The sequence below is a fragment of the Ochotona curzoniae genome, unplaced genomic scaffold (assembly GCF_017591425.1).
Source record: "Ochotona curzoniae isolate NIBS_2020 unplaced genomic scaffold, NIBS_Ocur_1.0 contig_2210, whole genome shotgun sequence".
In the NCBI taxonomy this organism is placed as follows: Eukaryota; Metazoa; Chordata; class Mammalia; order Lagomorpha; family Ochotonidae; genus Ochotona; species Ochotona curzoniae.
The window spans coordinates 46,150,732-46,282,500 of record NW_024465369.1 but is presented as its reverse complement, the minus strand read 5'-3'; the positions used below and the strand labels follow the sequence as shown (position 1 = coordinate 46,282,500).

General features: G+C 35.6%; 1 protein-coding gene across 5 annotated transcripts; it reads right to left on the bottom strand.

Annotated features, from left to right (window-relative positions):
• Positions 1-14,906: 14,906 nt before the first annotated feature.
• GULP1 (GULP PTB domain containing engulfment adaptor 1) lies at positions 14,907-110,594 on the bottom strand. Of its 5 annotated transcripts, XM_040972148.1 has the most exons (11): positions 110,567-110,594; positions 102,918-102,979; positions 66,167-66,238; positions 58,471-58,569; positions 53,058-53,195; positions 42,791-42,907; positions 42,029-42,121; positions 27,557-27,695; positions 20,407-20,501; positions 18,337-18,347; positions 14,907-15,046 (listed from the first exon to the last, which is right to left on the bottom strand). In XM_040972148.1, exons 1-11 carry the CDS (start codon positions 110,592-110,594, stop codon positions 15,025-15,027), a joined length of 876 nt encoding a protein of 291 aa, XP_040828082.1. In that variant the 3' UTR covers positions 14,907-15,024. The 5 variants fall into 5 exon arrangements, with proteins under 5 accessions (XP_040828082.1, XP_040828081.1, XP_040828083.1 ...); XM_040972147.1 differs by lacking the exon at positions 18,337-18,347; XM_040972149.1 differs by lacking the exons at positions 18,337-18,347; positions 53,058-53,195.
• Positions 110,595-131,769: the final 21,175 nt, after the last annotated feature.

Here is a 131,769-nt window from a genome sequence, read left to right as displayed (position 1 = left end):
TCATCCTCCAGGATGCACTGCACACATTAAATCAATTATAATTATCAGTATGGAATTACTGAGAGGAAGAATAAATGCTATTAAAGCCAAATGATGAGGAAGAGGTATCCTAGCTCCCATTAATCCCAATGAACTTTTTAATAGATTGTGTAATTACAGTTCATGTCATTACTGGATTTCACAAACCTTGATTCCTCATGTTCCCACCAGTAAAAGAAAAGAAAAGACAACAAAACAAAACAACTATTAAATTTTTAACGATCAATGCTATGACTTACTTTAGGATCCAAGAGATTTCAGGCCAGAGGAGCATTGTTACGTTACAGGAATAATTGTCCCGGATTCTCAAGGGGAGGTGAGAGCACCGTTACCAATATGGACTGGAGACTTGCTGAGGCATTGCTTAGAAATTTCTTGCCACATTTTTGATGGTAAGTACCGAAACATTTCAACTGTACGCTAAAACATGTATGGGTCTAAAATCTCAGTCCTCTCAAAATAAAAATCTGGTGCACCCCACCAGCGTTACCATTTTGATAGGAGCTGATGCTGTATAAGACAGTTATCTAGAATGGGACTTAGTAAAAGATGATGAAAGACATTCTTTGCCAAGTATCAGCTGTACTGGTGAGAACTCCACATTATTCACTAATTTTTCTTCCGCACGTTTCTTAAGAGAAGACAAACAAGAACCATGGAATTTCTGCCAAATGGAATAAAGTTATCAGATCTCTCCTCCTGCGCCAGGGACATCCCCAAGGCACCGTTGTGATCCTTTTCACAATAGCTATTTTCTTTTGGCTGTTGGTAAGGTCCTTTCTTAGGAATTGCTTAAAACAGAAGAGAATTCCCTTCTCCAAAGGTAACTTTGATTCTGCAGAAGAAAATTGCAAATAACCAACCCAAGATATAGCACAGAAGTTTAAACTCCTTCACTGAGTTCAGAATTACTGCAGAAGCACAGTCTTAACTTTCAAAGCTACTGGTTGGAAGGGAGATTACGTTCTTTCACTACAGTACAACATGTTTCTCTGTGCAAGTTTCTCTCACTCCTGGATAAGTATCATGGCCATGAATAATCCATAGTAAGTCACCTGTATGTTAATTATCCATACCTGAGTGTTTCCTGGAAAACTTATCCGGACAACTATCCTGGCATATACTTAAAAGGCAAAGGATCATTTTCTTGATTCCATCCTACTGTCACCTCCAAACACTCCATTTTCTGAATCGCAGGCCTCCTTCCAGTTGCTGCTCCTCATAACTCAGCCCTTGCACTATACTTTGTCCTAGGATTCTGGCCCAAATGGGGTTGTTCCTTCTTAGATGTAGCCACATGTGAAAAATGGCTTCAATTCACTGCTTTCAATATTCTCTGGAAATCAATATTTATGAAACCTTATTAAAATTTGGCTCTAATGGCTGAAATTGAGCATCCTCTCCTCTATTCATCATTTATTTATCTGATCTGAAGCTCATATTTGATTTATTTACTCCAGACTGTGAAATCTAATCAATCCATTAATAATTTTCATTTTTCTTTTCTTTTCTACAGGCTTCTAGAAATATCTCTAATTTTGACTTTTGTAAGGTAAGCACCTTGTTCTTTTTACATCAAATACAAATTTAAGTTGCACCTTTAATGGCTAGATCTCACATCAATTGACATAATATTCTTAATTATTGCTGTTCCCTCTAATAAAATGAATCTAATTTCCAGTAGGTCAGATCTCAGACTGTAAGTAAGTTTGGGAAAATATGGAATTTTCAAATTGGATAGCGAGAAAGCAAAGAAGAAATGATGTGCAGGCAGGAGAAGGGTTTTTCTCAGGTGATAGAGTTCCTAAACAGTCCTGACGCTAATTAATAACCTTCTAGTTAAGGCAACAATTTGTTACACACTAAGAATGATGCAAAAATATATTTTGTCGATGCCAATAGTGAACAGCTAATATGTGTACAGTATCTTCTGTTTCTCCATAGAAAATAATAATACATTTAAAAATTCAATAGCATCTGCATAAAAAAGGCAAAAAAAAAGCATAAGAATGCAATTGATTTTTCAGTGAGAGGAAAACAATTGCATTTACAAAGAGAAGATTGCACCCTGAAAGAATTTAAGAGCAATGGAAATAAAGCACTCAGATTTTAAATAGAAAAAAATAGTTAAGGACAATAATTAAAATGAATACAATAGTTTTCTGCTGTGGGCCTACCATGCTTAAGGAAACAAAATCGAACAGACACTCTGTCAGCAGTCATTTTCAGGCCAGCATATCTGAGTTTCCCCAAAGTACTCATATTTTCTAAGAATTTCAGCCAAAGTTGGTTTGGGGCTGAATTCTTCTTTTAGATGCATTTCAAACCATAGAAAAATCACAGAATTTTTGGCTTACCAGTAAGGCAACCTGGATTATACTTTGTGGGACTTTTGGTGCTCTAACCACGCTCAGCACAAAGCCTTCTGGCAGCCACAGAGCCATTTCCAAAGTCATATGCTGATGGCCCTTGTGGCAGAGGTAAAACCTTCCAGAGACCAACATTCCTGTTTTCAATTATGTAGGTCGTGTTACAACTTGTTCAGTTCTGTGTATCTGGTTCTGGAAAGATTAAATCTTGCTTTCATTAGAGATATCATATGGAGAAATAAGGCAGCCAAAAACTGCATAATATTTTGAGAAATAAAATTAATCTGAAAAAAATACACCAAAACAACAATTAATTGTTATTAAGTTACTTGGTGATACACAAAAGAACTAGAGAAATACAAGGCTAAGTCCTTTTATATTAATTCCCTTGATACTTTATTTTTATTATTACTTAAATCTTAGATGAGTCATTTAGACTGCCATTGGTGTAACAGTATCTCTTTATTCATTTAGCCTTTAGAATAATAGCTGCCATTTATTAGTATCTTATTGCAGATGCTTCACATACTCATTTTCATGTTCTTCTTAATTGTGTAATTAAACACCACTCATATTTTACGGGTAAAGAGACTCAAGGTTACAAAGATTATATAACTTTTCCAAGGCTACAAATCCAATCGCTATTGAAAACAATTAATAAGTGTGATGGATTCTATTACTGTTTGCTAAAATTTTACTATCATCTGTGAAGTGTCTCACTTTGTGTCCTTCTCCGTTTGAACTCCAGAACACACACACAGTTAATGAAATAACATGCATGTCTTCAGTTAGAAGGAGTGAAGCACATCCCTTCAGAAAAGGATTGCTGAGTCAGCACCTGGTTTGCCATGATTGGAATCTTTGCCACAGTTCAGTAGTGTTCCAGGCAGAAAGGATTCCTATCGTTTGGGGCAGAACTTCCTTGGAGCAGAGGAACAGCATCTACAGTGGGAGGTGCAGTGAGCATGAGAAGGAAACTTTGATGTTTAGACTCTGGTTTATTACAATTTCTGACTCCATAGCTCTCTTGTGTTTCTTATATTCAACAGGTCTATCTTCTCGTGACGAGGCCTAGGAAATAAATGGGCATTTTCACAGTTGATTTTCTCATTCCTGTGTCTGTACTTTCATGCTTTAAATATTGTTGGTTATCATGTTAACAGAATCAGCAAATTGTTTATCCCAAATAGCAGGTAATAGTTTTAAAAGCAAATTTTTGCTTTAGACATACAGAAAACTCACAAAGCTAGCAGAGAGAATTCAAACATAATCCATTGATTCCCATTATTAATACTTTAGATTTTGATTGCATTTCTTTTTACAGTTAAAGCAGTATTATTGATGCAGTATTAGTAGAATTAGCCAGAGTTCATAAATTTCAAATCCCTGACTTTGAGTGGTCTAATTTCCTTTCTCTGTTCTTAGATGCATATGCAGCAGGCCACGTTATACGCTGTAGTAATGCCTCTTTTCACTTGTTTGCAGTGACACTTGTTCAGAATGTCCCAGCTCCTAGCTTCAGCATGGCTCAGACCTGGCTGCTGTGGCCTTTGGGGAATGAGACAGTAGATATCAGAGATGTCTGTGTCTCTCACTCCCTCTGTTACTCCGCTGTTCAAACATATAAAAGGAAATCGTTGAAAGAAGCATGTATTATCAATATGATTGATTGCGTTTATTGGATTTCCCCAATATAACAGTAGTCAAAATGCACTTTCTACTGGACTACATTTCTTCACATACATGCTTTGCCTTCTTATAACAAAATGTCTCTACAAATTATTTAGAAGTTTTCAGTGCGAGAAAAGTTTTTCTTCCTCATGATTGTATAAATCACAGCCCTATCTTTATACAAATTCATAAATATTTATTTTTAAGATTTATTTATGTTTGAGGTCCTCTTAGCTAAAAAGGAGATAATGCATGTGTAAACTATAAATAAACACATTAAATTAAATTTAGTTTCTACATATGCCCCAAAGCAAAAACCATTTCCATATAACTAATTTTAATGTTCTTTACCTGATCTGCAAAGTTATACTCCAATGATGAGAAATGTTGTTGAGTTCTTAAGTCTTCCATTCCACTTTACACTATGAAATGGTAGAATCATTAAACCATACAATGTGGGAACAACTTTATCACAGTACAAAGTTGATTATACACAGGTATTCTTGCCTTTAGTCTCACAAATTATGCATTTATTAAGCCAGCTTCTGTGTTTCCCCCACTTGCTGTGAGGTTGCTTCACACATTTGCAATACAGAGTGACATGTCGCAGACTACACTTTATCCTGAGATCACCCATACTCTAAATGATGCTTCGCAACATTTTCCTACATTAAGGTTCACTTTTGCACTGTATTTCTTCAGGTTGTAGCAAGTATAGTGTCGTGTATTAACTATTACCATGTACAGAACTTGAAATGTCATATCGATATTTTATATCTACTTCAGTTCCCCTAAATGCTTGCTAAGTACTGATATTTTTTTTTACTTTGTATGTAGCTTTACCTTATCCATACTGAAATGTTCTTGGAATCAGGCCACATGTAATGTTTTTCACAGTGGCTTATTTCAGATGCCAGCATTTATTAAATATTTTTATAGCTTGATAGATTTTTTTAAAATGATTTATTTTTTTTTAATTGTAAAAGCATATCCACAGAAAGAAAGAGATACAGAAAAAAAAAGATCTGTCTGCTGGCTCATTCCCCAAGTGGCTGTAATAGTTGGAGCTTAGTTGATCTGGAGCCAAGAACCAGGAGCTCCTTCTGGATCTCCCAAGTGGGTGCAGGATCCCAAGGCTCTGGGCTATCCTTTACTGCCTTCCCAGGCCGCAAGTAGGGAGCTGGATGGGAAGTGGAGCAGCTGGAACATGAATCAGCACCCTTATGGGATCCTGGTGGTTGTAAGGTGAGGATTTAGCCACTAGTCTATCACGCTGGGCCTTGTTTCTTTTGCTGTGAATAAAATTGTATCATTGTATGTTTAAGACCACACTAAATTGGTTTATATTCATAAATTTAAAGGTATTTTGATTGTCATCCACTTGGGATGAATAAAGTGATAATAGTCCACTGAATTGTGTAAGAAACTATCAAATTTGCTTCCAATGTTGCTATATTCTTTCACAGTTCCATCACAAGGACCCAGAGCTTTGGCAGCTTTATATCATTAGGAGCAATTATCAATATTTTAGATTTAATAAACATATAAATATGTAGCCTGGACAGTCTATTTAAGAATATACTGATATAATCAAGAATATCCCGTCCGACTCAGGCATAGACCTCACAGAAACAAATATTTATTAGAAACTCAGACCTCCCCCCCCCCCCCCCAACACACACACACACACACACACACACTTTGCAGTAGCCAGGTCTAGATTGATGCCTAAAAGGTTAAAATCCAACATGGGGCCCTTATGTGGGTTGGGGGAACATAATCACTGGAACTGTCACCACTGCTTCACTCAGTCGGCACTCAGCAGGAGGCTGCAGTCAGGAACTGGAGCTAGGCATACAGCCCAGAAACCAGGGCACAGTGCATGGGCATCTCAATTGCTTGGCTGAATGCCACCCCAACACATCATTTCTGTTGTTCAAAATCAACTCAGTGAGAATATATCTGGTAAGGATTTTACTACTAATAGAAGCATGTCTAAAGCTAAATTAGTAGGCAATCCAACATTGCATCATCTACGTGAGTAACATAAGCTGAAAAGTGTTGTATTGAGAAAATTAGAATTAGCACATTGGAGTACAAGGACAGACACTGTGATCTGCTTGGGACTCCTGCATGCTGTATTACTGCTTGGGGTTTAAGTCCTTGTTGTTACATTACACTTTTGGTGGAATGTCTTGATAAAGTGATTGGAAGGCAGTAGATATTTCATGAATAATATCCATTGAGGTAAAGGAGAGGACCAGTCCCCAGCCTGACTGAGCATATAACTAATGGTGCTCACAACTGTCTTTCATTCGAAACCTACATTCAAGGAAAATAAATATCATAAAATGTTCAAATTGTCTACTTCGAAACCATGTTTTTGAAGTTTAATAATAACCCTTGTAAATTATGCTGGTTTGCTACTTCTAAAACCAACCCAAGTAGTTGGCATACTTTTGACAGCAATGGCTTTATTCTGGGAAATCTGGCTGCCATGATTAGTGGTTTGACTACAGTATTTCCAACTTATTGCAGTAAGTTCCCAGTGATGTCTTTGTGGTTTCATATATATAAAGAAGTAGTCAGTGATGAGTTATGAGTGGAAAAGATTGTTCGTGTCACAAAAGTCTTTAGCCACAGTCATAATTCTGACAGTAGTCTTGAAAGTTTGACAGTCATAAATAAACATTATCCTTGCCAATATACATTCATTATTTATACCATTTTCCTTTGAAGTTTTTAATCTCTGGAAATTGAATTTTTAATGTGTGTCTAAGTATTTTCAACACGAATACCACAGCTATCTAATATTTACCTTAGACAAAACAGAATCATATTACCAGAAACTTCATTTCTGTACATATGCATCACATATCTATTAACCTCTTTCACTGAAAAAGGAGCACATCGAGAGTGGAGAAGCAGCCAGCAAAGAAAGGCAGAATCCTCATACCGCCCTCTTAGAATATTACAGTTAAAGCACATAAAAAGGCCAAGAAGGAAACACTTGGTTTTCATCCCCTCTCTACTCATTCTGAAGAACAGACTTTTGTCTGAACCAAAGGACCCCATCAGAGAAATCTTTTAACATAAAGCATCTGTCTTAAATCTTAAAATATGACTTCAGTTTTCCTTTCAAATACCAGCATAGCTGACCTTTTAAAACAGACTGACGTTTCTGTCTGCTTTAAATTGCTCATTCTCAAAAAGAACAATTATGAATTAACACATTTATTTTCAATTTCTTGGTCTTCTTGAGAAAAAAAAGAATCACATTGCAAAATGACTCTATTCCTTGAAACATCCAAAAACTGAACTCATAGTTGCAATTTTCTTGAAAATTGTTAAAGAAAAATACTGCTAGTGCTAGATACGGGCTTAAATGAAACATTATGAGTAATAAGCTATTAGACAGATTTTAATAAATAAATAAAATAAATGTTGTATAATACCATCCTCCCTTTATAAATTCATTTTTTGACAGTGTTCATACATAGCTTTAAAAGAAATGTGTACTCTGACCTTCTAGTTTCTACTTGGGAAAGAGTATGAGAAAAAAAATCTGGTTTTAATGGAATCCCAATTTTTTTTGAGTGTGTGTTTTCTAAATAAACTCAACTAGGTCAAATGACTCTACACTTTCCATGGGTTCATTGACTTAGGTTTTGTCTAGAAACTGTTTAATTAATCTCACTTGATCAAATGGACCTTTTCAGTTTTCTGTTTAAAACGTTGTTAAAAATGAAGTATATTGATTTAGGTTTTCATTGAAAAAAATTTTTTTTTCTAAAGATACCTGGAAATTTGGCCAATTGGTGTGGCAGAAATAAATCTTGAGCCCCAGTGGTTTTCAGGGCCAATTGTAGTCTCCAGCTTAGCGACTCCAACTTAAGAGGGATGCAAAGTGATGAGGAACATAAGTGCGATGGTGGCCTCTGTCATGGGTCAGGTGCATTTATTTTCTAAAATGTCTGTTCTTTTAGAATTAAAATGAACTCCAACTTTACTGAAAAGGTAACATTAAGAGGGGTTCCTTTAGATATGCAATAAAAGCAATTTTTTTTAATGTAATCCATTTTTAAAAACTATCCTAATATTCTCATTTACCCAAAACAAATGAAGTCTCAGTTAAGTTGATCACACACAAGCAGGTTCCTATAATATTCAGAAATACAGGACGTTTTTCATGAATCTTTTTAAATTTTCATCTGTCTGAGCACATGGCTAGAGGCTTGTTTTTGATATTCCAGTAGTATTTTGTTTCAAATGTTATGTGTACTTTGGGAGACAGGATCCGTTGCATTATTTTCCCCAAATCAAAAATCCGAATGTAGTTGCAAACAAGTATGTATTACCGTAGCACAGAGTTTAAATTTTATTTCAGTTGTTCCCTAAAAGTCCTACTAAATTGTTCTAAAATCTGTTTATTTCGGTATAATCGTTTTCAAATTACCCAAACATGCAAGTGCGTTCTGGTTAAGGACATTTTAAAACTTAAGTGATTCTAAGGATCTAATAATATGTGTTCTTTTATTCCCCACTGAGAGCAGGATGCCATGAAATGGTGATCATTAGAGTTTTGGGTACTTATCTATTTAATTCCTTGTCTGTAGTAAATAAGAAAATCACAGTAATAATTAGAGCTGGGAAAAATTAAAGAGTAGAAATAACTTTTTCACTATAGAAATAACTCTTTCGTTTTACAAAGATTTTTATCATGCAGTTCACAGAACAGTTCTAGGAAGATAACTGCAATTCTCTCCCTCTCTCTTTAAAACATAATTACATCACGCTTTTTCATTTTTGGCCCCGAAATGGTTCAATTTGCCTGAAAAATGAACAGGTCAAATACCCATTTTCAATGCTTTTCTCGGAATGGAAACTTGCTAGCACTGCAGATTTATGACTATTCCCTCCGGGTTGTTTCCTCCCATTCCCCTGCACTGTCTAGAACAACCCAAGCTTCTTTTTCTTTAATTAAAGCAGCTACTAAGAATAAAATAAATGAAGAACCAAATGGATAAATGAAAGAGAGAAAAAGAGAGAGAATATTGGTAATTGCTGAATATTCATCCAAATTTCTTTGATTATTTGACATACAACTATATACTCAGGTAATGATATAAATAATAAAAATGATTTTGAAAGGCATAGAAAGGCAAAGTAGACACAACATATTCAAAATAATAAGATTTTTAAAGAGTTTCAGCATTAGGTAATTTTCAAGTCTTAACAGAATCATGTATAAAGTTATTTCATTACTTTCCCTTCAAAACGTAGCAGGGAAAAATATCGGTATTAGCTCTTTACTTTCTGTGCAGGAAAGAACCAATGTTTGGATTTCTTCCAGGCCATCCAGACAGCTATTTCAACTGCTACAAGTGACCTTTGGAACAGACTAGAACATAGCAGCCTGGCCAGACAGAGGAGGGAGTAGTCAACTGGGAAGGACCCCAACAAACTCTTGTGAAACCTCAGTTAAGAAAGAGGCCAATATAAAGTTTGGAGCAGATAAACATACTTAAGCTATTTGAAACCAAGTGAAACTATGTTAACCATAATATAGGATAAAAAGAAAAGCAATTTTGAGTTTGAGCTGTCATTCCTTCACATGCTTGCTCACCAAATGCCTTTCTTTCCCTCCTTAAGTGCAGGCAATGCTTCTTACTTATATAATAGTCGTTATGAAATCGCCATTTCTTTAAATCTGCACATTCATTCTCGCATTTTCCGAGTGTAGGATTGCATTGTGGTGGTTAGCTGCTCAATTCTAAGAAGCTTTACTGAGAATGGCAATGCTGCTGTAAATGTTAAGAAAATGGTAAAAATTTCCCTGGAAAGAAGTCATTTTTCTCCTAACATGTATTTAGAGAACACGTGCTCTTCTTTTTAAGAACATGAGAAATTTTAGTTCAAATTGTTATCAGGAAGTATGATAAATAATTATCCAACCTTTTAATGAGTGCCTGTGGATGAAGTGCTGCGCTTGGCACCAAGAGAATACAAACATGTTATGGCAATCCTTTCATTTGGATGATTGAAAATTTTTTTAAAAATCATATTTTTATTTATGAAAATACCAAAAGGGATAGGTACAAGATACCATGGTGTTGATTTTTATAAATATAATATTAATGATGTTAAATGACATGTTACTAGATATGACAGTCTCCATTACACAGCTACTATACATCCCCTTAAATGAAGAGCCACAAAACAAAATCAACATCCGGGAAGAAAAAGAAATTAACAACACCAAGAAGTTAAACAACATGCTATTAAAAGACTAACGTGTAGCTGAAGAAATGAAATTCAAGAACTTTCTTGAAGAAAATGATGCCACTGCATGATCTACGAGTCATTGAATGATTTAATCAGAATGGAGACTGTCATATCTAGTAACATGTCATTTAACTTCATGGCATTGTAAAGTTCTATTTTTCTTTCTATTGTTGATTTTGTATCATGTCTTTTCACTTAAGGGGATGTATAGTAGCTGTAAAATGGAGACTAACATCCAGATGTGAGAATGCAGAGTAGTATGCATTTCTACTTCCAGACAAAGATGGACTTACGATGAAACCGTTTACTATATCTTGACAATAGGATTCTGGACTCTCTGCCATTGTCCATGCCCACAGTGATGGACATATGACTGTGTATGAAGAACTATATGTTAGTAATGATATAGAGGAACTAGGTGAGGGGGAGGGAACTGGGGAGGGGATAAGGGAATATGGAACTGTATCATAAAATGATAGCAATGATAATAAAATGTAAAAAAAAATCAATGTAATATTAACGATGTTAAGTTGATTATGTCCAAGATTCCAACATAACACTATGGGATTTCAGAATGTTCTCTCTTTTTAAATTAATTTATTTTTATTGAAGATGTACAGACAGGAAGAGAGACAGAGAAGATGTTCCATCTGCTGGTTCACTCTCCAAGTGGTTGAAACAGCCGGAGCTGTGCCGGTCCAAAGTCAGGAGCCAAGAGCTTTATGCAGGTCTCCCACATTGTTGCAGGATCCCAAGACTTTGGGTCCAAGACCTTGACTGCCTTCCCATGCCACAAGCAGGGTACTACATGGGAAACAGTACTGCCGGGATTAGAACCAGCACCCATATGGGATCCAGGGGGCATTCAAAACAAGGGCTTTAGCCACTAGGCTACCGCACCAGGCTCTCATAATGTATTTTAATAGAAAATTTAAATGCAATGTGTGCTAGAGAATTCTAGTAAGATGATAAGCTTCACAGCTTCTTGCCAGGTCATATTTAATGAAAATAGAAACATTTAAAAGTCCTTTAAAATATTCATTTACGGGGCTGGTGCTTGGTGGCATGGTGGGTAAAGACAATGCCTGCTACACCAGGATCACATTATGGGCTCCAGTTCAAGACTAAGATGTTCCAATTCAAGTCTCACTCCCTGCTAATGTGACTGAGAAAGCAATAGATGATGTCCCAAACGCTTCAGATCCTGCAGCCGAGGATGACCTGCAAGAAACTCCAGGCTCTTGGCTTCAGCTTGCTCTAGCCCTGATCTTTGTGGATTTTCAGAGCATTAACTAACAAATGGGAGCCCCCAGTTCTGTGTTTACTTTACCTTTCAAACAGAATAATTCTTTATAAAAACATATGTAGTCATATATTTGAGAAACAGAAACACTCTTACACAGAGACAGAGAGGGAGAGAGACAGACAGATAAAGAGAGAAAGAGAGAGAGAGAGAGAGATAAAGAGAGAAATATCCTGTCTACAGGTTCATTTTCCACATGCTCTCAATGTCCAGGGCTAAGCTGACATCAAAGTTGGGAGCTGGAAGTTGAATATAGATATTCAATGTGGGTGACAGAAACACATAGCTTCTTTACCTTAATTGCCTGAATCATTACTGGTGTCTCAGTAATTGCATTAGCACAGTTCCTGTGAATTTAAGGTTTAGTTGTTAAAACTGACAAGGTTTTCAGTAATAGGGACTGAAATCCATGAGTAAATATTGAATTTGGCGTTGTATGAGGAAATACTCAAATTGAAAAAATGTATTTTTGGATATATGAAGGGGCATCAAAAATAGTGCTTTTTTTTTGTTTCAAGGTGCTGTCTCAAAATGTCAAATTCCACCTGAAATTTAATTTTCATAATATGACAGATCTTGAAAAATTTTCAAATCTAAAATATAAGAAAGAATTACAAACAAAAAATCTTTGCCATTGGATAAGTGACATGACAGACACTACTGAGGAAGAAGTGTTCAAATAGTTAAATGTTAACGTTCCCAGAGAATTCTTTGTTCACATAATACTTGAATATTACTGGTTTTCAATAACACCCCACACATTTACCTTACTTTTCCTCTACCACAGTAAACTAAGTGAAGACAGAAACAGCAACAAATAATATTTGTTAACAATATTTTAAGTAAACATACTAGAAGTTTTCTCATCCAATATGTCATTCACAAAAGCAACCTATAAATTTAATTAAACAATCAATGGATTGTGCATTGTTGTGCAAAGGCTGTGCATGGAGGGCCCTGTGTTTCTACTATACTTCACATCCTTTTCTGAACAAGTTCAAACCTTTGACATGATGGCACAATGAGCCACAGCTCACATCCAAGTATCAAGTCCACCTTTTTAAGACTATCAAGCAAGACCTCTGTATTATTCCCAGGATAAAAATGTCACCCATTTTGAAAAATGGCATTCATCTCAGACAGCTGTTCAGTTCAACGCTCTGCAGAAAGGAACCAAATTCCGACCTCTTCAGTGGGCTCAAGTCCACAATTATCACCACTGAATTCTATCCATTCATCAAGTGGAAGTGTGAGGCTGTTAGAAATGAGGTGTAATGACCAGCTTTTCTCTCTCCTGCTTTGTCCCGCTCTTCATCCTGGTTTTTATTCCCCTCAGCTTCCCCCCACCACCATCTCTTTTCAATGCCGTTTTTAAAAAGAAAAATTTGCCACAAAATAAGCTTTAGAATGCACCTAAATCAGAGATTATTTAATGATTAGATTATACAATCTAGTTATTTAAAATCATTTATTCTCAGCAAAATCAAACATATCATTGAGTTTACAAAGAAATACAGTTTGTAAATCAGATCTTCATAAAAATCCACTGGTGGAATAAATGTTCATCATTAAGGATCAATTATGTACTATTGAATCATGCCAGTAGCATAACTGATTACCATTAAAAATTGGTAAAGTAGCATCCCTTAAATGTGCAAATATCATCTTAGTATTCTATTGTGTTACCATTGATAATAAATGAGTTCTACATTTATACCTATTACATAAAGCTTTTAAAGTACAATAAAAATACAAATTCTATCTGTTAAAAAAAAGCCATTCATATGGCTTCTAAACATCCTCATTATACAAATTCCAAAATACTATATGACAAACAAAACTATGCAGATTCTCCTTTATGAAACATACACTACCCTATAATAAGGTACAACATAACAGGTAACAGAAAATCAAAGGCTCCTTCATACCATAGGACATCATGAGCATACATACGAAAGTAATATTGCATAAGCATGTGTGGTTTCTGTTCCTACTAAAAATGTAATTTTACCACTTAAAGAAAATTCCCCATAAAGATACACTGATTTTTAGGATACTCCCTATGCAAACCCCACATTTTCATTTATTTACTTTTTCCTTACTTTATGGCTAATAAAATTAAACATTTCTCCCATAAAGTTTCTTGCAATGAGTAAAACTTTGTTACATAATGGGCAAATATTTAGAAGGTAGCATTCAACAGCACACCTAGAAGATGTTGTAGAATTATATTGCTCATATCCAAGGCTAAATTTTAAAACAACTAGATTTTTGTGAAAGACAAAATTCTGACTTCAGTAGAATAAAACAAATTAAAATTGCTAAATAACTCATAATTTATATAGAATAGTTGCCATGTAGAATTTTTAACATCAAAACCAACGGGCATCATAGAACAAACTTTGGTGAAAAATATCTTTACTGAAGCATAAAAATATAACGATAGGCTTTTTTAATGAGCTGAAACATATTTAGTTAAGTGAATATGGATACTATAGACTGCATGGAAAGGCAGCACATACTTCAAGTTCTTTTTGTTTTTTCTTTTAAGAAATATCAGCTCAGATGATGTTTCGGGTTATAGTAATGTTACCTTTCTCTATATATGTGAAACTAATACTTGTATAAATAGCAAATTTTCATTTTCCAGTTGTTACTCATGAAACAAATTCTTTAGACCATAATTGATAATAATTAGTATTATTACCATGTATTATTAATAAATAACCTAAATATATTTGGTTTAATTATTATGGGAATGTATAGTCTCGTTACTTTACTTGCTAAAGATGTGGTGGTATTATTTCAAAGTTTACATTTTTCAACATGTAAACAATATATTGTATATAAAATTATATGTCTGTGATGAATGGTCACATGCCTTGAAAATAGAATGTATTTATTTGGATATCATGACTCCTCTGAATTTTAAAAGCTATCATTAGTGTATGGCTTTTGGGAAATCAATACTAAGCTAGCAGGCTACAGAATCAACACACATTTCAAGGTGCTAATTGTTTAGAACTCGGATACAAAGTTGTATACTTGCATTCATCTTTCAATTGTAAATCCACCTACAATTGAAACAGATAGGAACGCAGAAGTATGATATACATTACAGAATCTTATTTTGAAAACAGAAATTACAGATCAACAATAAATGTGGCAAATTTTACTGAAATACTTGTCAAAATACTATGTAAAAATATATTGGCACATGTATAATACCTGTCTTAAGATAATAATGAATGATATATATGTGTATATAAACAAATTTAACACGAGTCAGGATCTTTTGTTCTTGACATCAGCACCTACTGTCTAATGGGTCCAGACAAAATACTGTTCCTTCAAGAGTTAGTCCCATTTTGAACCCCTCCTGTAAGACATAATAAAATAAAATAAGAAATACTATGCCAAAATAAAGTGAAATCAGTACATAAAATAGGTTATGAACAGAAGTTCAAAGTTTCTTATCCTGACCAACTACGAGACCATCATACATCAAATATTGGCTTATTAGATTTTACAGTTCTGGCATAGAGTTCTGGTAGGTTGTTTAAAACTTTTTAATGCTTTAAGTATATATATGAGGTTAGCACATGTGTGAGACAGAAGAAAAAGGCACTATGGGTTTGAAGATTTATGATTTAAACATTTGTATTTTGGGAAAGCTTATTTTATGACATTCCAGAGTAGAAAAATTATTGGCTTAAAATAATTATTGATTTAAATATTTAAGATAGCTAGACCTCAAATTAATGAGAAGTTCAAGATAACCTGATGTTTTTTTTTTTTTTTCCTTGCTTTCTGGCCACAAGTGTTCCAAACACTGAGTAAAGCACTTTTTATGCATCCATTGCCACCTTCCGCTAGACACAGCACTGTAGACTGTGTGGCCCTTACCTTTAGCCAACTATCTCTACTTCAACTCTGAGTGTAATGCATTTTAGAAGCTAAGCTATCTTTGACTTACTGAGACTAAGCATATACTCGTGAAAAGTTTGTGCTTTCCCCTAAGAAATTTAAGTTAAAAAAAAAAAGTTGTAACAAATTTCCACTTTATGCTCTTCTTTTATGTCTAGCTACCTCAGGTCTACCATTCCTCTTCCACAACAGACCCACCTTACCAGTAACCCAGTGCACACTGACCTACAAAGAGATGAAGATGAAGCATGAAGATGCTGGTCCTAAAGCAGGAGGTCCTATTTTAGGTTTCCTTGTAGGAGCCATGTGCATGTGCCAGCAGCCAAAATGGCTTTTACTAGATATGAATATCCCAAAGTATTTCTTTTCATACAGATGCAATGCAAGCATTATATTATGCTCACAGAAAAATGTGTAGTTATAAAACCTAAAGCACTTTGTTATTAATATTCACTGAGCAGTCTGTTTTATGTTGATAGGGAAGAAAGACTGCCTACCAATGTCATCACAGGAAATGATTTTTGAAACATTTTTCCAGTACGGAGAGTAAAAATTATCTTGTTTGTGAAGGTCAGAGTACTTGCCATTGTTTTTCAAACACCTATTCTGATCAAAAAAGAAATTTTTTCCATATCTATGCATTGCTTGCAAACAGCTACCAAACACTTAAGTAAAAGTAAATACTTTAAAATATTATTCAAAGACTCATCTTTTAAAATAGTTTACATGAAAAATTGAGAACTGTCATGTTATATTGTGAGGTGACATAAATGATGGGTGTAGTAATTTAGAGATAATTACATCTTGGAAGGTTTTATCAGTACCTTTTGAAATCAAACAAGTATCATTTCAATCACTCATAGAATTGTGTTCAATGTCAATCAAAGAGGGGTGAATCACTATTTTAATAAATTATTTTTACCACTTGCAACAAATTCTCTGTGATGATTTTTAAAGGATATTCTTAAGTGAACCAAATCATTTAGTATGCCATAAATATGATTACAAGGTTCAATGCTTTTCTTTGCACCTACAACAAATTTATAACAAACTTTGTGGCCTTTTCTCATCAGTGACAGTTGGGAAATCATGCCTAAATGAAGTTGAAATTCATTAAAGTGTCCACATGTTAGTATACAGTAATATCTAACAAAATGACTTTAAAGTTAATTAAAATATTAACTGCATGTTTTATATGAAATATTTTGCTCAGACATTCTAATTTTGTAATAGAAAATGTTATCAAAGAAGGAAAAACACTCATATGCAAAAACTGTTAGCATGTTGAGGTTTACCCTTTAAAATATTCCTTTTTCCAGGCTATAGATTTTTCAATTATTAGATGATAATATAAGTAACTATGTTTATTACATATCTAAGTTTCCATTTATTATATTGAATATGCTACATAGTATTTACTTTCTTGCTTTGAACACAATATTGTGGGTTTCCAAACAGCAATGCATCATGATCATATGTCATTAATTTTTGCAGTAATTTGCTTTCAGTCTTTTACACGAATTTTTGCAGAATTTTACTTGTCAAGGTTGATTAGATATCATTATTCAAAAATTTAACACAACCATATATAGTTCCTCCTCAGAAAAGATTGCTTTATATTTTTTGACATCAAATAGAAATGCAAGGATTCGAATAAAATTATTCTCCATTGTAACTTCATGAACTGACCTTGACCTAGCAAAGATTTCATCAGATTTTCCTTTGCACTTATGTTAGAAAGAAAACAAGCTACCTGTCCATATGAACATTGCATTTACAGTCCTGTATGTGATATTTCTGTCTACTTTGGTTGGTCAGAACAGGGCTACTTCTGTTATAGTCCTTTGTAAACTATGTTTTATGTCTGTTGATCATTTAGTTTTTACAATCTTTGTATACCTGTTTTCCCTTTATGTGATATGTTTACATTTTTAAGGAGAGAATTTCAAACAAAGTATGAAGAAAACATATCCATAATTTCTTTTTTTTAATAAAAATTTATCTCCAATTAAAAAAATCTCATGAATAAGTTTCAGGCATACTTTGAACTTATTCTAAATTATTAATAATGACAACACCATTTATTTTTTTACTTTTACTGGCTATCAATATTCTGGGATAGCAATATTATTCCATTGATCTGGCTGCTAGTGACATAGCTGGTAGTTTAAACAATGTCTAATCAAATAACTGCTTTATTGATTTCAAATAAATATCCAATTCTTATGCTTTAATAAATTGGCTTAATGTTTCATACATGCAAGAGCAATATAGCTGTAATTCAAATTTCATAATTACCTTAGGAGTTACTAGGTCATAATCCTCTGTGATCAAAAGAGGAAAACTGAAGATTCCACCAGGCTCAGTAACTCAATATGTTGTTCATACCCATTACACTATATTTAAGTTCTTATATAATATACAAATAAGAGTACTGGGTTAATTACACCAGGAAGATTAATACCAAAATTGTCACAGGCTTAGATAAACAAGCCACAGTTGCGTTGTATGTAAGTTAGATTAAAAGAAACAGACAGGCAATAAAGAAAACAATGCAACAGTGACTAAATCCCTGAGGAAAAACACTAAAAATATGAACTATGAAACCCCAAAACACAACTGGTAATCAGACCCATGCATTTGAAACTACATTTAAATATTTATCAAAGCATGCAAACGTTAAGATTTGTCCATTAGAAAGGTGTAAAGTCTCTAAAATTATTGTGAATATAGTATACCAACCATCTCTGGCGCTACCCACCATGAAAGCAGAAAAGAATAAAAAGAGACATTAAGAAAATATTAGAAATGGCAGAAAAAGCCCTGCAGTTTAGCATTTGATTACCACAACACTAACTCATTGCAATACAGCACTTTCCAAACCTTATTCTTGTATTGAACATGATTTTTAGTTTACAGAACATCTTTCAATTTTTTGATAACCTAAAAATTTCACATGACTTACAAAACAAGATCTATCACATCAGTACCCATTAGTCCCAAGCAGTAAAAACTTAATTAGCAATATCTATAAAAAATCAAATATAATATGAAATGTAACATTTTCCTAATCATGTATCACAGAAATGAACAGTCCATAGTATTTGAAACATAGGAAAGAGGTGGGGAGATTGTGCTATCTGATCCATAGGAATCTGATGTAGTTTCAACCAAGTGGCATCATCTATTCTGTTATGTGACACTTCTTAATTGGTAGTGCTTTTACTTAATTGATAAGTTTTGAATTAACAATTGTATAACAATATAAAGATACATTGATAGCATTTTAGTAAATATGTTATGGCAATTTAACAGTAAGCATATAAAATTACTAGAAGAGATTTTAGTGTGTGAGATGCAAAGCTTTCTGTCCATTCATTTTCCACTTCTCTGTATACTTATCTCTATGCCAGTTCTTAATGAAACTGAAAGTTGTAGTTTCAATTAGTTTTTGTGTTAATCTGCTTTTAAAATATGTAGTGTAGCACAGGGGAGCATTTAATTATGATCTTCTAGTCTCAGCTAATTAGCTCACATTGAATGAGTTGGGAACCTCTGACCATTCATGTAAGTCTTATCACTCTTGCTTTGTATACACTTCTGTAATATACGTGTACCTAGTTAGCATTTTGTTAATCAATCGACCTTTCATTTTAACTGTTAAGATTCAAAAATTATATCATACTTTAGGAAATTCAGAAAATTTTATAACAACATTTTTTCAAATAAAAGTCAATTATGAAACAGTCAACTTGAGAATTAGTGTCTTAATTTATTCTTCAAAAACGTCAGAGCCTATTCTAAACATCTCAGTTTTTGATTCAGAACTCATATCTAAAATAATGAACAAATTCACAAAAGAAATTTTAAAAAAGAAAAAGAAAAAAAGATGCCTCAATTGCTACAGTTCAAAAGAAGTGGAAGGGCATCAGACCATCTTTCCAGACAGGGAGTGTGTCTGCAAGTATTACATCACAGCTCATTCACTCATTGTTTTTCTAGAACTTAAGCACAGACAGTGAATGTATTAATCTACGGCTAACAATCAGAAAAATCTATTTTGCTTTAGTATCTTCACTGTCTCTTCACAGTTTTAAAGATTTGATATTTATCTGGATTCTGCCATATAGAAACCTTTTTCATGAGAAATATTATACAACAGGTTAATCAAAATGTACAGGGAACATATAGAAGTAAGTTATTATTGCACTGTTTATAAGACTATTTATTAACTAGAGTCCATTGCATAATTCCTTTAAACCTAATTTCTCCAAACTTCTGAAACAGTTCAGAATTCAAAAGCAAGAGGGAGAATGAAAAGGAGAACTCGACGACACTGCATTCCTAAAGAACATGTCACTGGGTGTCTGCTTTTTCAGGAACAGCCCACAAGTTATGAACTTTAGCGACAATGCTTCTTTTCAAAGAAAATAATTTTACTGTTATGAAGATTTTCCCTCATCTACTCATTGAAATCTGTCATCATTAAGACTAAGGTCAACTACTAAAAATCTAATATAGTCACTGTTTCTGTATTTCAAAATAATAAACTTTGGAATCCATGGAAATTTGCCTAAAATCAAACAAAATCATTGTAAATTAAGTTGCCTAGAAAAGAATTTCATTCTTAGCATAACTGGCTTGTCTCTTGGATTAAGCATTAAGGTAATATTTTATGTAATTATTTTATAATTTAATATAATTCTTTTATATGAGTAAGACAATTCAAGGAAAGAGTATATTTGTAATGTAAGATTTTTTTTTGCCCTAAATTTCAGAAACACACTTGTACTAACATGCTAACACACTTACCTGCATCTCATCTAATTTTGATTGAATATCTGGAGGAAAATCCCCTGCTCCACAGTTAAATGGATCAAAAGGTTCTGCCCCAAACAAGTCCCGTTCTAAAAGGAAGGAAAAAAAAATGGAATGACATGACAAGCGGTGTAATAGAGTAAGTTAATTTCAAAGGCAGGATTATACAAATAAGCACAAAATAGACATGATCAAATAAGTCACTATTCTGCACTCACACTTTATGTTGGATTTCCTTAAGGTTAGACTAAACGCCAAAAGCCCTTTATCTATTGTTAAAAATTATATGATTATAAATCCAACATGATTTTTTGGTCTTCAGTGAAGAGTAATATCAAATTAAAAATGTCTGATAACTAATATAATGCCTACATTTTATTGTAACAATTTAACTTCACAAAGCAAAAAAAAAAAAAATGCTGAGACTTTCCTAATTCCAATTTCCAATTAATAATATCTTACAACATAGCAACAGAGAAATATGGAACACCCGATGAATCAGTCAAAGGTTTTATTATATTTCATGTATTTTTAACTCTCCTGCTATTCAGAAAAAAAACTTAAGGCACATCATCTCCTGTAGTATGAAACCATCTTCCCTTCCTACATAAACCACACTGAGATGGTTCTTTAAAAATAAGACGGCTTGGTGGCATATCAAACGAATCCTTTGCCTGCAAGTACCGGCATCACCCACAGGGGCCCCAGTTCCTATCTCTGCTGCTTCAATTCTCCAGTTCTCTGCTTATGGCCTGGGAGAGCAAAAGAAGGTAGGCTAGTCCTTGGCACCCTACAACTACATGGGAGGTCAGGAAGAGACTCCAGGTTCCTGGCTTAAGTTCAGTTCAGCTATAGACATCGTGGCCATTTCAGGGGTGAATCAAATTTTGGAAGATCCCTCTATTCTACTCTCTGCCTCTACTTTCTCAGTAAAAATCTACATTTCTAATAAAAATAAATAATTAATATTTCTAATAAAAATAAATAATTTTTATAAACACACTTATATCCTCCCCGAAGATTTGCTTTTAAAATAACAGGAATTAAAAAACTGGCCTCCGTACATTATGTTCTGAATTCTGCATTACCTGTTAATCATTAAATTAGTAGCCACAATTGGTGTTTGTGACAGTCTTAGGGCCTATTGTAGGATATAAAACCTTAGAAAACTACTTTCCTCTGAATCAACTGAAATGTAACCTCCACTGAGAAAAATTAAGATATTTATAACATATTTAACAGATATCTAACATATTTATAACATATTTATACTTTCAGTTTGCAAAAAATTTTGCCTTCTAAATTCAATTGTTTAAATAATATTTAGGCTACTTGAATCCTATTACATCCTCTAAAATCACTCCATGACTCCCATTTTGAAGGATTTTTGTTCTTATGGTCTCACATCTCAGCATTAAATAATTTTAGAAATTAAAAATGCATAGAAATAAGCATAGAAATGAGAGTTGTATATTTAATTATCCAAATAAGGATGTTTTCAAAAGGAAAACTTCTAGATGGAATATGCTAAATAAATGAGAATTTATTGTTATTGCATATATAGATATACATGTATATACATATGCATCTATATGCACATAGATACATACACACTCAAGTATATACAGGTATTTTAAGGTTGTCATTTATTTTTACTATGAACGTACTCAAGTGTTGGAAATGTGGCACAGTAGGTTTGAACTCCAGCTGTTCTGGTTCCTTTAAAAACATTTTTATTTATAAAAGGAGAACAGACTTTATACATTCCATAGTTACAGTTCCAAGAAGGTATCTACCCTCTCTTCAACAGTTTTTGCAGACAATGCATTGTACATTCATTCATCATTAACAATAACATTGAGCATGTAGAAAGGAGGAGTGCCACAATTCCTCCAGGGTATAATGTGCCTGGGAAAAGAGCAGATGAATGGCACAAGTGCTTGTGACCCTGCTGTTCACATGGAAGACCTGGATGAATTCCTTGATCCTCGCCCAGGCTGGGTCCTTGCTCCCTCTTGGGGAGTGAAACAACGGATGGAGTATCTTTCCCTTTCATTCATGCCTGCATTTTGAATACATAAATCTGAAAAAAAAATCCTTAAAATCACCTGACTCTCTAGCTGGGCTTGCCAAAGTCATTTCTAATTTACAAATGTGTAAACAAAATTTGTGTTTCCTCTATTTTTCTAGTGATGGTTGGATTTTTAAAATTTTGGTCTACAATCCTGAAGGATAATTTAAATTTTGAGATTATAATCAACATCCTGATACATTATTCCTTCAAAATGCCTTCAAATTTGCTCACTCTTTGTAATTTACATTCTCACTTAATTTATAACACTGTTAAATTAAACACTATGTGAATAACTGTACTTAAAATTCCAGCATGTCAGAACCCTAATGTACATCATGGTAACTACAAATATTAACAACATCTTTTACTATCATGAATATTATAAAATTACTGAAAAAAAACACGTTTTAATTCTTCTTATCACAAAATAATATTACAGAAATGAGGCAATGTATTTATTTAACCTGATGTAACCATTTCACAATGCGTCCATATTATATATACTGAAACTCTGAAACATTCAGAATGCTTTCTAAATGTTTATCTATACTATTGTTCATGAAACAAACTGCTTAAGGCATGAGCAGTAAGATGATCACCATAACTCTAGACAAAGAGAGTTCACTTTGAGTTGCAGTGAAGATTCAGATGACTTGAACAAGCGCCTTCTTTTGTGTATAACTCCACGATGTATTAACAAAACATTTTTCTCTAGAAAAAAATTCTAGCATGTAAGCCAAGTACATTGAATGTAAACAATGCACACTTATTGAATAAATAAGCGAATGAGTCAATAAGTTCCAAGAAAGTGAAAGCTAGGAGTAAAGGAAGAGATCCTGGAAAATATGTAAGGACACAAAATACCCCTTCACATGATCATGATTGCCTTATAATCATAGACTATTTCCTTGACAAAAACATTTTTTCATTGGTACAAAAATAGATTCAGAGACCCTAAAATACACTCAAGATAAAAAATAACTGAAATAATTTTATTTACTAATTGCCGAAGTCTCTAAAGTTCTTACTTCGTGTTTACAAATTAGTTTTCCAAAATGCTTCAAGTTTGTATAACAGGCTCTTTTCTTTGTCAAGTTTCCCAGGGGAAGCAAATAAACTATAGGTATTGCCATTATTATAAGCTTGAAGCTGTGGTTCTTGATTTGTAGCCAAAACGTCTTAATGTGAACTACAGAACACCCCAAAAGCCATGATATATGAAACTAAGTTTTTCCTTTTCAGTTTCTCTTTGGGCACCGTGATTAATTTATAGCCACTGAAACTCTTCTTTCCATTTCTATGAAGGGAAAAGATCAAAATACATTCAGAAAACAAGAATCTGCTGGATGTTTCCTCATTTATGAAAAAGACTTCAGTGTTCCTTCCAGACATTACAAGAAAAAGCAGAAAATGTCGTTTCCCCATTATTTTAGACATCAAAGAAGTAATTCTTACATTGAGCTAATAAATAAATCTAGAATATAATCTCTATTCCTTCAAGTAAAAATATTCATATTTTCTGATACAAAAACCTACACCAAGTTATATTGAAATCTGGAAAATGACCTGCTATAGCTGCCTTGTACCTAGGCAAGCATTATACTACTAGCAGAAAGGCAGCCAATAGCTGGTGGGTCCAAATTTGTGTCGACTATACCACTATGTCAGCACAGCTGCCTGCCTGCCTTCCTTCCTGCCTTCCTTTCTTTCTTCCTTCTTTCCTCTCTCTCTCTCTCTCTTTTATTTTGATAAATGTGAAAGAAGAAGACGGAGATCTCAAAGCCAGGACCAGGACATACCACCCTGGCCTCCACACTGGGGGGGTGGGAGAGTGGCAGGGATGGCTGCAGATTGGCCGGGGAAGGGGTCTGGCCATGATTGATGTATTGGAGTGACAGAAGCTGAGGGCATTTCTGGGGTATTCAGCAAATCGGACCACTGCACTTGCAGGTGGATAGAGAAACTGAGATGAAGTAGTTTAGAGTGTCAGAGCAGCGGGTAGTGCCTGTCAGGCTGGGCTACAGCACCCACCAGAATATGAGAAAAATGAATCTGGGACAGATTCTGCAGACGACTTATGGGTTCACCTCTGTGGGACTGCTACACCTGACAGTTTACATAGAAATCTGTAGGCGGTGATGGGCCGAACCAGGCTGGCCCACAAAATTCACCTGACAGAAACCCATCTCACACTCGCAGGGATTGGGGCTGGGAGAAAGCCAGGTGGGGCTAGAGTGTAGCACCTGCAAGGGTCAAGAATGAGGGCAGACAGTGGCAAACAGGGTCGCTGCCCTGGATGGCATATGTGAGGTCTGGGAGCAGACCTGGCAGGGAAACTTGGGGGATTCTCCTGCTCGTCTATAGCTCCCTCTGGGAAACACAGGAGTTGCGACTAGAGGTGGGCCAGGCTGGGCTATAACATCCTCCAGCAAGAGCTGAGACTGCAGGTGGATCATGCCAACTGAGTTGAAGCATCCACCGATACACATAAGACCCAGTCTGGTAACGGACCTAGTAGGTGAACTCTGAGGACTCTCCTGCTGAGCTGCAGCTCCCACTGGTAAGTGTATGATCCAGGTTTGTGGGCAGACCAGGCTGAGTTTGGGTGTAGCATCCACTGGCATATGTATGGGTTGGGTCTGGGTGCAGACCAAAGTGGACAGGGCTCCAGCAACTACTGGTGTCCACGAGTGCCACAGTAAACGTGGGAAAGGCCAGGCTGGGTCATGCACCTTCTGGTTCTGGTGGTGGGCCAGACTTGGCAAGGCTGTATCAATCATCGGTGAGAGCTGGAATGGGTGCACTGCAGTCAGACTATGCTGTAGTACTCACTGGGGACCAGCCATGTCAGTCCAGGCAGCAGCACCTGACAGCACAAGCAGGATTTGGGGCTGGAAGCAGGCCTGGTAGAGGAACTTAGGGAACTCCCCTTGTAAGTGTAGTACTGGTAAGCACAATAGCTAGGACAAGGAGCAGTCTAGGCCAGGCTGAGTTGTAGTACTTATTGATACATATGTGAGGTGCTTCTGGTGGTGGACCAGGTATGTTTAGTTCACAGCACATACTGGCAGGAGTGTGCTGGATGCAGGCCTGGCTGAGTTGGACAACAATACCTGCCAGTTCATGAGAGGGCTGGGGTGGGCCAGGCTGGACTAGGCTGCTGCACCCACCAAAGAGAGCTAGGACTGGGGGTGGGCTGGGCTAAGGTAGGCTACAGCACCTGCTGGCAAAAACAAAAAATGGGCTATGGGTTATCTCAGACTGGGCTGGAGCACTTTACAGCACATGCAAGACCTGCAGTTGGGAGTGGACCTAGTAGGGAAATTCTGGGCCTTGTTAGACTGTTGTTTTCAGTAGTCAGCGTTAAAGCTGGAACTGGACATAGTCCAGGCTGGGCTAGGCTGTTGAACCCACTGGCACACAAGAAAGGCAGAACGGGTGCTGGCCAGCCAAGTTAAGGTAAGCTACAGCACCACTGATAAGTACCTGGAATAAGTGCGAGTCATGTCAGGCTTGATATCAGTACCCCCTGGCAGGCACGAGACCTGGGGCTGGGAACATGCCTGGCAGAGAAACTATAGGCACTCCCCTGCTAAGCTGTACCTAACACTGGTGAGCACAAGAACCAGAACTGAAGCCAGACCTGGTTGGACAAGATGTTGGTATCTGTTTGCATACATGAGGACAGGTCTGAGGTGCAGGTCAGGTTGAGCTGGGTCACAGCACCCACAGGAGTGCACAAGACCCAGATGGGACGTGGGGTGGGCTACGATCAGCTGCAATAGAGGCTGGCATGAGCAAAAACTGGGTCTGGGTGCAGGTCTTGGAGGGATTAGTCATTGCCCCAACTGGGATGCAACACCTACTCATCTGTGATGGGCTAGCTGGGATGGGCCATAGAACCAATCAGTTCACGTGAGATATGGTCCTGTGGCAGAACTGACTGAGCAGCTGTATCCAACAGTATGTGCACTGGCTGGTGCAGGTGATGCATCAAACCTGACTCTGCACTTTCTGGCACACACAAGTCAGACCTGGCATCACCCCAGGTGGGATTTCTTGGGTGACTCCCTGACTGGACTGCTGGAGTAACGCTGGGCACAGGGAGAATCACAGGATGTGTAGCCTGACTTTGGAGTGCCTATATTCGGTCTGGGCCTCCTTGGTTGCTGATCCTTGCATAGCGGATAACATGTCCAGTTGCACTCAGAAGACATGACAGACAGCTCATCCAGGTGAGCAGGGTGCGGTTACTGCCACGTCAGAGAATGGAGGGTAGAGCAGGTTGGACAATTATCCTGACCAAGCTTTGCAGAATGTTCCTGGGTCTGTGAATACACTAAAGAGGACTTTGTCAACCAGAAGATCTCAGAAACACTTTCTCAACCCTGGAGCAACAAAAGCAACAATGACTCAGCTATCAAGGCCACTGAAGTAACACCCTCACATCACTTTTCCGTGGATTGGGACCTCTAACCATCATCAAAGGAGCATCTCCCAACCCTGGGTGCTCATATAGATTGACAGCAATGAGTGGCCTACTATCCCTCCTCCCCTGCAGATGCAGCAGGAAAGAGAAAAAAGATTGAAAGCATGTATCTCACCTACCTTCTTCTGTGCTGCCCCTTCCCACCCAGGTTGGAGACCCTCATGGGTGGGCATCTCTCTCAAATGTGAGGACAATATTAAAAATAAATTGAAAATTTAAAAATTTTTTTAAAAAGACCCAGAAAAGAGGCAATTACAACAATTAGGAGATGATAAAATAAGATACTAAGATATAATTCCAAATAACTATAGTATTATACATCATATTATTAAGTAAATAAACCTTCAGCAAAATACTGATGTCACAACAGGTTCAAACTGCAAATGAGGATGTCTTTAATATAGTACTTAGAATTACAAAATGGAGGTAACTGAAATTAGCATATATGTGAAAACCAAATATTTTAATATCTAAAATTGTTAGTGAGACTTTTCAAGGCATATAATACCCCACATAATATCACTGTATATTTAAAACGTATACAAACGGAATAAAGATACTCATTTGCTTAGAAAACTTACTAATCTCAGAAGATCTGCTGGGTATAGGAGGTGGCTGTGTGCCATTTCGCGTAGGCATGGAGGACTGGTGTGAGACAGGAGAAAATGGAATCATATCAAAGATGTCAGTAGAGGGTGAACTGGTCATCACACTGCCTGCCTGCAATGAAGACAACAGGAGTTAAGGTGGTAGCTCCCACAGACACAGTATAATGCTACAAATTCACATATATAACAACAATTCAGTTCAATTCGAAGGAACTTGGCATTTTTAAACCAAAAATACTGAAGTGCTGACAATCTCACGTGTTATTGTATTATGTCAACATTTATGAATGATTTAAAAAATCTTTTTAAATATCTTCAAAGCTGAAGGCAAAAATGGTGAAAACCCTACTCTTTATGGATATTTAGCATATAGTAAAATTTGATGTCTCTGGAAAAATTTGCTTGCATCATAGATTAAAAATCATGATAGTGTACAGAAATGTGGTTTATTAGTGATTTGTATAAGATTATAAAATTTAAGCACATAATTGAATACAATGATACACTTCCTTACACACAAAAATATTCAATACAATGGTAAATTTCTTTCTAGGTTTTTAAAAGAAGGTTTTCTAATTTATAATAAGTATTTAATGGTCACCTGGTATTCTTCATTGTAGTATCTTAGATTCCTAAAAACTTCCTTGAGATTTCTATATTAAATAACTACCAGTGAGATGAATTAATTTTCACTAATGTACCAAAAAAAAAACACCTTGGCTTATCTGCTAAAATCTGGGTTAAGACTGACATATATTAAGAAACAAAAATAACTCAGTTGGCATACGCAGAAGAAGAAATGGACTGAGAATACTTATAGTGTTTAATATTAAAATTAGAATTCTGAAAACCCATATCTTTTCTGATTCAAACATGGTACAGGTGATGAAGAGAAGACTGCTTGTGCAACTGGCTTAAAACAAGCATTTCTATACTTGTTCACATCAGTAGGTTGTCATCTTCCATTGACACTCGTTACACATCTCAGCATTTTTCTTTCTCAGGAATGTTTGCCTTAGTCTTCTCGTTCCTCTATTTTACATGGCTTGCACCTCTCTATTTAAGAATCTTCTTAAGAATATACTTAAGGGCCCGGCACGGTGGCGCAAGTGGTTAAGGTCCTCGCCTTGCATGCCCAGGATCCCATATGGGCGCCGGTTCTAATCCCACCATCCCCGCTTCCCTTCCAGCTCCCTGCCTGTGGCCCGGGAGAGCAGTCGGGAACGGCCCAAGGCTTTGGGACCCTGCACCCGCGTGGGAGATCCGGAAGAGGCTCCTGGCTTTGGACCAGCATAGCATCGGCCGTTGCACTCACTTGGGGAGTGAATCATCAGACGGAGGATCTTCCTCTCTGTCTCTCCTCTCTGTATATCCGCCTTTCCAATTAAAAAAAAATAATAAAAATAAATCTTTTTTAAAAAAGAATATACTTAAGAATAAAGAATACTCAAATCTTGAATGCCATTAAAAGACAATCAAACTTTTCTTCTCAACTGTCTCTTCCCCTCTGCCCTAAACTCCTTTAGATTCTAGGCTTCCTGTTCCAGCTTGCACTTCATTCAACCTTAACCACTTTGAATCCAGAATCTTCTCTTTTTGCACAGCTTTTCCTTTTATCTATATAGGGAATTGCCTCAATTCCTAACGGCCAAACCTGAAAGACACTTAAAAATATCCTTTCTACTTGACCTTGTTCTATCACCTCTTTATACCTAAAAATAGCAGCTAACCAAAGGAAACAAAACGGACACAGTAAGTCTCCAAATGACAGCAGACTGATTCAAGACATAGCTGACTTTTCCATTACCATGTAAATGGCAAGTATTGGCAGGGTTTAGAAAAAACAGCATGTAGGATTATAAAATGGCTTTGTGCTTAGTCAATTACACGGGGTCTTGGGATTCTGCTCTCACTGAATGGACAGGGAAGGGCACATTTAGAAGGTGGTGAAATTAACGTGTCCAATCACAGTCTGGATTCGGAGGAGTTGACAGGAGTGACAGAAAATGGAAGAAATGTTTAGACTGGGAGATGAATCATCACTCCTATGCCAGAAAGAGGACAAGTGTGTCTAAAGCCCAGGTCGCTAGGATCAGACATTCTGTGCAACAGCTGTAAAAGAAAGACAGAAAAAGAAATGTACTAGAAGAAACTGTGAGAGGAAAGGAAAAATTATCAAGTGCTTTACTGAATTTGCAGGGCATTGCCACAATAGTATGAATATAGCTCTGGGGGCAGGCATGGCTTGACTGTAATCCTCCACCTGCAAGAACCTTCATCAATTATGGGCATGGATTCATGTCTCTGCTGCTCCACTTCCCATCCAGCTCCCTGCTATGGCCTGGAAATGCAGTGGAGGATAGCTCAAAGCTTTGGGTCTCTGAATCTGCATCAGAGATCCAGAGGGGTTCTTGGCTCCTGGCTTTGGATCAGCCCAGCTCCAGCCTTTGTGGCTATTTAGGGAGTGAACCAGTGGATAGAAGATAACTCTCTCAGTCTCTCCTTTTCTCCATAAATCTGCTTTCCCAATAAAAGTAAATATGTTTTTTTTTTAAAATAAGTTTGAAGTTGGTTTTCTTACTGTGACAGTCATCAGATTATAGATCACTAACATTACTCATGTGTTCCTTTTTGCTGAAATAGGATATTTCAGATATTTTATACAAAATACTGTATTCATCAGAATTAGAGGGAAACAGAAATGAAAAGGAAAATGAGGGAGAAGACCTCTGGGTAATAAGATGGATAAAGAAAGGGTAGTAATAAGAGAAGAACAGCCATAGAAATAGAAATAATCAAGTGCAAATAAAGCTATTATTTGCTACCTCCTCAAGCATTAGAACTTGCAACATCCATTTTAGCTTTAGCTCTCAAGAAATTCTTTTGAAACTTTAGCAAGAACAGCAATATTATGTCATCATTATAACAAACTCATGGAAATTAAGGCCTATGGGTTCTTTGTGACTTATTCCTCCTGGAAGCTAGAAGCAGAGTAAAAATTGAAAACAGGATAAATCCAGTCACCATGCCCTTCCTATAGGTACTGGGGAGTCCCCAACGGTAAGAAGGAATCAGGAGTTCTGTAATACTTCAGAAAGGTAACAAATAATAACTTCTCTAACACTTCAGAGATGTAACAAATAGTAAGTAGTGTACTGTACTGGGTCTGAAAGAAGTGGTTTCCCATGGATATCCTGGAAAGCATGGAAAGCTTCAAACAAACCTAAGTTCAAACAGATGATCTGTCACGTGTCAGAGTGGTCAATGTAAACAACCAGCTCAAATGACATAGTGGTCAAGCTTGTACTCACTGTGAGAGTTCTAGCAAGAGGCACCCAGGAAGTGTCTCTATTAGTGAAGTGTTTTCCCCAATGACATGGCACTGAGCGACAGTCACACATATCACATAAGGGTAGGAGACAGAGACATTATCTCATGGCTGAAAAAAAAGTTTTCATTTTTGTTTTCTTATTTGCTTTTGTTTACTTTTGTTCTTGTTTTCTGGATGAGGGATCATAGAGAGGCACTGAGGAAGGGTTGGGCGGTAACAGTACTGAATCCTGAGTCAACATGGGAAACGGGTCTCAGGAGCCCTGGGAAGAGGGACAGGCTCAACAAGGGCCTCAGAAACAGCACTCGACCAGGAGCTTCCAAACGGAGGTCTCTGAGTAGAGGCTAGAAATGAAAAAACAAAAACAAACAAACAAGAACAACAACAAAAAAAACTGAAGAGCATGGGCAGTTAGTAGAACCTGAATTCTTCCCTCAGTTCCCCCAAACTGTGAACTATGTCAAGAGGGCAGATTTCGGCCATGAGGCTTGCTAGGCTACAAGTTTGCCATTGACTGTGACTGAGCCAGAAATCCTACACACAGCGTTTTGGCCTGGAGCTGGACTTCACACCTACAAGCCCCACTTCAGACATTTACCAATACTAGTAACACTCTGAAGAAGCCAAAATCAACCTGACTTTAAATAAACCTCATCGCAGAAAGCAGTCTATATCATAGTTACCCAGATAGTGATTTCCCTATTGATCTCCTTAATAAGATCCCCACATTTAACAAGCTAAGGGTATGTTTACGTGTACTTAGAAAACTGGTTTGGTTTACATAGCTGAAGATATAACTGGAATTTTGGTGACCCCTTTTCCTTATTATAGGTTAAAACTGTAAGCCACATGTGACCAAACACCCTATGTAACATATGGAGTAGGATTATATATTAAAATTAACTTATGAATATTTATCTCCCAATTCATACTTGCACAGAATCAATTATTATACTGAGTAAAGCACAATTATTGTGGAAGTTGTCTTAGATAACATCTGTCTTAAAATGTGATTGAAAGTACTCTATGGTATTTTATGATCAATAATGTCCACGATATTTTAAATGTTTGCCTCAAAACAAACTGGAATTCCAAATGATCTAACTTAAAAGTGCCCCAATAGTTGCATTATGCATAATATTAGTTACTCTGAAATTATATCCTTATAAAAATGTGTACAATATGGAAATAAATATTGAGATACACCACAAAAGTAATATTTTCACCTTCACCATAGTAGAGCAAGCAGCGTCAACACTGACTCAAAGACCTCTGGGTCATTGCTAAGCGAAACTTTTTGTTTAGGTTACCCAGGTCTCCTAAAATATTGAATTCAGCACTTTGATCTGCCGTCTGCAGATATCCTTTGGCAAAGATACAGCTCTTTCTAAAAACCCTAATGAGGAACAACATCACACTCAAAGTTAACTCCGCAGATACAACTGATAATGTAAACTCCAAAGTCGGGATGACAAAGGAAGTCCTCCTGATCAGCAAAGACTGGTCTCTGGCCAGTAACTGGAAGATGGATGGACTTTGCCCGAACACACCATTGTCCAGATTGTATTAAGACTTTGTATGGTGACAGAAAAAGCAAAATGAGATATTACACTACTCCCAAGAAAATAAGCATAAAAGCAGGTTAAACTGGCTGTTCTGAACCTGTACGAAGTGGACAAAAATGGCAAAATCAATTGCTTGCATTGTAACTGCACTTTGCACGGATGTGGTGAGACTTTGAAAGACATGACAAGTGTTGTCTGACTTATGGCTTCAACAAAGCAGGAGGCGAGTATTTGTGCAAAAGGAGCTAATAAAGGACGTTAACTAGCCAAAAAAAAAAAACAATTTGGATTTATTGCTTGTAGGTAAATATTGAGACTGAACATGAAAATCCAGAGCTTGCTGGAATTAGAAAGTCTAGAACACTGGCCAACAAATTTGCATGAATATTGTGAACTTGTTTTGAGTATGCGAAGTTACCACTATGGCCATTTTATATGTACAATTATGACACAGCACAGACTCTGAAGATCTTTGAACTTGAGATTCCTAATATCAAATCAATTCACGTCAATGTTATATCTGAATGCTTAGAAGGATAAAAATCTCAGTACAGTGCATTTATATAATCTGGAATATTTCAATATTGTCTGATTCTGCATTAAATTATCAATTGATAAGAACATGAACATGTGGATGTAAAACAAAATGGCAGACAGTCCATTTTCAGAAACACAGATACTATGATTAGTATTAGTAAGGCCTAGTGTGCTGACACTGGTCTTTTTGAAGCTGATATTTTTAAATTGTTAAATGTCCTTATTCTTTATAAACTTAGTACAATGTTTAAATGAAAACCACTTTGGTAGCTTCATTTTGGGCCTTGTGTCAGCATTCGGACCGATGTTTGGAAATCAACATTTTGAACCATCTCACAGAAGTACAAGGCAACATTATTCAACTAATTTCTTTATGCTTATAACTTCAAGTGTTTTAGTCATTAGAAACATACACAGAACCGGAATTATTATATTAAGGGGAAGTATATCTGAAGTAAGTATAAATTAATTATGCAGAAGTTGTCAGGATTTTAAAATATATATCATAACCATATTTAATATTTGCTTTAGTAGTTTGTCACTCTTTCTAGAAGCAGTGTCTCATTGCATTTAAGCCTCATGAAAGCTTACAAGCTTTAATTTGTATAAACGTTATGAGATAAAATGATATAAAATTATAAAAATTTTATCATTAAATATTGGACACATTTAAACAAAAATAAGAAACTGCATTAAAATTAAACAGCTTTGTCATATTAAGCTATAGAAATATCAAGATGACACTGAAATTCTATTTTTTACTGTTAATTACATAGGTAATATAAGTATCCAAATACTCTTTCTGAATGATACAAATTTATGACTAAAATATGTTTTATTGGTACAGCACATGCTCCAAAAGTCTGTTTAGGATAAATTTAAGAAGTAAATTTCTTTACATTTATATTTCAAACATAGATCTCTAAATTGAATTTTCATGGGGTAAGATGATAGAAGTATGAAAAGCTTCAACATATCTTTCTTGATTGTCATGTTGATACATACCATGAAAATTCAATCTTGTAAAATATTTTCACATCATTTGATTCCATTTTTACCAATTTTTTGTTTTTAGTATCTAATTTAATTCAGCTCACAGATACACTTTTAAGAATTGAATCATCCTGGGGCCTGGAGGCATGGCCTAGTGGCTAAAGTTCTTGCCTTGAACAAGCCCAGGATCCCATATGGGCTGCCGGTTCTAATCCCGGCAGCTTCACTTCCCATCCAGCTCCCTGATTATGGCCTGGGAAAGCAGTCAAGGACGGCCCAAAGCCTTGGGACCCTGCACCCATGTGGGAGACCTGGAAGAAGTTCCTGGATCCTGGCTTTGGATTGGCATAGCATCAGCCGTTGCGCTTACTTGGGGAGTGAATCTTCAGACGGAAGATCTTCCTCTCTGTCTCTCCTCCTTTCTGTATATCTGATTTTCCAATAAATAAATAAATCTTTAAAAAAAAAGAATTGAATCATCCCCTCTTTCCGTCTCTCCCTCATTCATTCCTTTCTCTCCATTACTTCCTCCTTTCATTTTTTAATTAAAATATTTTTAACTGACACTACAGTCAATGATTTAACATTCCAATTAAGAATCCAATGAGAAAAAAAGCAGAAAGACCCTAGTTTAGCAAAAATATAAAATAAAGTTTACAAATAATAACTAAAAGGAAATATGGCAATTTTGCTCACATGTGCTAAATTTCAATGCAATCTCATATCTTAAACTTATAGTAGTATAACAATATTAAAAATTGGTTTGGGGCCCGGCGCAATGGCGCAGTGGTTAAGGTCCTCTCCTTGCATGCCCAGGATCCCATATGGGTGTCGGTTCTAATCCCGGCAGCTCCACTTCCCTTCCAGCTCCCTGCCTGTGGCCTGGCAAAGCAGTGGAGGATTGCCCAAAGCTTTGGGACCCTGTACCCGCATGGGAGGCCTGGAAGAGGCTCCTGGCTTTAGATCAGCACAGCATTGGCCGTTGCACTCACTTGGGGAGTGAATCCTTGGACGGAAGATCTTCCTCTCTGTCTCTCCTCTCTGTATATCCGCCTTTCCAATAAAAATAAAATAAATCTTTAAAAAAAAGTTAAGAAAAAAATTTAAAAAATTTGTTTGACAAAAATATAAACCAAAGTTCGATAAAACTGTCCTTTCAGAAATACAGATAGATGCATCAATTTCTTCATTTTTGTTGTTACTTGTTTTCTACTCTTAAATTTAACTCCCCAGTATGGGGAGGACATGCACTAATTGTCTTCCAGTGTCTAGCTTATTTCATTCAACATGATGTCCTCCAGTTTTACTCAGTTTCCACAAATGGTAGAATTTCATTGGTTTTACAGCTGAGTAATACTGCAGTGTACATATGCCACAAATTCTTGATCTATTTGCTGAGTTTTCACACTGGCTGATTCCCTATTTTGGCCTTTTTGAAGAGTGTTGCTATAAACAGGCTGGTGCAGATATCTCTTTGATATAACATGCTCATATCTTTTAGGTATATACTCAGAAGTGGGACTGACATAACATGTGGTAAATCTATTTCTACTTCTTGAAGAAATCTCCACACTGTTTTTTCTACAATAGCTGCACGGATTTTCAATTCCTCCAACAGGGTAAAAGTAGGAGGGAAGGTAGGGCTGCAGGTGAAAAGGAGGATAAGGTAAAAAGTATCATTATGTCCCTAAATCTGCATATTTAAAATATACAAAAACTGTTGATCAATATCTGTTCCTTTATGTCTTTTGGCTTTTATTTTACCTTTTGAAGACTTTTTTTTAAGATTTATTATTTTTATTGCAATGTCAGATACGCAGAGAGGAGGCGAGACATAGAGGAAGATCTGTCTCATGATTCACTCCCCAAGTGACTGCAATGGCGGGAGCTGAACCAATCCAAAGCCAGGAGCCAGGAGCCTCTTCAGGGTCTCCCACGCAGGTGCAGGGTCCCAAGACTTTGGTCTGTTCTCAACTGCTTTCCCAGGTCAAAAATAGGGAACTGGGTGGGAATCGGGGCTACTGAGACACAAACTGGCACGCATATGGGATCCTGGCACGTGCAAGGTGAGGACTTTAGCCACCAGTCTACCATCCTGGGGCCTCTGAAGATGTTTGTTGTTGTTGTTAATTTGAAAGATCACGTTACATAGAGAAGCAGAGACAGAAAGAGAGAGCTCTTCAATCAGCTTGTTCAAATGGCTGCTTTGGTCAGAGTTGAACTGATATAAAGCCAGGAGCCAGAGGCATTTTCTGCATCTCTCAACATGGCTGCAGGGGCCCAAGGACATGAGACACCCTTTGCTGCCCTTTCCAGGCCATAGCAGAGAGCTGACTGGAAGTGGAACATTCAAGACTTAAACTAGCCTCCATATGGGACGCCAACATCATACATGGAAACTTAGCCTACTATACCATGGTACTGGCCCTGGCATTTGAATTTTAGCCATTCAGAAAGGGGTGACTTTGATTTTCATCTCATTGACAGCTAATGTTGTTCATTTTGTCCTATATTTGTCAGCTCTTTGTACTTGTTTTTCAAAAGACTATCTGTTAAGGCCCTGTACTCATTTCTTAACTAGAATGCTATGTAGTCAGGATATTAATCCTATTTCAGATAGGAGTCATGCAAATATTTTTTCTATTCTGTTGGACAACTCTTCACTTTACCGATCTTTTGCTGTGCAGGACACTTTACATTTGATATAATCCCATTTGTTTAGTTTTGCCTTATTGCCTGTGCTTCAAGAGTCTTACCCTCAAAGCTATCCCCTACACCAAGGTCCTACAGAATTTTCCACACATTTTCTTTCAGGAACTTCATAGTCTCAGATGATAAATTCAGGCCTTTGATACATCTTGAGTTGATTTTTGTATATGGCAAGTTTCTTCTACATACATGAATCCAATTTGGCCAGCATTATCTATTATTTTTCTGCAGTGTATATACTGACATTTCTGCCAATAATTGGCTGTATGTGTTTTGCTTAATTGCTGAGCTCTTTGTCCCATTCCATTGATCAGTGTGTTGGTTTTCATTGTCAATACCATGCTTCTGTGGTTACCATGGCTTTATAGTATGGTTTGAAGTAAGATACTGTTAATTATTACTGACACATCAGATAGAGTGTTTTTGGTTGTTGGCTCTTCAGGGTCTTTTGTGATCTCATATAAAATTTATAATTGTTTTTTCTCATTACGAAAAGCTTAAAAAGTAGCAATTTTTCTAGTTCAGAATTTGTATCAGCAGTTATGTATTGCTTCAGATCTCTGGCTGACAGTAGGTTTAAAATTTTGAAAGTTGAATGGCAATGGTCATTCCATATTTGAAAGAAGAGTGGCTGAAGGACTTAGGTACTCATAGTCAGCACTGGGAAGTGCACAGCATTTTCTTCCTATTGCTTTTCAGAAAAACCTTTTATGCAACTAACAATTATAAAAATGAAGCTGTGGGCTAGTAATCATTTTTTGTGGGCACCACATGTTCTTGCTATGATGTTCATGTTTAAAACCCATGCTTTTGTTTAAAGATTCACATTCAGCTTGTGTAACTGAGAGTTTTCACAATATGCTCTTGCCCATCCTGATTTCAGTGGTAGTTGAGAAAGCTTGAGAGGGAGGTAAGTCAGCAGGGCTGTTTACCCACAACGAAGTACACATTTTAGGTTATAACTGACCTCTCAAATGTAATCAGTGGTCACACAGTTGATTGTGTAAAGGTAGAATTTTATTGAACACTGGATTAAACAGAAAGAGAGACATTTGTTTTACTCACTAATAGAAAGTCCTGTATGCCTCAGGACTACAATTTTATTCATTTAACTTCCTGGCAATAGCCTGATTCTCCTCTATAGTCAGAAAAGTGAAATTGGAACACTCAGACGTAAGAATCAGCAGGAACAACCTGCTTTAACTTGTTGCCCACATGTTATAATGGAACGATTTTCTAAGAGTGTAGTTGAGGCTAAGAGGACAGACTCAAACTCCGTTTCTAATAGAGAAACAGGCAACAGTGCCATGTGAATGTAATAAATGGAAATCAGATTGCTCCTAGATAATTAGTACCAAATGCTTGGAAAATCCAACCTCTAATCTATTGCCAAACCACTAGAACACAGCAAAAAGCAAACAGTACAGTCAAGTAATGGAAATTTCTCAGTATATTTAAATGACGATGAAAAATAAGGAACCAATTGCTAAAGTCAGTGAAAAGATTTCCATAATCTCAGTGTGACACAGGGATCCTTACATGCAGACTATTAAATACTGTTCCATTTGGTAGGGATGAAAACCATGACTGAACTAACGGAACTTAAAAGCATTCTGTCCTGGGCTAGTCAGTTACGAACAGTCATAGCTTAGGCACTCCTCTCATCATAACACATTGAAAACGCATTGGGAATCTGATGCACAATTAATTAGATCCATCAAGGCCACTTACATTCTAATTTTAGTGTGCTTAATGGGATTCATAACTCATTTCAATGCTTCTTTAAATAACATATACAGTGTGCCTCTTTTTTTTTTTAAACAAAATGATGACAATTTTAGTAATCTTGAAGCATTCTGTCCTTCGGTCTTCTAAGTTCAATATAAACAAATGAAATGTATAATCTTATTTCAGAGTTATAAACACAATAGGAATTTACTTTGCCAGCTACGGGGAACAGTTTGCAAGGTATTTTGTGTTCTTACTATGTGTCCTGTGAAAATACTATCCCAATTTCATAAGAACTGATGGAAAATATTTCTAGCATCACAGGTTTGCATTACTTCAGATTCATAGCAATCTATTTTAACAAAAGATACTTATATTTTAAAATTCTTTACAATTGTGGTTGTTTCTCAAATTCAATTTCAATAGTTTAGATCATATAACAAATCTCAAGTGACAATATTTGTAATAAATATAATTAACTTGCCTTTAAATTAAGAAATTTGGAACTTTTTAATAGATGTGAATTAATATAGCTGCCATAGATTATATAATGATTTATATCACAGCTACATACTATAATGAAAAATGAATGGGAAAATGCTTATTAATGTCTTTAAAACAAAAAATTTTCTTAATATATGCCTGAAACAGTAATTTCAAAATCTTTCGGGCTGACCAGACACTAAAGCAATTTGCCACTTAATTTTACATGTATATTCTAGCAATTTAGAAATTTTCTTGTAAAAATCAGTAATTTTCTTTTTCTATAGGTTTGTGGGAAGAATAAAATCTATTTGCAGACTTTCAAGAATATGACAGCAAATGATAGTCATGATGTTGGACATTTGTTATCTTTTTAAATTTTTCCTCCCGCCTAGCAGAAATTTTGTATTCCTGACTAACATCACATCCTTACCTGAAGCTCCTTCCTAACTCTGATCTAGATCTGGAAGCAGATTCACAGACTGATTCAGAGATTTATACAGATATATACTTGAGGCCCCCAAACTCCCAGTTCCGGGAAAGCTAATCCATTCTGGTAAGTGGTTATTTGAATACCTGTACCTAAATAAGAGACTGATAGAATTATGATTCCTTATGAAGGACTACACTATTGTAACAAAATGGGAAAAATCGGACGGGGGGTTGGAGTTTGGGGGGGAATCCCAGCCTATACAAAATTGTACCGCACAATTAAAAATTCAAAATAAAAATATATTTTAAAAAAACAAACAAAAAATATAAAATAAATGCATTAAAAGATTTTAAAAAGAAAAAAAAAACTTGTACTGTATTTATATAACTGAATCTACCATGAGAATTGCTAAATAAATGACTTCATTCACAGAGTCTATGTCTCTTTCACAAATTAACTTTCCTACTTACAGCATATAATGGTTATCTCAGCATCTCAGCCTATGGTCAAAGGAACATAGGAAAAAGCCACCTCCATATTCCCCTTGCCCCACATCACTTCTGAAACTTACCTAGTAACGAACTGTGTGAGATCACCAAAACACACTTGTAATCTCAACCCTGACTCTTCTCAGCTACCCAAGTGCTAGACTTAATGTACTTGGATGAATTAACAAGGAGCAGGTACATGTTTCATCAACATTTGCCAAACTCTTAGCTCCTGCTAACTATACCTTGCACCTGAGCATGATAGTCTTCGCCCTGCTTCTGTTAAGCAAGAAGAAGCACAATGAACATGACTGATTTTTGTTTGCATCCAAATAGCAATGCAGCTGGTTGCATTCTTTGGTCAAGCACAGGATGACTCAAAGTTATCTATGAATACGATAAATGTTAGGAACTCCTGATTCCTAGTAAAAAAAAAAAAAACAACCTTCTTTTTATTTAGGTTCATACTCCTAATTTTCTTCACTGCATGACTTTTTAAAAGACCCTAGAGTTGGGGTATTTCTTTGGGAAGCAAAAGTGAAAGGAGTCTGAGCCACTGCTCTGTACCTTGTGTGTGTAGGAATTGAGAAAAAAGTCATAGCTCTGGTAAGGAGCAAGCAGAAAAGATTTTAAAAAAAAAAAAAGCCTAAAAAAGGCCCTATAGAGGATCTCCAATTCTTCACTGTGCTTATCACTAGTACCTAGGACTCCCTCTCAGCCTCTCTTACTTCAGTTATAACTGCCCCATTATGAACCATATGCTATTCAATGTAAATCATAACTATTTCAGTATGAGAGATGAAAAAGTAACGAACACAGAAGAGATTTTTGACTGAGTTCTGAGGCATAACAAGTTTGAGACCCTAATGTAACTTCTTGGAAGCATTTTTATTTATATTGATTAACTGGTGAAATATTCTAGTATGAAACATAACAAAATTATATATATATGAAAGTTTTTAACAGGTGTATCTTAAGAAATGAACCAAAAAGAGCTTCCAAATGAAAGTTTGCGACGTCTTTTCAAAAGCCTTCAAACACAGTAATTATGGTTTAGTTCAAAGTATCATTCCACCAGTACAGATTCTTAAGTTTTTAAAATGAAAACTAAATGCAGGACCCGGAGAGGTAGCCTCATGGCTCAAGTCCTTGCCTTGCATTTGCCAAGGTCCCATATGAGTGCTGGTTCTAATCCTGGCTGATGCACTTCCCATTTAGCTCCCTATTTGTGGTCTGTTTGAAAAAAAAAAAAAAAAGCTTTAGAGGATGGCCCAAAGCCTTGGGAGCCTGCACCCGCAAGGGAGACCTGGAAGAAGCTCCTGGCTCCTGGCTCCGGATCAGCTCAGTTCCAGCTGTTGCAGCCACTTAGAGAGTGAACCAGCGCATGGAAGTTCCTGTTCTGTTCCTCCTCTCTCTTTAAGTCTGATTTGTTAATAAAAATAAATAAATCTTAAGAAAACAAGACAAAATGCAATACTTAGTAGAACCCATATTCTAAACAAAGCTATTTTATCCAAGTTACATTTTCCCTTGAAAAAAATGTTTTTTTTTTTTTTTACATTTCACCTCTCTCCAAAATGCCCCTTCACATAAATAATCTAGTAATGGACATAGCATTGGGAAAAGGAATTCAAAACAGTGACAAATTGGAAATACCCAACTTTGTACAAGTATTTAAATGTTGTTGGCCGAGACTACTGTTCATTTCAGTGTTGTAAATGCAACTGTCTCACTCCCAGTGGGAATCGTTGCTTTGTAATATGGGAAGTCATATTCAGATTGCCAACCCATTCCCCAAAAAAGAGACTGTGCACTCCAGAGGTGGATCTGCGTCACTCCTTAAGTTTCTCCTCAATAACAGCAATCAATAGGCATGAGGGTAAAACATGTCCCTACGAAGCAAAATTACATGAAATCCGAAGGGCAGAACGAGAGTTGCATTCTTCTAGAAATCATGGAGGAAAGAGAGACATGGAAAATAATTACCACCTGAATTATAAGAATCATTACAATTTGCAATTTACTTCGTCCACAAGCCTTCATCTCTATCCATATTTACTTTTAAACTGCTGCTCACAAAGCAGTATTGGAAATATTATAGAAATAATAATCTAGAAATGGCTTGTCATTAGAAAATATTGTATCTAAAGAAACTACACACCTAATCAATATACTTACTGCAGATGTTGATACTTGAGTTATTCTTAACTGATTTTCCAAATCCTGTACTTTGTTTTTCAGTTCCATATTTTCTGTTTCTAAGTCTTGGATCTAAAAAGAAATCATTATAGAACAACTTTCAGAAAATTTTTAATTTGAGAATTAATGGCTATTATGTTGACTACATTAATGAAAAAGATTAATATTATTTAAAATATTGATGTGCTCCTTTGAGCACAAGGAAATTATTGACTAACCCTTGGAGAATACTGGAGGACATTAAGTCACTGGAAAAACATATGAAATTTAAAACATTTTATGTATGACACTTTTTTATGTTTCCAATGCTGCTTCTATGTGTTTTCTTGCTGCACTCTGCAATGCATACCCACAATCGTTGAGGATAACCACAAGACAGTGAAACTGGCTTATGATGATTTGCATAGTGGAGAAGGAGTGTAATTTAATTATAAAGGAATCTGATCTGCATGGGAAACCACTTACCCAGCATCTGCTGCTTCTGCTGCTCTGATCCCCATGAGAAGCATCAGGAAGTGAAGCAAAGTCACATGAGAACACTAACTTCTTGTGGGAATTCAATATAAAATAGTTAAAAACTGTGCAGGGGATCAGCAATGAAAAATTATGGGAACACCGTGCAAGCAGTTCTAATCAGTGTGGGGGAATTTAATGGCAGGCCTTTTAAATCTGTTTGATGATTTGCAAGTTTCCCTGTATTTACATCACGCACATGTGAAATAACAAGCTCCGTTTACTCACTCTTTTCTGTAACCCTGCAATCTGCTTTCTGGTTTCAACATCTTTTCCTCCAGATTCTAGAAATTTCCTGTATGCCAGGTCAAATGCTTGGCCAATTGTTAACGTTATCTCTTCAGCCTTTATAAAAATCAAACAGAGATTGTTTTTTTTTAAATTATAATATGCCAAACTTTCCTTTAAATTAAGAAAAAAGAATTCACATGAGACACTTCAAAAGGGGAAGGACTAAGGACAGAGATTGTGTAAAGCAGCAAAGTAATCTACACTAACAGGATATTCAGTATCCACTGGGAAATGGTGGTTTTTGTTGTTGGTGGCGGTGGTGGTGTTTATTTATTTATTTTTTAATATAAAAGAAGAGACTATTAATGAATAGCTGTTAAAGTTCCAATTCTTTCTGCTGAACCTCTTTTTTATTGAAGTATTTCCTTTGGTAGTTGTTTTACCCTTGTCCTTGAATATTTAGTGCCCATTCCATGATAGCACAGTGCCAAGTGCAGTTCCTCTTGAAACTCCGCTACTTCATTCCTTTTCCCAATGAGGAGGTTTGGTCATGCCCTGGGCAGGTACAAAGAAGGAAGCTGACTGAGAAGTGTCTGTGGAAAAGTTGAGGTAAGTTCTCTTCAAATGGAACAACTGCAACTAAGTTCCAAGTTAATTTGGCCTGGTGGAAAGCAAAGATTCCCAGAAATTTCAGATTTAAAATAAAAGGTGAAGTCAGAAATCTGAAATTAAATATAAGAGCTGCCAATTTTAAATGATGACACGCTTTATTGGTAAAGCTTAGAATAGTTCATTGACTTCCAGTTTTGCACTTCACTACTTCCTTAGGGAAGTCTTTATCCAAAAATATAGTGCTTAATCTAGTTAAACACAAATACATCTCTAAAATTATTTAGACAACCAGTTGATCAAAGGAAAATGGCAATACACTGCAATAAGCGACAAATCACATATCAAATAAATAAATATCACATACCACCCAACAAATGTTCCATGATTCAACTTACTAAAATGTAAATATGGGTTTGGTATTTTAAAACCTGAGACAAAGTGCAAAATTAAAAGTAGCAGTGGGCCTGGCACGGTGACCTAGCAGTTAAAGTCCTCGCCTTGAACACACCTGGGATCCCATGTGGGTGCCAATTTTAATCCTGGCAGTCCCACTTCCCATCCAGCTCCCTGCTTGTGGTCTGGGAAAGAAGTTGAGGACAGCCCAAAGCCTTGGGAACCTGCACCCACATGGGAGACTTGGAAGAAGCTCCTGGTACCTGGCTTCAGATCAGCGTAGCTTTGGCCATTGTGGTCACTTGGGGAGTGAATCATGGGATGGAAGATCTTCCTCTCTGTCTCTCCTCCTTTCTGTATATCTGACATTGTAATAAAAATAATAAATCTTTAAGAAAAAAGTAGCAGTAAAATTGGTATTTGTGAATTATTGTTTCCAATTTTAAAATGAAAAACACTTGTATTTATTTAATAAATATAGAAACTTTTTTTTCTAACTCAAACTATGGGTTCAATTTGTCCTTTTATTAAAACTATGGTATTCTCCAATATGAAATTTATAAACTTATAGAGAACTGATTGATGATATTGTTGATTCATGACTCAACATCTGAATTCATATCAATCATAATAACATAAATATTTTTGAAAATAGACTTTATTCATGTGAAAGACACATTCAGAGATGAGAAAGGGATCTTGCACCTGCTAATTCTCCCATATGCCCACACTACTGCAGCTGGACCAGGCTGAAGCTGATGGAACTCAACCCAGCCCTCCCGCATGGTTTGCAGGAAGCAGTGTACTTGAATCCTCCCTTGCTGCCTTGTAGAGTGTGCAACTGTGGAAAACTGGAATGAGAAACAGTACAGAACTGAAAAAGCAGACACTGCAATAGAGCACGCAAGTGTCTTGAGACATACTTAAGCCACAGTACCAAATGTGTACTTCATAATCTCTTTTATAAGAAACATTCATAAAAAATTTAGCTGTCTGGTAAATATTTTAAATATATTATCCTACTTACTCGCATAATAAACCTAGTAGGTGAGAATCCTCATTATCCCCACAATGCAGATTGCAAAGCTGCAACTATGGAAGGTTCTATGAGTGGTCTAAGGTCTGCTAGTGAATGGGGTGTCCATCATTCAAGCCTAGACATTTTGACTCTACCATCCTCCCAGTTGGGGAGGGCGTGAGGAACATGCATGTTATTTTTTATGATCCTTATCTATACTCTTGAAGAATAGAATTTTTTTTTCTACTTACTACATGTTAAATTCTGTACTTAGCAGAGGTTTAAGATTGTAATCCTAAGTCACTGAAAGAAGAATGAGAAAGAAGGGTGGTAATGTGGAAGAGAAGGATAGGGTGGAAATATCATGACATTGTTACCTCTATCCAAAATATAAAACAAAAAATAAAAATAAACAAGCACACATGTGTGATCTCACTAAGAACATAACGGAGACCAGAGTGCCAGGAATCAAAGAAAATCAACAGAATGAGTCTGTACTAGCGAATAAAAGTAGGCTCCCCTGACACTTCTAAGTATACCTAAACAACAAAGCATTAGACTTTCTGTCATTGTGTATACCAACAATGTCATGACCCACGTAAAGGGAAGAAAGTTGGAGTCAAGACTGCATCTGATTTACTATAAAACTTAAGAGACTATGGGGGGGGGGGAGAGAAAGGGATGGGATGAGGGAGAGGGAGGAAGCCTTATGTCTACAAAATTTTAAAATGGAAAATAAGGATTAAAAAAAACCCCTATATATAGAAATGTATATATAAATGAAACACAAAAATGATACAATCTGAATTGTTATATACTGATAGTCTTCTCACTAAAGATACATTTATATATCCCTAGAAGGTCTCTAATGCTTACTGTCTAGTCACAGTTGCTGTAAACCACCACTGTCTTATCGTTACAGATCCAGCTCGCTCAACCTTGATGTCCTTAAAACGGATCATAACATTTGTATACTTCTGTCTCACTTTTTTTTTTTGCCAATGCAATGTTTTGAGTTTTACACACACTAAGTCGAGTCCATGCATTTTACTGCTGACTAGCATTCTATGTTATAAATATACTATGGCTCATTTGCCTCTTCGTGGATGTTCATTGTGCCTTTCAGACTTTTGTTATGAATAAAACAGTTACATACATGACCGAAACCTTTTTGTAGATATTACATTTTCATATTTCTTAGACAAAGTCCCAGAATGTAACTACTAAATAACGAAGGCACACATTTTAACATTACAGGAAAATGCCAAATTGATTTCCAAAGGAATTATGCCCTTTTGCATTCTGACGAGTAGGAAGAACAAGTTACTCCACCTTATCACAGTACAGTAGTCATTGTACTGCGTAAGGCTATATCAACATCGTTTTGATTTGTATTTTCCTGTTTCATGATGTTGGTCTTTTAAATATTATCTTCAGTGAACTAACTCTGTGTTAAGGCTCTCACCCATTTTTATTAGATGTTTTGCCTTTTCTGTTTGTTTAAGGAGGATTTTTACATATTCTCAATATAAATCTCTTTACAGACATATTGAGACTATAGTGGCATAGTCTTTGCCTTGCCATTTCAAGCTATGCTTTGTTTACATACTATCAAAAGGTTTATTTCTATTTACTTTTTGTGAAGGGGAGAGAATTATTTTGAACTTCCGATGCACTCTCCAAACACCTATCGTGTGTAAGCTGAAGTCCGTCTAGGCCTCCCAAGTGGACCACAAGGATCCAGTCACTTGGGCCATTTCTACACCGTCCAGGAAGCGACAGCCAGGGATCAGAGGCAGGGATCAAACTCAGGCACTCATTACGAATATCAGTTTCTCCATGGGTCCGTTAGAGGTTTGAGCATGTGCCCATCCCAGGAAGCTTTCATTTTTTATGAACTCATTGTATCTTTGTGGGCAGAGGGGTTATGTCTAATACTTTCTTGTGAGGGGAGTGTCATTTGTAATAAATCCTTGTGCTTTAGCAGTTTATAAAGATATTGTTTTGTTTTTATTGAACATTTTGTATGACTTCAAAAATTTTTATTATTATTTCTAAACGTCATCTCAAATTATTTTTAAATTGTACAAGTAGTAATTAATTACTTATTTTTCTCACCTATTCATCTAGTTATCCCCAAGCCATTTAGGTCCTTTCTTCCATAGAATCAGTTTGTAATATATGTGAAAAACAAACTGATTATGCTTGTGTGTATTTATATCTTAGAACTCTAAAACCTAGTTCATTTATCCTTTAATGAACATCACATTAATATCACCTTTTCTTGATAATACTCTTAGAAGTAAATTCTAAATTTACGTAGAATGTGTCAACTTTGTTCTTCCCTTTCAGTATTCATTTTTCTTACCCAAGTTGTTTATATTCACATTAGAAATAACATTTTATTTCTAGTAAAAATTCCACTTACGTTTTTATCACAATTGAACTGAAATTCCACAAGAGTTTGGTAGAGTTAATCATTTAACTGAAGAATTTATGAATATGTATTCTTCCTTCCATTTTTTAGGTCTTTATATATACTCTGTACATTTCAGTACAAATGACTTTATGTTTCATGAAATCCTAATTATTTCATGCTTGTGCAAGTAAGTAGTTTTAATTTTGATTTAAAAAATTTTTAAAATACAGCATTTTGAGGGTGGGTATTGACTTTGTATCCTAAATAATTGTTAGCTCGTTTTCAAAATTCTTGTATTATTTTGTGGATCTTCAGTATTTTTTTTATTAAAAATTGATGTATCTGTAAATAAAACAAATACACATTTTTCTTTTCAATCTTTTTGCCATCTTCCATGTGCTCAGTCACTAGCTAAATTACCCAATGCTGTGTTACATAGAAGTAGAGAGAATGAATACATTTGCTTCCAATCTCAGGGACAAACTACTTCATAACTCTTCACTAATTGTGATGTTAAAATAAAAAAGAATAAAATAAAACAAAATAAAAAAATACGTTGTTTTCTTATATGTTTTTAATATTGATATTTTAATATCACATTGCATTTCAGTGATTATTCTAGAGTTCAGAAGGTATCTGTGAATGTATCATAACCTATTTAGAACGAATATAGTAAGTTTTAGGTAAATAATAACACTGACTGACCTAAGTAATCCTTGTTAACATCGAGACACAATGATAACCTTCCTTCAAACTAGTTTTTTACATAGTCATAGTTTAATCATTTTTAGTAACTTCATCTTTTTCTTTTCAGTACATTTCAGTTTCCTTTTTTGTCTTTTAAAATAGAAACTTTATACATTCTTATAATGCAGTTCTGCTAGTAATTTTCTCCAGATTTATTTATCCCATAAATATTTTATTTTGACTTTAGCTTTGACAGATGTATACAACAGATGTGCTAGTCTGTTGTGATGGCTCTTGAATTTAAACCTGTTAAAGACAACATTATATTCCCTCTGGTCTCCATTAATATTGGTTTAAAGCCAGCTGCTATATATATATATATATATATATATATATATAGAGAGAGAGAGAGAGAGAGAGAGAGAGAGAGAATAATGATATAATGTGTCTGCTTTTCTCTTTCAGTATTTAGCAGGGTTTTTTTTTTTTTCTTATTCTCTCTTCCTGTCCTTTCTCACCATACAATATCCATAAACGGTGATTGTTCCTTGTGTTATTTATTCAGCTTGAATATTGCCCAACATCTCAAATTTGATATTGGACAGATTTTATCATTTTTGGAACTCTACAGCCAGAATCTTTTTCCAATCTATTTTTCACCCTATTCCTCTTTCCCATTTCATGACTGTAGTTTTACATATGTTAGAAAATTATATTGTGCAAGGAGTGTTCATCACCATCATCACCATCATCACCACCACCACCAGCAATTATTTGCTTCAGTTCATTTAGTCAGTTAACATTTCTCATATATCTTTAAGATAATTACTTTTTTTTTGCCATCCAAAGCATAATGTACAATTTATTTTTCTCAGCCTTTGGCTAAGATCAAGTGCAGTACTGATTTTTTTCACTTCATATATTGTGTAGCATTTCATTCTTTTTTATATTTCCATGTTGAAATTGTCTGTTTACTTGTTAATATGTTTAGTTTCATTTTCTGAATATATTTGCAAAGTAGTACAACAGTTTTCAGCATTATAAATAAACTTAAAAGTTTCCTTTGGGCATTGTGCCATAGTGGAGTAAGTCCTCCCATAAGATGCCCACATCCCAGATCAAAGTGCCCAGGATCAAGTCTAACCTCTGTTTCTGATCCAGCCACATGTTAATGCACCTGGGAGACTGCAGATGATGACCCAAGTATTTGAATTCGTATTTGGCACTTACCTGGAGTCTTAGATAAGAGTTCTAAGCTCTCAGGTTTGGTCTGGCCCAGCCATAGACATTGTAGGCATTTGAAGAGTAAATCAATACAGTGAAGATTTCTCTCTCTCTCTCTCTCTCTCTCTCTCTCTCTCTCTCATATTCCCCCTTAAATAACTGGGAAAATTTTCATGAAAATGTTTAATTTGATTTCCAACCAGTCTGTAAAACGAATGTATGTATTTGTCTATATTTACCTTTATGTATTTATGTGCACTTGCTTTAAGAGTATCTTAAATTAAACTATTTGAGACAGAGAGAAGCACAGACATACACAGACAATACTTCTACCTACTGATTAGCTCTCTGAAAGCCTGTGATGGTTCAGGCTAAGAAGCTGGGAACTAGGAACTCAACATAGTTGGGCATCAGGTACTCAATTATATGAACCATCAATTCTGCCTCCCAGTGTACACACCAACATGAACCAGAATTAAGAGTAATACAGCCAGCAGTTGAACTCCAACGTAAGATGATGGTGTCCCTACCGGTGGGTTACCCAATAAGAAAAACAGCCATTTCAATAATACTAAAATTCTGAAGTTTGCTTTATGAGATCAGCTGGTCTAAAACACCTCATTTGTTATCAATTTCATTACACCAATTGCATTCATCTCTCTAATATTATTAATTATATTAACCTTAGATAATTATCTTAAATTGTGTTAAGTTCATGTAATTATGACACTTCACACGTGTAGTCTCAATTGATTTAATACTCTCAACAATTTTGTAAAATGATGCAGTTTACAATTTATAAAAGAATACTCAAATACTAAAAACTGTGCTTTGAATTAGCATATGCATGAATATATGTATATATGTTAGATTGTACATTATAATACAAACCTGAGTTAATGCCTCTTAAATGTTAATGTCCATGTCCTTAAAAATATATAATAGGTTCCTTATACAGGAAATACTACAAAAATGATATGAAATGATTCATTCTAATAGTAATATGTGATTCTTTGGACAATGAACTTTTTTAACAAGAAGAAAAGAAAGTTTCAAGAAGAAAAAGCTTTTAAGTCCTGTCTTATTTTACTTCAACCTCACATTATTAAAAAGAAGTGAATATTTAGGAAAGATGGTATAGATTGTATCTGCTTAGGTGGAGTTTATGTTTAAATCACAGATAAAGCAGCATCAGGTGAAAAAAGCATATTCATGAACATTTGCACACAAGGATGTCTAAAACAAAGGATATGGAAATAATGGCTAAACTGTTTACAGTGATCATATTTGATTTATAAAATAAAGAAAGCAGATCAACCTCATTTACATGAATTACATATTTAAATTTTATTTTCAAATCAATGAGATGACTGAAAGTTCATTTAAAATCAAAGTAAATAGAAATCTGCTTTTCTAATTGGATCATAATTTAGCATAATGACTTGGGCAAAGTCTCAATCCAGACATTGTTATTGAGCATCTTCATTTTCTATTTGTTAATCTTAACAGTATTTTATTCGATTCAATCTTTCAAAGAACCATGTTTCTAATTCACTCTTTCTCTATTGATTTTATGTTTTAATTTACTTAATGTTTTTTCTCTTACCAGATTTAACTCCCATATGCTTATTCTGAGTTTATTTTTTTATGTTGTTTTTATGTCCTTCAGATTAAAGTTTATATTATTGAATTGAGACATTATTCTTTTTTAATGGTATAATCTATTTTATTAGGTATTTCTTTGTCCCTGAATAACAACATATATTCTGCTGTTGTTGAATGAAATTCTCTGTTGACCAGCTCCTGCTGGTTCATATGTTGCTGGATTAGTCTACATCCCTAATGATTTTCTGCCAAATTCTATCAATTCATAAGAAAAAAAAAGCAACGGTGAGGTTTGCAAATACACTTCCATGTTTTTCTATGTATATCCTTTCCTTTCTACCAGTATTTTCTTAGTTCTATTCATTGGTGATACATATTTTGGATTGTTTTGTGGCGGCACTTCCCATTTATTATGATAAAACTCTTCATTCTGATAACTTTTCCACATTAATTAGATTTTATCTAATATTAATAAGTTTATTCTGCATTCTTTGAATACTTGCAAGTTTCATCTCATTCAGTTCTTCTTACACCTAAATACATCATTATGTTTGCAGCAATTTTATAGAGCCGATATATAATTACAGATTTAAGTCCACTAGCAAAGCAATACTTACTTTTCAATTTTAAATGTGTAACTATTGCATTACTGATACATTTTTCCTCATTGCACAGCACAGAGATTCACTTGAGAAAATGTATGTGAGCTGTTTCTACTATTTACATTTAATGTAATTTTTAATATGACTGACATTTCATTTTCCCTGTTACTGCCATATTAAAAACTTCTAGTTATTTGATTTTATTCGAAAGTTTAGACAGAAAGACACAGAGACTGAGAGATGCTGACATAATGCCTAATAGGATTATTCCAAGTAACTATTCTTTACATTTTAATTAATTCCTGCAGACTTTCAAAAGCACGAATTCTATGAACACATACATGTAAGGCAAAAAAGAACACTAGAAATTAGTGCTTAGTAAAGTAAAAGATCATTACATAATGCACATAAAACATCTTCACCAAATACAGATTCAGTTTTCTCAACAACTTTAAGAAAAGCATCAGTAAATAATTGTGGTCAAGAAGTATTTGAAATATTCAAATATAAGGCACTCACTTAATAAGATACATTTTAGAAATAAACTTCATATAAAATATTTTATCATAAACATGATACAATCTTACTTGGGTAAACTATATTTTCTAACAAGCTGTTACACAATATTCACCAAATTCTAAATGTATTATGACACCAAGTGGTCTATTATATCACATTGCCTTTTAGAGTTAATGTTCTAAATTCTTAAAAGATGCTGTTATCGTGCTTAACTTGCAACATGAGTTTTTTTTTTTCTTTAGGCAAAAATTCATTGAACAGCTATTACTAACCTAATACAAGAATTACAGAGACAAATTAAAAAATGACTTCATGTTTGTTTCACAAAAGTACACATATGGAAACCAGAAGGAAAACATTATGCAATGGTGATAATAATAGTTGTCCTCTGCTATTTATGACAGAAAAAAAGAAGGACCAAATAAAATGATTAATTCTTAATTACTGCCTGAACCAATATGGAGTTGCGGTTAGATATTCTTCCTGTACTGAAGGCCTCAATGGAAGCAGTATGTGCTTTGCATTGACATCTAATGTTTTATAACAGGAACACAAAGTAGGTTATGATTAGAATTGGCATACTCTTTTACTGAAGACACCAGAATTTCCTAAGATTCTAGATGACGAGAGAATGATTATAAAATGTAACTTTAGAATGTCCTAATGGCTATCACTTGATAAAAATTGTATTTTTAAAACAGACACTTTTTCTTACACACACACACAACTCACACAAACATCAAGAACCCTCATTTCAAAGCCTTAGAGGAATTTTTAGGGAGTCACAAATATTTTATTTCCTGGAGTTGAGAATATTAGTTTTCATCAAATCTGTAACATTCAAAAGGGAAGGGACACATGTGCCCACCACTACCGCTTTCATTGTGTGCATCTTCCTAAATCATACTAAAAGATGAAAATTCCAAATAAAGTGATTATGAAGGAAATGCATGCATAACATAATCAGTCAAGACATTCTAACAAAAGAAATTTGCATGCAAGCTTATGAACATGAGAATTTAGTTGAAAGTGAAATATGAATATTCTCATGACAGGATGAATCTATTACTGCAGTCAAGTATTTACAGACCATATTCATCTGCAAATACTTATTAATGCCAGAAACAAGACAATTCCTGAGTCATAAAACAGAACATACCACCCTAAAACATCTGGGATACTTACACACTTTTCGCTGTCAAATACATAGCACAAGTGTTTATTTGACTCAGAATCTTTGCATATGAAAGTGAATATCCTCTTGTCGGTTTTATCATCTGCACAAAATGATATTCTATGAAGCTGGCAATTGTGTTGGACTTCCTGTGAACACAGATAGAAACAAACACAGATGGTGTGATCTTTTTCCATTTTCTGGATACCAACGTGTGTTAATGATGTATAACTCATGCCCGAAAAAGCGTAAGAATCCACTGGCAACTTTTGGCTTTATATGTATATGCACCCCAAACTTAAACACGCTTGTATCGGATATGGACCTCCTGATTCAGGATTAAGCGAAAATACTCATTTTCAAGAGTACTTAGAAAAACATAAGGAAAGGATCAAAGTTTCACAGACTCTGAGCTACAAATAGATTTTTTAAAAAATTTATTTATTTTTATCGTAAAGTCAGATATACAGAAAGTCAGAGAGGAAGATCTTCCATCCATTGGTTAACCCCTGTCTCCCGCTCCCAAGTGGCTACAATGGCCAGAGTTGAAACCATCCGCAGTCAGGATCCAGGAGCCTCCTCCAGGTCTCCCACATGAGTGCAGGGACCCAAGGCCTTGGGCTGTCTTCTATTGCTTTCCCAGGCCACAAGCAGGGGACTAAATGGGAAGTGGGGCCACCGGGACACAAACCGGTGCCCATATAGGATCCCAGCACATGAAAGGTCAGGACTTTTGCCACTAGGCTACTGCGCTGAGGCCACAAATAGTTTTAACATGTCATAATTTTAAATAGGAGAATGAGTCCAAGAGAGATCATAATACCAACAAGAAGAGAGTTAGAACTGTTTTAGCCACAAATCTTTGCATTTTATTTCACTGTTACCCACAACATGTTAACAATGTGGCTTCATCCACACACAATTTGATGCGATAACTGTCGTTATGTCATAGTTTTTTGTTTTGTTTTGTTTTGTTTTTACTGATTTTCATTTTAGTGTCTTCTGGACTACACATACTCTTTAACTTTTTCTGTCTAAGAAGGTCATCTTAGGGCTTCTGTAGCATCTTTAATTGGATAGTGAAGAGAACTGTCTCCATATCCAGGCTGCTATTACAGAAACAAATCTGTTAACTGATAGAAAGGTAAATATTGCAAATATTGCAAACACATACCGAAACACAGATATAGATATATATCAATAGCTCTGGAATAAGGCCAAAGATGCTATATATGTATACATATATATATGTAAATGTGTGTATACATGCATATACATGGGAGGAATGTTTCAACATTCATGTCTCGATGGTGAAAGACACCCTCCCTTTTGCTTAGCTTCTCATGAGCCTGACAACAGGAGTGGTTAGCCCATACCATGTGCCAGTACCAGATAAGGAGTACAATTGGGGGAAAGGACCACGTGGTTGACAAAGTAGGCAGACTACATTACATTGGGTGGAGAAGTTATGGTTTCCATTTCATGCAGCTATGTTTGCTACTTGCCTGTCCCATTTTATTCCCTCCTGAAATTTCTGACACCTGTTTTTAAGGGTTACTGAGGATGTTTCATTTCATCTTAAGTTACTTCCTGCTGCTTAGGGGTATAGGCCTTACATGTCCTGGGTTTAGAATTTTCTTCCTTTAGCTCTTCTAATGGATCCATTTCACAAGTCATAGAAAGTGTAGCTGGAGTCAATGCCTGTTCCTTGGTCACTGGCCTTTTTCTGCATTTTGAATTGGCATCCAAGGGCCTCAATTTGTGTTCAGAGGCAGGTCAACTGTGCACCTGGGCACGATCTTCCTCCCTGCACAGGAATCAACATTAGGGGGCTGCACTGTGTATTCTGATGCTGAGACACCCACCCCAGTTTCTGGTTTCTGAGACTGGAAGAGTTTATTGTATCTGGGACTGACCAGGCATTAACACCCTAGGTTTCTTGCAATGTTAAAAGTCATCAGTGAAAGAAAAAAAGTCTTTAGTGCAAGTCCTCTCCCTCCACACCCAAAGACCCTGTCCTCGGGCCCCAGCCTAGTGTTGCTACCATCGCCTAGAAGTCATCAGGTCCCTGTTCTGCTTTTCCCAAATGAAAACATTGTCATTCAGTACCTGTGGACTGCCAAGGACCCCTCAGGTACCTAGCCTGCCAAAGGCCATCAGTGGGCTTCTCCCCCTGCCCAACAAGACTCTAGGGACGCTGCAGGTGTGACCTGCCTAGGGCCCTAGCATCAGTTACCTGATCTGCTACTCCCAGACCGGTATTTTGTCATGCTATGGGTGGCAGCCTGCCTTCTATTTCAATAAAACAGAAAAACAGTACAAAGAGATGGATTCACTGTAGGTTTTTTATAAAGTCATGTTACTTTAGTCAGTACTTATGCAACTACCAATTTGGTCTCAAATTATTCTGTCCCATACTTTTCCAATGTGACTAACTCTGAAACTGACAATTTTGTTTGTTTTAATGTCAACATGATCAACCAAACAATAACCCTGAACCACACTGTAATTTCTAAATAGTGATAGAAGGTCAACAATTAGTTTACTGATTGTTAATTATGTTTATAATTATGTATAGGTGTTTGTGTGTATATATACATATTTATCTATTAATGTGTATGTACAAGAGTTCTTTTTTCTGCTTATAGGAAACACACCAAACATACTACTTATGTAACTTTTGTGGAATCTACATTTATCTTTTTTTCATTCACCAATCAGTATAAGTATAGCAAGCCTTTGGTTATGAACACCTGAGAATCATCCTAATATTGCATCAGATTAGTATAGATATCTAACTATCAGCACCCCCTAAAAAATGAGGAACTGATGCTGCAGATTATTTTTGTGAGGGTTTTGTTAATTGTTATTGTGATAGGTCCTTTTGATCTTAAACAACATTTGATGAGACACAATAGAGACTTCTGAGTGACAGTAAACCATAGTGAGGAAACACAAGCCCTTTAACATTAATGGTATTTTATGGGAGTTGTGACGACCATCACAAGTTACTTTGATCTCCAATTCATCTGCAGGATCAATGTCCGGACTGCAGTCATCATGAGAATGAGTGATGTCTAAACACTTCTGCGAGACTTGCTGAGGGAGATTCTCTTCCATCTTTACTCACCCAAGTGAGAAAGGAAGATAACAGTCCTAATTTCTATAAGGTTCCTGGTAGATTAATAATACATTTTTTAAAAATTATGCCTCACATATGAACATTTAACTCTTCATAAATTTATTTAGGAGTTTTGTATTTCATTTTTCCTTAAATCACAACTTTCTGTTCAACAAATAGATTGACAAATTTTTGACAATGAGGCCTATTACATGCAGCCCCAACTATGCATCATACCACATCTCCTCAAGGTTTAATGTGTACATGAATAACTGAGTTTGCTTTGCAAATGTAGAAAGAGATTTAGCAGTTCTGGAATAAGACCCAAGGTCCTACGGAGTAAGCACCAGTAGATTCTAATGCTGTTATTCCACAGAACACACTTAAACAGCAAGATGGTACTTACTCTATTAACGAAGTTACAGAACAGGGGAAAATATTTTCATGATCTGTTTATGAATCAGGTTTTCTGGTGATCATTTTTAATTAAATGAATGTTATAAATAAGCATGCATGCTAGATTGTTAGAGAAAAAATATGATAACATATATTTCCAAAATAATTGGAATCGAGTCTCAACCAATTACTCGCAGCTATTGTAGTCTTACTAAGTGTTTGAACAATAGTTCTGTGGCATTGGGAATAAAGTCTTATTAAATTAATGTACCAGGACTGCCATAACAAAAAGCACAGATTGGGTTAGGAATCTGTTTACTCATGGTTCTTGAGGTTAGAAGGACAAGATCAAAGAGTCGGTCAGCATGGGTCCCCTGGGGCTCCCTCCCTGGTTAGTAAATGCCTGCATCTCTGTTTTCATTTGACCTTCCCTCTGTGTGTGAGCATCCTGATGTTTCTTGGCCTTTTTACATGGTCACCAGTTAGATGCCACTCTAAAGGTTTCACTCATCCTCAATTAACTCTTTGAAGGTCCAGTCTTTGAATGGCAATCCCATGGGGGATAAGAGTACAACACAGGAATTCTCAAAAAAAAAAAAAAAAACCCAAAAACAAAAACAAAGTGCAAAACAATTAGCTCACGAAAATATATTTAACGATTTGGAGTCTAAAATGTTTAATCTATTTGTAAATTTTTTTATTGGAATTGTAGGGGAGGGGAAGCAAAGAACACTACTTTTATATTGTTACGGACTGAGTCATATTCCAATAAATTGCGTGTGTTGAAGCCCTATAACTGAGTCCATGAGACTGTGACCATACTTGGAATGTTAGATTTAAAACACTGACAAATCCCTGAGGTGATCTCTACGCTTTACGTTGTGTAAATTGCAACTTAATTTTGCTTTTAACTAATCAATATATAACTTTGTTGCATAATAAATAGTTTATTTCAGCCAATCACAGGCAGATGACTTATCACACCACACCCAGATAAGGCAGACATCTGGCAGTAGCCCATCCAGTGATCTCACCATTTCCCCGGCACTGGATCTGCAGAAGCCTGCTGCCAGCCTAGGTGCTACTCCAGAAATTTCCTTTAGTTCTGACTGCTTCTGAGTCATGAACTATTGTTCCTTCATCTCTATTCTGTTAAACCTAACCTATCTAAAGAGCTTTCAACAGGAGATAAAACCTCTAGGAAAGTAAGTAAGATAAAATGAGGCCACTAATGGGGTCCCTAATCCAATCTGACCAGTATCCTTTTATAGGAAAAGTGGAAACAGAGTTACCAGACCTGCCTATCCATTGAAGAAGAACATGTAACAGCAAAAGCATAGCTAAGAAGAGAGGCCTCAGGAAACAAACAAAACAAACAAAACAAACAAACAAAAAGAAAAAAAAACCCAAAATCTAATGACACCTTGGCCTTGGCCTTCCAGCCTCAAGACGGGTGCGAATATAAACCTGTATTGCCTAAACCACTCGAATTTTATGGCAGTTTCAGAAAACTAATACACAATGATGATATCTATAAAAAATAATTAGAGGCAGTGCAGGATATTTTAATAACAACATAGCAGTTTACCTTGTTTTACTGTATGAAATCACAGACTGCACATCATTTTCATGTAACATGAGGAAAAACTCCCTTATGTATTCCAAGCAATGTTGAGTACACTTAATATAAGATATCACATTCTAAACACAGAATAAAAGACAGACTACTTGGAAATGAATTCCAAAAGTTTTTCCCTGTTAAAATGCCATGGCATTTTAAAATGTCATTAATTCAGAAATAAACAGTTTAAGTTGGCAACATAATATAAAAGACTCATCAAATAGGGAGATAATTATAATTAATGAAAAAAAATGGAATGCTTTTGGCACACAAAAACGAGCCTTACCTTTGTCTTGGGCTCTAGAATTTTGACTCCATAAATAGATATTTGCAGTTCAACTTTAGGAATTTTCTGGCCTTCAGATTTCTTGATATGTCTTGCAAACTACAACAGAAATGTTATTTACAAAACTATAATTCTGTTTGCATGGAGAATGAACACAAACATCTGGTCTTCATATTCAGTGTCATCTTCATTCAGTCAATTCTAGATCTTTATTAAGAATTCTATAAAAATAGGATAAAATATAATAGTATAGAAATGACAGTAATAAATAGTATAAATGTGTAATAGTAAATGATAGCAATCTATTGATATAAGCAGATCTGTTTTTAATAATCTTGTAAAAACATGATATACAGTGCAATTCTTCCATGATATTTAGTAATGATATTGATACTTACACAACTAGAAACACTTTTGGAAAGCTAGGCAGAGATTCACCTCTGTTTTCCCTGTGCACATTTTTTTTTTTTTTTTTTTGCTTTTTTTAGACACTCTGCATTTACCACCTGCTGGATAAGCTATTTTTGCAGTTTCTAGATGTTTGGACACTGCATTGGCTAACCATTTCAGTGAATAGAGACAGACTACAGAATCCAAATCAAATGCAAGAATTAACATAAGTGTTCCAACTCAAAGATTCAAAAACACAGGTATGGTATGCACGTGGTCTGGAGGGTGAGATGCTGGTCAGGAAGCTCACACCCCACACTGACGATGGCCCTGATCCCATGCCTGTTGATATCAACTTTGGAAGACAGTGGTGATGGCTCAATCCTGTCTTGGAGGGCATTTAGAGAGTGAACCAGTCATCCAGATCTCCGTCTGTCCATGTGTCTCTTTGCCTCTTACATCAACGAATAAAAAATGGAAAAAAATAAAGATGCTGTATATTGAAAACATGAAAAAGTCTGTTATTTTATAACAGTAATTATTGTAGTCTCATTGAATTATTAAATATTCATACATTAGAGAGGGAAGGATGTGTGTGTGTGTGTGTGCGCGCACGCGTGTGCTACTAGGTTGCCTTAAAAATGCAATTTATTAGGTTGTATTACAAAGTAGAAATGAAAATCAAAGTACTCATGCATTTAAGTGAAGATCTAGCCTCTCTCTTGATATGACCAGATTTAGTGCTGGGGAAATGACAGGAGGGGTCAAACCAACTTCTCAAAAATATTTATTTATTTGCTTATTTATTTTGAAAAGGCACACTTACAGAGAATAGGAGAGACAGAAGAAAGATTACCCATTTTCTGGTTCATTCCCTAAATGGCCACTACAGCTCCAGCTGAGTCAATCTGAAGCCAGGAGCCAGGAGCTTCTTCTGGGTCTGCCACAGAGGTGCAGGTCCCAAGGTTTTGGCCATCCTCTGCTGTGTCCTCAGGAAATAAGTAGGAAGCAGGATGAGAAGTGGAGCAGTCAGGGCATGAACCAGAGCCTATAAGGGATATGCTGATGTTTACAAGCAGAGGTTTACCCAATGAACCATTGCTTCAGCCACACCCAGCTAAATTTGAAGTTAAACGATTAACGTAGTTTTAAAAGCTTATTTCAGACAAGCCAGCATGTTATGCAATGGGTTAAGCTGCTTTGTGCAGTGCCAGCATCCCATACAGGTAATGGCCCAAGATCAAGATTAAGCTACTCCACTTAAGATCCAGTTCCCTCCTAATGTGCCTGCGAAAGCAGCAGAAGACGAAGCAATTCCTTGCACCCCTGCACCTAAGTGGGTGACCCAGAAGAAGCTCTAGACTCCTGGTGTTGGCCAGGTCCAATCCCAGTTGCTGTAGCCATTCAGGAAGTGGATCAGCAGATGGAAGATATTTCTCTTTGTCTCTATCTCTTTTTTGTCTCTGTAAGTCTGCTTTTCAAATAAACAAATCTTTAAAACAAAATAAAACTTATTTTAGAATACATATACACCCATGCACTACTCACAGACAACATGTGTATGCTATGTAGGATGAGAGGGTTCCATGCAATATTTGAGACATATCTACATTTAAAAATTATGCAGTGTTTACCCGAAATTCCAAGTAACTGAAAATCTTCAAATTATCCAGCATCCCTACCCTCTCCCACTACTTCCCTTCATTTTTTTCCCTCTTTTAGCTTGCTTTGAAGAAAACTATCAAGGAGAAATAAATAGGATTTCTCACTCCCTCAAGCGTCAGAATACTTCCTAGCATAATGACTTGCAGCCTATGGGTCATCCTCACTTGTCTTAGAATAGATGCCGTGCAAGGCCGTGCAGGGTTCCAGCGCTCTGCTGTGTCATATTTATTTGCACTGTGCATTACACTCTAATCTAAGGCAGATGTGAGTTCCAGTGGGATAGCTCAGCCCTGCTGCTGAGAGCAGTTAAAAGCCGGTTTGTCCTTTCAGGGCTCTGCACTGCCGTGGAGGGCCACATAATTAAAACATGCACGAGCCACCCTGAAGTGTGTCTCTTTTCCTTTCCTTTCCATTTCCATTTGCTGAATTGAATTTTGGGTGGTAGAAGTGTGCAACTTGCTGTCTGTTCTTTGTGAATACGGGCTGCTAACTGACTCTTTTCCCTGTTCTTTTTTGTGCCTCACAGACTTACATTCTGCATGTGATCTAACTAGCCTGTGCCAGAACTGTGTTTTCCTTCAGTGCAGGCCCATAAAAAGTACCAGTCTTCTTTTCCAAAGAATGGACATTATGTTCGCTTTATTTTCCTTCATCGTCTCCTTGTTGGTTTAGTGAAATTAAGTAATGAGGAGGCTTTCCCATACAAAGGCTTAAATCAATGAGCCGTTTGCCACGTATGCGAACGCTTCTGGACAAAGCGACTCCCTGGTTGGGCTGCAGCTTTCTAAGCTTGCTTCCCCGGTCCTGCTCTTCTCCAGAAACAATGCGTTTTGGCTTCTGAACTCCCACATCTGGACACAGCCATCCCTATGACCTCTGACAACAATTGCACAACCTTCCTGTTTCCAAGAAATCCACCAACAAGTCACTAATAACTTACTTGCTGAGAAGGAAAGAAAGAAAGGAAGTAGGGACTGGAGGCAGAGAAAACAAAGAAAGGGTGGGAGAGGAAATGTAGCGCAGGGAGAAAAAGAGAACGAATATCAAATATTTCACCTAATGTTGACTCATCTGCTTTAGATCAAGACAAAATAATTTGGCACAAAGGCCCGTCAGAGATAACCTAATCCAATTTCCTACTTCACAGATGAAGAAATGTGTCCCAGAGAAATTGTTAACCTAAATCATAAAATGCTCTTGCAGCAACCCAGCCTCAAATTAGTGTTGCAGATAAGTAATAAACATCTTATTCTACTCTGCACGTATTTCATGTCAAAAAAGGGAAAAAAATCCAAGATCTTGTTTAACAGCAACACTTCTGCTGGCCTTGACTGATGAACGTACCTTGCAAACTCTCACTGAAGGTTATATTCATTCGTTCAGTCTGTATTGTAAGGCACTAATTAATCTCTACTCTGCCTCATCCAGCTAAATTTGAAAGTTAAGCAAATAGTGACTATAAAAACGAGGGAGGGGGAATCAGTAGGGGGTTGGGAACTTGGAGAGGGGGTGGAGAAATCCCAGACCCTATGTAATTGTACCATAAAATTTTAAAATTTAAAAAATTTTTTAAAAAGCTTGTTTCCGACAGCCTGGCATGTTGTGCAATGGGTTAAGCTGCTTTCTGCGGTGCTACCATCCCATATGGGTAATGATGCAAGATCAAGCTACTCCACTGTTCAAGCTTATTGCATTCTATAGCTGGCAGATTTCCCAATTACTCAAAGATGTTTCCCAGCTTGTAGACTCTAGTTTTGTCCCCATATACCACTGACAGATTTGGAAGACATAGTCATTAATTTATCTTCCATAGATTCCTTTCTCTACTGAATTATTATCATGCTAACATTTGAGGAGCCCTTCTCAAACTCCTTTCACTTTTTTACTTCTGGAGATTCACATATTGACAGGATTGGATGAACAGTGAGCTACCATTAACATGAATATGATCCTGCAATGAAACGTTTTCAAGCCAGGCAAAACACACATTATGGAAAACGCCTCAGAATACATAAACAACAACAACAACAAAGCCTTCTCTACAACAAAGAGGAAAGCATGAAGCACTGTTCAGAAGAGCTGAAGCCTCTAAGTATCAAAGAAAGTGTGAAGGGAGCGCTACCAAATTGTGTCATTGCAAAAGCCCTGTTGATCCATCAGAAGACATTTTAAAAAGTGGAATCTAATACCACTAAAGGAAAAATGTGCTTGCAGGCAACAAAGCTTCTTTGTTATTTTCTGCTTATTTTTCTGAGCAACTATTCTTTCTGCTTTTACTTAGTCAAAGCAGTCATAATAATCCTGTGGGAACATCGGTACTGCTTAAATATAGTCACATTAAACTGCAGGCATTATTAATTAAACCACTAGACACAAAGATAGAATGGAGTGTTATCCTACAGAGGAAGATCCAACTGCCCCCTTGACAGTAATTTTCAAAGTCACATTTTTCTCAAGGGAACTTCCCCTAGCAATCTCCCAGGGAAAGTGGTAAATTCTGAGCGTATTACCAATACTGACTCCTAAGCGAACACAGATTTTTTAATAAAATACCTTGAGCACCCTGACATTTGTACTAGTTCTATTAATGAAAATAACCAGATCGCTGTGGGGAAACGTGGTCATAACAGTACTAATGTTAATGAATACACAGAACTTGAGGGATTTTCAAATTGCTACTTTTGTGAAATTTGTTATGTTCCTAATTCTCAGGCTAAATCATGGAACAGAAACAGAAATCATTCAGTATAATCAAGAAATAGAAAAGTTGTTGCTTTGACAAACATATAAGCTAAAATTAAAAACAATACTTTAGCAAAGTATTCCTTTAATCAAAATTTACAAACTATAAATATGCATAAAGTGACAAAATCTATCTTAAAATCCAAATGAATTTGTTTCATTCAAAAGTAAGCAGGCATAAGTAAATGTAAAGCTGTAAACACAGAAAAAAAATCTAAGTTTTCCATTTCTTTTTATTCTTATATTTTGAATGTCATCTGCTTTAGCTAAGTCAAATTGCAGAAAACAAAGCTAATGTAAATAAAATGCGACCTTCTGTGTCAAATAAAATTGCACACTAATCATGAAAGAACAGTCAAATGTATTTAAGAAAAAACAAACAGGAAATTAATAACGTGCGAACAAAGTAAATCTCTTTCTTTAATGGAGCCACAGCACCACCTACTGGCTATTTCTACTTAACAACAAAACTTAAAAAGAAACGGTATTTTTTAAATGTAAATATTATTAGCCTACTTTAAAACTGTAGTCTCGGATCTCTGGCATAAGGAAAACTTTTCAAACTAAAATATGCAAAAGTGTTGTTTCATTTTACTCATTTAAATTGGTGAGTGCATCAATAGTTTCCTGAAACACAACTCCTTTGTAATCAACTGATTAAAAATTGGTTCTTAAACATAATTTAAGCTGGAAAACACTTGAAAAACAAAAGCTAATATAAAACAAGTATTCTTCTGGAAACCATAGTGAATAATTTTGTCTTGTTTTAGGCCATTTTCCTTTATTAATAGAGTGCATTTCTAAACAAAACACTCAACAGAAGAGAACCATAACATCCCATAAAAATGCATGTAGACCAACCATTGTTTAAAAAGTGTTTTATTCTAGATGTCTCTTTGCATTTCAGTTATTCATTACTTAATTTGATCCTTCTGCTTATGGCTTTGGGAAGAATGAATAAAGAATCAGTGAGTATAAAGAAACTCTGAATGCAAATACCATTGTTCTTTTAAAAAATAATCTGATTGGAAGATGAACTGCTTTAGCATATTTACAACACCGTGATCTTGCTTAAACAGAGCTCTATTCTGTTTTTTTCTTTTTATAGACTTGAGACTTCTTACATCTTTTAGTGTTTAGTAATACTGGCCAAGAAAGAGCCAAGGGCAAATATAAATTATGTCCTAATGAATATCAGCAAGAAATAAGTAGTCAGAACTTCCATTTAATGGAATTGATATTATAAAAAAACTTGTAGACTTTAGACAATAAGACTTTAGACAGTTATATACAATACATATTAAATGGGTGAATAAAATATTATCTAGCTTTATTTTTTCACCCAGATAACAAAGCCTCTTACTCAAAAATGGTGTTGGTTCTGTCTGATCTAATATTCTCCTAGAAAATAGTGTAGACATTTAACTTAGTGGTTAAGACCCTGCCATCTCACACTGGTGCAGCTGTTTTGATTCCTGATCCTGGTTCTTGATTCCAGCTTCCTGATGATGCAGACCCTGCCATCAATGGTGACGGGTTCTTACCTACGCACACTGGAAAACCTACATTGCACTCCAGCCTCCCAGCTTCGACCACAGCCTAACCCAGTCATGAAGGCATTTGAGGGTTGAACCACAACATAGGAACCCTCTCTCTTAGATTCTCAAGCAAATTACATTAAGAAATAACTTTGTAAAAGACTAATGAAATATTGTAATGCTTATATCTTTCTTCTCACAATCAGAACCTAACTTCTCTGTCAGTAAGTGTTCATCTCTAAATTAAAGTTGAAGAACTGTTGTTCCTTCAAAAGTGTCAGAACAGCCATACAGAATGCAATGAATCGTGTAATGAAAGCAGTGTTATGTAGATTTCTTTTAAAGTTCCAGGTTTATTTCTTTGAAAGGCAGACAGATGAGGAAATAAGGTAATGCAGAGAAAGGACAGAGAGCTTCCCTCTGCTGCTTCACTAACCAAATGTCTGCTGTAAGTGAAGACAGCAGCATGGGTGTCAAGAACAAAATCACTTGGGGCTTGATTTGCCACCTGCCATGCATATTCGCAGGAAGTTGGACTGGAGGAAGAGTAGTTGGGACTGGGGCCAAGAACTCTTGATATGGGCATCTCTAGAGTGGTGGCACAAAGTTATGTGCCAAAATGCCTGGCCCAGAGTCATATATTTATACTATAAAAAATTATTTTGAAGATGTTTTCCATAGTCCAGAAGGAACTTCATTTGAGCTTTGGAATAATTGGAAAAATATGATGTATGGGAACTTATATAAGAACTCTTCAGGAAATTTGCTGGTTATGGATATGTGTGTTTGGTTATACTTTAAAGGAAACTTCTAATTAAAGGTATGTGAGTTAGCATGTTCTAGGTGTTTCTCTGGTTCCCCTCTGGCCACTCATGGTATAACCAGATCCTCCTGAGTCTATCCATGAGAACAGCTTTAACATGTAGTAACACTGCACGATTCTCCCTTAGAACTGACTCTAAATCTACATCTTTTGTTGGTAGATATCATACTCTTTTAGACAGGTATTGTTACAATGTCGATAACTTTTGAGCGAGGACACTTGCCAGCAATGACAAAGAAAGTACACAAGTTGCTGAATGTCGATACTTAGAACAGATGACTATTGAAAGTTGCCTTCAACATTAGAAATTACACCTTACTAGTGTACAATTAATGTGTTGAGTGAAGAAAAAATGATTAGTGTATATATGTGCCTGCTATTACAGTATCTGCTTTATCTATGATATTTATTCAATAGACACATTTTTAATAGGATATGGTTAAATTTGCCCAAATGCAAATGATGTTGATTTCCTTGGAACTGCTGACAACAAGGCAAGACCAACATTCTGGACTCTCAGTTGAAGGGCTTTCCTTACCTTTAGTTTCCTTACAGCATCCCTCACAACTTCTGTTCCTTTTGGCTGTTCCACTTCTGTACTGCCAAGAAACTGAAAACCATCATGTGTCAGATGCAGTCCTTAAAATATCATACATAATGTAATCTTATTGATCTATAGTATCATAAAATCAAGTGGCTCAATACCAACCCAGATCCTATTCAAACAGAAATATTATTTTACCTGATAATCTATAAGACTATATCATTTGATGATTGCAATTCTTATTCTTCAATGATTTATTTTAAGAAAACTCAATGTTGTCAAATATTTCTCTGTAGGTTTTTATAGGAAAAAAACCAAAAAATTATTTCTTTAGGTCTTAAAAAATGAAACTAATTGTAACAACTGATATTCAGTAAATATTTTGTAATTACTAAGTGATTTTGCATAAACACAAGATATACATATACATATTACTATTTTTATTTATTTCAATAACATATTTAAGTTTATACTTCAACTGTTTTTTTTGCAAATCATATAACATGTAGAACTACGACACCAAATTTCATTTACTACCCAAAGTGAACCATTTAGTAAAAGAATAATTAAATTAAAATTTAAAAATCAGCATGACCTATGGATGTATTAGGTTTCAAAATAATTAGGAAAATATACAAAAGTATATTCCAGTAAAATTTGACTGATGGGGAAAAAATTTCATAATAGTTTTTACCAAAATGTATTAAATCTCTATCCTGGAGAGAGATATATAACACTCTCCAATACAATCTAACACCAAAATGTTCAAATCAAATTGAACATAAATAATGAGAATAAAAATTGCAAGCAACGTTGCAATGACTTCCTTTGCTTATGTCATACACTATCGAATGTAACACTTGAGAGTCATAACTCAATCACTTCTCTACATACGAACTGCACATTCTGAATGCGTTTGTGTATACTTCACATCAAATGATTATCATAGGAGTGTATCTAATGTATTAAATTACAGAATGGAAGGGGATAAACTAATAAGGTCAAAGTATTTTTTATTCCTTTATTATTTTATTTAGTAAATTTTTATGGGAAAGACAGATTTAAAGAGAGAAGGGGAGACAGACAAAAAGATCTATCTACTGGTTCACTCCTCAAATGGCTGCAATGGCTGGAGCTGAACCCATCAAAAGCCAGGAGCCTATTCCTGTTCTTGCATGCAGGTGCAGGGTCTCAAGGCTTTTGGCCCATTCTCCACTGCTTTCTCAGGGCATAAGCAGGGACTTCATGGGAAGTGGAACATCCTGGACACAAAATGAGGCCCATGTAGGATCATGGCTCTTGCAAGTGAGGATTAGCCAACTGAACTACTACACTATGCTTCTTTTATTCATTCTTGAAAACAACACTGACAAAATAAGTTGAGAACCCTTTTTTTAAGTATGCCACATTGACACATGAATTATTCAGAAAAGAGGTAAAGGTGTACAAATGCAGGTTTATTGGTCAAGTGAATCAGAATGTGTAGGTTGTATTGAATGAAAAGCGTTGTATTTCTAAAGCCTGCGTGATTTACTGTAGTAAAGTCTATGGAATAGAGTTAGTGAAGACATAAGTAGGTACATAGAATAGAATTGAAAATCCTAGAGACAATTTATATACTCTTTCTGATGAGCTCATGGAGGAAAGGAAAGCTCAGTTACAGGGAAGCACAGTGAAGGTGCACCTCTCACACTCTCCAAGGTAATAGTTCCTTTGTAAACTATCCTTAAATTACAGGCAACAGCTGCACATGAACCTAATGAAGAGACATCAGAGATTCAGCGTACATCCAGTGAGACTCAAGTTATTGTGGACCAGGTAGAAGACAAAAGTAACTGAGAAATTCTGAACACAGAATAAAGTACAAGTCTGTTACCAAGGTATGGAGAGAGCCAATTCTACTCCTGGCACCAGTGCGCCTGTAATATTTCCTCTGCTTTAGATCCATATTTTAAACCTCAGCTGCATAATAAAATCACATGGGAAGATTTAAACTTATTACCTGTGCCCATGAGTCTGATTTAATTGGCCTGGGCCAAAGCCAGGACATCCGTATTATTTTAAAGCTCCCAAAGTGATTTTAATTCACCATCAGGTTTGCATAGTTTCTTTTTACAGAACATCCAAAAAGGAGACAGGGTTCAAGATATAGAAGGAGACCAGCACAAATATGAGCTATTACATTTGGAATAAATCCAGGATGTAAATTATTTTAAACTTTTCTGAGTTTATCATATTACTGGGTGATTATTGCTTAGTGGGTGGTCTTGTGTTGGTGGGAGCAGGAAGGCACAGTCAGATTCTGCTAAGTGAACCACATTAAGGAAGAATCTGATGTATTAATAACACAATGCAAGCGTTCTTGGAAATATTTTTGGAAGAATATTCCTACTTTGGCAGAAATGTCGTGACTCATAAGAATTATATCCAAATAAGCCCTTTTGGAGATGTTATAGATTTCCAAGAATATTCTAAATAAATCAAGCTCTAGAAACGGTGCAGGAACCATTCCATATGTTTCTTTCACATTATCTTTAATTAAACCATCTGAGTTACGAAACACTGGAAGAAATCTTGAAATGTTGATATGAATTAAGACAAAATACATCTTCATAGGGACATTTCCATTTCATTTTTTTCTTACATTTCTTAATATTAAATAATCTATCAACAAACAATTTCAAAAACTAAAAAAGCTTATTCTATATAGCACTTCCTCTGTTTTGTAGAATTATATAAGTCATCATAAAACCCAGCTTCAGCGCTAGAGCATGGGGGTTGAGCATGGCTGTTGGGGGTAATTGTGGAGTGAACCCATAAATGGAAGCTCTCTGTTTCTCTGCCTTTCTCTCAGCCTAAATGTCTCCATCTTTAAAATAAAATGAAACTAAACAAGTAAAAATTTTAAAGGGAAGTAAAAAGATAATACATTTTAAAAACTGGAAAATCCATCATGAAACATTATCTTATAGATATGTTCTGTCAATCAAGAATAACCTGACAATAGGATGCTGGACTTAACACCATTTTCTATAGCTACAATGTCATGAAGCACTTAAACAGAAGAATGATGGAGTTGTGACTGTAGCTGAAAGATTATACACTACTGTAATAATGCAGAGTAAAGCAGTGAGGAGGATACAGAGCAAGGATGGAAGTGAAAATGGTTGACCATATCAAAGATAAAAATTAAAAAGAAAGAATGTCCAAGGTCCTGGAGTACAGCAGAGGTCTAATGCTTGGAATTCACATGTGCAATATAAGTAGGAAAAGAGGAGGAGAGATTATGTGCAAATCTATAAAGTTCTGCAAATCTTCAATGAAAATGCATATAGTAAGAGAAGTACGCATGACTTAAACTTTTTGTATGCAAAGATGAATTTGTCTTTTCATTTTATTGTTAGGTAAGCTTTAATTTGTACCCTCATAGGTCTAGATCACAGGTGTATTACAGATTAGAATGGTCAAATTAAAATCAGAGCATGGGTGAGAGAGGCTAGAGTAAGAGCAATAGTTGAGAGCAAAGTCTCTCCAAAATGGTGCCATTCAGTTGAGATCTAAATAAGACATGCAAATAAATCGTGCACTCAAGACATCTGATGTTAAAAAAGCCTGTAAGGTGTTAATAGTTGGCAGATTCAACAATTTGACATAAAGTTGGAAGTTGTGGAGAAGAATTCTGAAAGCATATGTACATTAGGAACTGCGGTCTCAGTGAGATATCAGAGTGCCCATTTTATAGGGTCCTGTGTAAGTACCATATTTCAGAGAGAAATGTATGAAAATAATGCTGCAAGCGAAAATCAGATGATTGTCCTGAAAAGGGCAAAGGGAATAAGATAATTAGATCATCATTGACACTACTAATTTTACGGTTGCCAGATCTAGCAAAGAAAATTCCAGATTCCCGCTACCACTGGCAATAAAAAAAAAAAAAATGGTGCAGCTACTCTGAAAATATTGTATAGCATTTTTCAAAAGATGACCACGGACATTATGGGTCCAGCATATATATGCTCCAGTAAATATACTCTTGGATATTTATCTTAGAAAAATAAAAAGATATATTCATCCAAATATCTAAGAATGGAGGATTAGACTGTTTAAAATTTAGAAACAACTTAAATGTCTTAATTAGCAAAATGTAGCACGTCTAAACCATGGAAGATACTCAGTAAACTGTGAATGCACACAACAGCATGAAAAGCCTAACCTCACAATGTTTCTTTTCTGTAACTATTTACTTAACAGAATCATACAAAATACGTGTAGAAAGTCTTAGAAAGTGAGACACTGGTGTATTTAAAGTTGAGTTAAAATAACAGATGTAATGTCAGAGTAAATTTTATCTTTTTTCAAAATATTTGTTTTGATTTATTTGAAAGGAAGAGAAACACAGAGAGAGAGAGAGAGAAGGCAGACAGACATCTGCAGGTTCAACCTCCAAATTCCCAAAACAGTTGGTGCTGGGCCAGATCAGAGCCAGCGACCTGGATCTCAGTCCATGGAGGAAGGGATGCAAAGAGTAGGGACATCTCATGCTGCCCCTCAGATACACCCTAGCATCAAGCTGCTACTGCTGGTAGAGCCAGAAGTCAACCCAGACATTCTGAAATGGGTGATGGGAGTCTCAAGTAGCAATAACTGCTGTGCCCAAAGCCTGCTCTGTAACTTTATGTCTGAGATCCTCCATATGGAAAAAAGTGTGACGCTGAGAGGAAGATGAAATAATGCATCCGGCTATTTGCTTCATAGGTTTAGGTACAGATGTTATTTTACATGTTGGCAAAAGGGGGAAAAAAGAAGTCGTGTTCTTTACTTGTTGATATCATCATTTATTACTTTTCAAGAAAATAAGACATTTCACTGTGTTATTTTTATATGCTATATCAAATTAAAACTTTGTTTTGATATATCTTTTTGTAAGGTATTTAGACCTTACATAAGTATATGTATCTTAGACAGTTCTGTGGTCATGGTTTGATGCTGCAACGACATTTAGTTTGCAAATGAATAAACATTTTTTTTAATCATAATAGTGATGTCTGTTAACTGGGAAATTTAGAAACTATAGAACATGGGCCCAACCCAATGGCTCAGTTGACGAATCTTCCTCTTGCAAGGGCCTGGATCCCTACGTGTGCCTTTTCATTACCAAGTTGCTTCATTTCCCACCCAGCTCCCTGCTAATCACCTGAAAAAGCAATGGAGAATGGGCAAAGCCTTGGAATTTCGCACCCTTGTGGAAGATCTGGAAGAAGCTCCTGGCTTTTGGCTATGGATAGTTTCAGCTCCAGCCATTTGAGGAGCGAACCAAGGGAGAGAAGATCCTTCTGTCTCTCCTTTCTGTAAATCTGCCTTTTCAATAGAAATAAATAAAAAAAGAAACTAAAGAAAAATACATTGATGAATACAAACATCAATTTTTACTTCATGGTCAGGCATTTAGCACTGTAAAAGCATACCATAAGATTATATTATCTTTGAACTCATGTTAAAATAAAATTCATCAGCCAGTAACAGTATTGGTCAAAAATGAAAACAAAACACTTCAAATACTAGTATGATGCATTTATTTATTAGGCATTGTTGTCAACATATAAGTGTATGTATTGCCACAAAATATGTGTGTACCTAAGAATGTTTGGCTAAAACATTGAATATAACCCCAGGCACCATGGTTGAGTAAAAAAACCTAAAACACAGAAAGAGCATGTAGAATATTAGACTATTAGAAGAAAGACAGCAGTAACTATTGATCTAAAACGCTTTGTGTTTCCCATACTCCATACCAAATGGTATGACATGCTATAGTTTCATCAGATTTTAAAGGTTATGGAATATCCTTTAAACACCTTCCTGATTTTACAGATCCACCTTTATATTTTATGCAAATATTATAATCTGTACATCTTTCTGATAAGGACATTAGAACACTTGTTTTATAGAGTGATGTAATAAAAATAGGCATTTTTACAACCAGTAGTCTTTTCAAGTGTGACATGAAATGCCAGTAAATTTCTTATGATGCACAAAATATCTACTTTACATAACTTAAGTTAAAATCCTATAATATATGTGGCATTTATTTAATACTTTCCAAAATTCTGCAACTAGTTTTCTGATTAATTAAAACAACACAGACTTCCCTTTGAGCTCACCTCCATGTGTGTGCTCATTTGTTTCATTCTTCCCTTAAATCCCATTATGCCTCCTCCAGTCATTTCACAGAAACATGTCAAAATCTGAGTATGGCACTCACATTTTCACATATTGCTGTGAAATGACTTCGTTCCACTTGAAAGGCTGACTACCCTGTTTTAGGACTGGCTGCTTTGCCAGTAGAGAGCAGTGTTGGACATCATATGGATCTGTTTCTAATGTCTGCTTTGCTTGTTCCTCAAATGTTTCACAATTGATGAAATACGCAGGTTTCAAAGCACAGCAGAAAAACACCAATTAAAATATGCAGCCCGAGATGTATAAAGGTTAAATGTTCTGAAGTTTAGTAGTACTTAACACAGGAAGGTGCTAATTTATAGCAGAAACCTATGAAAGCCAGTTTGTTTTTATAAAATTCAATATATGTCATTTGATGTATGTAATGCTCTCTATACAATTATTTTAAAAAGCAAAAGTAAAATAATTATATTTGCAGCATATAAGTTTTACCTAAAATTAAGAATAATAAATAATAACTTTGTCCAGCAATAACCAACGGATATTCTAATTACGGGATATATAAATTAGTATGTATCTTTGTAACCAGCATAGCAGAGCCTCAAAAAGGATGGGACAGAATTTTTGCATCAACTTGATCCTATTCATATTTAAAAGACCAAATATTATTTAAACCTTTTAGCTATTAAACTGTGTCCAGTAGATAAGCCAGGGAGTAACATCCAATTTAATCTTGTCAACTTTATTCAGCTGATTTACCATGTCATAGTGCCAAGTAACCCAGAAAAAACTATTTTTAAAAAGCACATCAAAGCAATCAATTGACAAAGTAGTGTCAATCAGATTTAAAAACTACTATTCAATTATAAAACCATAATTCTGAAAGAAGAAGAAATATGTCTACCAAAAACAAAAGCTATCATTTAAATATTCTCAGAATGATTCTTTAAAGAGGGATTAGGAAGTTCTGACAGAGAATTTGAACAGTGTGGGAGTCGGTATTTTAAATATTCACTGCATCACCTGATCTCCACCCAGGGTTCTGGTGTGTGCATGTTCCAAGGGTTCTGCCCAAGTCGTGTGGACAGTTCTGAAATGCTGTCAGTTCCGCTGATTACAGGATGACAGAGCCCTCCCAATGTCCACTGACTGACATGGTCAACCTCAAGTCTCCATTAATCCAGGTTGCAAGCTGGGTGTGTCTCCCCCCTTTATTATCTCTCCTTCCCCCAGAAGCGAGAAGAAATAGCAAATTTGGAAATAATGATTCCATCCATTTATCCCTGACCCTTGATCCTTTCCATCCTGATCACCTATGTAATTGCCATGAAAAGTTTTAAAAAAGAAAAATCTAAAAAGAAAAAAAAATCACTATCTCTTATATTTGATGGTAAGTTTTCATTTTACTACAATATTAAATTACGCACATTCTTATTTTACAAGGATGTAGGATTTTTTTTTTAATTTTAGCATTTTCCTTCCTTTAAAATAAAATTTCTAGGTTTAAGCTCAAATACACGAACTTATTAAAATTTCACTACACAAGAGACTCCCAAACCAAGTTTGATCACATGGTCACAGGGAGAAACAGTGAGTTTTAGTCTTGCCTCTGGAGGCCACTCCAGATACAGAGGTTACATTTGATGTTTGAATCCGAGTGAAGGATAGGACACTCCGTTGCATTGCTATGAACAAAATGTTAAAGAAAATAATTAAGTACCCACTTGTACAGAAAACCAAATTTTGGAATCAGAGCTCCAAACCCATTTTCTCATTATAGATATAGGACTGTGGAATGGCATGTGCTGTGCAGATCTTCTCATTCAGGTCCCATTTTATTACGCATGTGACACTGAGGTTCATTGAGACGAAATGACTTCTCAGAGCTATAAAGTTTCTTAAAAGGGTTAGAATTCCAGTTTTCCTAATTCTGAAACACATGATTTATATTGACCTACCTTAGATAAAGTAGAATAGAATGAATAAACTATACTGAGTATGGAGCAACTAGATTGGTATTAGGTCACTCATCTACATTGCATCCATCGACTGATATTTATGTCATTAATGCTTGCTGTTATTAGATATACTTCTTATACAAGAAAGTCATATGAGTATTTGGTCAACTATGCAGTCTGATGCTCTGAGTTTACAAACTTCAATCTCACCATTTATTTAACAAACACCAGAAAGTCTCAGTTTCACCCATTACATTTTGTGATAAACTTGAGATTGTGCAATAAGTAACAGACACAAACTGAATACTCAATGACTTTATGGTTAGAAATTAGAAAGAAATAATGAGAAACAACAGTCACAATGAACAACAACCCACCCACCATGAACTAAGAAATTTCTAAGAATAAACAATCTTTTAGCCACTAGGATTTAGATTTGGGCTCTTCAGCTGGTGAGAATTCTTTCCAATATAAAAACAATTGTTTATTGTTAAAAGTGCATTGGCTGCTTTCAAATATTCATTCTTTTTCATCCCCATTACAATTTATTTTATCTGCATTTGCTACTGTAGTTCAATCAAAACTACATGACATGAGACAAGCAAGATATTTAGGATATTTGTATCTGTTATGCATCTACTTATGCATGACTTTCAAAAAGTGCATAATTTGTTTTTCAGAGGTGCTGGATACTTTTTTGCTAAATATATTCTTGCAAGTAAGATAGTTTTGAAAAGTAATATTATTTTAAAAGACCATCGTTACTGTAGGAATATATAACATATATCCACACAGCTTGTCAAAACCTCTGAAGCCTCGTTGCTTATTTATTTTTAAGTATGCTGGTATGCAATTATCAGTACAAGCATTTCCTTCTCATATCCAATTATGTTACCAGTTATAAAATTTCCATCGATGCAGCACTAACTGTTGTGTAACAGTGATACATGCATCCATAGGTCAGTCTTAAACCCTAGAACTTAAGCTTTTGACTTCACAGATATTGTTCTGCCCCATGTTCAAACTTTCACAAATCTTTCCAAATCTGCTTCTCCTGTGCCAACTTGGTCCTCTTTACAAAGAAGCAATCTTTGCCTGCTTTTTATCACTTGTCTTACTCCAGGAAAAGAGCTCTCAGCATCTCCTTGTTAAGATACTGCACTGTGATCGTCATTATCTTCATTAGAAATCTTTCTGTAGTCTAACACCTTCTAAAATATTTATTGTACATCATCAGTGTGTTAGGTGCTGCTTTAAATGCTGACTGGGACACAGCAGGAAAAAATGAGCCAAAATCTCTGATCTACTAAAGCTACTGTCTTTATCAATGACCAGAGAAAGTGACCCTTCTTACAGGTTCTTTCACTGCATTTGACAGTCTCATTTTTCCAAGAAGATTGCAACAAGCAAGCTCCCCAGTAGACAATAATTGTCACAGGGATGTTACCTGGCTCTAAGTGATCATTTTGAACTCATAAGCCATTTTGGGGATAAATTCATTCTAAGCTCCAAATTGTACTCCTTTACACTTAAATATCACAGAAAATGACTGATCATATTAACTATTCAAACTGCTGTTTCCTTTCTTCAGAAAAGGAAGGAAATCTACCTAGAGGATCTTGATGGTCTGTGCAGAGTTCTTTGAAAAATGAGCATCGGCCAAAGACACTGCTGAAAAGCAGTTTTACTAATTTCTCTGACCAGACTTTCTGTCAATAATTAATAAGGCAGATAAGGTAAAGTATTTCCATATGCAGAACTCTCATTAGTGTGCTATGATGATCCAGCCATAAACACTCCCTGGGCTTCAGCTTCCAAGTTTAGAGTCAGTCTCATCAAAGGAAAATCAAGGAAAAGAGAAATCGCTCAAAATTGGAACCAACTAGGATTTACTTAACAGCACTGACTTCCATCCTCTTCCTCCAGTGCCGCTAACAGTGAGGGCAGGCTCTGTCCCATGCAAGCCTTCTTAAATTTAATGACTTACTAATTTACCCACTGTGTCCCAGGCATTGTTCTAGGTACATAGATACAGTGATAAACATACAGCAATGATTCCTATGGATCATGGGATTTTGTGGAGCTATGTGAATTGCATTTAGGCTGATAGTCACACATACTTGAGATTTGAATTGTGTCCCTACTGCTTGCTAGGTTGTCAAATCTTGGCAACTGTGAGTCATGGCTTACTCTTTTGCAAACTAAGTAGATATTCGGGACTTTAAAAGTGTGTTGTGAACACATATGTATGGACAAAAGTGCCTACACATAGTAAGCACCCATAAATACTTGCTTCCCAAACCAAATGCTTCCAAATGATGGGCTCACATATGTGCTATCTGGTTCTAGATCCTACAGTGATTTTGCGGTAACAGTGTTTGTGGCTTTTATTCTTTTAATAAAGAGTTAGTGTTCTCATTATTTTATAGAGTGAACATAATTCTGTTAATAGAACTCAAGGGAATTCATAAATCTGTTGGGAAGTTGCAACTCTGGATCATTAAGTGACAGATAGGAACAAACATGGTGGGAGTCCTAGCAATTCCTCCAGAGGGGCAGAGAGAGGAACAGATCGCTTTCTCTGCATGATCAGTTGAATCCATTCACATTAATAAATCTGCACTGTTTTATCTAGAAGACAGCGATAGCCCAGTTCTCTTATACCCTGTTTGTAGAAGTGAGCAACACTTTGCTTCTACTATCATGTCATTCTCTTCTTACATGTAAGCCATTTACCAGTTTATCATGAAAACCATGTGCAAAGCACAAATTTTCATGTAAAGCCTCAAGTAAATGGCCTTTACTTTAGCTGATTTTTACTGTACTCAAAGATTCACTATTTCCGGAATGATGGAGTCCAAGTTTATTCTATATGCTGATATGAAGTTGAAAGGAATCTATTGATTATGGAGACAAGATTTGAATTTTGGCTCTACTTTAGTAAATCGTTTTGGCTGAATGCACTTTGAATTTCCAAAAGATAGTCATGATACTTCTAAGAAATTCTGTAGGAGATTTCCTGAGATACAGTACAACTCAGCACAGTGCTAGTATTTAATAGATTTGTATCATTTATTCCATGGGGGAGCTATTTATTTTGTAGATAAAAACTAAAAAGGATTTCTCCAAAATTAAAATTTTCCACACTATATAATTCTGGAAAATTGTAGAAAATGGCTAGATTAACTTCATTTCCAATTTTATCTAGTAAACAATTGTACTCATAAACACTAATGGAAATTAAAAGAAAAAATGAAAAATAAATAAACGAAGTACTACGTATCAAATACTGAAAATTAAGATTTCCAGGAAACAACATATTATTAGGAGTTTTAAATTATATTTGCTTCCCCCCACCAACTCCAACCCTCCCTTTTGAATATAGGAAAGTATGAATTAGATAGGTTACTGTGTAATATCTCTGCTAAATTCATTAGGAAATAGTAAATATTAGACTGCAGTGAACTCATAAATGAGATGTGGTTGATTGTAAAAGACAACAGTAGTTATTCTAGTATAAATTGGCTAAAGCTGAAACTTGCTCTTGGATGTATTTGATGACAGTGAAGGGACAGCATTCAAGAATTATATCATAGCAAATGATTTTGATGTATCTAATCCATATGTTCCCATTTCACTGGACACATAGACTTTCTGATATTGTGGCAAATCATTCACCCTCTTGGTAATGGCTGCTCATATGAATAAAATTGTACTCTGAGAATTCCACTGCTAGCACAACTTTTCCCACTGGATGAACATAATCTGGGCCATATCTGAGAATGTGGCACATTTTTCACTATTTCCTTAGGCATATTTGTTGAAAGAGAATGAGTTCATATTTATATAAGGTATTGTGAATCCCGCAATAAGCATTTATTTATATAGGATATTATAACAAATAATATGCTCCATAGCATAGAATGCTACCCAGTATTGGTAGTATTATGACAAATGATGATGAATCAAGAGTTAAAATGTTGGACTGTCCTGAGGATTGTTGATGGCTTCAATAAAGAAAAGAAGGATGACAGTTTGATGAGCTGGGAGTCATAATTGGGTGAGTAAGGAAGAAAAAACAGCAGAGTCAATTCACCAGTCATTTCATGTTTGACAGGAAGAATTGTGGCAAGAAAGAGTTTGTTCTTAGAGCAGAATCAGTCCACAGCGGAAGCATGGGGCAGCAGCAATGTTCAGAACATGCTGAAGGCAACAGCGATTTTGCTGCCAACTCCCCAGACTTCCTAGGGGTCCCGGTATACTTCAGAGAATATAATCATTTAAAATTATTTCCCTGATTAAAAATTCTATGTTTTGTCAATTAACTCCATGATGTTGTAAATTGTTGTTGATGTTCTGTTGTGGCTTTTTATCGGAGGGGATGATATTCTGCCAACTCTACTTTCAGACCAGGGATGGTCTCCCATGAAACTGTTGAATTTATCTGGACAATAAGAGGCTGGACTCTATGCATGGAACATGCTTGCAAGGAAGGAATCATGACTGGCTATGAACTGTTCTACTGAAACAATCTGGAGGAATCCAACATGGGGAGAGGGCATGGGGAAGGGTTGGGGGAATCCCAGAGTCTAGGAAGCTGTCACAAAACGTAATTAAAAAAAAAAAAAAAAAAACTATGTTCCCCAAATGTGTGGAACGTGGTTCTTGAGACATAGAGTAAAATAAGTTAAAGTAGAAAGACAATGCAAAAGAAAAAATGCAAAGTGGAAACAGATTATAGGCAAAAGGCATAGAATCCGATCAGTTCGCTAGAGGTCAGATAGCATGTATGACTTTACCCAGCTGCAGCATGAAGAACCATCATCAGCTAAATCTTTGATTCATTGTTGAGGATGTAAAAGAAAAATAAAAACTATTTCAAATATATGAAGAGACTACATTACTATCTGATATCACCAGCATAAGTATTAGATTATACATTGAGTTTCCAATACTTCCCTTAAACTTGCTTTATCTTTATAATATCTACTAATATGGAAAACAGCTTCCCAGTTATTATTGATTTTATTTCAATCCATCACCTTCTCATTTTAAAGTGTTTTCAAAACATATCTATCATTTGCAATTAAATATGGTAAGACTCTTACTACTTCAGCCTTTACAGTATATTCCAGACAGTTTTCTGCCAAAATATCATTCTTTATAATTGTCACATCAACACTCAACTTACTGAGTCATTAAATAATTATTGGATGTAAAGTGTATCTCAAGGTATTGTAATGGGCAGGTATGAAAATATACACGTGTGTGTGTGGGCATGTGTGCTATATAGGCAACTCAAATCCTGCTTTTAAAATGCCTTATCTTTCATATCACCTTCAGTAAACTGCCCAGCTTTTAAAAGTCCTGATAAATTTTGAGTCAAGTTTTGCAAATTGAAAATATATGAACCATGACATCTTGTCAGGTTTATTTCTCAGACAATACATTCTTTTAAGAGCTTTCCTATCTCAATTTAATTCATGTTGGAAGTTAGAAGTCAGACATTTCCTTCTGTAATATGTGTAGTAGGGACAGCTGAATTACTTCTGCTACTTAGCTCTCCGAAGTGCCATTGTTAGCACTACTTTCGAGAATCATTAAGATAAAAAATTCATTGGTTAGATTAAGATGAACATTTATAGAAATAATAGTTGAATTCTTTTTATCTATTTTCATATATTTCAAAGACAGAAAAAAATGGGAAGAGAAAAAAGAAAGAAGAGAAGGAGAGAGAGAGAGAAACAGGGAGAAGAAGAGGGAATCTTCATCTACCGTGTCACTCCCCCAAAGCCTGGAATAGTCCAAGTTGAACCAATATGAAGCCAGGAGCCAGGAACTCCATCTACCACCCACATAGGTGTTAGAGAACCAAGCACTGGAGCCATCACCTGCTGCCTCCCAGGTCATTCAGTATCTAGCCCTTTGATACAGGAATGCAGGTATCCCAAGCACCACAACACCCAACTTAAAGTTTTATTTTATCCACACAAATACAAAATTAAATCCACAGAATACTAGGATAAAGGTAAGCACAGATGCCTGTGAATTAGTTTAAATGTACACACATTACTTTCAATGCTTTGTGTTACCAAAACAAATGTAACAGAACCAGTATTAATTCAAGAATGCATATAAATTACCAGGGTAAGAATGCCTTCAGTCTATTTTTAAGAAGATATGGTGAATGGCATTACATGCGCAGTCCCTGGAAGTTTTATTCATGCCAAACTATGTTGACAGGAAAAGGAGACTGCAATAGTTAGACTACATTTTGCCTCCAAAATTCACATTGAAAATTAACAGTCCAATGTGACAGTATCAGAAGATGGAGCTCTGTCCTGCCTTTATAACAGGGTTTACTAGAATGTAAGGAAGTGGGTTTACATCCTTGCATTCCCTACTGTCTTACATTCCTCTCGCCCTGTCCTGTAGTCTGTAGTGCTCAAGGCACAACCATGGAGCAGAGATCAGACCCTCTAGACATTCCAAAATTATTGACACTTTGATCTTGAAATTCCCAGCTCAAGACTATGAAAAACACATTTCTGTTCTTACAAATTATTCCAACTCATTTTTGTTTTAGCAATACTAATAGAGTAAGCAGAGACGCTCCATAAAAATCCCATTATTACACCCTGCAAAAATCCTCCAACACGTATGGTTCACTAAAATTTTAGTATACTGACATCAAATTAACTCATGGCACAATTTCATAAATAGTATGGAAAATACCAAGAGTCAATGTCTAATGTTTATGAGCTACCTTCTATGTGCAATTCACTGGATGCTCTTTTAAACATAATTTCTCATTTAAGGGAAATAGAAATGTCAAAACCACCCCATAACTTAGCAGACTGGAAGCAGGCAGATTTCAACTTTGTTAACATAAATAATTTATAATCATACACAAATTAAAATTATAGACATTTCCTTGGAGAGAAATATTATTTTAGCATATTCTTGTAGAAACAATAAAAAATGTGCAATTATATCTACATAAAAACTGAGTCCAGGATCAAGAATGCATTGATAAATTAGAAAACAAATGCTTTACAAATGCACAGATTATTAATCTGTGTGTCTATGCGATCCTTTCTGTCAATGGACCTTTCAAATAGAAAAAATTATATGTATTTTTTCTAATTACATATATATATTTCTAATATATATTAGAAAAAGGACTAAGATGCTTCATTCTAGTGCACATTATAGTGGTTAAGCCATGTTCTTGTTCTAAAGCCATGTTGTCAGTACTTAAATATGGTGTTGATTACTAAGTGTATAACTTTAGACAAAGCATTTAATTTCTCTAAATTTCAAATTCATGTCTGTATAATGGGAGCTGTGGTAGTTTCTAGGTTGTTATTGCTGCAGGGCCTGTCTCACCAGGCTGTAATAAGATGGTGCATACCTGTCAAAAATAAAGTAAAAAATACTGGTAGGATTATTTGCAGTGCTAAAGTAGAAAAAGTTGATGAGTAGGCTATAACACGCCAATCTCTAACCGTTATGACAGAACACAGAAAGGAATTAGAACATACAAACGCAGATGAAGAAAGAATGGGAAAAACAAGGGTCCTCGCTGAGGGGGTATGGAAGAGCAAACAGAAAAAGAGCTGGGGATGATGTGCTAAAGCACCACATACAATTTTTAGTGCAACAACTCTCTTAAATCATAGATGGACAGCTAGAAAATCATGACAAGAAATCTGTCCCATGCAAACACACCCAGGAACAGCTTAAGAGAAACTCTGCACTGGCCATTTCTCCTTATTTTAGAAGAGTCCAATTTATTTTAAGACATCTGTTCTCAAAAAATTATTTATATTGGCGTCACAGTGACACAGATTGCCTAGATGGTTCAATTTTCTTTTTATTGACCCAATCATCACCTTTGGACAATTTTGATGCTTATTAACAGTGCCTCCACTGGAGTGCAAGAGGAGAATGAGGTGAAACTCAGCCATTCAGTGTTGCTGCTTATTACAGATTTCTATAAAGATTGGTAGGGAATATGGTAGACACTGGATTAATAGAGGCTTCATTTGTGTATTTTATATTTTTGCCAATTGTATGCTCCCGTGTAAGACATATAACCTTATCTTTTTCAGTGCTTCTCACGTGCAGTATACTGTACTCACTGATACAATTAATCAGAATGAATGGACAGGAAAACTAGATAATCAGCTAATTAATTTTTTATTGAAAGCCACGGAAACACAGAAAGATTATGCATCACTGCTTCACTCCCTAAATGCCTGCAGCAACTGGGCTTGGATTAGGCCAAACACGGAGCAGGGAACTCAAACCTTGTTCTCCATATGCATTGAGAGACCCCAACAACTTGAGTCACGCACCACTTGCTGTTTCCAGGAAAATACTGGAAGGAAGCTGGAGTTGGGAGCAGAGGTGGACTCAATATTAGGCAGTGCGATTTGGCTGACAGGTGGCACAATCAGTGTCTGAACCACTAGGTCAAATGCTTACTGGAAAAGAACATTTTAAACAGCATAGCAGTTAGGAAAGACAGACCATCCTAAATTCTGTATTTTCAATGAGAATGTGTCATGAATTATTGTGGTGGATATGAATTAATGTATCCAAGGACATGTATCCTACAGTTGTTAAAACAATTTTGTGTATTAGAATAGGACTAAAATGGAGTACACATATATTTTTTAAAAAACTATGGGGCAGGGCCCAGTGTAGTAGCCCAACAGCTAAAATCCTCGCTTTGCACATGCCAGGATCCCATATGGGTGTCAGTTCTGATTCTGGCAGCCCCGCTTCCCATCCAGCTTCCTTTTGTGGCCTGGGAAAGCAGTTGAAGATGGTTCAAAGTTTTGGGACCCTACACCTGCTTGGGAGACCCGGAAGAAGCTACTGGCTCCTGGATTCAGATTGGCACAGCTCTGGCCATTGTGGACATTTGGGGAGTGAACCAACGGATGGAAGACCTTCCTCTATGTTTCCCATCCTCTTTGTAGACCTGACTTTCCAATAATTTTTTTCATTAAAAAAAAAGAAAAAAACTATGTGGTAAGAAGATACTAAACAGCAATGCTATGGATTAAATGCTCACCACTGCCCTAAACAGCTTACCCTTTTCATAAATTATTGTACAGCAGGTTTCTTTAGTGTGGAAGCCAAAATAAAACTGCACATAAAAATAAAATTAATCTCTATATGTCTAAATATATACCAAAGTAGCTAAACTGTATATTCCTAGAGTCTTACCTTTCTGAAACTAGAGGATCCAGAGTGGAAAGGAAAAGCATTTATTTCAAATGACTATAATTTAAAAGAACACTACATGCATTACAGACTGGGTTTCACTTTTTAAGTGATGTGACCTTAGACATATAATTTATGCACTTGAAGAAAATATACCTACATATAAAACATAATAATGTTAGTTTTGACTATCTCACTGGGATATAAAACAAGTGTGAAGTAGTAATATTCAGCAGATATGTGGCAGTTTGCAAGGGTTTAAGGCCGCTGTCTAAATGACACACAATTTTGTATTTCACAGGCTATGCCACTGCGCTTTTTACGATTAATTTTTGGACATTTTATGTGATGTAGGTACTTACATAGTATAATGGTGATAATCCTTACTATTTAGAATTTGAAAGGAAATGGCTTATCACTGAGAAAAAGCATGTCTGATTTTATGTTTTTTTTCAGTTTGTAAGAGAACTGCTCAAGTGAGAGAGGCTTTGCTAATGTGAAGGCCGATTCAAAGGTAGGGCCAGTTGCTCGCTGTACTGAACAATACCATCAGTTGAGAACTCTGATACAGATGCGCATTTATTTGTGTGTGTGTGTGTGTGTGTGTGTGTGTGTGTGTGGTAAGCATATAGTTCATGATATACATATTATATAAAAGAGGCTTCTGTGCATAAACATGCATGCGGACTTAATTTCAATAAATTCCAACTTCAGACACTGATTAATGTCCTTGGATAAAAAATAAACTGAAACCGAGAGCCGAAAATGTCTCATTTGACTCCGTAATGGAGAAAGACGTTATAATGAGATTTCCACTGCAAGCTCCTTCTCCACAGGAAACCAAGGTTTCACCTGATCTTGCGCAAGTGATTTTCTTAATTGAGAAAACATTCTGTCCTTTGAGGATTCTGAAACACAAAAATAATACTCGGTGCTAACATAAATGCAAAGCATGAAAGTGATTTCAAATTTTATGCTTGTTTTCTTGTTTATGACAGTTCTGATAAGAATTACCAGACTTCTTCAAGTACGTCTTAGCTGTTTGGCATTTATTGAGTGGTCATAAGAGATTGTGCTCTACAGTCTGAGATTTTATGGATTTCTTTAATATTTCAACTTAATTGCAATGTCTAAAAGCATGAGATTATTTTTGACCCAGAACCACATTACTCCCAATCTCAAATTCAAACTTATTATTATTAGCGTCCAGTCACTCATAGATGTCAACTGGGGTAACAGCTGTTTAACCTCTAACTCTGTTTAATCTCTAAACTCTAGCCACACAGAATCCTTACTTAGACTTATCAAAATGTGCCACGTTCTAGGAAGTTTCTGGGATGTCATGTAGCATGTTGCCTTTGATTATAATGGTTGCCTCCACAATCACAATGATAGTCTCAACTGGTTCTATATAGATAACAGTAAATCTTTCTTTACCTGTCTTGTGTGTATGTCTCAATATAAGCCAAGGTACCAAAGTGAGCAAATAGTCATAAATCAATGTGCATGTCTCTAGGGTATGTGAAAATCTGATATTAATGCTTGAGCAAGATAAGAACAAGGTGTTCTGAAACCATAATTACTCCTCCATATGCTTGTTGTTCATAATTTGGAGACAAATCTTGTGTGACTAATAAAGGACTCCAGAGATTTACACCTGGAAACTTCTCAAGACTGGCTGGCTTTGTGTGTGTGTGTGTGTGTGTGTGTGTGTGTGTGTGTGTGTGTGTGTGTGTGTGTGTTTTCTGTCACTGTGCAATTTAATTAGCCTGTATTAAGGCATTACATGAGCTTGAGAGGGTAGTATGTGTATTTTCAAACATCCAATGTTGTGCCCCTCTTATAGTGGGTCTCTTCCATGAGACAATCAATCAGGCAATTTACACATCTGGAGTGGCAATCATCACACACCACACTTTTTCTTGATAAGTGAAATAAAAAAATTGAAACACCACACTTTTTCTTGATAAGTTATTCTGGAATTATAAACTATTCTCTTTTGTCCAGGTGAAGAGACTATTAATTTATACTCCAAAGAAGAAAATCAAATGAACTCACTAAAGACACAATTACACATTTCTATACTGGGAAGTTGCTAACGGTGAGACAAACAACTACATCACTTGCCCTTGCAACAGCCCATTTCCTTTTTATGAAACTATAAATCTTTCCATTTTAGAGCAGTAATTATTGAGACACAGAACTCAAGTCAACCAATGTTTCTTTAAATTATTTACCTACAGTAATTTGTGTATTGACATTCTTTAATTTTTTAATACACTAGAAAACATAAAGGCGATCCTTAGAAAATGTGATGAATAAATGATAAATTAATATTAATGTATTAATTCACTACCAAAGTCCAAGCTAAGGTTGTGCAAGCATCATGGCTAAGCACTCCATGGCGCTGTACTCTCTATCACAGTTCTATTATAATCCTTGTTTTTCAAGTCATCTATGTTTTCAAAAAAGGACAGAAAATTCATATTATAATATCTAATTTGTTCTTTTAACTTGCTAAGGCTACACTCACACACAAACGGAAAAAAATCATCTATAGAATCCTCAGCTCACACTTTAAATTATTTTGTTCTTCCCTCATTCTTTCTAAGTGCACTGATAAACTAAGAATTTGTTGAGAATTCTTGCAATGTTTAAGCATATTTAATCTCACTCATCTTCCCCCAGCAGTTCCTGAAGCATTTTTGTTTTGTTTGAACATTTGCAAATGGAATTATTTTCTTTGTTGGTGAGACTTGTGTTGTTTTTATTCCATCATCTGGGCAAATGTTTGTGTGAGCAAGCCTGGAGCAATACCATTCTAACGAGCAATAAAAACAGATTTGTAACCAGGAGAGCACTGGGGCAATCCTAGAAAATAAATGCAAACTCTGAGGGTGCCAGAGACATACTTTTAATTATTTTGGATTATAACTGGATCAAACCCCTCACTACTAACTATGCTGCCCAGGATACCATTTTTTATCTGAACCTGCAGATTCTGGGGTAAGATGATTTACATTGCTCCGAATCTAAATCTCCTAGGAAGTAATTAGCCATCGCTGCCATGCCTATCATCATTAGCAGTAATTCTGTGGCAGATAAAATCTGCCTGTGAGACAGGGCACGGTGGGGGTGGGGAGATTCTGTAAGTCTATCCAGCTTAGATCTGTTTCATAATGTTGAATCCTGAATGATCAGGTTATTAAAATAGTCAAAGCAGAAACTAGTCTCTTAGTGAATGTGTTCTACCCTTAAAAGTAATCCCACTGAAAGTTATTTTTGAAACTGTGGAAGTTATTTTCCATAGTAACAATTTTATATCAGTCTTTTGTTAAATCTAAGTATGCCTGAAAGAGAAGAAAACCAACATTTAGTGAGTACCAACTATGTCCTAGGTATTTTCTGGATATTATATTGTCTATTTTCCCTGGAAGCTTTATAAAAATACTCACTCACAGCCTTAGGTTTGTCACTTCAGTGACAGTTGATCTGTCACTAAGTAAGTCCAGTTGAATTCATCTTCTAGGTTGTAGCACAAAGCCTTCTCAAACGTAAAATCAGTGGTTTCTTTGCACTGTTTGAACAATATCTCACATGACATTGGACATGTGAATGTGATATTATATTTTACAGAACACAGGCCTAATATTCCATTCCCTTTGCCTCCTGGGGAGACTTCGAAGTAGGCTGAGGATTTCATTTTGTGATCTCAAGGCATTCGAGCTTTAGTCAGAAGAAACTGGACTGAAGTCCTCTTAACAGAAGATGCTAATTACGTACACTCCAATGGGCACTGAATAGAGATATAGTAAATTCGCAGCTGATTCTTGAGTTCCTACATTGCATTTCCTCAGACAGCCCCAACAATGACTAAGTATTCGAAGTAAAGTTTCTGTTCATGACTTTGGGGTCTGAGATAGATAAACAAAACCTGGCCTTAATCTCCAGTGTTCCATGACTCAGTGAAAGCTAGGACTGTGACATAGCTGGTCAAATTGCCTCCTGTGACACTGGTATCCCTTATCTGCCCCAGTTATTGTCCTGGCAGACCTACTTCCAATTCATATCTCTGATATCGGTATGGAAAAAGCATCAGAAAAGCAACTGCGTGTTTGGACCACTGCCATTCAAGGGAAGACCAGGGTCAAGTTGTGAGGTTTCTGGATATTGGCTTTGGCCTGGTCCAGCACTGACCATTTAAGCCTTCTAGATGCAACATGGAAATGGAAGATCGATTCTCTTTCTCGCTCTAATTCTGACCCTCTAAATAAATAAAAATAAATCTCCAATACAATAAAGGAAGTGTACTGGCAAATACTAGCAAATACACTGGCAAGCAGGTATTTTACACATTAAAATAAGAAAATCTAAGAAAAAAGGATTACACTAAGAATATTTAAAAAATAAAATGTCAGAGATTTAGTGAGGCAGAGAATGGTATCAAAAGCATTAAGCTGACTCATAGGACTCTAAGATTTAGCTAGAAAACATGATGGAAACTGATGTTTTAGAAAAATACAAAGCCCTTGCAGAGACAATAAAATTATTAAAAAAAAAAAAACCACAAAAAATAGCCCATCTTGGGGGTATGGAGAGCATTTAAGAGAAGTGAGGCTGAGAAAGAAAAGAGGAAATAAAAACTCAATTTAAGCAATCAGGCAAAGGTTATGAGAATGAAGTGAAGTTAGTTAAAAAAAAAAAAGTTTAGGTAAGGAAATAAACCGACCACATTCTCATATAAAAATGATCTGTCCTGTCTTGGAGCATGGCAAGACGGGGGAAGGAGAGCATACGTGTGAGGGCTATGGACATTACTGAAGCATCTGTGAGTAGACAGCTAAGAGTGGCTAACATCAGTCCGGGTCTATCGTCGGCACTCTGGGAAATCGCATCACGCTATTTGTAAGACATACATAACATCAAAAAGGAGCATTCATAAATCTATAACGCATTTTGGTGAAGAATGTGTATCCACAAGTTTTTTAAGAAATGTAACTCTGAGAAATCGGTGGAAAAAATCAGTAGTCACTGCAAAGAGATTTAGAGAAGTATCCCAGATAGGTGGTAAAAGCTTTGCAGAGATTTTTTAAGAATGAATCTTTACTAGTTCGCTGTGGACAGTGGGGATGGGAAACCATGAAAAGAACTTGCACTGATGCTACAAAATGTTGTTTGCGACAACTGTGTCTGTAACATACTTTCTTCCTTCTTCCACTAAATGGCTAGGTTGCCTACTGGGACCTATTTTATCACAATTAATACACATGATCTGGGCATGTGCCACCCACGATACGTGAGCTAAGTCCTCCTTCCACAGAAACTAGTTTAGGAAGCACACACGATTTATCAATATCAAGTAGATATACTGGGACTCTACAAGAAAGTATAACTGAGTAATTACAGCAGATTCGAAATTTATGACCATTTACTTCTGATACTAGCAATATCAGTGGAGTCTGAGAAGAGAGATAACTCAGAGAAAACTGAAAGTTCATCCTGATCCAAGGAGGACAACAAATGAACTCCCCGACCAAACTGTGCCAGAAACAGCTCTCCCTGTGTGGTTTCCTTGCCTAGAAACATGCAGTTTCGTGCTTAAGCCAGCTTGAGTCACTTTTATTACTTGAAACTAAGAGTTCTTAAAGGCCTTACCAGCTAAAATAGAGATTACTGCAGGAGAACAGGTGACTGAAGAATGTTACTGACTTGCTCCATTTAATTATTTTTAAATAATTATTCATTTATGTAAAAGAGAGAATGGGGGTATATATAGGTAGGTTGATACATACATGATAGATAGATAGATAGATAGATAGATAGATAGATAGATAGATAGATAGATAGACAGGTAGCTATTCTTTCATCTTCCTGTTCATTCTCAAAGTGCATAGAGCAGCAGGTTTGATACTAGGCAGCAGAAGCCAGAAGCCCGGACATTATCTGGGTCATGTGAGCCTTGCAGATGCATCAACAGGATACTGCATCAGAAGTAAAGAAAAGCTAAGACTCAGACACACTGATATGGGATGTGGGCATTCCAAACCTGGGACATGAACCAGCAATTAGATCTCTGTCAAAATGTCTTTTTCTTGGTTTCCTTTCTATGTCTCTATGTTTTTCAAGTGAATTTTAAAAAGAAGGGAATCTCAAGTTTCTAAACAGAAAGAAAATATATAAATAAATATAAAATGTAAAATATAAAATGTAAAATATAAAATATAAAAAAATATAAAATGAACTTTCATAGGAGAAAATTAGAGTAGATTTATTTATTTTCTCCACACAACAGTGAGGGAGGACAATGAGAGGACAATGACTACTGTTCTAAGAGGGAAAAAAAGATTAAAGCAGAAAGATGAAGGCAGAGATTTTTTTAAATATGAAATATTCCATGAGAGTTTAGAACCAGAGGGTATTTTTTTTTTTTTGGAAAAATATCTTGAGAAGGAACATCAAAATTAAATGAAAGTCTCAGAAACAGAAAAGAAATAATAAACAGAATGTGGGTGATCTGAATTCATTTTAACATGAAACTAATAGTAGACTACCATGGGATAAAAATTCAGAAAAATTGAATTGTTTTAAGTACTGGCAAGTGGTATTGAAATAAGCAACAAACACTGGAAACAGAACATGCAAGCAAGGGGAAATAAAAATAGGCTGTTCACTTCATCATTCATGTAAGCACACTGTCAAAACCCAAAATGTGCTATTAAGCAAACACATAAGGAACGCCAAACACTTGATGACTTTTACAATCATGTTCCTCTATCCTAACAGCTATCTTTTAGGAACTAAAATCTATTTTGGCAAAGAGATGCATTTCTGAAATTTAGTGATTCCTTTGGTTGACTTCCATATTCCTTGTCCATAATCCTTGTTGGTTGACTTCCATATTCCTTGTCCATATTCCTTGTTGGTTGACTTCCATAATCCTTCCTTGTGATTTAAAATAAATGCTAAACATGCTATAATTTCTGTTTTTGACTGATGTACCTTTTTATCTCTAGCTGCCAGACAGGAATTATGGAGTTGTACAAACAATTACCCAGTTTCCCCTGTTATTAATATCTTCTTATGTATTTTTCACAATTATAAAACTCTCCCAACTTCCTTAGTGTTTTTAGTCCAAATCCATTTATCTCCCCCATTCCCTCTCTACAATTTCCTCCTATAGTTAACTCTTCATGTCTATTCACTCATCTTCATCTCACTTTCTGTAATCTTATTGTTTACTGTTAAGTTCAGCTATTCAACAGGGAATATCAATAGTTCAAAAATCATTGGGATTTTGGCAGGATTAAATCATTGCTAAAGAGTTTTTAATAGTGCTGAATGTTATCTTTATCCCATTGTTGATGAAGAGTTAGCAATGAATTATTTGTGTAGGATTTCAAAGATTGTGTTAATTTCTGTAACTCTCTACTTTTACATACTGCTTTAATTTTGGTGATTGACATGTGTCATGTTTTTTGATTAAAGATATTTTTCTCAAAATAAAAAAAGGCATGCAAGCCATATGGCCAGTGGGTTAAGCCATCACTTGCAATGCTGGCATCCCTAAAGAAGCAATAAGTGGAGTCTCTGTTGAGGTGCTTCAAACCCAGCTTCTCACTTATGTACCTGGGAAAGCAACGGATGATGGCTAAGTTCTTGTGCCCCTGCTACCTATGTGGGAAAGCCAGACCCAGATGGAGTCCATGGCTTGCTACACTCATTTGAACAGTGAATTAATACACAGATAATCTCCATGTATGCACATGCATGTATGTCTCCTCTGTGTCGCTGCAGTTGTTTTTTTTTTTTTATAAATACATGCATCTTGAAGAAAAAATACATTGCTCACATAGTACAATAAGTAATTTCTTTCAATACTTTCTCTTGTAATCTTTATGTTTTGGCATGCTTCTTTCCTCAGATCAGAATGCAAACTGTATAAATTACATCAGAATTTTAACTCCCCAATGATCTTTCTTTTTACTGTTTCACTTTCACAACTGTGCATGGGAGATGTTCTGCTATCATTTGACTGTCATAAAGATTGACACTGGAATCTTTTTCTTTCACTCTTTTGAATATGATTTTTAAAGTGTTGGGAAAAACATTTTAGTCCCAGCAAAAATAAGATATAAGATGATAAACAATCCCAGAAACTTAAGACACAGGCACACCACAGGAAACTGTTATTGAATGTAAAAATATGCATGGCTGCTCTGGAGATGTAGTTTCCCATGGTTAATAATGTTAGAAGAAAGGCAAAAATAACTTGCATTTCATTTAAAATCCATGTATTCATGAAGATATTTCCTAAGGAATAAAAGATGACTTAGTCTAAGACATCTCTTTAAATGCTTAATGTATCTTTAGAAAAATTCACATCTCTATAGTAAGTGGACCACCTGTGTAATACACCACCTGGAGGCCAACATTTAACATTTTTTCATCCATACAGCTGTCCCTACGTGTCTCCACATTTGCGAAGAACTGCTTTCAGCATTTTGTGACTCCATATGGATTTCAAGATTTTAGGATATTCAAGTCACTTAGAATATTGCAGAATTCAGAGAGAACTTACATACTTAAAATAATTTCTAGAGTACTTACAATACCTAGTGCAATGTAAATAATTATTACGTCCATTTCCTTTCTATACAACCCCCAAAATAGGTACTCAAAAAGTTCAAGATGTCATATTCCATCATTAAATTCATGCCTTTGTCTTCATGCACAGAAATTAATTTATCTCTAAACCCATTTTTTAAATAACACTTTGAAGCACTCTTGAACTGTATTGTCTGGGGAATAAAGGTAGTGGTGGCGAAGAGGGGAGAGGACGATGAACGTTTTCAGAACAAGTGCAACCTCTCTTTTGAACAGCTTCAATCTGTGTTGGTTAAGTACCCACAGAAATAAATGATCAAGTGCATATTCAACGCAACCAAAGAATCCATCAATACTGTTGAGACCTGCCTCAGCCCCAGCTGTTACAGATTTCAAGAGTAGGTAAGTGGATAAGTTCTCTCTCTCTCTCTTTCCTGCTTATCCCCTCCTCTGCATATTTTTGAAGAGATTTATTTACCTGAAACTGAGAGCTAGAAAAGAGAGGAACACACACGTGAGAGAGAGAGAGAGAAATTTTCTACCTGCTGCTTCACTCCTAGTCAGTGACAATGGCCAGTACAAAGCAGAGCGTAAGTGAGGAGAAAGGGGTCTAACATGGGTGGGAGCAGCCCAAACACTTGAGTCAACTTTTGGTGCTTTTTCTTAGTCTATTATCAGGGAGCAGAATCACAAGCATAGCATCCAGAACAGAATCTGGTAGCCAAATGGGAAGCCAGTGTTGCAGGTGGTGGATTAACCCAGTATATTACACTATTGGCGCTTTCACGCTCAGATTATTTAAAAACTAAGATTTTTCTTCTTGTTTAGTTTTCCTATATTTAACATATATTGATTTTGGTCACTCACCAAACTGCTTCTAATCTGATCTTGATTAAAAACTTCAATTTTTAAAATTACAGTTGCTTATTCTACCCAAAATACATTTCCTACTTTTTCTTCCTGCTCAGATAACTAAGCTCCTCACTCCAGGTTTCAGGATGCTTGATGCCAATAAAACGAAATCAGATTTTTCCTTTTTTACAAACATTCCTTGCTAAGAACAAGCTTCCTTGTCATTCTACAGAGGGCTAAACAGAACTACATAAAAATACAAGTTAAATATAATTATATCGAACACATGGAAATTCTCCACGTAAAAGCAGCTGAATAGAGCCCAGCACAGAGGCCGAGTGGCTGAAGTCCTTGCCTTGCACACACGGAATCCCATGTGGGCTCTGGTTCATAACCTTGCTGCTCTAGTTCCTTTCCAGCTTCCTGCTTGTGCCCTGAGAAAGCAGTAGAGGTTGGCTCAAGATCTTGGGACCCTGCACCCACATGGGAAAACTAAAAGAAGCTCCTGGCTCCTGGCTTCGAATTGGCTCAGCTATGCCCTTTGCACTTGGGAAGTGACCCAGCAGATGGAGGATCTTCTTCTCTGTCTCTCCTTCTCTGTTTTTTGAATCTGACTTTGCAATTTAAAAAAAAGGAAAAAACCTTTGTTGAAAGAGTAGCTGAATAAGCACTTAAGGACAGTGGCAGCATCAAGATATTTTTGCACAAGGATTATATTAATGGTAATATCATTAAACAAAGCAGAATAAATAAAATGTGTTATAAAAGCAGCATACAGTGGTATTTATAGGAAAATATATAGACTATTTTTTTCTGCTTCACACATTGACATATATATTAAATGCTGGATTTTTTAAATGATATCAAAATCATAGTTTAATGCACAAAATGTCATGAACAAAATAATTCTGCATAACACATACAAATTGCAGACATAGGTGTAAAGTTTACTTTCAGATAACACTCATCTACCGGTTGAGTGGGGTTTTTCTCGTCTAACTTGGGAATGATATATTGCAGTAAAAACGAAAACCAATTTTAAGCAAAGGCTCAATTTACTTGTATAATTTTGATACTATCTTCCCTTATAAGCTAGAACAAAACACTTAACCTCTCTAGGCCTCAACTTAATTTATCATGCACACAACTGAGATGGAACACTAAGTTCCTATGTCCACTGAAATTAAAAGCTCAAATATGTTACACATGAAATGCCTTGGGGAAAAAAAGCTCTGCAGCCCTGCTGAATGATGTACAATACATAATGTGGAGTTTGTAGTATCTATTCAGTAATTCCAACAGCTATTTTACGTGTTTTAGGGTATTTCTTTTACAGGAAACCAGAGTTGAAAGTGATAATAATCATCAAATTATACCCAATAATGATTTCTGTTGCCTCAATATCTTTTTCTTTAAAGATTTATTTCATTTTTATTGGAAAGGCAGATATACAGAGAGGAGGAGAGACAGAAAGGAAAGATCTTCCTTCCGATGATTCACTCCTCAAGTGACTGCAATGGCCAGTGCTGTGCCGATCCGAAGCCAGGAGCCAGGAACCAGGAATCTCCTCCAGGTCTCCTACACAGGTGCAGGGTTCCAAGGCTTTGGGCCATCCTCACTGCTTTCCCAGACCACAAGCAGGGAGCTGGATGGGAAACAGGGCCACCAGCAATAGAACTGGTGCCCATGTGGGATGCCAGTATGTGCAAGGCCAGGACTTTAGCCACTAGGCTACTGCTCAGGACCCTAGTTTTGCCACTGTAAAGAAGATAAGGAACAAATAACATTTTATACATTTCTATTTTCTTTTTCATTATCTACCAGGTTCGTTTTGACACATTAGAGACTATTTATAAATCATTACAAATACAGAGTTACAATCAACACACATTAAAGACCTATTAATTCAAGGACATAGCTTTTTACAATTTAATTTATATGTTTAGCTTTCCATTTATAAAATGAATGAATTGCAGTGAATACAAACTGTGCATGTTAGAATCATTAGACTAGATCTAAATATATAAATATAAGAAAAAATATAAGAAAAAGATCTTTAAAGCTTGATACAAAATCCACTTTAACAGTTTTGATACTTTGAAATTAACTAAAAATTCGTCTGAATAAATGGATTGAAAATATGGATAATATGTGAACTCTTCATACTTTACATTCCTGCTCCTTTTGGTAGAGCCCACAAATAGCAAAACTGCTAAATACTTATGATTGCTTTTGTACAGTTGTTGTAAAGACTCTTTACAAACTTGACAATCTAAATAATTTTGGATATTTCAGTAATATATCTAATTGATTAAAGAGATGTATCTTTTACACAATTGTCAATGCTTCCAGAGTTAAACCTTAAGGTTTTCTTGCCTGATCCCTGTTTTTTAAAAAAATTTGACAGGAGGCAGAGCTTCCTTCCATTGGTCTACTGTCCCATTGTCCTGAAAGCACAGGCTCTTGGTCAACACAGGAATTTAACTGCTGTCTCTCGCATGCGGTCCAGGCAGCAACCTGCAGGTAGCATTCAGGGCTATATCCAAGGTTCTACATTAGCAGGAAGCCGAATTCAGGAGTCAGTGAGAGCTATGTCCTGGATCAGAGCAACCCAACACTGGACAGAGGTGTCTGAAACGGGTCACAACACTAGGCCCAACACTTGATGTCAATTTCCTTTAAAAAAAAAAAGGACAAAAAGGACACAGTGGGAAATGTCATTTACTTGTATTCTTCAATTCACTTTTTTTCAATTAGGTTATTAACATTTCAGTGAAGGGTAAATGATAATATATTCTGCAGAAATTATTTAAAGAGTATTAGTAAAATTATTGAGTTACACTAAAACACTCTTTACCATGACTCATTAGGCTGCAAAATGTCTTTTTCTCTCTTCATTAACTCCTTACATGTCTATGTTTAATTTTAAAACCAGGACAATTTTTGCATTAACACCTTGCAATGATTTGATAACTGAAGGTATTTTCTGCAACACTCAAATTTTTCTGTGTGTGAATAAATACAGAAGATTTGAAGTATTGAGTCATTTGATGTGTCTATCAGAAAAGCCATTCCTTCGCTATTGTCACTGCAAGCACCTTGGATGATGTCACTGTTCTGATACAGACAGATAAGTGCGAACACTTGCAATATATGCTAAGCAGTTTTATTGTCTAGTTTTTGCATGATGGTGTAGACACTAACTTACTTTCATGAAGGGATAACTTGTACCTCATCCAGAGCTGAACGAATACTGAAGTGTAAAGATATGAACAGCAAAGTGTTTTTTACAGAGCAGACACTTATGTATTTATATGTTAATCATTTAAAATTATGACAACACTATGAAACCTTATTTTCTAAGTGAGAAAATGCAAGGATTGAACAGTTACATAATTCAAGTGATATAATTAATATAGATTGAATATAAGTTGATTCAAATAAGAAAGCGCAAATGAAACGCAAAAAACTAACAGAACACAACAATTCTGTAGCTACAAAATTCTAGTAGCATCAGTGAAGCTGGTGGTGTACAGCTTGTCTTGTGGGATGCATCCGAGCATGCCAACCATCTAGAGTCTTATATCCTTACTGTAATCAGTATTAAACAAGTGTACTGAAAATTTTCAGTTGTAACGGTCAAGGTAGGGTTTTGAAACTACTTCAGGTTAGAATTCTCAAGCCGTGATCACTAATTGTCACATCTGATATAATGATTTTCGTTTGGTGTGCTTCTGCAAAGAACTCCAAATACGGAGAATACATCTAGTTGCAGCGATTGAGAAAACTTGGCTGGAAAGGACACAACTTACGAAGTCATCAAAGTTCTCTTTCACCAAGTACACCTTTATGGCAAACAACGCTTGGCTCACCGAGAAATGAAATATAGTCTTTCCTGTCAAACTTTTCTTTGGCATTCAGATTTTATTTTGTTAGTGTCTACACACTAGTCTCCTTCATAATGACTTAATTCCTTTCCTGTGCCTGCTTTCTCTCCACAGAAAAGTCATAAGGTTTCAAGAACATAGTCTATGTTCACACTTGTTTTGGATCTGCTGACTTTGAAAGCCTGGATTTCAGTACACAGAAAATCAAGGAATGTGAATGCTGACTACAGACTGTCTTTATTGCTACAAGGTGCAAGGCAGTGTAATCATCTCTTTAGAGATACATTCTTACACTTTAAAGCCATATATTTTATTAAAGGATAAATGCATCTTTGGAGGATAGTTAAGCATTTTAGAATAAAATTTTAAATAAATGCTCTTTAAGGAAACATTTGTCATTATTCATCTAGAAAAGGATTATCTCACAACTATAGAAAAAGTATGATGATATTTCATCTTCATAAAAACAAAAATTCAGCCAACTTAGCAAAAGTGGAAGGAATGGAAAGTACTACAGCCTTTCTTGGGAGTCATCAACTTTGTTTTAAAAAATCTAGCCTTGCTGTTCACATTATAGTTTATGCAAACTACCTAAAAATTCAGCCAGCTTTATTTTCAAAACAATCTAGGTTCCCCTGACTTTTCTCCTCCAGCTACTACTATCCTTATTATCATTTTCCACGGTAGAGAGATTCCCCCGACTTACCTCTGCTTCCTTCCTTTCTATTCTCCCGCCTACTAATATTTCCCCCATATTATTACAATCATATAATCTTGCAGCAACATTCACAAACCTAATACTATTTCAACATAAAGTCCACAATTTATTAACTTCTTCAGTGACCTCACAGTCCTTCTAAAAGCCACAGGTGAAGCCCAGGTTTTCTTGCTCTACTGCACATGGGCATTCTGATTGTGCTTCCTTCTTTCCCCATGGCACACTGCAGCCTGTCTCCCCTAGTTTCCTGTCCAGCCCTTGGATAGGCTTATGTGGACCATGCCGGCTGTGTCTAGAGCATTTTTTTCCCATACACAGATGTCTCATTCCTAAGTAAGGCCTCTGCTCTCTCCTGAGGCCTTCTCTGAAGCTTTATATAAAACAATGTTCTCTGTTTCACTTATCTCATTGTCATATCCTGAAACATTCTTTAATTTTTCTCCACAGAAGTTATTTGTGATATAATTTGGAATATCATATTCATACATAAATACTGGCTTGATATTACAGCCTATATAATAATATCACTGTTATATAGTGTGTGCTATGAAAATGAAACTATTTCACCTTGTCTTAATAAAAATGTGCCAATTATTTTCTTATTAATAATTTTCAAAAAAATTTGCCTTATTGAATATGCTTCCAGAAGGCATGTTAGGAAATCTTTTCTGATTTCCTAATAAATTCTTCCTGCCTAGGTGAGTATACTCATAAAATAACATCTCAGGTGAAATGAACAAATACAGTTCATAAATAAATGAATAAAGCTATAGTTACTTGTTACTACATTTCTGTTATTTCAAACATATTTATATGAATGTTTTGACAACCTTTCAAGATATTATATTCAATGAGGTCATATGGCTAAACCTAGATGTTATTCTTCTTTTCTATTCTATTCTTCTTTTCAAGGAGTCTCTTCACCCTTTATTTTATGATTTAAACTAGTTAAATCTGGAAAAGGCTTTGTTGCTGTTTAAAGGAAGGTTTCCATTTAAAGACTGGAGCTTTCAAAGTCTTACAACTGAGCCACAATTTTTTGGAACAAACTGATGTTCCCCAAATGCATTCTGAAATTTTTTTACACTTTTTCACTTGTATTTAAACAATTTCATTTCTTGAGCCCTATTTATATCTCATAATTCCATTTTTTCCCACCACTATAATCTACAGTTTGGAAACATCCCTAAGTCTACACAGGATAACATGAAAGCCTGTCGATGGACTAACAGTAATACTAGCATTGCACAAACAACAACAACAAAAGACCATATGAATCTTAAATAGAAGATTCTTATTTAAAACTACCGGTCATTTACACCCAAATAGATCTGCAATGCTCACACTGAAAATATTAGGCATAAATTTTGAAATCAGTGGTCAAGAAATGAAAGAATGTAGAAACAAAAATGATTCTAAAAAAGAAATTTTGAAGAGTTATTAAGGCAAAAAGCTACTGTTTTAAACTGAAGACATCTCAACATAAATGTTATTATGTGCTTTCCCCATGAGACTGCTAATTCCTAAACAGTTCTGCTAAATTTATCTCCATAATTTATATGCAGGAGATGCCAAAAGTAAGAGATAAGGATTTTTTTATGATACAAACATTTTGCATATTAGCCAAGCTAAAAATAGGGAATTTTCTTGATCTCCACATGTCACCCCAACAATTTCCTAACAATGTTTAGTGCTTCTTTATGTCCTGATACTCCTAGACTGCTCCTATAGAAACAGTCTCTGTTTCCTTGCTTTAACTTTTGGAGATCCAACTTCACCTCCTGCATTGATCAAGAGTCTCTCTATATTTTTGTGTTTGTGAATTGCAAACAACACAACCCCTATCAAGGTAATTATTCATGTGTGATTTTTCCCTATGATGATGAGCTCTACAAGCATATGAAGCCTACGCTGTAAAGCTCTGAAACGTTAGTAACATTCATTAAAACATCAGCAATGGTATCTTACACATGGCAGTTATTTAATATAGCAATGAATGAACTGACGAGTACTAAGCTATCAATAACTAGAAACAATCTTTTGAAATCAGACACACTTCAGTTTTTTTAAAAAAAAATTGGCTCTTAGTCTTTTTGTGATAATTAAGCAACTTTGCAACTGAATTCTATAAAATTTTTTAAAATAATTAAGATGCTTTTCAAGCTATTGAAAAATTATTAAAATGGATGCAACTGATATTTTTTTTACTCAACAAAATAATATACACCAAAACCAAGAATACATCAAAACACCAAACATCAACATCAAAGAGGTTCCTTCTAGAGATGCAAAGGAGGATCAACAAGTCAGTAAATGTTACCAAATACATCAACAAGATGAAGAAAAAGCATATGGACATCTCAATACATGTAGAGGAAGCATCTGATAAGATTCAGCATCTCCGACCCAGCATGATAGCCTCATTGGTTAAATCCTTGCTTTGCATGCACCAGAATCCAATATGGGTACCTGTTTATGTTCCAGCTTCTCCACTTCCCTTTTAGCACCCTGCTTGTGGGCTGGGAAAACAACAGAGAATGGCCCAAAGCCTTGGGACCCTGCACCCACGTGGGAAATCTGGAAGAAGCTACTGGCTCCTGGCATGAGACAAACTCTGCTCCAGCCATTGCAGCCACTTGTGGAGTGAACCAACAGAGAAGATTTTTATCTCTGTCTTTGCTCTCTGTAAATCTGACTTTCAAAAAAAAAAATCTTTAAAAAAAGATTTAACATCCTTTATGAATAAAACATTCAACAAAACAGGCATAGAAGGGGCATACCTAAAAATTATAAAGGCTGTATTGACAAACCAGTAGCTAATATACTGAATGGGGAAAATCTGACAGCATTTCCCCTCAGATCAGAAACAAGACAAGGTTGTCCACCTTCACCACTTGCATTCAATATAGTATTTGATTAGTGAGTGCAATTAATAAGGGACAAATAAAGAGCATCAAAATCAGAAAGCAAGAGGTCAAAATAGCCATGTTTGCAGATGATATCATATTAAACATGCTTAGGAAAGACCTAAACATTCCACCAAACAGGAGTTAGAACTGATAAACCAATTCAGTAAAGACACAGATTACAGAAGATGATCATTCTGAAAAAGAAATTAAGGAAGAGATCCCACTCACAATAATCATCAAACAATGAAATATTTAGGAACAAATTTAACCAAATAAGTGAAAGATCTCAACAAGGAAAATGATCAAAGATCAATGAATGTAATCATCAAAGACACATCAAAAAATGGAAAGCTATCCCTTGTTCATGGATTAGAATAATTAATACCACTAAAACATTCTACATATTCAAAGGTGTACTGGAGGAATTGAGTAAGGAAGGAAGATTGGAAAGAAGGAAGGGAAGAAAAGAAGGCTAAGGAGGCAATACAGGAAGGAAGGAATTAAAACATTACAGAAGCAATGATAGCCCTCTTACTAATGTACCTATCAACGGCATTGTATCTCTTTTCTCAGCATCAATATCACATTAACATGAGTATTACTTAAAACTATTTCATTAAAAAATATAATTCGGGCCTGGTGCAATAGCACAGTGGTTAAAGTTCTTGCCTTTAAAGCGTCAGGATCCCACATGGGCGCCGGTTCTAATCCCGGCAGCCCCACTTCCCATTCAGCCCCCTGCCTGTTGCCTGGGAAAGCAGTCGAGGGCGGCCCAAGGACTTGGGACCCTGCACCTGCATGGGAGACCTGGAAGAAGCTCCTGGCTCCTGGCTCCTGGCTTCAGATTGGCTCAGCTCCAGCCGTTGCGGCCACTTGGGGAGTGAACCATCAGACGGAGGATCTTCCTCTGTCTCTCCTCTGTATATCTGCCTTTCCAATAAAAATAATGGTTAAAAAATACATAATTCTATTGTAATTGATAGTATATAAACTGAGCACACTTTAAAAATGGCAGGTTTCTAGATTAATAATTCTACTATACCGATTTTATATAGTTGTTAATAGGAAGATTGGGGAAGTGACAGTAAATTATCGCTTCACTCTACATAATGGCATTCATGTTGACTTCAAAGGAAATCTGTTAGCACTGTGGGGATTTCGAGAATGCTGGTTTAACACAGAAAGCATTTCAAATCATTTTCTTCATGCAAAGTCAGGAAGAAAAGATATAGCTGCTGTACTCTAAAAAATCTTGCTGCTGAGCAGTAACTCTAGAAGAGCTTCTAGATGCTTCTTCCTGCTGATTCAGACACAGACCAGCACTGCAGAGGCGTCCTAGTTAAACACCTCTGACTGGTGTATGCAATATTTTTAAAATTTTTCCTGAAATAATCCCAAGGTATAGTTTATTAATATGTTTTGTATTTATATACATATATATAGAGAGAGAGAGGGAGAGACTATGTTGTTTTAAGTATATATATACCCCATGCATTCATACATACATGTGTATGTACATATATAACTATATATAACAACAATATATAGATATTGAGTTTTCCACATTTTGTCCTAAATTTCAGATGTCTACATTTGGCTCACAGTCACAATCTCAATTTTTTTAACAGATTTTTCCACTTCTCTAAGGAAAGCACAGAGTTCTCAAAGAAAAAAAAAAAAACACTTCAGCTTTGGTAACAACTCAATGCAAAAGAAAATTTTCAAGAAATTCCTTTCATACATGAAATTCATCTGTTTCTCTAGTTTTCTAAAAATAAAAAAATTAAATCATTAAAGATGTGAAATAAATACTATTTCTACTGCTTTACCAGCGAAAGAGGGAGGGAAATATCACTATATAATTAGCATTCTACCTATGAAATACTACCTATGAAGTTTTAGTTTAATAATTTTAAAAATTCTAGAACTTAATAACGTATGAAACAGGTGAAACACTGCACATTTTATTTCTTTAATACCTTTTTTGTGTTCCTGTAAGATTTATCCATTAACAATTTTTCTCACTTTTTTCATATCCAGCATAGATTTATGATCAGACGGTATAATACAAATTTAAAATGTTTTTCAAGGAAGCTAATTTGTCAGTGGCTTGATTTCCTACAGCTCATGCCACAACAAATAACAATAATCCCAATCAAAGAAGAAAATGTGAAAGAAAAGGAAAACAACCTGTTTGCAAATGATATCACTCATGTAAAATTCCAAAATTTCCTTTTTTGAAAAAAAAACTAATTTACTTTAATAGAGAAACAAATTCCCTTCCTAGACACTGCAAAGCCATTTCTGTAATTTTCAATGTCGATGCATAAACAATCCATGTGAGACCGACCAGAAATAAAAAATAAAATAAGATGAAGACACCATAGGTGCTATTTTTACCTTCGCATTGTAGGGAATGTAATGCTTTGATAAAGCTTCGGGAGTATGCATCCATGTTTTGTCTGCAATGAAAAACACAAGGCATTGAATTAAATCGCAGGTTCCCATGGTGTCATGTTTACGTATTAGCATCTATACTGCTTTCACATGGGTGCCAACATTTATCATTTTGAGACTGTATACCTAAACTGAAAATGAATTACAAAATGTATGAATGAGGCAGTAAAGGGGAGTGATTATAGGATTTTCCCTGTAAAACACCGTTTTTTATTTTGCAAAGCATACTAATGCTGTGCTATTTTGACAAAATTCACAAAATAACAACATGAATAGACCACAAAGAATTACATAAATTATGCTACTAAAATAATCACCTTTGTTCTTTTATTTTATGCTTTCATTACAAGGTATAGTTCTTAACCTGCAGGACAATAGAAAATAATCTGCTCTATCCTCATTGTGATTAATTTTTAGGAAAAAAATTTCTAAATGAACAGTTTAACATTAAACTAAGAAATGCACTGTTATAAGGTTACTATGTTTATTTAGATATCACTATAGTGCTGAGATTATCATGATTCTCAATATAAACACTAAACAAAAGCCTACTATCATGAGTTTTGCATAGATATAATCTTAGATACATGCCATTTTTTGCACCTAACAAGTCAGATTTACTTTCTTTTTTAAAAATTAAATGAAAGAATATTGAGTTTACCAGCTTTACTTTTGTAATCCCTAATTTAATTTAACATTAAATATTTAAAACTGTCAAACCTTACTAGATTACAAGCTTCATGTCCAACTAAAGAAAATCCTTTATTTTTATTAAGCCAGAAATATGTTACCATTAATGCAATAATGTTTCACTATTTCATACTGGAAAAGCTTGTGTTTTTTTCACAATTCTTTTATTATTACTATTTTATGATACAGTTCCATAAGCTGCGTTTTTCCTCACCCCTCCCCAACTCTCCTCTTCCCACTAGTTTCCTCTGTTTTATTACTATAAGGTAGTCCTTCGTAATCAGTCATATGTCCATCATTCTGCTATTTAAGCGTATCCTGACACTGTAGGCATGGACAATGACAGAGATTCCAGCATTCTATCATCAAGATATATTCAATGTTTTATTGAGGGTCCATCTTCGATTTGGAAGTAGAGATGCAAACTGCATTATATTTCGCATCTGGATATGACACTCTCGAACTACATAATTACTATACATCTCCTTAAATAAAAACTCATAAAACAAAATCAACAACAGGAAAAAAAAAACAGAAAATGTATAACATGAAGTTAAAAACATGCTGTTGAATGATCAATGTGTTGCTGAAGAAATGAAAAATCAAAAGCTTTGTTGAAGAAAATGATGCTACTGTATGCCATATATGTAACTGAACAAATTAATAAAGAGAAAATTGAAAAAATTAAAATAAAAACAAAGTATCAAACCCACAAGATATAGCAGAAACATTATTGAGTGGGACATTTATAACATCAGGTGCTTAAAAATACAAATATCTCAAATGATCTGAAAATATATTTCAAGGACTTTGTAAAAGAGAAAAAGGAATAGGAAGCAAGAAATGATAAAAATCACAGCAAAAATAAGTGAAATCAAAACTAGAAGACTACAAATTGGAACAAGAAAGAGACATTTTTTTAAGAAGATAAGCAAAACAAACTTTAGCCAGACTAACAAAGAAAAACAAGAGAGAAAAACCAAGTAAAATTAGAGATTAAAAAATTTATGAAAAATGAGAAAATTGATCTCTTCTTGCTGAATGGATCCTTTGATCAATGTGTTGTATTCTTCTTTATCTCTTTTATTATTATCCATGTCTGATATAAGAATGGCTACGCAAGATAGTTTTTTCTTTCCGTTAGCCTGGGATACCTTTCTCCATCCTTTCACTTTCAGTTTCCACATATCTTTATTGGTGAGATGTTTCTCCTGTAGGCCACAGAAAGATAGGTTTTGCTTTCTGGTCCAGTCTGCTCATCAATGGCAATTGATTGATGAATATAAGCCACTTACATTCAGGGTTAACATCCATAGGTAGTAACTTGATGTTTGATTTGGTTTTCTTTCGCTGTTTCATTGGGACATTCTCCATATTTGCCTTTGGTTTTGGTAGGTGCTGTTCCTTCTGTTAAGACAACATCTTTAAGTATCATTTGTAGGGAAGGTTTGGAAGAGACAAATTCCTTGAGCTTTTCTTTTCTGTGGAAGAATTTAATTCCATTTTCGAAGACAAAGGAAAGTGTTTCTGGGTAAGTTATTCTGAGCAGAAGATTTTATCTTGTAGAAGCTGGAATATGTCACTCCATTCTCTTTTGACCTGCAGTTTCCTCTGAGGAGTCAGCAGTAAGTCTGACGTTTCTCTATATGCTAATAAAATTTTTCATGTGCATATTTAAGGGTCTTTTCCTTGTGTACAACTGAAGAGGGTTTGATTATCATGTGTCATGAAAAAGAACACTTTGGGCCAACCTTACTTGGACTTTTGTGCCCCTCCTGTATTTTGTTTCCCAACGGTTTTTCCATATTAGGAAAGGTTTCATTTATTATTTCACTGAATGCATTTTTAAACCCAGCTTTTCTTTCTGTGCCTTCTGGAACTCCTATAATTCTTGGCCTTTTAATAGTGTCCCTTAGTTCTGTAATATTTTTCTTACCTCTCAGTTCTACTTGCAGCTTTTTTTTTTTGTTTGTTTCCTCACTTTTGAAGGAAATGTCTTCCAATTCTGAGATTCTTCAGCCTCACTCATCCTATTTTTGAGGCTTTCCACTGAATTTTTAATTTGCTCCATTGTGTTCTTAATTTCTAATAAATCACCTTTCATTTGATTCATTGCTATTATTTCCTCTATAGCATATTCCTTAGATTCCTTGGACTCCTGTGTGTGCTTCTCATTATGGTTAAGAAGCTTTGTAATAGGTTTCTTAAATTCTTTAAACCCCATTTTCTCAGTGTCTTTCTCAGTTAACCCTGAGGTTGAGAAATGTTTCTGCTCCTTTGCAGGGAAATCATCAATAATATTTATTGTGCATCTGTCTCTTCTCTTGCTCTTTGTCACTGCTATTCTGGTTAGCAAATTCCTTTCAGTTTCTAAGCTGTATTGTCAGGTACCCAGTTCTTCATTTGCAGTCACTTGTATCACTCCGTTCAGTCAGTTACAGTCCTGGGCCCCTGTGCTAGGGTTCCACTTTGGTCTCCATTGTTCCAGGTACTGGCTCGCCACTCTCATGCCCCTATGATCTTGTTGTCTGCACATCCCTTCTCCCATTCCAGGTTCCAGCAATTCCCAGGATCCAGGAAACACCAGCTATTTTAAATCATTGCAGTGTTAGTGGTTCTTCTCTTGCCAGAACCTGCTGGCTGTTAGGTCTCGGGCTTCTCAAACCCAAAAGATGCCTGGTTGGTACTATTTTTTCTGTGAGACCAGTGTAATGCATTGAAAAAGAAGTTTAGTTGTCTCCTCTGATTATTTTTTAGCAGAAAAAAAATTTTTAATTAAAAGTTTTAACTGTAAACTAAGAAATGCATTTGTATTGGTGATTGATCATTTCACAACCACGATGTAAGTAGTTTATTTATGAAGAGTTTCCCTAATGAGTCCTAACTATCACTATAGTTTAAGATTTGACAAAAGGAAAAGAATTACAGAGCAACATTTTTTACTTTATTCATTTGTTAAAGTAAAGTCACGTGGTTGAACCTTAAGTAGGGTATCCAGAAGAAGTTCCTTGGAACTACCTATGGTACAGAAACAATCAGATAAATGGAACTAATTCAAGACGTGGGAATATGAACATTCCCAAGTGCATTACTGCTACTTGAAATTAAATTGAAACCACTATCCCAGCATTAAACACCCACGTGAAAGGAAATGCTTGACAACCGTCACACCACACTGACTGCTCTAACAACAAATTCAAGTTCTCAAAATGCATTTAAATTAATTTTCATCCAAAAGGATGGAGTAATTTCACTAAATTTTCTCATCATCAGAGCTTAACCTAGTGAAAGTACCTGCTATGAGTACATTACAACATGCTATCAGATGAATATACGTAACTGAACAAAATGTTCATTGAAAGAAATAACATTTACATATTAAATTTTAAATGCTTTATAAAAGGATTAAATCATTGTATTGGAATGCAAACTGATAAGTAAACAAATGTACAATTACAATAAAATCGTGTTTTAACATGCTATGTCTTATACAATTTAATAAAAGATTTGTTTTGACAAGCTAAATAGAATACAGCATTTAAAAAATTATGGAGTAGTGCTGTGGTATAGGAAGTTAAGCTGCTCCCTGGGCCATCAGCATCCCATATGATCCCTGGTTCAAGGTCTGACTACAACACTTCCTATCCAGCTCCCTGCTGATGTGTCCAAAAAAGAAGCAGAAGATGGCCCAAGTGATTGGCCCACTGCTTCATTCTCTCCTACATGGGAGACCTGGATGAAACTCCTGTCTATTGACTTTGTTTTGGAATCTTCCCAGCCATTATAGATATTTCAGGAGTGGACCAACAGATAAAAGATCTCCTTTTTCTCTTCCTCTCTTCCCCTCTCTCTCTCCCCGCCTCCGTGTGTGTCTCTCTCTTTCTGTCTGCTATCTCGCTCTCACACACATTAATATTTAAAAATGTTTAACAACCAAGCAGAAAACAAGCATATAAAAGAATCTAGAAATGTGTAAAGCTGATGCCTACAACCCAAGCATCACATATGGATCCCTACTCATGTCCTATTTTTAGTGTATGTGCTGCCGAAGCGAGCACGACCCCACTCATGTCCTAACTGTTCTACTGGGGAAAACAACAGATCCTGGCCAAAGAGTTTAGGCCCCAACCATTCATGTGGCAGACCCAGAAGAGCATCCAGTTTCTGGCTCCTGGTTTTAGCACGGCCCAGCACTAACCATTGTAGCCATCTGGGAAATGAACCAGTGGTTGCATTCTTCTCTGTGCCTCCCCCACTTTTTCAGTAACTGACCTTCAAAAAACTATTTTAAAAATTAATCTATGATTTTAGCAGACTTGTTAAAAGCCTTCCAACATAGCTAAAATTAAGTATACTTTGTGTTTTTCAGAATACTTAACCAACTCTAATGTAATTAGAATATTTGGAAAAAGTCAATGAAGCATCCAGCTAATTCAACTGAAAACCATATTACTACTTCAGATTTTCAGCAAAAGAAAAGACATGTAAATTTTAAGTTGACCCTCTGTTTGTATTTTTGAGGCAGAAATTGTTTACTAAGATTTTATATGTGTGATAACTAAGTAACTGATTCTTTTATTGTTTCTTACAAACAGCTATCGCTTTAATTAGGATACTTATTGTTAAAGATGACATTACCTAAATTTCTCCTAAAACATATTAATCTTCCATACCACATCCAGGGTTTGAATACCTCTCATTAGAATAGCAAAATAGTTAATAATTTAAGTAATTCTGTTACAATTTTTAAATTATTTTCTTAACATTTGTTCCCTATATTAAATCAATGACCTGGTAATTTACTTCTATTTGTCCTTTATAAACTTATTCCCAAGGTTCAATGGCTGCACTTCAACAACGAAAGGAGCTTCCATTGCCAAATAAGATTCTCAATGTTTCCTGCATTGAAAAAATTTATTTTGTCCTAGTTTTTCTCAACTAAATATTTTAATGTTTATCAATATCCTGTTATACCCTTTGGAGAGAGGACACACTGTACCTGACCACATGAAACAGAATACTCCAGTCCATAACTGATCCTGCACTGTTCATTATCCATACATTAGAAAACGAACTGGAGTCTTTGAGATTCCAGTACAATATTGAATGGGAAACAGTGAAAACATTTCCCCTAAGGACTTTAACAAAACAAGAATGGCCATTTTCACCATGAATATTCAATACAGCATTGAAAGTAACAGTGAGAGTACTTACAAAGGAGAAAGAAACAAACAAAAAAAAGGTGGGGCACCACATATGGAAAGGAGGAAATACACATGTCTGTGTTTGTACCTGACATCATATACAGGGATGCAGTTTCCTTATGTTGTTGAGAAGTTTGCCATTTCTGTTCATCACAGATAGTGTGTTGATGGAACACATAATACAAACACTAAAGCATCAATGTATGCAAGGATTTTTTGGATAAAGCCACAAAAGTGCAGGCAATGAAAACAAAACCAAAAAATGAGATTATCTCAAATGCAAAAGCTTTTGCACAAGGAAAAAAATCAGTATAGTTAACTCCAACAGAATGGGATATGTTGAAGCTCTGTATCTGAAAAAGATTTATTTCCAACATATACTAAAGAAAAAAATTAACATCAACAAGAAAGAATCAATACTACTGCAAATGAGAAATGGGCTTGAACATAGTTATCAAAAGAACAAAAACAAGTAGTGATCAGATCTGTGAAAAAAATGCTTAATACTAATAGACATCATGAAAACACAAATCTAAACCATAATGAGATACCACCTCATCCCAGTCAGGATGGCTGTTTTCAAGATAACATACAGTAACAAATTCTGGAGAGGATATGGATAAAGAGAAACTTGTGTATTCTACTATTGAGGATAAATTATTTCAGACACCATGGGAAACAGTATGAAAATTTCTTTAAAACGTAGAAATAGAAGTGTTGTATAAATTAGAAATCCAATAAACATGGAATAATTGAATCAAGATTATCTGATCCACCATGTTTACTGAAGCACTAAACACAGTCACCAAGATATGGAATCCACCAGTGTATCCATGATCAGATTAATGGAAAAGAAACATGTTGTAATTTCATACAAACAAAGCTATTTAACCATAGGAAAAAAAAACAATGAAAACTGTCATTTACACCAAATGGTTGGAACTGAAGTACATCATGTTTATTGAAATTTCAGACATAGAAAAACAGATACCTCTTGTTGGTCCGCATAGGTGGGAACAAATGGGGAAAACAGATCCCTCCAAACACTGAATTACGAAATAGAGGATCCTGAATATTATTCACTAACTGTGACAAGTTTATTATACTTGAAATGTTAAAAATAGAGGGTGTTTGGTGTAGATTACAAGGCAAAACAGGTACCAATTCACATTTTTGGCTTCCTAAATTTAATCTATAATAAATTAAGGCATTAATTTAAATTCCTAGCTAAAAATGAAATAGCAACTTTGGTCCTCATTATCAATACAACCATCATCAATCCTCACATATTGTAGAACAACACCATAGGTAAAACAAACGTGCACTGACACCAACTCACATACTCATTAATTCACTTACATCACTGTCAGAGAATATCAGATCAGAGTATTTTGCCTCTGCATAATGCAAAGTTAGAACTAGGTTTTGGATCAGTTTATTCTTTTTAATTTTATAATATGCCCGGCTGACATATTACCACATAGGTACTACAAACTGAGTAGTTTCTGGTTTTGTTTTTATTAGGGCGAAAACCAACGATGAATAAGTAATATTGTTTGCAGATTTGTATTGCTCTCATATAACTGCAGGCAAAGCCATGTCATTTGTTAATGAGAAGCACCAATATCTTTGTAACCTTGCTTTATTTTCACACTAGTATCAATTTGCTCCTATGTCTTTCACATCAACAATATTTACCTTTCTTTCTGCTAAAAGCACGGTTCATGATGAGGATCGCCCAAATAGATGATCGATTCAATCACACTCCGTAACCTATAAAAAATGACAAGACATCAAACATAATTGAAGTATTGTTTAATAGCATCTTTTGTACTATTGTAGCTTAGTTACAGACTTTTAAAAATTTTACAATCAACATTATAAAATGCCCCCAAAGAATACTGAGTGGAATAATTATAAGAAATTGATACCGTGATGGCACAAGTAGATAAGAGTGATAATTTAAACAAAATTTCTCTGATGTTTTCTAATTTGTTCTTTTTTATGATTAAGGTTTGATTATAATCCATCACTAATTATATGTGTCTGCAAATTTGTGGGGAAGATAAGCATTCTTCTCTGAGCTTGTTGTTCAGCAATATGATCAGGTTTGGGATATTATTAACAACAATAATACATAAATAAGTCTTTGATCTTCTCCTGCCTAAGTCCTGGGAATGCAGCATAGGATGGCTGAGCCCTTGGGCCCCTGCACTCATATGGAATACACCCACAGGAAACTGCTGGCTCCTGGCTTTGGATCTGCTCAGCTCTGTAATTGTGGCCATTTGGGTCTTTTGTGTAGGGAACAGTTGAATGTATCTTGAAAATAGGATACTGGACTCTCTGCTATTGTCCATGTCTACACTTAAATAGCAGAATGATAGGCTTATCATTGATTGTGAAGGATGATACTATCTTAATGACGTGAGGGACATTATTTGGGAGGTGGAGGGTGGGGACCTGGGGTATGGGGAACAGAAATCCTGAAGCCTATGGAATTGTATCATGGAATACATACATACATACATACATACACACATACATACATACATAATCTTTTAAAAATACAAATTCACTCAAACATGTAAACACACTGATTTTTTGTTTGTTAATTACAACACGGAAGGTTTTCATGACTGTTACAAACTGTCTGAGCCACTTCCATCTAATCCAGCTCCCTGCTAATATACTTGGAAAAGCAGTGAATTATGTATATATAGATTTTATATAAACATACTTAATTTCAAATTGTAGCTTAACAAAACTTTTCCCTTTAGATAAACTTTCCATAATCATTGTTTTAGTAACTACACACAAATGGGTGCATCTTATTATCAAATGTTATTTCAATTAAAACAATAAAAATTTCAATTAAACAAATAGAAGAAATCAAAACAGAATGGATTCATAACGTGTATTTCCATGAACATGTTGACAACTTTCTCATGTGCATCTCTGCGCGTGTGATATGGAAAATGATTTTTTTTAAATGTGTGCTGATAGGGCCCGGCATGGTGGCACAGTGGTTAAGGTCCTCGCCTTGTACGCCTGGGATCCCATATGGGCACCGGTTCTAATCCCGGCGGCCCCGCTTCCCTTCCAGCTCCCTGCCTGTGACCCGGGAAAGCAGTGGAGGATGGCCCAAAGCTTTGGGACCCTGCACCTGCATGGGAGACCCGGAAGAGGCTCCTGGTTTTGGATTGGCATAGTATTGGCCGTTGCAGCTCACTTGGGGAGTGAATCATCGGATGGAAGATCTTCCTCTCTGTCTCTCCTCCCTTTCCAATAGAAAAATAATAAAAATAAATCTTTTAAAAAAAAATGTGTGCTGATATGTTCCCTAAACTAACATTCCAGAGCAATATTTACTGGGTCCAAATAATTACTATTTTAAGTTTTCTATTTTAATTAAATACAAAATGATTGTATTACTATTTCATATATAACTACTTGTTATATGTGAAAATACTTGACTTTAGACTTTAGAAGACTGAATAATGAAAATGCTCATATTTGCATGTCTGTGTACTTCACTTTTTAAAATACTTTTCAAAAATATAATCTTTATGTTTCTATCTATAGGTAAGCCTTATTACAGGTATACAGACTTACGCAGATACCTCTTTTGATTGAGATAAAGCAACAGGAGGATAGATTTATTTTATCACTGAAAACGTCTAACAAACAAGAGAAAAATTATCCGAAACAAGGACATTTAAAGCATTGGACATTAGGCACAATGGATAATGCATGAGAGACAAGAAACAAATAAGATGAATTTAATTAACGAAGTGCTCCAGTCAATAAAAAGAGATTTTATATGGTTTAGCTCCTTGTTGAGACCAGGGTCTGGGGAGGTAGAACTGACTTAGTACATAATCATGTACTAATAATACATAATCAAAGGTGAGAAGATGGTGATACAAGATGTCTGAGGGGAACCATCCTGATCACTGGGGAAGAGTGAGCTACATGAATCTAAAGAGCCCTGTCACACTTGGATTTAGAAGTGATCAATTACCCCAGACTGAAGAGCAAGCCACACTCAGAGTCCAAGGCGGGGAGTGCCTGTACTGCACACAAGAGACACAGCACAGTGGGAACATGTCTTAATTCACAACACATAAATGAGGGGGAGGGAGAGAAAGACCATTCAAGTGGTCATACAGGGAGATAAAGAAGGAGGATTCAAAATATTTGAAGAACTAGGTGCTGGCATAATAGGGTAAGAATTTAAATCACCAAATGCAATGCAAGTATCTCTCATGGGCAGTGATTCAAGCCTTGCCTGCTCCACTTGAGACCAAACTCCCTGCCAAGGCACTTGGGAAAAGCAGCAGAAAATGGCTCAGGTCCGTGCCTGCCTTGCAATCATATGACACCTGCATGGAGCTCCCGGCTCCTGGCTTTATCCAGCGTAGCCCAGGCTGGTGTGGCCGTCTCGGGAGTGAACCAGCCAACAGAATATCTCTCTGACTCCCTTTCTGTTGTAACTAGCCCTCTTAAATAAACAAGTGATACTTTAAAAGAAATTTGAAAAGATAAAAGCTGAATACTTTAGAAACTGGAAAATACAAATCCAGAGATCCAAAAAGTCAATAATCATCAAATGCAAAAATCAAGAAAAACGTGTGTGACACAACATAATTGATTATATTCAACAATTTAAAAAGAGAGATACACATACTGGGAATTAACTGTACAGTAACAGTCTACACTCATGAGTAGGACTTCCATTTTCATCTTAGCTTACTTTTATTATATGTAATCATTTTCTCTTGCTTTCTGTACTTGTTAAGTCTTGATACCTTAAAAATTGGAAAAGCAAGCATTTCAATATGAATGAATATGCTGTTGTAGTAATTTGGGGAAAACTTTAAGGAGAGATGAGAGGGAGGACAGAGGGGGATGGAGGAGGTTAGTACTCCTATGCTTCTAAATCTGAACAAGGAAAATGCGACATCTATTTTTATATAAACTAAAAGTAATACTAAAAATAATAAATAAAAAATCTTAATAGGAGACCAAATATATATATTACTCATTGCATTTGTTTGCATTCCTCCATAATACAAACTAGTTAACAGGAAAGCAACATCCTGAAAACATCAAAGCTTCATCAAGGAGAAAACAGATAACCTGATTATATATAGGCAAAGGTACAACCAATTTACTGAAGTCTTATTTTGAGCTTCTTTATAAAACACCACATTACATATTGATTGTACCTTTTATAATGATCCCGAGTCAAGATCCTTTATAAAAATATTTGTATACGGTGTAAATATCTTTAAGTAAACATAAATTCATTTAATGTCTAAAATAGGCCTGGTTATGTTCAAAATTCAGCATGAAATACTTAAATGCGATTCAATAAAAATAACATTAAAATGCAACATCTTCAAGTTTAAAAAAATAAGGAATTATAATTCTCCAGACAAAATTTTGAAAAAACACTATATACATTAAAACCAAATATTATATGAATTACTTTATTGTGAATTTGACATAAAAATCAAAAACAACATAGAAAAGCCACTGTGAGGTCTTCTGATGATAATTTACTGACTAACGTGAACACTAAGAGGTCTAACATTAACTGTTAGAACCAACAAACATTTACTTAAGCAAATTCAGGTTTACAATTGATTAATCAAAAGAAATCCACTGATAATTATAAGATAGTTCAGAAATTCAAATTGGATTTATGACAAATAGCACTTTCCTGCAATTTGTGTCCTTTTACAAAAACAATCAGGAAAAAAAAATCATATCATTAAGATTTTAAAAATAGCTACTAAAACCAGTAAGATAGTTCTGGATTTCCTTTTCATCCTTACAAGTACATTTAAAATCCAATTTTCCTGGAACACTTTCAAGGTTAAATGGAATAATAAAAAAAATCTGATCATTGATCATAACACAGTTCACCTTAATATAAATCACAAACCATTTTAAAATTCTGCTCACTTGGAAACCAGAGATGATCTTAGAATAATGAAGTGCAATCATAAAGTTTAGTTCTGGATAGGAAGGCAAACTAGGTAAATTTAAAAATATTCTTATTGAAATGGGCTGTAAGACATTTTTAAAATGTGTATTTATTCATTTTCATTTGCTTGTAAGAGAGGGAGAGAGGGGAAAGAGAAAAAGAGAGAAAGGAGATCCTCTCTCTGCTTGTTCATTCATCAAACGCCTGCAACTCCCTGCAACTCTTTGGATCTGGCTAATGAGAAGCCAGAAACTCCACCCAGGTCTCACAATGGTGGCAAAATGCAAGAGCCTGGGCTGTTACCCACCGTCTCCCCTTGCTCCCCTTACTCATCAAGAGCAGAGTAACTGGAACTTGAACTAGCCAAGGCCATGTGGGCATCCAAAGCAGTAGTTTAAATATCCCCCGAAGGCACGCTTTTTATTAAACTTTTTTCAAATGCATAACTTATTGTAAGGTAATTGGTAAAGGACATCAGATAATTTTAGGTCCTCTATTAACTCCTTCCACGAACGCTGTAGAGAATAAGCATCTGAACTTCGTAGCTTGCAACAGTTAATGAAGTTTCCAAATTCCTACTGTGAGATCACAGTTCATTTTCACATCCTTCTCACTTGAATAGTGTCTCTTGAAAGGTTCCCTGCTTAAATTTCCCAAATGCAAGACACTTAACAATATTCTTTGTTGATTATACAACTGTACATTGGAAGAGCCTTTGCATTGTAGGTCAATTACTAAGCATGCCAATGAAACGTAACCATTACAAAGGTAAGAAATTTAACATTGTTGTAGAACACACAAGACATATGGTGAAGCAAATATATACTCAATTAGCTAAAAGACTACAATAAAAGTGTTTTTCTTTTTTTTTTTTCTTGAGACCCTTTGTTTAGAATACATATGCTTGGAGCTGGTACATATGCTTGGAGCTGGTATGATGGCACAACTGGCTAACCCACCACCAAGCACCATCATCCCATATAGGTGCTGGATTGTGTTCCAGCTGCTCCACTTCCATCTACCTTCCTGGACGTGGCCTGAGAAAGCAGCAAAGGATGGCCCAAAGCACTGGGACTCTGTACCCATGTGGGAGATGTGTCTGAAGTTCCTGGCTCCTGGCTTTCGATCTGCTCAACCCTGGCTATTGGGCCTTTGAGGAGTGAATGAATGGACAGATCTTAAAAAGAGATAAAAAGTATATATTAATATGTTCATCATTATTTTCCTTTTAAAAGCACTGACATATACTGCATCACACTCATTTAAAAAGCCTTTTCTTTCCATAAGTACATTTGAGACATGCTATGTGAAAAGCATTACACTGGGAATGAGAAGGTAAAAGATAAATAAGACCTGATCTCTGTTTTCAGGACATTTACCATATTTGGAAGCCAAGGAGAACAAGTCCAGGGCTCTAAGGATAGTAGATAGCACTGAACGTGAAGAGATGGAGCACAGAATGACTATTTCATTCAAGGGAAAAACTTCAGAGAGCAGTGGAATAATTCCTCAGACGGCCAAAAGTTAATACTAACAAAAGGGAAATATATTTATGCAAAAGACCAAAAGCATAGAGTCACTGTTGTTTAGGTGGGACATGGCTCCTAGTTTCATGGCTAGTGGCAATCGATCCTTATTTAGCTGACTCTGGTTATTCCCTAAATGGTAGCAAAGGAAGCTGTAAGCAGAACAGGTTATGTACCTGGAAACCAATTTGACTTTTCAGAATGGCTTGCATGTAACAAAATCTTAAAACACAAATGTCCAGAAGTATCAGATTTGTGGGGAAAAAAATGAAAAATATGCATACATCTCTGTTGCTAAGACTGATGTCAAAATAAGGTCAGCATTTGGGCATAGTCAGCTCTTTTGATATTTAAACCTATGGAATGTAATCCACTTTATTCTGATCCTAACACTCATTTTCTGTTACAAAAAGGTTTAGATGAGGTTTACTCAAAAATCACTTCCTTGGCTCCAAATGCTTTTAATATTGTGCAGTATGTCTGTGAGCTATAACTACAGCATGTGGGAATATCAAAGAATTCTGTGCAGGGACTACATGATACAGAAGCTAGCAGCCTAAAGATGAGGATGTCCAAACATCTTTGTGTCTCTATGACCAAAGAAGTAAACGTTGGATTCTCAAACGAATAGAGCAATTCCTTTCCATTAAACGTGAAGACCGTCCTAGCAAACTCTGAAGACTTCTAAAGTTTCTAAGACTCCAAGGTAAACTTCAACAGACTTGTTGCAGTCCATTTCAATAATTAAATATTAGCACAATGACACATTCCCCATTTCCCTACCCGAGGTTCTCTTCATTACCTGTGTCCTTAATTGGAAAGCAACTACCTTTCTCTAGCATGAGATTGGCTTTCAGTAAATAATTGTGTTAGGAAAATATTCTTGAAGAAAAAAAAATCATTTTGTATATTGCAAAACTGTTGAATCTATTAACCATAGAACTTAGAAGTTACATAAATTTAGTTTGATTTTGTAGCACAGGATCTGAAGTTCCTTGTGGAAATCCTAGAAACACTTCTTTATGTTTTGTTTTTAGTCTTTTCTATTATACTTTAACAACGTACTCTCTTTACTTTTTATTTTGATTGTATAACATTGGAAATCTATATTTTAGGAATAGCTGACTAGGTCATTTCACCACACACATATTTTTACTGTGAGCACAACAGTTTGTGGGATCCAATTATCAAAGTTATATCTTTTGGTAGTATTGTCTGAATTCCTTTGAAAGACCAGAATAGAGAGCTTGAGTAAAAAATTAATGCAACTAGAGTCCAGGACTCATGTTTTTATGGATTTTAAAACTAGAATACATAAAACACATACTATTGCAATTCAGTAATTTCCACACACAAGCCTCAGTATAAAAGTCCCTATTTTGTTTTCAAGCTTTCTACCGGTTACTGGGAAATTTCATTTGAGGGGACATCTTTCACTTAAATCTTTCATTTTAAAGTGAACTGTACCAATATTTGCATAGTAAACCCAAGGTTCTTAGCTTTCATTAAATTCTGATAACCAGAATTATTCAATATGTACACATGTACTATTTTAACCACTTTTTATCATTTTATTTTAAAGGAGCTTTGCTAGGGAGAGAGATGAAGATATTTAGAGGAGAGAACATGAAAGAGATGGAAAGTGAGAGAGAGAATATTACTACTTTTATATTACTCTTCTTATTTACTTTAAAGCAGCCCTTAGAAGAAATTCGTCAGACCTCTTACATCTTTTCACTGGGTGACCAGAACATCTGACTGCAATAAGAGGTTTTACTGGGAGGAGATTGGACTGCGGGAAGAAGGAAGCGTAATCTCCCAGCACGGAGCCTTCACATACTCACACTGGAACATCATGCTCTCCATATGTGAGTGACAACACTGGGTATTACTAGTGTACTTGCTCGCAAGCAGTCCCCTCTGACAATAGTTCATGTTTTTTGTTTCTTTCACTACAATCACACAGTTCTTTTTGTGTCTTCAGTAGGAGTACAGTCGTTTTAACATTCACTAGCCTTCTTCCGGACTTTCCAGAGGCGTTCTTCACACAGTTAATATGTTTCTACTCAGCAATTCCTTTGTCTTCACCACCTTCTTGATGATGTCAAACCCTCTCCAGGCTCACTGAGCCTAGAGAAAAATGACGGTGAAAGATAGTGTCCCTCCACTGTGACGTCAGAACAAGCACACAGGAAAGCTGAGGATTCAGGATCCTCATGTACATACACATGCCTCTGACAAGGCCGGGCAAACATCTCCAAAGCTCCATTCTTTCCTTCGTAAATGATTACCTGGACGGCTGGTGCTCACTGATCAGTCTGGACAAAAGAACTGCCCCCTTGGCTTGATCAGATTTCAGTTATGCTTCTCTCATTGCCCCAAGCAAACTTTAACTGCCCTTAGCCCAGCAACAACTCGTGTCAAGCCTCATGTGAGGCAAATTGCAGATATTAGTGTGAAAATGAGATATGGCTGAAATTTTTAAAAGCGTAGACCAAAGATGCACGAAGTTGTAGAATGGATGTACCTTGTAAATGAATGCTCAAAATTAAATGGAGCACTAAATAGAGGAATTCTTTTAAATGACCACAAAAATTAAAACGAATGAGATATAAACACTGATATATGCAAAGAATAAAACTAAACCCATCAACATGTAGGTACTAAGGAATATCATAACAAAAATAAAAATAAAGAAGGATAACAATTGGGGAAACTATGGAGAGACCAACCACTGAATTTAAAAACATTATAAAAGATTTCCAATTGAAAGTTTCAGATCTAGGCTTGTTACAGTAAAATTAAGACACTTAAAATAAAAGAGAAAATATATTCATAGGCAGAAAAAAGAAGTCTAAAAATTTCAATAACAATAAACTTCATAAAAGTTACAAATACGAAGAAAAGACAATTATGCAATATTTTAAGGCACTTGGAGTACAAAATAAACATGGATTACTTATGTTTCTTCATCTTAAACATATCCTTAAACTATAATTGTATTGTTTTTCACTTATAATTTAGTGTTTTAAAAATATTTTTTAAAAGTCATATTTTAAAAATGTTTTTCAGGCCAGGCACAATAGCATAGCAGCTAAAGTCCTTGCCTTGTACATGCCAGGATCCCATATGGGTGCAGGTTCTAATCCAGGCAGCCCTGCTTCCCATCCAGCTCCCTGCTTATTGCCTGGGAATGCACTCAAGGTCTTGGGACCCTGCATCTGCGTGGGAGACCCAGAAGCAGCTCTTGGCTCCTGACTTCAGACTGACTCAGCTCCAGCCGTTCAGGCCACTTGGGGACTGAACGATTGGACAGAAGATCTTCCTCTCTGTCTCTCCTCCTCTCTATATATTTGTCTTCCAAATAAAAATAATAAATAAAACTTTAAAAAATAATTACCAGATGGGAAGACTCACATAGTTATACTTACACATTTGGCCCTACTAACATGACTGTACCTATGAAAGTTCTCTCACAATTTCCCCTAACAAGATAAGAAGGTGAGAAGTAGAAAATGTATTTTAGTGTCCCCAGGATTAAAGCGGATTTCAGCACAAATAAGGACCAGTCACTCTCTTAATTCCATTATGCACTAATATTATGAACTTTAGGATTTGGATTTTGTTGTCCTTATCCCCAGCACATCCTCCTGCCCGACATGAATAAGACAGCTGAACCCTGATCTACCAGATGGACTAAGCAGATCTCAGTGGGCAGCCAAGAGTGCAGTATCATCTGTGGCTATACAGTGGAAAGACAAAAGCCAAGGCCACCTGTACAAACCGCATGTATAATTAAAAATCCCCACATGTCTAACTTGGGATATCTATTCCCACAGAAATTCATAAAGCCATGTCTTGTCTCTCCTCATATTTCTGGCATCCATTCCACTAAGAGTGATTTTTTTTTTTTTTTTGTAGAATGATAGCAAAAGGAAGTAATATCAGGCTAATACAAATGTCTTCTTTTCAGAGCATTATTCAAAGCAACAAAGATTATAATTCAAATTACAAGGTCCTTTTTTTTTTCTATCTTAGACCATATCAACAATTGTTATTATTTACACTTTTACTTCCTGAAAAGCCGAGGGAACACTGAAAGCCCACAAGTGCTGATAGTGTTTTATGCTTTTGCTTAAATCTGGCTTGACTATTAGAAGTCTTACAGAAAAAAAGATACAGAATCATGTAGGTCAACCTATATAGGTCCTCTAACAAGGCTGCTATACTGAATTACTATACAGATGTTCACATTAATGTTCTGTGAAGGCCTAAGCATGGGAAAATACCTAGAATAATAAATAATGGGGTAAAAATAATATTATAGTTCAGTAATAATGTTAACATTCCTACTTCATATTTAGAATTTATCCTTATTGTGTCCTATAGCATAGTAATGTCAATTATTAATCTTTCAACTTTTGAAAAGTTATATTGTTTGTATTGCCAGATATTTAACATGCTAATCTGAATAGAAATTACATGATATATGATACAATTATTTCAAATGTTTTTTCTCAAATGCTTTATTTATAATTTAAATAATATTGAACTTCATGCCATTGTTAATTTCTTTTTTTCTTCCTGTTGTTGATTTTGTTTTGTGGCTCTTCATTTAATAGGATGTACAGTAACTATGTAATGAAGATTAACATATTCGGTAGCATGTTATTTAACTTCATGGTGTTGTAAATTTCTATTTTTCCTCCTGTTGCTGATGTATAATTAAATGATTATACGTTATGTAAGGGGATGTATAGCAACTGTGCAATGGAGACTGTCAATCCAGATGTGAAGATACAATGCAATATGCATCTCTACATCTGGACTAAAGATAAACTCCCAATGAAACTGTTCAATATATCTTCACAGTAGGATGCTGGACACTCTGCCATTGTCCATGCATGCAATGATGGACATATGACCATTCATGAAGAATTATACTATTGTAATAATACAGGGGAACTCAGTGGAAGGGAAGGGTTTTGAGAGCGGATAAGCGAAACCTCAGGGCCTGTGCAACTGTATCATACAATGATAATAATCAGAAGAAAGAAGTAAAATTAAAAATTGTTTAAATATAAAATCAATTTTTAAAAAACATTTCTGTTTCAAATATCAGTATTCTAGAGTTCTCCCAATTTTATCAGTGGTTTGTATGTATGAAATCATGCAAGGTTAATAGAGTTGTCAGGACTGACACTGTGGCAAAACAGGTAAAGCTGTTATCTGTGCTCCAGCATCCATAAGGGTGCCAGGTACAGTTCCAGCTGCTCCACTTCAGATCTAGCTCCCTACTAAGGTGTCTGGGAAAGCAACAGAGAATGGCCCAAATGTTTTAGCACCTGCACCCACAGGGCAGACCCAAAGGAATTTCTGGTCCTGGCTTTGAACCAGCCCAATTCAACCATAATAACATGTATGAATCAACCAAGGAATAGAAAAGCTGTCTTTCTCTGCCACTGAGTCTTTCCCTCTTTCTGCATTTTCACCTTTTAAATAGACAAATAAAATCGTTAAAAAGATTTCTTATCAATAAATTTTGTGATTTGACTACTTATAACACAGGGATTTAATGCAGACAAATAAATGGAAGACAGGAATGAGTAATTTCATTATGAAAATAGCAAGCAAACATTTTGAGAGATGTGAACATTCAACTTAACAACTGTACACAAAATCTTCCACCAAAGCTTATCTATATATTATGTTGTGATATCACAAACTTACTATTGTGATAAGTTCTGAAAACCCTACTTTAGTATTTGTGTAAAACATCATGTAAATTTTAGCAAAACATTAACATTTAAGCAATAGTAACAAGAAAAGTAAAGAACAAGGCATATTAATACTCTCAAGTATTAAAATTAAAACTCTCAAGTATATTAATATTCTCAAATAATTTATCTTTATTACTCAAGATAGAGAGGCACTTACATCATGATATTAGCAGAGGGAGCAGGTCAAGGGATACAGCATTTGCTGTTTTGAAAAGCCTATAAACAACATATTAATTATGTTCAGAATAGAAAGTAAATACAAGTGCTGTGCTCAATAGAGTTTGGGCTGGTGCAAACTGAACAAGATAAGAGTGAGAAAGTCCTCTTCAATTATAAAAATCTGAGGCGTGCATAAGTAATGTGGCACAAAACACAGTCTCACACTCCCTGGTGTCCGCCAGGGAGACTTGTCCTCTGTGAGCCGCAGCCTCCTCTCTGTATTGCATGGACCTGCTGTCAGGCAGAGTCCTTGTAGGCCTGCTCAGTTTTCAGGCCAGTACGCTTGAGGAGAACAAACTCATTCTGTTAGTTATCTGTGTGAAACACAGCAGCAAATTCTGCTTTCTTTCCTTCAACTAATCTTAACATATAAAAAGAGTCAGGAAAACATGATTTTCAGACAGAGTGACAATTAGGTAGAAAAGGAAAAAACTCTGTCTGGAAAGAACAAAACAATTTGAGTCCCTAACCTTCTTCTATTTCAGAAGCTAAGTGTACATATAAGAATAACTATTCAACTGGGAATTCCATGTGGTTATTTTTAATAATGAAAATATTACTAGAACATTCAAAGTATCACAAATAATTCATCTTTATTACATAATCCTTATTTTCTGAACATATTTCTTACATTAAAGGAGTATTAAACATAGTAGCACAAATACGTCTGTATATTCACTTTATATTTAACGTTTATTTTGCATGAGTTACAGAGAGAAAAGAGAAGGAACAGAGGTAAGTGTGCTCCCCAAATGGCCACCATGGCCAAATGAAGCCAAGACCAGGAACTTTTCCCAGGTTTCCCACATGGTGGCAGGGGCTCATGGATTTGGGTCATCTTTTGCTACCCTCCCGGAACATTAGCAGTGAGCTGGATTAGAAGTGGAGCAGTTACGCTCTGATGGGATGCCAGCAACACAGGTGGTGGCTTAATTCATTATGCCACAATTTTTGGCTCATGTAAGTTTTTCTTAGTGTTAAAACTTTATTATATGTTGCTGACATATTTTCTATATGTTGAAAAAGAGTAATAAAATGTGTTTAAAATACATTAATGCAATCTTAACTTTATTCCTTTTTCCTCTTGTACACACTACGCAAATACAGAAAAGAATCAACCACAAAAATAAATAAATTTACCAGTGACCCTCTTTACAAAATTCAAAGCAAGGCAAACCTTTAAACATTGCATTTCAATGATCGTGTTAATATTAAGGATAATAACCATAAGAAGCCTGAATTGAAATAAGCATCCTTAAAATTACAGGATACTAGCAACATGTAAAGGGTTTTTAGGTATTGGAATCTATTCACTTAACTTATCTAGTATAATCACAAGCAGATAATTATTATTTAATAATAAAAAAGCACTATATACCTATATATGTAGTATAAAGTAAGTCTTGTGTTGGTAGACATAAAAATCAACTTTCTTTTAAAGTCAAACAGATCTGGGGTCCTCTCATGTTTGCAGTGCTTTGTGTCCTTTTTTCCATTAACATTCTGTTCTTACAATACAACCCGTATGTGACAATGTGCAACACAGCTCATTCCTTTACCATCACACAAATGTGTTCACTCAGCAGTGTAACAAAAGAGACTGAATTGCTGCGAATGTCTTTGATCATTTCCATGCCAACTGGTCTTTGACCAGCTAAAATAAAACAATGTGTCTTTTCTCTGGAATAGAGCATGTGTTTTAGATTACGAATTGCTAGAAAACTTGAGTAGAAAACTATTTCCTTTAATAAAAACCTAGAAATCATTGGTCAAAATGATATGCTAATAGCTTGGATGCCAATAATGGTTTGTTTTACACCGAAAAAGGAGTCAATTCATTTTGCGGTATGAATGGGGCATAAACTCATTCACTAATTCAGTAATTTGCTAAGAGGGGAAGGTAAAACTTATTTGCTTAGCACAAGTCAGGAACTGAGAGATGGCAGTGTTGTTGCTGAGACATAATGCTTTTCAGCTGTGAGACAGATGGTGCTTGAATTGTAAACCTAACTGAATTGAAAAGTCCTGACTCCTGAAACATGAAATAATCTGACCCTACTTCTGTTGTCTTGCCTGTTTGGACTATTAAAGAATAATTCTTCTAGAAATCTGTTATTGCAAGTGAGCTACTCAACAGAAACCCACCCTTGGCTTTAAAAACATGTCCCACATTCTCATATTGCTACTATTCATTTGCATTATATTTCATTGCATTAAACAGCATTAATGAAAAAAGTTAAAATGTGGTAATAATTCACCTTGGCCCACTAACTGCAGTAACTTTCTCTCCAGGAAAAATGCATATTAGTATTTATGTAAATACATATAAATAATGTATATATCTATATAGCAATTATACAATCACACTTTCTAACTTGATTCCTATGTCTTGCTATTCCAGGTCATCATTACCCCTTTACTATAGAATACTTGCTAGAAATAGTTCGAAACATTCATCATCTGGGTGGCATTTAGTTTAGGAGTCCAGACACCTTCTAAGATGCCTAGATACCACTTAGAAGGCAGACTCATTGTCTACCACCCTTCCCTTTCTCCATCTTCCTCTCCCTGCCTGTCTCTTTGTGTAGCTCTTTCAATTAGATTGAACAAAGCTTAATGAACAGGTAAAACAAGTATTTTGGTCACATCGAATACATCCTGAATAACAGTCATGCCAGAGGTGCAGTGCATAAACACCAGAGCATTTTTCTTAATGTTGTTTTGATGATATTGCGAAGTATATTTTGGGCTGTTTCTCATAGTATGTGCATTTTTAATAAAATCTGGGTAACCATCAATTTTTGAAGAAACCAGAGGCATGCAGAATGTTAAGAAGCGAGGGGGAGGAAGAGAGCAAGAGAGAGAAAAAGACAGAATCAGATGAAATTTAAATATAGCCTACTAGAAAAAGAGAAGGAAAGGAAAGAAAAGAAAAAGAGACAAGAAAAAATTCTAAATATTAAAAAAAATTAAAGAATGAACACACACTAAAGTTCATTTAAACTATTGGTAAAACTCACTTTTTTAAAATGTTAAAATAAAACCAATTTCTTACTGAATTTTCCAATACTACAACAATAACTCATTTTGGCCATGATTTCATACAATTCTTCTGATACATTATTTCCAGGCATGATTCCAAGACTCCAATTCCTAAAGCAGCTATGGGAATTGCTTTGCAATCCTTCACACTGGCAGAAATACATTCTCATTTGGAAAACCTACAGCAGAAATGTTCATTTTAATTTCCTAGCTTTATCAATACGTTATATACCATATCCTGCATGTAGTAAACCATGATAGTATGATACCTCATCCGTCATGCCATCTGTACTCTGATTCTTTTATATATTGAATTCCATGATGCTGATAATAGAAGTGTATGGATTACCTAATTATCATTCCTTATACTCGATTTCATTTGAGAGCATTATAGATAGGAAAATCAATGAGAGAGGAAAGAAATACACCGAAAAGGTAAGAAAAAAAGACGAAAAATAGAAACATTAAGACAAAAGTCATTTAAACATACCTCCTACTCATATTTGATACTAAAATAATAGGTTTTACAAACCTAACATGTCACAAGACAGATACTTTGATTCTCTGTAAAGGTAAGGACAATGAGAAGAGAGAAGCAAAACACTACTAAAAGTAATATATCCAGACATGACAAAAATATATCTTCAGGGTATCTACATACAACCTCTTCACAAATGTTTTCGTCCAATACAGTCATTCTTTAATAAAAATAATGCAGATGAAAGTGAAGAGAGCATGTAGGTTATTTCCAACATGACTCACCTAGTAAAAAACACAGTAAATACCTTTCAGTGGTAAAAGAGAAGACATTGAATGTAATAGTACAGAATTAAAAAAAAATACATTAATATCGTCATACTAGATCACTTGTAATTGACAGTGCTACTTGTATACTTGCTGTTAGTTATCTACATAAACTTTGTATTTTTGTAAGGCTCCAATTTTGCTGTTGCAGACACATGAGGAATCAAACATTGCAGAAATTCCATTATCTCAGAAATAAAAGCAAGCATCTTTGAATTTCCCTTTTGTATGTGAATAGAACACAGTTTATGTGGTCTTAGGGTTCAAATTTTGTTCTTCAACCTGTTTCTAAATTTTGCTTTCACCAGCATGAAATCTATATTCCTGGAATAGCATATTTTATGTTATATTTTAATCTTGAAAGGAATAAATTTAAACTCTTTATCCCATAGGACTTCCTTTGATTGCTGGCAAGAGAACAAGACACATAAAGTGGGTCATGTGTCTAAGAATATAGAATAAGTTTAGCCAGGAGGTTCATGAATAGTTAAATTTTGTATCTCAGTCTCCCTTTCAAGGAGCTTTGATGATTTCATGAACCACATCTTTGGTATCTTCTATGTACCTGGCAATTAACCACTGCTTTTAAAAACACAGCTTTCATTTATTTCTCAAAATAAGATTTGTAGAATGGCAGCTATTCAATACAATTGCATCTGAACTAATACAGCCAGACGATTTGTCCAAATTTATATGACAGAGTGTGAAATCAGAATTTTATTGTTAAGTTGGCATGATTCTAGTAGCTATCTATGAGCATACTTCTATGTAACAAGGTGACTTTCATGTTAGATTAATTTGTGATACAACTATTATTTTCTAAAATATTACTATTTAGAACGACATTGACTATGGCAGGCAACCTTTGCTTCCAAACCTATCAAATATCTAGTAAGAAATAACAATTAACAATATATTATTAAGTGGGAATATGCTTCAATTCATGTAAAGTAACATGCAAAGTTTATGTATAGGCGAATAAGATGTTTTAAAATATTTCCTGATAAACAAATGGATGAGAGAATCCCATTTGTCAAATAATACATTGGTACTACAGTGATGTACATCAGACAAGCCATTTGTCACAGTGTTCAACCTACAAACCTAGGGCAGATTCAAAACAGAAAAATCCAGTAGGCAAAGTACAACTAAAGTCTAGGAAGATAGTAGAGCTGTGTTCTATGAATGATTTAACACTGCCATGTTAAGAGTAGTCAAGCTGGCAAATGTGGATTCAGTACATGTTTCAAGAATGGTGAGGCCTGAAATACATCCTTCCCATTGCTAATCCATTATATTTCAAAAATATTACACTTATTTTTTGAAAACTCATGATTGCTAAAACATCTAGTATCAAATTACATTTGAGTTTATTTTATTTTTAATATATTTGTATTAATATAAAACAACATGTTATTAATTTCAAAGATACAACTTAGCTAGCACAGTGGTGCTGAAGACAAATCCTCTGCCCTAAGTTTCAAGCCTCTCCTATGGTGCTGTTGGTGTGCCGGTTTCCTCTGCTGCTGACACAGCTCTCTGCTTACGGCCTGGGAAAGCAGCAGAGGGTGCTTCAAGTTCCTGGGCATCTGTACCAATGCAGAAGACCTAGAGGAAACTCCTGGTTCCTGGGTTTGGATCAGCTCAGCTCTGGTTGTTGTGGCCATCTGGGGAATAAACTAGCAGATGGGAGGCCCTCTTTATCTCTTTCTTTCTATATAAAATCTGCATATCAAGTAAAAAATAAATATTTTACAAAAAAACATAATGCAGTAGAGTAAATGAAAACAGTCCTTGAGTTAGCCAGCCAATCACAACCAGGTCTCTCAAGTTTTCTCCTATTTACTTCTTATCTCTGAATAACTCTCCACAAAACATGCTCTGAGCCCAAATCTACATTGTTTCTTCCCAATGTTTTGTATCTTGTTCTTTTTAAAACATCCATGTGATATTATCTATGTGTGTGTCTGTGTACAGGTTTTCTTTTTCTTTGAAGGACCCACATAGAAGGCAGGACAGAGTTAGGAAGCTAAGAAAGAAACCTAAGATTAAGTTAGCAACATGGTTTAACATCAAAGCAGAGACATCAATGGTCTTGAAACTAAAAGCTAAGAACAGAAAGGAGTTAAAATTCTGCTTCTGCATGCAATGAGAATTTTTTACCCTGACAGTTGGAAAAATGTAGCTATTAAAATTTGACCCCCCAAAAATGAGTGTCAACATTAGAAAACAGCAGTTGATTTACTTCAACTCCACTTTGCTATTCTATCACAATCTTAACAATTGTATCCTTCAAGATCCACTAGTTTTTACACAAATTCTTAACCATTTTGCCAAGATTGCATCACAGTTATGTAGGAACATATGGAATATTTTTCGTAGTATAACATTACCCTAGCAGAAAGCATGTAGAATATTTGCTGTGGTGAAGTGTACAATCTCAGAATTCCATTAACAATTTATAGACTATCTAAAATCTATTCAGAAATGAATTGGGTACTTGCCAGCAATGTGACGTAGTAATGTACTATGTGAGGAATGCTTATACCATATGAACAAGTTGCAACTATACCATGTGGTCAGGTACCATGGCCATGTGGCTGTGAGAGAAAGAAGGGATCCAGAAGCTCAGGCAAGACAGAAGAGCCTCCTGCTATCTTAGAGAGAAGTCAACTGAGGGAGGAAAACACTTTAGTAGCCATTGATTTTAGATATTAGTCACAGGAAATAATGTCTTAAACAATAATGTACACCTGACAGTAGCCACAGGTGAATAACTGCTGTACACAACACAATGTCTTGAAGAATACTGTATACAAGAAATTTCCAAGAAATCCATAGAAAATTCTATGAAAAAGCTACACATAGAATTCAAAACCAAATTTTGTCAACATAACCTTGTATCTCTGTTCTACTTTTCAGACTCTCTTTTGAACTAAGTTTACAAAAAGCATTCTTCTATATTGTATAATGATTAAATCTAGCTGATTAACACATGCTCAGTTATCATGGGCATTGTCAGAGCACTTTGTATATACTAGCTTGACACTGCTCAAGAACATGCACAGTGATCTCCTTAACTTAATCCTTTGTAAACAGCAGAGTGAGGAAAGAATATAGACTTGAGCATCAGCTAAGTGTATAACACAATGACCACACTGGAAATACAAAGAGCTTAAGTTGAGACAGAAATTGAGGAAAGATGTTGAAAACTGGCCACTAGCAAAAGGATGCCTTTTTGAACTTAAAAAAAAAATCCTCACAAAGTTGTTTGTTTTTTTTTTTTTTGGCAGGGGGGTTAGAAAAAAAAGTACAGAAGTACAAATTTTTCCTTTTAGAGAAAAAACAAGTATGAACAGAATTTATTATTCTCTAATTGATATTCACAATTCCATTTTCAACTACTATTATAAACCCATGTATCTTTTCATCTAATCTAATTGCTACTTTACAAAATTATCTGCTAGTACCCAGTGATGTGCTACTGCAGGTTTTACCATCAGTTGCAAAGGCAGAATTTCCTAGTGAAGTGCTGGTTTGAGACCCTGCCACTCTATTTCTGATCTAGCTCCCCTACTAACATATAAAGATGGTCCAAGTAATTGGGCCTGTGCTACCCATGATGGGAGGGTTGGAAGGACCTAGATGGAATTTCTGGCACATGGCTGCAGCCTGGCCCAGCTCTGGTTGGCTACTGCAGTCCTCTGAAAACTAAACAAGCACATAAAAAGTTGATTTTTCTTTTTGTCTCTCTCTTCTGCCTGCCTCTCTCTCTTTCTGTGTGTGTGTGTGTGTGTGTGTGTGTGTGTGTGTGTGTGTCTCACTCTTGCTGTTGCTCTTCCTTGCCTGTCACTCTGCCTTTCAAAGAAATTTATCTTCTAAAAAAATCTTTTTAAAGCAGTAGAGATTTTTAACTATACACAGTTTGTACCCTAAAGTTCTAATAAAGTGAACTGAAAAATCTGCTTCCAAACAGGAAAATGAAACTTTGTATTTCCTTTATTCCTCAGGTTCTAGATCTGTAATCATTTCTTTTTCTTATGGCTAAACAGTAGTCATTGTATTTGGCGAACAAATTACATTCACAGAGTTCCCGTTTCATGTCCACATCGTGATGGATGTAGGTTTGGATCCAATTTTGAACATGTGGAAGCCTTCAAGAATCAGGAGGTAAAATAAACATGTGGACCACGCCAGCTTCAACACAATAGGGTTCCTAAGGGCATAGAGGAAGTAGAAGTACACATCCATTTTTATGGATTTAACTAGCCCTGTTCTCAGCAAGGCGAGCAGGACAGGACGGGGCCCTCTGCTTTAGCTAAGGGTGCTAAATCTCCATGGACAGTTGCTAATTCATACTTACATTGTGCATATGCTCTCCTGGAGCATTATATAAATCCACAAGGGATAAAACATGAATAGATTCAGTCACTAAAAATGTGAATATTTTAGGGGGTTTTGTTGTCACCACTGTTTTATCGGGTACCTTGGCTTTCAGTCTTCTAAGACTGGTCCCCACCATAAATTTGGGTAACTTGATAACTTCTCCCTGGAACAAGACTGAAAGATGGGCTGCTTTTCAGCAAAAAAAAAAAAAAAGAAAGAAAGAGAAAAATTTCTCAATGTTGAGGGGAGGACTGAATCTATTCAAGCAAAATAGAATCCTTAAATAACAGTAGTGAAATGCAAAATTCCACTAATAATTAGCAAAACACATAAAACCTCTGAATCAGCTTTGTCACAACATAGGAAAAGTTCAGAGCTGTTAATGTTTACAAAGTCAAACATTTTTCCTTCCCTTTATAAGTACTAACTCAAATGATTCTCACAGCATGCTCCCAGGTGAGTACCCTTACTATCCAGTATCTCCAATGAGGAAACAGGGAGGTGGAGAAACCTGTCTACTGTCCCTGGAGTCGTTAGTGGCAGATTCAGACCCAGGTTCTGAGTTTTCCTGTTTTCTAGAGGACATCTCAGTATTCTCTAAAAGTAAAAGTTAAGATTAGAAAACAACTCCCATTTACTCTGAATTTCTAAAATGCTTCTTAGTATTTTTTATTACCTTCACAAATACAACATTTTTTAAGATAGTAAACTAGCTTTCTATCAACACAATCTTATTAATTCCATCCTTCTTCCTCTTGTGAAATGCCCAGAACAATGCTAGTCCTGTGGATGAATTTCTGTGTGATTCCAAGGCTCCAATGCTCTAGCTACAGATACTGAGTAATAGTTATAAGAAAATACAAAACTAAAAATGAAAAGAAACCACATTATTTTATGAACAAAAAAAAAATCACATTTGTGTGAGAATACTCCACATCTTTTAATACTACTTGAAAAAAATTAATTTTGACCTTTACAATAAATTTAAAATGCTATCAACCACTGTTTCAATTCCAAATGTGTACATTATTTTACTTTACACACACATAAAAAAATTTTAACCTCTATAATTGTCACTAGAGGAAAAATTTCATTGGTACTCAAAAATAAGAGAACATTTCCACTTGCTGACATTTGATATTTTCTACC

Bases quoted from the DNA above. Each gene is read 5' to 3' on its own strand.
- GULP1 (XM_040972147.1), bottom strand. From the start codon at position 110,594: ATGAACCGTGCTTTTAGCAGAAAGAAAG. The intron at 58,570-66,166 runs GTAAGGAAAGCC...TTTCTGTTGTAG, and splicing joins ATGCTGTAAGGAAACTAAAG to TTTGCAAGACATATCAAGAA. The intron at 53,196-58,470 runs GTAAGGCTCGTT...CTGTGTTCACAG, and splicing joins TTCTAGAGCCCAAGACAAAG to GAAGTCCAACACAATTGCCA.